Source organism: Mobula hypostoma, chromosome 4, assembly GCF_963921235.1.
Source record: "Mobula hypostoma chromosome 4, sMobHyp1.1, whole genome shotgun sequence".
Taxonomy (NCBI): Eukaryota; Metazoa; Chordata; class Chondrichthyes; order Myliobatiformes; family Myliobatidae; genus Mobula; species Mobula hypostoma.
Window position 1 is genome coordinate 177,579,057 of NC_086100.1, and position 144,179 is coordinate 177,723,235.

Sequence of the window (144,179 nt, forward strand, 5' to 3'; positions counted from 1 at the left end):
GTAACCCTAGGCAATTTCTAAGTTAAGGACATATTCAGCACAGCTTTGTAGGCCAAAGGGCCTGTATTGTGCTGTAGTTTTTCTATGTTTCCTAGGCAGGGTAGATGTGGAAAGGATGCTTCCCATAGTGGGCGAGTCAAGGACAAGAGGGCACAGCCTCAGGATAGAGGAGCGTCCATTTAAAACAGAGATGCAGAGGAATTTCTTCAGTCAGAGGGTGGTGAATTTGTGGAATTTATTACCACAGGCAGCTGTGGAGGCCAGGTTGTTGGGTGTAATTAAGGCAGAAATTGATCAGTTCATGATTGGACAGGGCATTAAAGTTTATGGGAAGAAGGGCGGGGAGTGGGGCTGAGGAGGGGAAAAATGGGTCAGCCATGATTGAATGGCAGAGCAGACTTGATGGGCCAAATGGCCTAATTCTCCTCCTATATCTTCTGGTCTTGGTGGAAGCAAAGCATCGCAGGGTTGTCTTGAAGTCCTGGTTAGCCCCCTCCACCTGCCCATTTCACTCGGGTTGAAAGCCAGAGCAGAGGCTGGATGATGCCCCAATCAGTCGGTAGAATTCCTGCCAGAACTGAGAAGTGAACTGTGGTCCACAGTTTGAAACAATGTCCTGTGGAAAGCCAAAAACTCGGAAAAGATGTTGACAGATTAGTTCTGTAGTCTTATGGGCTGAGGGAAGTTTGGGCAGGGAAATTAAATGACAGGCTTTAGAAAAATCAGTCAACAATCACAAGAATAACTGTATTACCTTGTGCGGATGGGAGTCCTGTAATGAAATTAGATTAGATCATGAGAACACTCAGTCCTCTTTTATTGTCATTTAGAAATGCATACATGCATTAAGAAATGATACAATGTTTCTCTGGAGTGATATCACAGAAAACAGGACAAACCAAAGGCTAACACTGACAGAACCACATAATTATAACATATAGTTAAAGCAGTGCAAAGCAATACTATAATTTGATGAAGAACAAACCATGGGCACAGTAAATAAAGTCTCAAAAGTCCCCAAGTGGATTGACTCCCGAGTCCCCAATAGCGGCGGCAAAAGGGAGAAACTCCCTGCATAAACCTCCAGGCACCGTCAACTTGCCGATGCCTTGGAAGCAGCCGACCCCAGCCGACACTGAGTCCATCCGCCTGAAAACTTTGAGCTTCTGACCAACCTCTCCGATACAGCCTCCCAAGCGCCATCCTCTGCCGAGCGCCTTCGACCTCGCCCCGGCTGCTGAAACACGCAAAGCTGAGGATTTCGGGGCTTTCTGCTCTGGAGATTCCGGTTACCACACAGTAGCAGCGGCAGTGAAGTGGGCATTTCAGAAGTTTTCCAGATGTTCCTCCGTACTCTCAAGTCCGTCTCCATCAAATCAGAATTGTGCGCAGTATCCTACTTGACAGATAACAGACATCACCACTGAAGTGGCCGTGCGCGCTGCCTCGCGCCGCCATCTTCTCCTTCTCCATGGACATGTGGGACCAGGATCATTTGGGGATGGATAGTGGGAAAATTAAGCCCTGAGGACATTGTCAGGAGTTCCTACTCTGTTCACAAGTAGAGCAGGCAGCAACAAAAGCATGAACATCTGCCTCCTTGTTGTGCCGTCAAAATCATCATATTGTGAGGAAGTCCATTGACCAGGAGGACTCTGGGTGGCGAGTGAAGTGAGAGCAATGTCTCCGTTGTAGCACCTGGGATCGGACTGCAACTGGAACAAAAAGCCAACCAGAAGGGCCCTTACCTGAAACTGGAACCTCCCTGTGGTACCTGCCAGACCACAGTCTCTATTTCCCAGTGAAATTCAGCCACCATCGTGGAGCTCGGGACAATGGGCTCAGGGTCTCATTCTGCAGCTGGAGGTTGGAACAGTCTGAAACGGGCATCAGGTTTTAGGTTCTTCAATCCAGGGTGGTAAGACAGGACAAAATTGAATCGGTTGTAAAACAGAGCCCACCGGGCCTGACAGGGTGTTTAGTCTTTTGGCTTGCTGAACGTACTCCAGGTTTTTGTGGTCAGTCCAAACAATAAAGGGATGCTGGGCCCCCTCCAGACAGTGTTCCCTGTTGCTCACATCATGGCAGGTGTAAGACGAGGAGTAGGAGGCACATTGATGGAACTTGCTATGTTGTCAGATGTTCACTGAGCAAACACCTCTCCTCCTCCCACATCTGATGCATCCACTTCAACTATGAAGGGGAGAGTAGGGGATCAGGGAGGTCTAGGGCTGGGGCGTTAGTGAAATGCTTCTTGAGCTATAAGAAGGCTTTCTGTCTTGAGGTCCAGGTGAACCAGGTAGTAACTTCTTGGTCAGAGCAGGGCAGGAAGAGGGGCTGCTGTCGAGCTGAAGGTATGGATGAATCATCAGTAAAAGATGGCAAAATCAAGGAAGCATTGTACCTGATTGACAGAACAGAGTTGTGGCCAGACCCTGATGGCTTTGGTCTTCCCAGGATCCATCTGGATGCTACCTTTGAAGATGTTGAACCCTAAGGAGGAGACCAGATGCATGAAATTCACATTTCTCTGGCTTCACATAAAGATGGCTCTTGAAGAGGCACTGGAGAACTAGTCAAACGTGATGAACATGCTCAAGGAGTGATTTGGAGACCACCTAAATATTATTGATGTAGATGAAAACAAAGTGATTTAAGATGTCGCGCAGGACATCATTGATGAGGGTGTGGAACACAGCTGGAGCATTAGTAAATCCAAAGGGCCTAACCAGGACTCAGTAGGGGTGTTGAATGCCATCTTCTACTTATCTCCTTCTCGGATGTGGACAAATCAATAGGCTTTCTGGAGCTCCAACTTGGTGTAAGCTGGCTCTTTGGAGTAGCTCATATGATGACAACGTCAATGGGAGTGAGTGGTTAATGGTTCTTGCCAGTGATTTTGTTCAGTACATGACAGTCAAGACAGGGGCGAACACCCCCTTCCTTCTTCCCCATAAAGAAAAATGACCTGCTCCAGCAGATGTTGATGGCTGTACGATACCAGCAGCGAGGGCCTCCTTAATGTACTCCTCCGTTGCTACCGTCTTGGGACCAGAAAAAGAGAATATTCTACCCTCGGGCACAAGGGAGTAGGTCAAAGGAGCAGTCATATAGGCAATGAGGAGGAAGGACTGTGGCTCTTTTCTGACTGAACATGGGTCATGGAACTCGGAGGGACTCAGGGCAGCTCAGGAGGACCAGAAGACTCAGGAGATGTAGAAGGTGGTGGAAGAAGAGGCAGGCAGCAGAACACATAGGACCCCACTCAGTTACAGTTCCAGCAGACCAGTCAACGTGTGGGTTGCGGCAAGTTAACCATGGGAATCCTAGAACAACAGGGAACTTGGGGGAAGTGGATAAGATGAAACTGGATTTCATTATGATGATTGTTAATGGATAGGCTCAAGGGGACAGTGAGGTGACGAACACTACCACCACCCAGAGGTCTCTCATCTAAGGCATTTACACCTGGTGAGGACTATAGACTAGTGAGAGGGACGAGAAGGTTCTTCACAAGGGAAATGTCCATGAAGCTACTTTCTGCACCAGGTCCTCGAGGGTGTGCAGTTGCTTCTCCCAGGACATTGAGATGGGACGCAGGACACCAGTGACTGAGGTCTTGGGAATGAAGGAGGACTTTGTTACAGACTATCCTCCTCTGGACAGGCTTTGGCTTCCTGATAGCTCTGGACACATTGACCTAAGGTGATCCTGTCTCCCGCAGTAGAAGCAGAGAGATCCCTGCTGTTCCCAGATGGTGGTAGCCCAAGGTAGTGCTTCCCAGTAAGCAAAGTGATGACATGGCGTACTTTAGACAGCTCTGTAAGGAAGGTAGTTGGTTGGAGCTGAAATGTGAGGGAGTATCGAGTGAGGAACCCTCGACACTCCCCTGGGCTCCCATCGTACCTCTGGGGAGCTGGCAGGCATGGCTCAGATCCAGAAACTGGTGGACTAGGCAGAGCTGAGAGACCTTGAGGGGCTGGGATGACCCAGATGATGGATTGGGCTGCTGTACAGTCTATGAATGGTAGGACTTGGGTGAGCAGCTGTTCGTGCCTTCAGTTTCCTGTCTGGCCAAAGCTTGCTCATGCCTATAGTAGTTTCTCGACTAGCCATAACAGCAAGAAGATTGTCAAAGTCACTGGGTCCATGGAATGGCAGAGTCTTGCTGTAAGGGAAATGGCCCGATTGGGGATGGAACTCAGGTCATTGGTTGATAGTCCAGCCCTCTACCCGTGTACTGCTGAGGACTGTGAGTGAACCGAGTTGCAGAAACCACAATGCAGACAGGAATCGATGTGCAGATTCAAAAGCATGTTTTACTTTCCTTTAGCCAAGATGGGCCAAAAACAAGCAACCAGTCCAACTCAAAAATGCAGTAATCCAAACACAAATTCAGCAATCCAAGATCTTGCTGCACAGATAAGATCCAGTGCAGACAGTAAGCAGGCATAAAAACACACAGAGAAAGGGCTCAAAGAAGAATACCACAGGCTCCTGCTACTTACACCTTAAGACTGAGCAAAGTAACGTTCAGGAAGCAGGCTTTAAGTACACAGACATTAATTGGGAACATGTACAGTCAGTGATCAATAACAAGAAAGTCCAATCAGTTCTGAAGAAACCAGTAGGGAACTATGTCTGCCCCTGCTGGCCAACTCTGGAATAGACTGGAGCCCTAACGGTATGAAGGGGATCCTGAGGTGGAATTTCTTCACTCAGAGGGTGCTGAGAGTGTGGAATGAGTTGCCAGTGGAAATGGTGGATGCGGGCTTGATGGCAACATTTAGGAGAAGTCCGAGGCTTTTTCCCAGGGCTGAAATGGCTAACACGAGAGGGCACAGTTTTAAGGTGCTTGGAAGTAGGTACAGAGGAGATGTCAGGGGTAAGGTTTTTACGCAGAGAATGGTGAGTGCATGGAATGGGCTGCCAGCGACAGTGTTGGAGGTGGATACAAAAGGGTCTTTTAAGAGACTCCTGGATAGGTACATGGAGCTTGGAAAAATAGAGGGCTATGGGTAACCTTAGGTAATTTCTAAGTAAGTATATATTCAGCACAGCATTGTGGGCCAAAGAGCCTGTATTGTGCTATAGGTTTTCTATATTTCTATGAGAAGTTTGGATCATGGATGGGAGGGCTTTGGAGGACTATGGTCCAGGTGTGGGTTGATGGGACTAGACAGACTAACAGTTTGGCATGGACTAGATGGGCTGAATGGCCTGGTTTTGTGTCGCAGTACTTTATGGCTCTATCACTGTGAGAAACAGAAGCAGCGGGTCGGACTGTACATGCTTTGCCATTCAGGTCTTCTATCTCAAAGCCACATTAGTGCCCTAATCCCATATCCCCAAAAATCTATCAGATGTGAAGGAGATGAGTAAGCCACTCAAGACTGCTCCACTGTTTCATCTGACCATGATCTTACCTTCCCATTCCTGTTCAGCCACTGTACCTTTAACAGCCTAGTACCTTTGTCTTAAGTATTTTCCAAAGTTCCCTTGGGAAGGAACTGCTCTTAGGAAAGATACTCAAAGTTCAAGGTAACTTTATTACCAAGTTACATATATGTCACTATATACATCTCTGAGATTAATTTTCTTATGGGCACACTCAATAAATCCATAATAGAGTAACAGATTCCATGAAAGACCACACCAGTTTGAGCATTCAACCAGTGTGCAAAAGACAACAAATTGCAAATAGAAAGAGGAATAAATAATGTTAATAAGCAATAAATATTGAGAATATGAGATAAGGAGTTCTTGAAAGTGAATCTATAGGATGTGGCAACATTTCAATGACGGGGCAGGTGAAGTTGGGTGAAGTTATCCCCTTTGGATCAAGAGCCTGATAGGATCAGTGAGAAGAGAGCATGTTCAGGGTGGTGGGGGTCCCTGATCATGGATGCTGCTTTCCTGTGACAACGCTTTGTGTAGATGTGCTCAATGATGCAGAGAGCTTTACCCATGATGGACAGGGCCATATCCACTTTTTGTTGGATTTTCCATTCAAGGGCATTGGTGTTTTCATACCAGGCTGTGATGCAACCAGTCAATATACTCTCCACTACACAACAACAGAAGTTTGTTAAAGTTTTAAATGTCATGTCAAATCTTCACAAACTCCTAAGAAAGTAGAGACTTGCTTTGTAATTGCTCTTACAGGCTGGGCCCAGGACAGGACCTCCAAAATTATAACACTGAGGAATTTGAAGTTGCTGACTCTCTCCACCTTGATCTTCCAAGGAGGACCGGCTCATGGACTGCTGGTTTCCTTCTCTTCAAATCAATGATCAGCTCCTTGATCTTGCTGATATTGAGTAAAAGGTTCTTGTTATGGCATCATTCGGGCAGATTTTCAATCTTCCTCTTATATGCTGATTTGTCGCCACCTTCGACTCAGCCCATGGCAGTGATACCATCATCAAACTTCAATATGACATTGGAGCTATGCTCAGCCTCACCATCATAAGTGTAAAGCCAGAGGTCCATGAGCCAGTGCTCATCAGAGGATCAGAGATGGAGAGGGTCAGTAACTTCAAATTCCTGGGTGTCACTATCTTAAAGGACCAGTCCTGGACCCATCATATAAATATTATTGTGAAGAAAGCGTGACAACACCTCTACTTCTTTAGAAGGCTGCAGAGATTCAGCATGACATCAGAAACCTTGACAAACTTCCACAGATGTGTAGTAGAAAGTATATTGACTGGCTGCATTATGGCCTGGTATGGGAACACCAAAGCTTTTGAATGCAAAATCCTACAAAAGTTAGTGAATTCAGCCTAGTACATAACAAGTAAAGCGATCCCAACCATTGAGCACATCTACATGAAATGTTACCATAGAAATGCAGCATTCATCATCAAAGACCCTCACCACCCAGGCCATGCTCTTTTCTCGCTGCTGCCATCAGGCAAAAGGTACAAAAGCCTCAGGACTCACACCACCAGGTTCAAGAACAGTCACTACCCCTCAGCCATCAGGCTCTTGAACGAAAGGGGATAATTACACTCATCTATTGAGATGTTCCTACAACCGTTGATCTTACTTTAAGGACTCTTTATCTTGTTATTTCATGCTCTCGTTATTTATTGCTGTTAATCAATAGTTGCAGTTTAACAGTTTGTTGTCTCCTATGCTCTTGCTCTTTCATTGATCCTGTTTATAGTTACTATTCTATAGATTCTATAGTGAGTATGACCGCAGGAGAAAGGATCTCAGTGTTGTATGTGCTGACATATATGTACTCTGATATTAAATTTCACTTTGAACTTTGAGTAGAGCAGGAAGCTAAGCACGCAGGCTTGCGCTGCACCTGTGCTGGTGAAGATCACGGAGGAGATGTTGTTGCCAAACTGAACTGATTGGGGTCTTCAGGTGAGGAATCAAGGATCCAATTGCACAAGGAGGTATTAAGACTAAGGTCTTGGAGCTTATTGATTAGTTTTGAGGGGATGATGGTATTGAATGCTGAGCTGTAGCCGATAACATCCTGATGTATGCGTCTTTGCTGTCCATAGTGAAGGGGCAATGAAATGAACCTGTTGCTCTGGTAGGCAAATTGTAGTGGATCCAAGTCACTTCTCAGGCAGGAGTCGATGTGTTTCAGCACCAGCCTCTCAAACCACTTCATTACTGTGGATGTACGTGCTACTGAACGATAATCAGTGAGGCAGGTCACCATGTTCTTCTTGGGCACCGGTTGAATTGAAGTGATCATCTGAGAGTGAAAAAAGTCATCACACCTCTATTTTTAATTACTGATTCCAAATTCCAGATTCTCCCAAAAAAGGAAGCATCCTTTTTGCATTCTACCCTTTGAAGTCACCTCAGGATCCTGTGTCCTTCTTTTGAGTTCTCGCTCACTCCCGAGCTCCAGGATGATGAGCCCAGCCCATTCCGCAGGAGACCAACAACCCAGTCTAGGCAATGGTCTTGTGTGCCTTCTTCGAACTTCTCCAATGTATTAGTACCCGTCCTTTAATACGGTGACCAATAGTGAACATAGCCCTCCAGATGCAGACTCACCAATTATGATGCCTCTCTTCGAGATTGTTTAATGTTACGTCCAGTACACAAGGGTAAAGGAGAACAACATAATTGTTACTCCAGATCCCATGCAGCACAAAAGGAAACACTATAAGATAAAGAACACAATAATAGTGATTTTAAAACACACAACAAATATAAATACATAAGATAGAAACATAGAAACATAGAAAATAGGTGCAGGAGTAGGCCATTCGGCCCCTTGAGCCTGCACCGCCATTTATTATGATCATGGCTGATCATCCAACTCAGAACCCAGCCTTCCCTCCATACCCCCTGACCCCTGTAGCCACAAGGGCCATATCTAACTCCCTCTTAAACATAGCCAATGAACTGGCCTCAACAGTTTGCTGTGGTAGAGAATTCCACAGATTCACCACTCTCTGTGTGAAGAAGTTTTTCCTAATCTCGGTCCTAAAAGGCTTCCCCTCTATCCTCAAACTGTGACCCCTCGTTCTGGACCTCCCCAACATCGGGAACAATCTTCCCGCATCTAGCCTGTCCAATCCCTTTAGGATCTTATACGTTTCAATCAGATCCCCCCTCAATCTTCTAAATTCCAACGAGTACAAGCCCAGTTCATCCAGTCTTTCTTCATATGAAAGACCTGCCATCCCAGGAATCAATCTGGTGAACCTTCGTTGTACTCCCTCTATGGCAAAGATGTCTTTCCTCAGATTAGGGGACCAAAACTGCACACAATACTCCAGGTGTGGTCTCACCAAGGCCTTGTACAACTGCAGTAGTACCTCCCTGCTCCTGTACTCGAATCCTCTCGCTATAAATGCCAGCATACCGTTCGCCTTTTTCACCGCCTGCTGTACCTGCATGCCCACTTTCAATGACTGGTGTATAATGACACCCAGGTCTCGTTGCACCTCCCCTTTTCCTAATCGGCCACCATTCAGATAATAATCTGTTTTCCTATTTTTGCCACCAAAGTGGATAACTTCACATTTATCCACATTAAATTGCATCTGCCATGAGTTTGCCCACTCACCCAACCTATCCAAGTCACCCTGCATCCTCTTAGCATCCTCCTCACTGCTAACACTGCCACCCAGCTTCGTGTCATCCGCAAACTTGGAGATGCTGCATTTAATTCCCTCATCCAAGTCATTAATATATATTGTAAACAACTGGGGTCCCAGCACTGAGCCTTGCGGTACCCCACTAGTCACCGCCTGCCATTCTGAAAAGGTCCCGTTTATTCCCACTCTTTGCTTCCTGTCTGCTAACCAATTCTCCACCCACACCAATACCTTACCCCCAATACCGTGTGCTTTAAGTTTGCACACTAATCTCCTGTGTGGGACCTTGTCAAAAGCCTTTTGAAAATCCAAATATACCACATCCACTGGTTCTCCCCTATCCACTCTACTAGTTACATCCTCAAAAAATTCTATGAGAATTAAGATAGCTTTTATACATAGATTGTTCGTTCATAAAGTGACACTAGGTACAGGAGAGTCTGTATACGAGGTGACTCTGACAGGAAATGATAATGTAGTGGTGGTGAGGGGTGTGAATGGGTGGGTTAGTGGGTGGAGGTGTTGATCTTACTGCTTGGGGAAAGAAGCTGATTTTGAGTCTGGTGGTCCTGGTGAGGATGCTACATAGCCTCCTCCCGGATGGGAGCAGGACAGTCCATGAGCAGAGTAGGTGTGGTCCTTCATGATATTGGTGGCCTTTTACTGGCAACTTTCCGTATAAATGTCCTTGATGGCAGGTAGGCTGGAGCTGGTGATGCGTTGGACAATTTGGACTACCCATCGTAGAGCTTTCCTGTCTGCTGCAGGGCAGTTTCCATACCATGCAGTGATGCAGTTTGTTGGAATGCTCTCCACTGCGCATCTGTAGAAGGTTGTGAGTACAGATGAGTATAGTCCAGCTCTCTTAGCCTCTTCGGAGAGTAGAGGCATTGGTGAGCTTTCTTGATTGTGTAGGATGTGTTCTGGGACCATGAGAGTTTGTGCAAGATGTGCACTTCCAGGTATTTGAAACTGCTCACAGTTTCAACTGCTGTGCCGCTGATGTAATGGGTTGTTGAGCGGTCTCATCCTCTTCCTATTCTATTGAATTCCTCTCACGCTAAACAATAACATTCTCTTAGCTTTCCTAATTACTTGCTTGACTTGCATATTAGCCTTTAGAAAATGCAGATCCCTCTGTAACTCGGAACTCTGCAGTCACTCGCTGTTAGAACTTGTTTCTTTTTTAATATTCCCAACAAAATGGACATTTTCACATTCTGCCCTCCCATTGCAGTAAATTTGCTAAATCCTTGCCCACTCACTTCACCTATCTATATCCCTTTGTAGATTCCTCATGTCTCTTCACAACTGACTTTCCTATCTATCTTTATGTTATCAGCAAACTTAGTGACCATCCTTGGGGTGCCTTCAGTCAGGCTACTGATGTAAATTGTATAAAGTTGAGGTCCAGGCGCCAACCCCTATGGCACAATGTTTACTGCATCTTGGAAATGAGAAAGGGATCCATATTTGTTGCAAGGAGCGACTGAGGAGAACCCAAGTGCAGGAGACAGGCACGGAGGGCGGGTAGGATTCTTACTCGGACTTGGACTTGACTTGGACTTGGAGCCTGGACTTGACTAGGACTCAGAGCCTGGGCTCGGAACTTGGACACGGACACGGAGCTTGGACTTGGACCTGGACACAGAGACAACAACACCATACAACGACAGGCAATTCGTATCGCGGCTCGGAGCAGCGGCAAACAGCCTGCAATACTCAACTGGACGGCAGACCCTCGACTCGACCCAGGAACTGTGGATGACAGACTCTCGACTCGACCCATTCTTGGCAGCCCAGAACGAGCATAGCCACACTGCTGAGGTGACGAACTAGCAGCGAGTAGCTGTAAGGCAGAGTTTTTATGCTGCCGGTTCGAATGAGGATCAGGTGCCCTAATCAAGGAACCCAGTGGAACACGGAGAAAAGGAAATTAACTGAGATGAGGAGTCAACGGACCGGACCATGACAATATTTGCCTACTCTTTACTTTCTGTTCACCAGATAATATTTTATCCATGTTACTATGGCAGTGGCTACATTTTATTAGGAATCTGAGGAGACTCTAGCAAATTTCTACTGTGGAGAGCATTCAAACTGGTTGCATCACTGTCTGGAGGGGCCACTGCACAGGATGGGAAAGGGCTGCAGAGGGTTACAAATTCAGCCAGCTCCATCTTGGGTACTAGCCTCCCTAACATCAATGACATCTTCAAAAGGTGATGCCTCAGAAAGGCAGCATCCATCATTGAGGACCCCCACCACCCAGAACATGCCCTCTTCTCATCGCTACCATGATAGAGGAGTTACAGGAGCCTGAAGGCACACACTCAATATTTTAGGAACAGCTTCTTCCTCTTTGCCATCAGATTTCTGAATGGACAATGAACCAATCCGTGAACACTACCTCACTATTTTTGCTGTTTTGCACTACTTATTTAATTTGTTTTAAAATATATTTCTTATTGTAATTTATATTTTCCTCTATTGCACTGAACTTCTGGCACAAAATAACACCCACACCTTTCAGTCTCTCTTCAGTTAAAAATGACCTCACCTACCTTTATTTTCTATCAGGATGGATGATTTTACATTCTACCATTTTACAGTGTATTTATGGACCATGACTCTCCTGCTGTTACAAATCTATTAACTGGGCCCCTATGAAATAAGATGGACCCTTGACCTCACTGTGTACCTGATAGGATTAAATTAAACCTTAATTCTTTAACTTTGAAATATTAACTACTGCCCTAACTGGGATGTTTAGACTCATAGAGTCGTAGAGCATCACAGCACAGGCCTTTCAGCCCATCTAGTCCATGCCTAACCATTATTCTCCCTACTTCCACCAACCTGCACTTGGACCATAGTACGTACTCCATACCCCTCCTATCCATGTACTTATCCAAACTTCCCTTAAATGTTGAGATCAAACCTGCATCCACCATTCTGCTGACAGCTCTCGCCACCCTCTGAGTGAAAGTGTTCTCCCTCGTGTTCACTTCACCTTTCACCCTTAACCCATGACCTCTCATTCCAGTCTCACCCAATCTCAGGGAAAATAGCCTACTTGTATTTACCCCATCAGTAACACTCATAATTTTATATATCTCGATCAAATCTCCCCTCATTTTCCTACACTCCACGGAATGAAGTCCTAACCAATTCAACCTTTTCCTATAACTCAGTTCCTGAAGTTCTGGCAAACTGATATGACAGGCCTAGACTCTCCATTCTCTCCTCATAAATGGAATGGTCCACACTAGTGAATCTCTGCTGCACTCTCTCCAGCACGATCCCATCCTGCCTCTCGTGGGGTGACTGGATTGACATGCGGTGCTTCAGCTATGGTCTGATCAATGATTTACAAAGGTGGACCATGATCTCTTTGTACTTGTATTCGTTGCCCTGACTAGTGAACTCCAGCATCCAATATGCCTTTATCTACTGTACCAGCACTGCCTCCTTCAATGGTCTTTGCACTGGTACATGAGGTCCCACTGTTCCTCAATACTCCCCAGGACATTATCATTCATGGTGCCCTAGCCACACTAGCATTCCCAAAATGCATCACCTCTCATTTATCATTAACCTCTCTCTGCTATTCCTCAGCCTGTTTCTCCAAAACAAGAACATTTATACCCTCCAGCCTAAGACTGTCCTCCATACTAACAACAATTCCATTGACCTTTGTGTCATTCTGAACTTACTGATCATGCACATTCAGACTCAGATTCAGGTATATTTATCTTGTGTACACTGAAACATATGATCAAATGAATCATTTGCATTACCAACCAACACAACCGAAGGCTGTGCTTGTGGAGCCTGCAAGTGTCGCTCGCACACATAAAGGTTAGTGTGACAGTATTACAACGCAAGTGACCCAGGTTCAATTCATCACTGTCTGTAAAGGTGCTTAACCACTCTCTTCATGACTATGTAGGTTCCCTCCAGATACTCTGGTTTCCTCCCACATTAGGGAGCTTAATGTAAAGGAACCCTTAGGAGGCAGTGATCATAGTATGATTGAATTCATACTGTAATTTGAGAAGGATATGCATAAGTCACATGTAACAGTATCAGAATGGAATAAAGGGAATTGCAGAGGCATGAGAGAGGAGCTTGCCCAGGTGGATTGGAGGAGGATACTGGTGGGGATGATGGCAGAACAGAGGTGGCTGAAATTTCTGGGAACAGTTCACTATTGCCTCATATGACATTCAAGTCAAAGTTCAAAGTAAATTTATTATCAAAGTACATAATCGTTACTATATATAACCCTAAGACTCATTTTCTTGTGGGCATACTTCATAAATCTATAGTAGAATAACAACCATAAGAGAATCAATTGTTGTCATTCTATTACGGAAATATTGAGTATGTCTGCAAGGAGATGAATTTCATTCATTCATAAAATAAACAGCCAGTTCCGTAATCCTTGTGGAACACCACTAGTCAGAGGCATCCAATTACAAAATAACTACCCATACTATCATTGTGCTGTTACTAGAATAGTAATTACTGTTAGTATTACTATAAAAGTGCCACTACTATTCCCCTCCGTAGATGCTGCCTGATGTGCTGAGTTCCTCCAGCATTTTGTGTGAATATGTACGCGTGTGTGTGCTCTTCAAGATTTCCAGCATCTACAGAATCTTTTGTGCTTATGACCCACTATCTCCCTCTATCTCCTATTGCCTAGCTAACTTTGCATGTAATTTGACGACTTGCTCCGGACCTAAAATGCCTCGCCTTTTAGACCATCCTTCCACGTGAGACTTTATCAAAGGCTTACACAGTTACATCTCCTGCACTGTCTTTATCAGTACATTTTTTTACATCTGCTCCCCCTGCCATCCCCAAACCCCACCCCCCAAACCGCCCGACTGCCTTGAGTAAAAAGCAAAGAATTAAGATCTTCATTCTCTGCTTTTGATAGGTTCCTTACAGTTTTCATTTATAAAACTGTGAGTTAGAGGACAGTTCCCAGCAGGAGAAGGCCCAGAGTCTCTCTGGTTGAATGCAGCATATTATTTATTTAGATTAAAACTCCCTTTCGACCAATTTTATAGTTGCAAGAAATTTCTTGTTACAGTACCTCATACAAAGATGTTTAGAATTATTGGCTCTTACTCTAATAAACATTTTCTCAATATTTTCCTGCTTGCTGTTAGTGTAATACTAGTAGCAGCTAGATAGTAGTAGCAGTTAGGCATCTGAAACTTTGACAAACTTCTGTAGATGTGTGGTGGAGAACATCACGGCCTGGTATGAAAACACCAATGCCCTTGAACAGAAAATCCGACAAAATGTAGTGGATACAGCCCAGACCATCAGGGGTAAAGCCCTTGCCACCATTCAGGACATCAACCCAACCTTTTTTTTAATGCCATAGACCTTTACCATTAATGGAGGGGTCCACGTACATCAGGTTGGGAACCCTTGATCTACACTGAACGTTATCACAGGAAAGCAGCATCCATCATCAGGGACCCCCACCTCCCAGGTCACGCTCTCTTCTTGCTGCTGCCGTTAGGAAGAAAGTACAGTAGCCTCAGGACTTACACCACCAAGTTCAGGAACAGTAATTACTCCTCAATTATCAGACCCTTGAACCAAAGGGGATAGCTTCACTCAACTTCATTTGCCCCATCACTGGTGTTCCCATAACCTTTGGACTCACTTTCAAAGACTCTTCATCTTATGTTCTCGACATTTATTGCTAATTTATTTATTTATAATGATTTCCTTTTTGTATTCTCACTGTTCATTGCTTTTTGCACACTGATTGAACGCCAAGATGGTGTGGTCTTTCATTGGTTCTCTTGTGGTTATTATGCTATTATGGGTTCATTGAGTATGCCCACAAGAAAATGAATCACAGGGTTGTAAATGGTGACATATATATACTTCGATAATAAATTTACTTTGAACATTTGAACTTTGAAAGGAAAATTTTGCTTGACAAACAAACTGCAATTTTTTGAGAAAATTACAAGCAAAGTAGACAAAGGACATGCAGCAGATGTGGTGTATTTGGATTTTCAGAAGGCCTTTGACAAGGTGCCACACATGAGGCTGCTTAGCAAGATAAGAGCCCATGGAATTACAGGGAAGATACTGACTGTAAAAGCTTTTATAGATATGTAAAAAGGAAAAGACTGGTAAAGACAAATGTAGGTCCCCTACAGACAGAAACAGGTGAATTCATTATGGGGAGCAAGGACATGGCAGACCAACTGAATAACTACTTTGGTTCTGTCTTCACTAAGGAGGACATAAATAATCTTCCAGAAATAGTAGGGGACAGAGGGTCCAGTGAGATGGAGGAACTGAGCGAAATACATGTTAGTAGGGAAGTGGTGTTGGGTAAATTGAAGGGATTAAAGGCAGATAAATCCCCAGGGCCAGATGGTCTGCATCCCAGAGTGCTTAAAGAAGTAGCCCAAGAAATAGTGGATGCATTAGTGATAATTTTTCAAAACTCATTAGATTCTGGACTAGTTCCTGAGGATTGGAGGGTGGCTAATGTAACCCCACTTTTTAAAAAAGGAGGGAGAGAGAAACCGGGGAATTATAGACCGGTTAGCCTAACGTCGGTGGTGGGGAAACTGCTGGAATGAGTTATCAAAGATGTGATAACAGCACATTTGGAAAGCGGTGAAATGATCGGACAAAGTCAGCATGGATTTGTGAAAGGAAAATCATGTCTGACGAATCTCATAGAATTTTTTGAGGATGTAACTAGTAGCGTGGATAGGGGAGAACCAGTGGATGTGGTATATTTGGATTTTCAAAAGGCTTTTGACAAGGTCCCACACAGGAGATTAGTGTGCAAACTTAAAGCACACGGTATTGGGGGTAAGGTATTGATGTGGATAGAGAATTGGTTGGCAGACAGGAAGCAAAGAGTGGGAATAAACGGGACCTTTTCAGAATGGCAGGCAGTGACTAGTGGGGTACCGCAGGGCTCAGTGCTGGGACCCCAGTTGTTTACAATATATATTAATGACTTGGATGAGGGAATTAAATGCAGCATCTCCAAGTTTGCGGATGACACGAAGCTGGGTGGCAGTGTTAGCTGTGAGGAGGATGCTAAGAGGATGCAGGGTGACTTGGATAGGTTGGGTGAGTGGGCAAATTCATGGCAGATGCAATTTAATGTGGATAAATGTGAAGTTATCCACTTTGGTGGCAAAAATAGGAAAACATTATTATCTGAATGGTGGCCGATTAGGAAAAGGGGAGGTGCAACGAGACCTGGGTGTCATTATACACCAGTCATTGAGAGTGGGCATGCAGGTACAGCAGGCGGTGAAAAAGGCGAATGGTATGCTGGCATTTATAGCGAGAGGATTCGAGTACAGGAGCAGGGAGGTACTACTGCAGTTGTACAAGGCCTTGGTGAGACCACACCTGGAGTATTGTGTGCAGTTTTGGTCCCCTAATCTGAGGAAAGACATCCTTGCCATAGAGGGAGTACAAAGAAGGTTCACCAGATTGATTCCTGGGATGACAGGACTTTCATATGAAGAAAGACTGGATGAACTAGGCTTGTACTCGTTGGAATTTAGAAGATTGAGGGGGGATCTGATTGAAACGTATAAAATCCTAAAGGGATTGGACAGGCTAGATGCAGGAAGATTGTTCCTGATGTTGGGGAAGTCCAAAACGAGGGGTCACAGTTTGAGGATAAAGGGGAAGCCTTTTAGGACTGAGATTAGGAAAAACTTCTTCACACAGAGAGTGGTGAATCTGTGGAATTCTCTGCCACAGGAAACAGTTGAGGCCGGTTCATTGGCTATATTTAAGAGGGAGTTAGATATGGCCCTTGTGGCTACGGGGGTCAGGGGGTATGGAGGGAAGGCTGGTGCAGGGTTCTGAGTTGGATGATCAGCCATGATCATAATAAATGGTGGTGCAGGCTCGAAGGGCCGAATGGCCTACTCCTGCACCTATTTTCTATGTTTCTATGTTTCTATACTAGCATGGGTGGAGCACTGGCTGATCAGCAGTAAACAGAGTGGAAATAAAGGTATCTTATTCTGTCTGGGCTTTGGTTACCATGTTGGAAAGTGTATGGTCATGTACTTTGGTGGAAGAAATAAATGGACAGACTATTATCTGGAGACGGAATTTAAAATGCAAAGATGCAAAGGGACTTGGGAGTCCTTGTGCGGGATACCCTAAAGGTTAGCCTCCAGGTTGAGTCGGTGGTGAAGAAGGCGAATGCAATGTTGGCATTCATTTCTAGAGGTATAGAATATAAGCAGAGATGTGATGTTGAGGCTCTATAAGGCATTCGTGAGACCACACTTGGAGTACTGTGCGCAGTTTCGGCTCCTTATTTTAGAAAGCGTATACTGACATTGGAGAGGGTTCAGAGAAGATTCACGAGAATGATTCCAGGAATGAAAGGGTTACTGTATGAGGAACATCTGGCAGCTCTTGGGCTGTATTCCCTGGAGTTCAGGAAACTGATGGGGGATCTCATAGAAACATTCTGAATGTTAAAAGGCCTGAACAGATTAGATATGGCAAAGTTATTTCCCTTGGTAGGGGAGTCTAGGACAAGAGGGCATGACTTCAGGATTGAAGGATGTCCATTTAGAACAGGGATGTGGAGAAATTAGTTTAGTCAGAGGGTGGTAAATTTGTGGAACTTGTTGCCACAAGCGGCTGTGGAGGCCAAGTCATTGGGTGTATTTAAAGCAGAGATAGATAGGTTCTTGATTAGTCAGGGCATCAAAGGGTATGGGGAGAAGGCAGGGGAGTGGGGATGACTGGAAGAATTGGATCAGACCATGATTGAATGGAAAGCAGACTCGATGGGCCAAATGGCCTACTTCTACTCCTATATCTTATAGTCTTATATCTCACACCTACAGTGGTGAAATACTTTGAGAGGTTGGTCAGGACTAGACTGAACTCCTGCCACAGCAAGGACCTGGACCCACTGCAATTTGTCTATTGCTGCAATAGGTCAACGGCAGACGTAACCTCAATAGCTCTTCACGTGGCCTTAGACCACCTGGACAACACAAAACCTATGTCAGGTTGCTGTTCATCGACTATAGCTCAGTGTTTAACACCTTCATTTTCACAATCCTGATCGGTAAGTTAGAGAACCTGGGCCTCTGACTCTCCCTCTGCAATTGGATCCTCGACTTCCTGAACAGAAGACCACAATCTGTGCAGATTGGTGATAATATCTTCTCCTCGCTGATAATCAACACTGGTGTGTGTTTAGCCCACTGCTCTACTCTCTCTATACCCATGACTGCGTGTGCTGATGTTACAGCTATTGTTGGTAGAATCTCAGGTGATGACAAGAGGGTGTACAGGAGTGAGATATACCAATGTGAAGTGGTGTCGCAGCAACAACCTGGCACTCAACGTCAGTAAGACAAAAGAGCTGATTGTGGACTTCAACAAGGGTAAGATGAAGGAACACATACCAATCCTCATAGAGGGATCAGAAGTGGAGAGAGTGAGCAGTTTCAAGTTCCTGGGTGTTAAGATTTCTGAGGACCCAACCTGGTCCCAAGATGAAGCAGTTATAAAGAAGGGAAGACAGTGACTATACTTCATTAGGGGCTTGAAGAGATTTGGCATGGCAATAAAAATACTCAAAAACTTCTATAGATGTACCGTGGAGAGCATTCTGACAGGCTGCATCACTGTCTGGTATGGGGGGGGGGGGGTGGCTACTGCACAGGAAATAAAGAAGCTGCAGAAGATTGTAAATTTAGGCAGCTCCATCTTGGGTTCTAGCCTACAAAATACGCAGGACATCTTCAAGGAGCAGTGTCTCAGAAAGGCAGTGTCCATTATTAAGGACCTCCAGCACCCAGGGCATGCCCTTTTCTCACTGCTAACATCAGGAAGGAGATACAGAAGCCTGAAGGCACACACTCAGAGATTCAGGAACAGCTTCTTCCCCTCTGTCATCCGATTCCTAAATGGACATTGAACCCATGAACTACCACACTTTTTAAATGTATATTATTTCCATTTTGTGTGATTTTTAATTATTCAATATACATATACTGTAATTTATTTATTTATGTTTACATTTTTCTTCTATATTATGTATTGCATTGAACTGCTGCTGCTAAGTTAACAAACTTTGCAACACCTGCCGGTGATCAGATAGGCGATTCTGTGGACGCAGTCCAGAGACCCGGATGGTAGTTTGCCTCCCTGGTGCCAGGGTCCGGGATATTTCTGATCGTGTCCAAGATATCCTGAAGTGGGAGGGTGAGGAGCCAGAGGTCGTGGTACATATAGGTACCAATGACATAGGTAGGAAAAGGGATGAGGTCCTGAAAGGAGAATATAGGGAGCTAGGAAGGGAGTTGAGAAAAAGGACCGCAAAGGTAGTAATCTCGGGTTTACTGCCTGTGCCACGCGACAGTGAGAGTAGGAATGCGATGAGGTGGAGGATAAATGCGTGGCTGAGGGATTGGAGCAGGGGGCAGGGATTCAAGTTTTTGGATCATTGGGACCTCTTTTGGCGCAGGCGTGACCTGTACAAAAAGGACGGGTTACACTTGAATCCTCGGGGGACCAATATCCTGGCAGGGAGATTAGCGGGGGCTACTGAGGTGACTTTAAACTAGAATGGTTGGGGGGTGGGAATCAAATTAAAGAGGCTAGGCGTGAGGAGTTAGTTCACAACAGAGGGATGGGAACCAGTGCAGAGAGACAGAGGGGTGTAAAGTGAGCGTAGAAGCAAAAAGTACAAAGGAGAAAAGTAAAAGTGGCAGGCCGACAAATCCAGGGCAAGCATTAAAAAGGGCCACTTTTCAACATAATTGTACAAGGGCTAAGAGAGTTGTAAAAGAGCGCCTGAAGGCTTTATGTGTCAATGCAAGGAGCATTCGTAATAAGGTGGATGAATTGAAAGTGCAGATTGTTATTAATGATTATGATATAGTTGGGATCACAGAGACATGGCTCCAGGGTGACCAGGGATGGGAGCTCAACGTTCAGGGATATTCAATATTCAGGAGGGATAGACATGAAGGAAGGGGAGGTGGGGTGGCGTTGCTGGTTAAAGAAGAGATTAACGCAATAGAAAGGAAGGACATAAGCCGGGAAGATGTGGAATCGATATGGGTAGAGCTGCATAACACTAAGGGGCAGAAGACGCTGGTGGGAGTTGTGTACAGGCCACCTAACAGTAGTAGTGAGGTCGGAGATGGTATTAAACAGGAAATTAGAAATGTGTGCAATAAAGGAACAGCAGTTATAATGGGTGACTTCAATCTACATGTAGACTGGGTGAACCAAATTGGTAAAGGTGCTGAGGAAGAGGATTTCTTGGAATGTATGCGGGATGGTTTTTTGAACCAACATGTCGAGGAACCAACTAGAGAGCAGGCTATTCTGGACTGGGTTTTGAGCAATGAGGAAGGGTTAATTAGCGATCTTGTCGTGAGAGGCCCCTTGGGTAAGAGTGACCATAATATGGTGGAATTCTTCATTAATATGGAGAGTGACATAGTTAATTCAGAAACAAAGGTTCTGAACTTAAAGAGGGGTAACTTTGAAGGTATGAGACGTGAATTAGCTAAGATAGACTGGCAAATGACACTTAAAGGATTGACGGTGGATATGCAATGGCAAGCATTTAAAGGTTGCATGGATGAACTACAACAATTGTTCATCCCAGTTTGGCAAAAGAATAAATCAAGGAAGGTAGTGCACCCGTGGCTGACAAGAGAAATTAGGGATAGTATCAGTTCCAAAGAAGTAGCATACAAATTAGCCAGAGAAAGTGGCTCACCTGAGGACTGGGAGAAATTCAGAGTTCAGCAGAGGAGGACAAAGGGCTTAATTAGGAAGGGGAAAAAAGATTATGAGAGAAAACTGGCGGGGAACATAAAAACGGACTGTAAAAGCTTTTATAGATATGTAAAAGGGAAAAGACTGGTAAAGACAAATGTAGGTCCCCTGCAGACAGAAACAGGTGAATTGATTATGGGGAGCAAGGACATGGCAGACCAATTGAATAATTACTTTGGTTCTGTCTTCACTAAGGAGGACATAAATAATCTTCCAGAAATAGTAAGGGACAGAGGGTCCAGTGAGATGGAGGAACTGAGTGAAATACATGTTAGTAGGGAAGTGGTGTTAGGTAAATTGAAGGGATTGAAGGCAGATAAATCCCCAGGGCCAGATGGTCTACATCCTAGAGTGCTTAAGGAAGTAGCCCAAGAAATAGTGGATGCATTAGTGATAATTTTTCAAAACTCGTTAGATTCTGGACTAGTTCCTGAGGATTGGAGGGTGGCTAATGTAACCCCAATTTTTAAAAAAGGAGGGAGAGAGAAACCGGGGAATTATAGACCGGTTAGCCTAACGTCGGTGGTGGGGAAACTGCTGGAGTCAGTTATCAAGGATGTGATAACAGCACATTTGGAAAGCGGTGAAATGATCGGACAAAGTCAGCATGGATTTGTGAAAGGAAAATCATGTCTGACGAATCTCATAGAATTTTTTGAGGATGTAACTAGTAGAGTGGATAGGGGAGAACCAGTGGATGTGGTATATTTGGATTTTCAAAAGGCTTTTGACAAGGTCCCACACAGGAGATTAGTGTGCAAACTTAAAGCACACGGTATTGGGGGTAAGGTATTGGTGTGGGTGGACAATTGGTTAGCAGACAGGAAGCAAAGAGTGGGAATAAACGGGACCTTTTCAGAATGGCAGGCAGTGACTAGTGGGGTACCGCAAGGCTTAGTGCTGGGACCCCAGTTGTTTACAATATATATTAATGACTTGGATGAGGGAATTAAATGCAGCATCTCCAAGTTTGCGGATGACACGAAGCTGGGTGGCAGTGTTAGCAGTGAGGAGGATGCTAAGAGGATGCAGGGTGACTTGGATAGGTTGGGTGAGTGGGCAAACTCATGGCAGATGCAATTTAATGTGGATAAATGTGAAGTTATCCACTTTGGTGGCAAAAATAGGAAAACAGATTATTATCTGAATGGTGTCCGATTAGGAAAAGGGGAGGTGCAACGAGACCTGGGTGTCATTATACACCAGTCATTGAAAGTGGGCATGCAGGTACAGCAGGCGGTGAAAAAGGCGAATGGTATGCTGGCATTTATAGCGAGAGGATTCGAGTACAGGAGCAGGGAGGTACTACTGCAGTTGTACAAGGCCTTGGTGAGACCACACCTGGAGTATTGTGTGCAGTTTTGGTCCCCTAATCTGAGGAAAGATATCTTTGCTATAGAGGGAGTACAAAGAAGGTTCACCAGATTGATTCCTGGGATGGCAGGACTTTCATATGAAGAAAGACTGGATGAACTGGGCTTGTACTCGTTGGAATTTGGAAGCTTGAGGGGGGATCTGATTGAAACGTATAAAATCCTAAAGGGATTGGACAGGCTAGATGCAGGAAGATTGTTCCCGATGTTGGGGAAGTCCAGAACGAGGGGTCACAGTTTGAGGATAGAGGGGAAGCCTTTTAGGACCGAGATTAGGAAAAACTTCTTCACACAGAGAGTGGTGAATCTGTGGAATTCTCTGCCACAGGAAACTGTTGAGGCCAGTTCATTGGCTATGTTTAAGAGGGAGTTAGATATGGCCCTTGTGGCTACAGGGGTCAGGGGGTATGGAGGGAAGGCTGGGGCGGGGTTCTGAGTTGGATGATCAGCCATGATCATAATAAATGGCGGTGCAGGCTCGAAGGGCCGAATGGCCTACTCCTGCACCTATTTTCTATGTTTCTATGTTTCTATATAACAAACCTGATTCTGATTCCTATTCATTCTGATATCTAATGTCTTTTTATAATAACTTGGAATATAACCAACAGCAGCCTGAAGGACAAGGGAGAAAGATGAGGTCTCAGAAGAGTCTGTGGTTAGAGTTCATCAGATAGCTGTAGTGTGGTTACATTTGTTCACACAAAGAATATGCACGCCTTCAGATGCACAAGAGGAAGCATGTTGCAATTGTACTTGAAAAGAGAAAGAACTTGCAGATACTGGAAGTAAGAACACATAGTGTTGCAAATGCTCAGCAGGTCAGGCAGCACCTGCAGAGCGAGGAACAGAATCAACATTTCAGACCGATGACCTTTCATAGAACTGGGTAAAGTTAGAAAAGAAGCACTTTTAAGGTTGCAGTTACGTGCAGTGGGGTGAAGAAAAGAATGGCATTATCTATTATAACAAAGACCATAACTGCAAAGGCACTTGCAGGGAAAAAGTACTATTTGTACATATTTACCAGTTGTGACAATTTTTTTTCCAAGTTCAAGTGGACTTCATATTTTATCTCCTCCGTATGAACACTTGAGACAAGGAAGATGAGAAAGTTAATATGTGGTCTGATTTTTAATGCAGTATCTGGGCGGATTCTCAGGAGGAAGTTGAAGACTTTATATCATGAATGCTCCATTAAGAAGGAAGAACATGGATGGCAAGGTAAGGGAGCCTTGTATATCGAGAGAGGGGGTGAATCTAGCCAAGAATGAAAGGATTTAGGAAGCTAAAATTAAATGGAGATCTTGAGAATTATAAAGCTAGAAAAGAACTCAAGATGGGAATTAGGAAAACCGAGAGAGCTATGTAAAATCCTGAGCAAGTAGGACTCTATACATACATCAAGGGCAAGAGGATAAGTAAGGAGAGGGAAGGACCCACTCAAGGGCAAAGGAGTAAAGAAGGGAACACGTGCTTAGAAGCAGAGGACAGGGGTGAGGTACCAAAGGAGTACTTTGGATCCATATTTACCAAGGAGAAGAACATGGAGGATAATGAGATCAGTGTAGAGCATGTTAATATGCTAGGGCATTTTGAGATAAATAAAGAAGTAATGTTGGGTATCTTAAAAATATTAAGATAGATAAATCCCCAGGGCCTGGTGGGATATACCCCAGTTTATTGATAGAGGCAAGAGATGAGCCTTGATCATGATCTTCATGTCCTCTCTAGATGCAGGTAAAGTTCAAAGCACTGGTGAGTAGTTAATGTTGCTCTGTTATTCAAGGAAGGAAATATGAATATAGATGAGACGAAACTATAGATGAGACGAATGAGTCTGACATCAGTGGTAAGTTGAAGTTTGTCATAATCTGTATCTTTATATCTCAACTTTTAGTGATCTGTATACAGAAACCCTCAAATGTTCTTGAACTTATGTCATTTAACTATTGATAAGGAGTTCTGCTCTTCCCTTTATCAGATCCAAAGTGAATGTCAGAACTGAAAAAAGAGAAAAATGTTGGAAACACTCAGCAGATCCAAATCTTCTTCCTGTCATCTTAAATTTGTGCTCGCTTGTCATAGACACCCCGCTGCAGGAAAATATAATGGTTCTCCATGAAGCGGTCCCCCAAGCTACATCAGCTCCCACCATTTGCCACACCTTGGCCCACTTCCTTCACCGACGTAGGGAGGTCGCACTGGGAAAACTGACAGACCTGCAGGTGAAGTGTCACTTCATCTGGAAGGACTACCTTGGGCCCTGAATGGTGTTGAGGGAGGAGATGTAGGGCAGGTGTAGCACTTGTCATGCTTGCCAGGAGGGAGATTGATGGGGAAGGACATGCAGACAGGGAGACATGGAGAGAGTGATCCTTGCAGAAAGTGGAGAGTTGGGAGGGTTGAGGGAAATAAGTGCTTTATGTAAGGTCCTGTTGTAAATGGCAGAAGTTACAGAGAATGATATGCTGGATATGGAGGCTTGTGAGGTAGCAGGTAAGGACAAGGGGAATCCTCTCCCTGTTAAGGCAGCAGGAAGATGGGGTGAGGGTGGATGTCTGGGAAATGGAGGAGAGGTGGTTGAGGGTAGCATTGATGATAGTGGAAGGGCAACCCCGTTCTTTGAAAAAAGAAGGCATCTCAGATGTTCTAGAATAAGAAGCCTCATCCTGAGATGTGACAGAGATGGAGAAACTGAGAACCAATATCATTCCTAATGGTAGTAGCAAGAAGAGAGCTTGGCCTGGATGGTGGGGGTCCTTGATGATGGAGGCTGCTTTCTTGTGGCAGCACTCTTTCTTTGTGCTCAATGGGGATGAGGGCTTTTCCTGTGATGGACAGGGCTACATCCACCACTTTATGGAGGCTTTTGTGGTCTTGGGCATTGGTGTTTTCATGACAGGCTGTGATATAATCAGTCAAGGTATTCTCCACTGTGCAGAGGCTTATGACCAGTTTTTAAAATTCTCAGATGGAGGTGGATGGAGGTTCACCTGGTGTCTGGTGTTAGCACTTCAGTACTGAGCTGCTGTGGAAGCCTCCAGCTGTCAGTCAGCAACTGGTCCCAGTGCACGATGATCAGCTCGTCTCTATTCTGATCTTACATATCTCATGAACATACTGTCATATGTAGCAAATAGAAAGAAAAGCTTTTGTTTCCATGTGATCCAGGATATCATTCCCCATGTAGTACAACAAAGAAACGGAATGCACTCAATTTGAAGAAGTCTCCAACTTACGTTCTCAGTATTAATTATGTGACTTATTAGCAGTATATTATTTTTGTTTTGTATTTATACAGTTTTATCTTTTGCACATTAACTGTTTGTCAGTCTTTTCCGTAGTTTTTCATTGATTCTATTGTATTTCTTAGTTCTGCTGTGAATGCCCACAAGAAAATGGATCTCAGGGTAATACATGGTGACAATTTACTTGCTTTGAACTTTGTTACAGAGACAATACAGTGAAGGTAAACAAATACAGTGCACAGCACATAGTGACATCAGCATTTCTTTCTCCATTATGAAATATTATTGAGGAAACCCAACATAGATAGATCATCATCATCATCTTCAAAAGTGATTTAGAGGAAAGTGTTTCTCTCTGGGAAATTATTATAAAAGATCCACTCCATCCCCTTCTCATTCCAAGTCTTACAAGGGTTAATGTTGATGTTACATAGAGAGAAATCTACAATGTGCCTTCACAAAACTTGGCCTACATAATAGTTTTACCACATCACCAGCTGGTTAGAAGGCAATGTTTGTTTTCAAACCAACATGAGGGTGGTTAGCATGAGTGGTTGATATTCCAACCCACGTTGCGATTGCATCAAGCTACTTTACACTCAACACTGAAAACAAAGGGGTGGCAAGCACAGGCAAGTATTGGGGGTGGGGAATAGCAAGAAAAAAATGGTTAAATTATCTGAAGATGAATAACCTTACTGACTACATACAAATGCAAATATATTTTAGTAAAATAATGGATAGGATAAAAGGACAGATGGACATCGTCAGATTAGTGTTTCTAGGGATCTAGCAGGGGTTCCCAACCTGAACTCCATGGACCCCTCGGTTATTGGTAGGGGTCCATGGCATAAAAAAAAGGTTGGAAACCCCTGATCTAGAGTCTTGATTTACAAGGTGAAAACAGAAAATGCAGGAGATTCTCAGCAGGGCAGACAGCATCTGGGGAGAGAGAAATACAGGCTCTATATCAAAACTGGCAAACAGAAAAAGACAAGTGTTTTAAGTTGGAAAGACAAGAGGCAATAGATGCTAGAATGTAGAGCAAAAGTCAAACTGCTGGAGGAAGTCAGTGGGTCAGGCAGCATCTGTGGAGGCAGAGAGATGGTTGATGTTTCAGGCTGAACATAAAGAATGAATGATGGAGACCACTTGTGCAGGATTCCCTAAAGGTTAACTTGCAGGTTGAATTGGTGGCAAGGAAGGCGGGAGGAGAAGATGGCAGCGCGACGCAGCTCGCAGCGGCCACTCCGGTGGTGATGTTTGTTATTTGTCAAGTAGGGTGCTGTGCACAATCCTGATTTGATGGAGACAGACGTGAGAGCACAGAGTAACATCTGGTGAAACTCCTGAAATGCCTGCTTCACTGCTGCTGCTACTGTGTGGTCCAGAATCTCCGAAGGGGAAGGCCCCAAGTCCTCGGCTTTGCTTGTTGCTCGGCGGCCGGGGCGGGGTTGAAGCACTAGGCAGAGGATGATGCTCGGAGAGGCTGTGTCGGAGGGGCTGGTCGGAGGCTTGAAGTTTTCGGACGGACTCAGAGTCTGCTGCAGTCAGGTGCTTCCAATGGTGCTGCATCGGCAAGTTTGCGGCGCTTGGAGGTTCATGGCAGGGAGAGTTTCTCCCTTCTGTCGCCTGCGTGAGATGATGAGTCTATAGGGACTTTGAGACTTTTTTTTACCATGCCCATGGTCTGCTCTTTATCAAATCATGGTATTGCTTTGCAATGTTGTAACTATATGTTATAATTATGTGGTTTTGTTAGTTTTAGTCTTGGTTTGTCCTGTGTTTTCTTGTGATATCATTCTGGAGGAACGTTGTATCATTTTTTAATGCATGCATTTCTAAATGACAATAAATGAGGACAGAGTGTCCTCATAATCTAATCTAAATGCGATGTTAACATTCATTTCAAGAGAACTAGAATATAAGAGCAAGGATATAATGCTGAAACTTCATAAGGCATTGGTCAGACTGTACTTGGAGTATTGTGAGCAGTTTTAGGCGCCCCTGTCTAAGAAAGAATGTTTCAGCATTGGAGAGGGTCCAGAGGAGGTTCATGAGAATGGTACCGGGAATGAAAGGGTGAACATATGAATGAAGGGGATAACGTTTGATTGACATGTCATTGGGTATATTGAAAGTGGAGGTTGATAGGTTCTTGATTTGTAAGGACATCAAAACTTATGGGGAGAGGCAAGAGAATGGGGTAATAAATCAGCCATGATGGAATGGTGAAGCAGACTTGATTGACCAAATGGCCTAATTCAGCTCCTATGGCTTATTATCAAAACTGGAAAAGAGATTTTAAAAAACCCAGGTGTTTTGAATTGGTAAGACAAGAGATTGCAGGTGCTGTTATGTGGAGCAAACAAAACCAAACTGCTGAAGGCACTCAGTGGGTCAGGAAGCTTCTGTGGAGGAAGAGGAATGGTTGATATTTTGGGTTGAACAGAAGGAATGATTGCAAAAAGGTGGAGTTCACTGGATGTCTGAGGGGAAAGAAATGCTGTCTCAGGGAATGTTTGTTAACTGTAGGTGACCTGTCCAGAGGAGTGCAGATAGAGGTACATGAATGAGAACAGTAGACAGTTTTAAAAAAACTGTGAGATATGAAATACAAAACATTTGTAACTCATGAATAAAAGAGAAAGTTGCAAATACTCAGCAGATCAGGGAGCATATGGGGAGAACAAAACAGAATTAACGGTTTAAGTGTATGGCCTTGCATCAGAACCAACTAGAAAAGGTTGGGTAAGTTGAAAAATTGGTTTCTTGTCACATGTACAGTGAACATTTTTTATTTTACATGTCACTTACAATGATCATGTTATTACATCAGTGCATTGAGGTAGCACAGGGGTAAACAATAATGGACAGCAGAATATACTGTTTCTGTTACAGAGATAGTGCAGTGTAGGTAGACAATAAGGTGCAAGGCTGTAACAAGGAAGAATGTGAGGATAAGAGTATACCTAGGGGATTGTTCAATAGTCTTATAACAGTAGGGTTGAAGCGGTCCTTGAACCTTGGTGGTACATGCTTTCAGGCTTTAGTATCTTCTGCCCAATGAAGAGAAAGAACTCAATTTATTGAAATCTACATTGAATCTTGAGTGCTGATGAAAGATCATAATATGAACTTTAAAGATCATTTCTATTTACAAAGATGCTACCTTACTGTTGACTATTTCCAGCATTTCTGCTTTTATTTCAGAAGTCCTCATTCACTCCAGAGCCATGGAATCAAATGGCACAGAGACCAGCCTTACTCTCACCAATCTCTGCACTAACCATCGGGCATCTATTGACACTAAGACTTTAGCAATCTTAATTTTCTTCTCCCCACAATTCCACCAACTCCCTACCAGTCACCTAGATATTAGGGAGAAGCATAATGGTAGATTAATTTATCAACACTCACAACATGCTGGAGGAACTCAGCAGGTCGGGCAGCATCCGTGGAAATGATCAGTCAACGTTTCGGGCCGGAACCCTTTGTCAGGACTGACGAGGGAAGGGGCAGAGGCCCTATAAAGAAGGTGGGGGGAGGGTGGGAAGGAGAAGGCTGGTCGGTTCCAGGTGAAAAAACCAGTAAGGGGAAAGATAAAGGGGTGGGGGAGGGGAGGTGATAGGCAGCTGGGGGAGGGGGCAGAGTGACATAGGGATAGAAGAAGGGAGGGGGAGGGAATTACCATAAGTTGGAGAATTCTATGTTCATACCAAGGGGCTGGAGACTACCTAGACGGTATATGAGGTGTTACCTCTCCAACCTGAGTTTAGCCTCATCTTGGCAGTAGAGGAGGCCATGTATGGACGTATCTGAATGGGAGTGGGCTCCTTCCCACCCTCCCCCCACCTTCTTTATAGGGCCTTTGCCCCTTCCCTCTACAGTCCTGATGAAGGGTTCCGGCCCAAAACGTTGACTGATCGTTTCCACAGATGCTGCCTGACCTGCTGAGTTCCTCCAGCATGTGAGTGTTGTTTTGACCCCAGCATCCGTAGAGTATTTTGTGTTTAAGATTAATTTATCAACCTGCACGTCCTTAGGAGGTGGGAGGAAACTGGAGCATTTGTAGGAAACCTATGAGGTTTCAGAGAGAGTGCAAATTCCACAAACACAGAACTGGAGGTCAGGATTGGTGTTTCAACTGGAGATTGGAACTTTGGTTGCATGCAAAGATTAATTAATAGGGGTGATAATAATATGTTACGGTCTTATTTTGTTCCAAGAGAATGTTTCTATGCACCAAAGATCACCACTGTTGCTTCTTCATAGCTTTTATTTTGGAGTTTAACAACGATTTGTACTAGATTTTAATTGCCAGCCTGTGCAACAAAGAGTGTGCATGAATGTCTGTACACTATCCACAGCAAGTCACAGAATGCACTAGTGCCTACGAACAAAAGCAATTATATCACACAAAATATTATTCTGCCTTATGTATGATCCTTTAAAATTATTACATCTAAACAATCAAACAAGCATTTGTACAGATGGGAGCTTGTCATAACATAATAAATATCATCTTCCTCACATCCCTAGCCTTTGTCCCCAAAATGTTCATTAGACAAAAACTTGAGAGTGCTGGCCAGAAGATGTTATAATATATAGTCATGTGATTGATGTTTAATATATTACACACTGAAATTTTCACACAGTAAGTCATTGAGTTTATTCCCTGATGGAATGAAGGCAACACCAACAAGGCCTGTATGTACTTCCAATCCCTAATTGCCCATGAGGTAGTGATGGTGAGCTCACCTTCCCAAACTTCTGAAGCCCTTTTGTTGAAGATGCTTCCAGAGTTTAGTTGAGAGGGTGACAAAGAAGTAGACTCACCAACAACGCAGGAGCTCAATCCTGAAGCTCCTTGCCCAACAACATCATGGGAATGCCTTCACCAGGTAATACAATAACTAGTGCAATATTACTTAAATATTTAAAATCATTGTCACATTATTTATTAAATCTTGAATTTTGACTGGCCCGGTATTTTACAATTTACTGTAAATTATCTGTTATAACCATAGTTTTGATGCGCAAACAAAAAAAAAACTATTAGGATAACACACATACTTCATAACTAAAGGTAAAAGTATTTGAATAACAAACAAACCAATATTTACTTTGGAGGACAAGCATAGTAAAATTTTTGAATGTCTTTTAACAATATAATTTTATTCTTAGAGCGCCTGAGCAAATTAAGATGATGATTATGTATCAAATTTCTTGCAGTTCCTAGTTTTGATTCAAATCCCTAAAATAGATTCGTCCCAAAGCTTTTCCTCTTCTGTTCTCATGTCAACTTCCTTCTTCTTTTTCTGCTTTTTATGCCTTTGTTTTGTGTCCTCTTTTTCTAGGCATTGGTCTTTTCCATCCTTTCTGAGTTTAATCTTTTCTTCTTTGCTCAGTATAAGCTCTTTTCTATCCCTTTCATTGGGTTTCTGAGCGGTTTGGTTTGTACCTGGTTTCAGTCCCTGTGTTTCAGTGCAGTCCTCATATTCACTATCTCTACTAGATTCGGTCTCCTTGTTTCTCTTGTCCTTTCTGTGTTTCTTCTTCCTTCCCCTCTTCTCTTTTTTATGTGAACCAGTGCTATCATCAGAGCTCACTGGTTTACTTTCTTCAGCTGACTCCATCCCGTGTAGATTCTGGGGACTTTCTGAACAGGTTAGCTTCAGATATGGCAACCTTTTTGTGCAATACTTCATATGCAAGTCACACGTTTGCAATGTTTGGGCCCTTGCCTGGTCACCTTGCAAGGGGGACCATTGTGATACTTTGGTCTCCAGATTCACTGGGAGCGGTTGTTCATTCTGGAATCTGCTTGAGTTGAGGGTTGGTATGCTTTGTTTTACTTCAAATGAACACTGAAAAGATCGGAGTGGAATATTTAGGTGCAAGCCACCACTCTCCCCTTCCTCTGCCTCCTCCTCCTCCTCTGGATAGTCCTCAAATTTTCGAAAGCACACCTTTGGCACAAGGCCTCTTGCTTTCTGAACTTTAATGAAGTCATCAAGTTCATCCTGGAATGAATCATACCTCTTTGATTTTGTATTCTTCACTAGGGTGGCCACTTCATTTTCTCTGCAAGGAAAAGAAAGAATGATTAGATCAGATTGCTTCTGGAAAATCCTTCTTTTGACTATTTTGTTTAATAATGAAGCCAAATATTTTCCTGGGAACGGTTCAGCCAGCATTAAATAAATCATTATCTCATTGCTTACACAGTGCTGTCAGACTATAACCTCAGCTTCCCACAGTCCTTCCTCATTGCACAGAATCCAAAGAAGCAAACGTGAAATGAGCACCTGATCCATTTCACCTCTTCCACATGGTTTTTTTTTAAGTGTGTCGCACCAGACAGACAGCCATTCTTGTTTGGCGCGTGGTGTCAGAATTAACCGGGTCACATTATGATCGTTTCTGACTCAACCCTTGTATTTTTTTTTACGAGGCCGAGTGGCTAGCTCGACACTCAACCCGGCACGGATGGAAAGCATGCTCGGGGGGTGGCCTGACTTGGATTTGAACTCAGGAGCCTTCGCTCCGGAGTCCGGCGCTGATCCCATTGCGTTACTAGCCGGGTGTAACATGAGTATCCACATGAGTATAACACCTTTAAATTTCAAACTTGGACACCCTTACCCCATTTGCCATCACCCGTTCACTTTCAGGCCTTCATAAATCCGAGTATTGAGTACAGGAGTTGGAATATTGAAGTTCTATAGATATTGGTCAGGCCAAATTTGGAGTATTGTGTGCAGTTCTAGTCACCTACCTACAGGAAAGATGTCAATAAGATTGAAAGAGCACAGAGATAATTTACAAGGATGTTGCCAGAACTTGAAGACCTAAGTTGTAGGGAAAGTTTGAGTAGTTTAGAACTTTATTTCCTGGAGTGCAGGAGAATGAGAGGAGACTTGACAGAGATGTGCAAATTTATGAAGGGTATGGATAGGGTAAACGCAAGCAGGGCTTTTTCCACTAAGGTTGGGTGAGACTAGAACTAGAAGTCATATGTTGAGAATGGAAGGCGAAACATACAAAACCTATAGCACAATACAGGCCCTTTGGCCCACAAAGTTGTGCTGAACATGTCCTTATTTTAGAACTACCTGGGCTTACCCATAGCCCTCTATTTTTCTAAGCTCCATGTACCTGTCCAGGAGTCTCTTAAAAGACCCTATTGTATCCGCCTCCACCACCACCACTGGCAGCCCATTCCACACACTCACCACTCTCTGCATAAAAAACTTACCCCTGACATCTCCTCTGTACCTACTTCCAAGCACCTTAAAACGACGCCCCCTCGTGCTAGCCACTTCAGCCCTGGGAAAAAGCCTCTGACCATCCACTCGATCAATGCCTCTCATCATCTTACACACCTCTATCAGGTCACCTCTCATCCTCCATTGCTCCAAGGAGAAAAGGCCGAGTTCACTCAACCTATTCTCATAAGGCATGCTCCCCAATCCAGGCAACATCCTTGTAAATCTCCTCTGCACCCTTTCTATGGTTTCCATGCCCTTCCTGTAGTGAGGCGACCAAAACTGAGCACAGTACTCCAAGTGGGGTCTGACCAGGGTCCTATATAGCTGCAACATTACCTCTCAGCTCTTAAACTCAATCCCACGATTGATGAAGGCCAATGCACCATATGCCTTCTTAACCACAGAAGTCAACCTGCGTAGCAGCTTTGAGTGTCCTATGGACTCGGACCCCAAGATCCCTCTGATCCTCCACACTGCCAAGAGTCTTGCCAATAATGCTATATTCCGCCATCATATTTCACCTACCAAAATGAACCACCTCACACTTATCAGCGTTGAACTCCATCTGCCACTTCTCAGCCCAGTTTTGCATCCTATCAATGTCCTGCTGTAATTTCTGACAGCCCTCCACACTATCCACAACACCCCCAACCTTTGTGTCATCAGCAAATTTACTAACTCATCCCTCCACTTCCTCATCTGGGTCATTTGTAAAAATCACAAAGAGTAGGGGTCTCAGAACAGATCCCTGTGGAATATTTAAAGGGAACATGAAAGGGAACTTCTTCACTCACATCCAGTGAATTGCAACGAAAGTGGTGGAAGTGGGTTCAATTGCAACATTTGAGAGAAGTTTGTATAAGTACATGCATATGGAGGCTATGGTCCAGGTGTGGGTCGTTAGGACTAGGCAAAATAACATTACTGTGTTGTAACGTTATATGACTCTTGTGGGACACAATCAATTATATTTTTTAAATTTTCAATTAGAGAAAAATTGGAGCAACAAAGAATCTGCTGGAGGAACTCAGAGTACTAAGCTTCACCTGTGGCGAAAAGGTAGTGTTGATGTTTTGGGTTGAAATCCTGCACAAGGAGTGAGAAAAACTGATTTAGACACAAGAAATGTAATAGATGCTGTAAATCTTGAGCAACACATATAAAGTGTTAGAGGAATTTAGCATTTATGGAGGAGAATAAACAGTTAGCATTTCTGGCCAAGACCCTTCATCAGGACTGGAAAGGAAGGGGGCAGAAGTGCAGAAGCCAGAGAAAGGCGGGGGGAGTGAAAGGACTATAAGCTGGCAGGTGATAGGTGAGGGCGAGTAAGGCACTACTTTGAAAGGAAGGTAAAGATCTGCATAGGTTTTGTCAGTTGATTTCCTGTGTTTAAAGGACTGCATATGTGTGGGGGTGGGAGGGGCTTGTTTTTGATGCTGTCTGTTCGCAGCTCGTCGTTCTGTTGAGCACGGTAGACATGCTATGCTAATGCCGGAGCTCAATACTTTCATCCCCTCAAAACAAATAAATAAGCTCAAAGACCGTGGCCTCAATACCTCCTTGTGCAATTGGATCCTGGATTTCCTCACTTGCAGACCCCAATCAATTCAGATTGGCAACAACATCTCCTCCACAGTCTCCATAAGGCTGTGTGCTTAACCCCCTGCTCTACTCACTTTTCACTTATGACTGTCTGGCCAAACACAGCTTCAATGCTATTTTCAAGTTCACTGTCAGAGGCCGAATCAAAGGTGGTGATGAATCAGCATACAGGAGGGAGATTGAAAATCTGGCAGAATGGAATCATAACAACAGCCTCTCACTCAATGACAACAAGACCAAAGGGCTGATCATACAACCAGAGGTCCACGAGCCAGTCCTCATTGGAGGATCAGAGGTGGAGAGGGTCAGCAGCTTTAAATTCCTCAGTGTTATTATTTCAGAGGACTCGTCCTGGGCCCAGTACGTAAGTGCAATTGCGAAGAAAGCACGACAGCGCCTCTACTTCCTTAGGAAGTTGCAGAGATTTGACATGAATCTAAAACATTAACAAACTTCTGTAAGTGTATAGTGACCAAAGAAAGAGCTGTGCTGAAACTGAAGCCACTGGGAAATGGGGTGGGGTGGGGTGGGGCAGGGGGTGCGAAACACGCCAATGGTCGTAGTCACACTTTGTACAATGGGAGACAGTTGTGGCTGTAGGGGGTGGGGTCAATCATTTTAGCACTAGGACATCACTGCTATTGACTAATGACTGGCTGCATCACAGCCTGCTATGGAAACACCAATTCCCCTGAACGGAAAATCCTACAAAAAGTAGTGGATATGGCCCAGTCCATCTCAGGTAAAGCTATCCTAACTATCAAGCACATCTACACAAAATGCTGTCACAGGAAGCAGCAGGCATCAGGGAACCCACTACCAATGACATGCCTTCTTCTTGTAGCTGCCATCAGGAAAAAGGTAAAAGAGCAGGTTCAGGAACAGTAACTACCCCTCAACCATGAGGGTATTGAACCAAAGGGGATAACTTCATTCAACTTCACTTGTCTCATCACTGAAATGTTCCCACAACCAAGGACTCACTTTCAAGAATTCTTCACCTCATGTTCTCAATATTTATTGCTTATTTATTTATTATTATTATTTCTTCTTTTTGTATTTGCACAGTCTGTTGTCTTCCGCACTCTGGTTGGGCAGACTTTCGTTGATTCTGTTATGGTTGTTAACACAAAACCACCCATTTCACTGGTTCAATGGTTGAGTGAAAATTAAACTTAGATCATCAGGAACTCCCACCAGGTTCAGGAACTGTTATTGCCCCTCAACCATCAGGCTCCTAAACCAAAGGGGATAACTGCACTCAACTTTACTTGCCTCATCATTGAAATGTTGCCACAATCTATGGACTCACTTTCAAGGACTTTTCATTCTCAATACGTATTACTTGCTTATTTATTACTGTTCAGTAATTATTGTATTTGCACAGATTGTTGTTATGCACCCAAGTTGGTAAGGTCTTTCATTGATTCTTTTATGGCTATTATTCCATTATGGATTTATTAAGTATGTCTGCAAAAAAAGAACTTTGAATCTTCAATTACTTTCTCCAAATGAAATTCAAGCCACACATTTCAACATATGTATTTTGTTAAGTATGTCTTGAAGAAGTGATGTAAACCAAAAAGAATTTTTTAATGGTAAACACTGCCTTGAAAATCAATTCTATTTACAAAGCAGTTAATTATCCATAAAGGACAGACAAAACAATTGTTGGCTTTATTCCATGAAGACTTGTTTTCCAGCTAATTACCACCGAGCTTTTAAACTACACGACATTTTCATTTAATTCTATTGATGATGGTGTGTATTAAATCAATAGGAATTATCTGGATAAAGTATAAGTTCTTACTTAAATTGATGCTTGTATCCTTGCACATGACTCTGGTACTGCTTAATGGAATTAAGTGTAACGTTGCAGATAGCACAAGTAAAATTACCTGTTTCCATTATAAAAACAGAAACTGAATTAGTTTTCCATTCAACTACCATTAAGTATGCAAAAATTTGACAGTTTCAATAAATATTTTCAAATATTAAAGGTTAAAATATATTGCCAATATATACAATCTATACAATTCCTCTCATAAATGAATATTTACATATATCACATTAATTGAAAAGCACTCTAATCTAAAACATAAGCAGGCATTACTGGAAATACTCAGTGGTTCAGAAAGCATCTCACTGAAGAGAAAAAGAGTTTACTTTTCCCATTGATGACCTTTGGTCAGAAATAGGGAAAGAACAGAAAAATATTAAATTGCAGAGAAAGGTCAGGGTGGAGAAAAAAGGAATTAAAAAGGGCATAAAAGCTGTAATCATTTTTAAAAGTGTTGTAATCAGATGTGAAATTTAACATGTAAATTTCTTCACACTTAAAACTACTTACAGCTTATTCAAAGATTTATACTCTTTTGTTAGTTACATGATGATGCTCAAATGTAGATGTGTGATGTACGGATTTATATAAAAACTATAATAGTATATTTGTTCTGCTTTTCTGATCCTTAAAGGTGTGTGTGTGTGTGTGTGTGTGAGAGAGAGGGAGAGAGAAGATGGACGTGTGTGAGTGTGTGGGTGTGGTGGATGTGTGTGAGAAAGAGAGGTGTGTGTGTGTGAGTGGGTGTGGTGGATGTGTGTGAGAAAGAGGTGTGTGAGTGTGTGTGTGTGTGGGTGTGGTGGATGTGTGTGAGAAAGAGAGGTGTGTGTGTGTGTGAGGGTTGGAGAAGAGAGAGAAGGAGAAAGGGAGGGAGGGAGGAGAGAGAGGTGTGTATGCATGCCTGTACCCACTGGAATCCAGAAGAATGTAGGGTATTCTCAATTGAAACCTATCAAATACTGAAAGGCTGGATAGTGAGGATGTAGACAGGATGTTTCTGATAGTCAAGGACCATTGGGCACAGCCTCAGAATGGAGGGATGTCCACTTAGAGACAAGAAATTTCTTTAACCAGAGGGTAATGAATCTGTGGAATTCACTGCCACAGATTGGCTGTGAAGGCCAAATTATTGGGTATTTTTAAAGTGAGGTATATAGGCTCTGGATTATTAAGGACATCAAAGATGACAGGGACAAGGGAGGAGAATGGAGTTGAGAGAGAAAATAAATTAGTCATGATTGGATGGTGGAGCAGATTCAATAGGCCAAATGGTCTAATTCTGCTCCAATGTCTTAAGGTCATAAAATGTTTTGAATGAAATTTAATGAAACCAGAAGAGGTATTTTTCAGGTAAATATAGGCTATTACACTTGCACACTGTATTTTGCTTCAAATTCGGTGATGCTGGTGTAAGGGTTTCTTCTTTTATGTTACTGCTAAGGTGAATAAAATGGCTTCTCTGTACTGTTAACTGCTGAGGCAGTGGTTCTCTATAACAGCATGTTTGGGTTATAATTAGTGATAACGGGACTTGTATTCATTTGCTAACCAATTGGGATAGATGTTAACTCTTTCTGTCTGGGTGAAAGCTGTTAGTTGCGCGGGCTTTGAAGAGGAGGTGCGAAGAGGATGAAGAGAGAAGAGGTGGCTTGAGGAGACGGTTGCCGGACCCACTGGTCCTGGGCTCGGGGCGGGAACCCAGGGGTCGACAACGAGCGGAGGAGGATCAGCGACAGGGAATCCATGAGTTCCAACGTTTGTGCACTGGACATGTTTATGAGATTATTGGCGCCTTTTATTTGTTTTCTTTTTCTTTTGTTTCTCTACTAACCCCATACTTAAATATAAAATCTTAATCGTTTAATTGTGGACTGAATGTTATTTTGGGGTACTGATGTTACACAGGGGACACAACACGCAACATCTACCCAAACAAGAGTGTTAAAGTTTGGCCGGGTAGGGGGTGCCAACCCCCGAGATCATGCCACTAGGCAAAGCAAGTCTACTCACCATTGTTTTCAGAGGAGTCGGCCTCCTTCCCCATTTCTTCCATTAACTGTCTCTTTGTGTCATTTTTTTTGTGCTTCTTGCCAATGTAATGTTGTTGGGCCATTAGTGGATTGTTAAAGGAGGCATTACAAAGTTTGCAGAACTTGTCAGGATCCTCCTGATCCAGAGCTGTAGAGGCTGCTGCAGAGACGTCCGGAGTTATTTCCTGCATGCCTTGTTCATTCTCCACAGAGGTTATCTGCACTGAAGGTGTACTGGCCACATTTGTGGACACTGTGATAGAACACTGCGCTGAAATTCAAAGGAATGACCACAATTATTCAGATTTTGTATTTCACACTGTTGTTAAGAAAAACACTCTATTACAAAACAGATTCTAATAGAAGTGAAGTCATAGTTGCAACTTTAATACAGAAGACTGATCAGCAAATTATATTTGTATCAGGGCCTTTTCTTGCTTAAATTTTGGCTTAAATCTTTACCTCTAAAAAATTTCTACCTCTAACGTGTCTCTTTTTCCTTTTCTAGGTGGATAGGGTTCTTTTAAAGACCCTGACCTGCAGCTGCATTGAAACTTCAGACCTTACGATGTTAGTTCCTGCTCTTGGGGCTCACCAATCGGCTGTCTTTCAATATCCCAAGGATGCAGTCTAGAAGACTAGTGTGCCTTCGGGGTTCCAAGGCTCAGAGGCCCCGGGGACGAGCCCATTCTAAGCCGGTGCTGCAGAATGAACTGTCACAGGAGAAAACGGACTGTCAGTTAGACCGGATCAGCTGTCGGAGGGCACTGTATTTAGATTGCTCTCTCTCTTTTTCTCTTGTTGGTGGGGTAGTCTCTTGCTGATTCGTGAGGCAGAGAACTCGGGGGGGGGGGGGAGTGATTCAGCATACTTTAACACCATAAATCCGTGAGTTTTTTTTGTCTCCCCTCTCGTTGTGTGACACCTCTCTGTCCCTTTATTAGGGGGGGGAGAGAGAGAGAGCCTGTGGCATGTCAAACTGTCGGGTGAAGGATTAGTTTTTGTTATACTGCAGATCATGGTCTTCCTTGGGGGCTTTGCTGTTGCTTGTTTGGTCAGTGGAGGGTACCGAGGGCTTTTTTGCTGAAGTAAGGGGGGGTGGTCGCATTGCTGCTGCTTGTGTGTGTGGGGGGGGTAATGGGGGGGCTTTGGTGTTCCAACAATTTTACTGTCACATGCTTTTGGGCACTCTCCAGTTTTCGTGGGATGTCTCGCGAAGAACAAGAATTTCAGGTTGTTTATTGTATATATACTCCAATATTAAATAGAACTATTGATTTATTGCTTATTTATTATCTTTTATTTTCTTTTTGTATTTGCATAGTTCATTATCTTTTGCACATTGGTTGTTTGCCTGTTTTGTTGCATATGGGTTTTCATTGATTCTATTGAATTTACTGTGAATGCCCGCAAGAAAACAAATCTCAAGATAGTATGTACTATATATGGTGACATATGCACTTTGATAATAAGTTTACATTGAACTTTGATTGTTTTGTGGAAGAAGTAGCTACATAAATACATGAGGAAAAGGAGCAGTTAATATGCCTGTCTATGTTTTTCAAACATCAATCTGACCATTTAGAAAAAGCACAATGAATCAAATTGAACCTTGTCTCAGGTACTTGAAATCATGATTTGAAATCCTTATTATGCAAGGTATCAACTCAATTAATGGTAACAAATATTCTTAGAAAAGTAGACGAGCACAATTTTCAGAATAGCAGCAAGGATTTACACCTACCAGTCTGTGGCTGGGCTACAGAGGACTGCTTCCCAGTCAACCGTTTGAGCTTCTTTGTGTGAACTTTGCCTTGATAGTGGAACTGAGCAGCCGTGGGAGATGTGAAAACCATATTACACAGAAAACAACATTTATTCTTGTCCATTCCTTCCATTGCAGCACCCTGTAAACAAGCATGAAGTGCAATATTAATTTTTTATGAATGATTTTAGTGCCTGTTCTTTAGAAAGACACTCAAAAATCTGCTTGGGCCCAATTGACTGGCTTTTCCGATCACTGCAAACCTACTCTTGGTCAAAGGGGGCAAAATTTTAAGGTAATTGGAGGAAAGTATATGGGAGGAGGGCAATTTCAAAGGTAACTGCTTTACACAGAGAGTGGTGGATGTATGGAACGCCCTGCCAGAGGTGGTGGTAGAGGCAGATACATTAGGGGCATTTAATAACTGCTTTGATAGGCACATGGCTGTTAGAAAAATGGAGGGCTATATAGGAGGGAAGATTAGAATGATCTTAAGAGTAGGTTAAAAGGTCGGTACAACATTGTGGGCCGAAGGACCTGTACTGTGCTTTAATGTTCTATGTTCTAACTAAGAATGGATATCAAATTGACAAAATGCAAGAATGAAATGTCACTTGATTTTATACACTGACCTTAAAACATAGGCTTAGTTAATTCCAAGAGAGCCAAGGTGTGTAAATATACGTATTTATGGAGGCAAAGCTATAAAGGAAAATCACGAGCTGGTGAGTATAAAGGGAGGAAACCTAAGAAACCTAAAAAATGTTCAATCAAACTTTTTATTTTCTACAATTAGCTGGAGATACTCAGTGAGTTTAAAAAAACATCTGAACAGGACAAAGATATTTATGTTACGGGTTGAGACACTGCCGCTTCTAGCAACATTGTCGAGGACTGACGCCACAGATAGATTGGTGAGAACAACATTAAATAAATTTATCCCTTGTGTTGCTTCATTCACCGTTTACCCATTCTGATATTTATATTCTTCAGGAGTTGGCCAACTAAAGTCTGTGGTGGTACTACCAAGGCACTCTCGCAAAGTCCTCCACCTAGAGGACATTCTGCCCTATTTTCAGTGCTTCTCCCAAATGTTGTACGACATGGGGAAGCAGTAATTCTTTAGCCAAAGTTGGACAGCAAGTTGTTATCAGGAGGAAGTTCCCCATTTGTGCATAACTTTGCCACCTCCTCTGCTGGGCCTGTCGAGCCAGAGGGACAAGAGGTTTCCAATGTTTATGACAGAGAAGTCTGGCATATTGTGTAGGAGCAACTGTGCCAGGCTGCTGCTTGACTTGCCTGTGGGACATTTTCCCAGTTTGCATTTTAGTTAGAAGTTCATGAGGAGGAGAGTGCATATTCTGGAATCTGGAGCAACAAACCATCTACAGGAGGAACACAGTGGGTTAAGCAGCATCTGTGGTGCAGAGAAGGAAATGTTGACAATGGAGGTCAAACTCCAGCATCAAGATTGCATTACTGCAAAGCCAACGTCATTGTGAGGAGGACTTGGCAAAGTTGGCTGGACTGGGAGTGCCTTCCTTCTGCCTAAATTTGATGTTTAGTTTAATGCCTGGTGATCTGTCCAGTTATATTTCTTCCCTGTTTCATTGCAGCAGTAAAGGTACAACCAAGTAACTTGCTTGGGCACTTCAGGAAGCATTTAAGAGTCTGTCATGGGGGGGTAGATCACACAAGGGACAGATATGGTAAAGATGGCAGATACCTTCCATTAAGGACATAAGAGAACCAAATAGTTTTTTTACAAGAGTCTGGTAGTTATTGTGGTCAGCATATATTTTTTCAAAATTACAGATTATTAACTAAGTTTAAACTGATAGCTGCCATAATGAGATATGGAGTCTTGGATTATTAAATGAAAATCAGAAGAAAAAGTACAGATGCCAGAAATCAAAATAAATAAAACAGTGGAAACACTCAGCAAGCCAGACAGCAGAGAAACAAAAGACATAAGACCATAGGACATTGGAGCAGAATTAGACCATTTGGCCCATCGAGTCAGCTCTGCCATTGAATCACAGCTGATTCATTTTCCCTCTCAACCCCATTCTCTTGCCTTCTCCCCACAACTATTCGTGCCCTGACTAATCAAGAACCTATCAAGCTCTGCCTTAAATATATCCAATGACCTGAACTCCACAGCTGTCTGTGGCAATGAATTCCACAGATTCACCACCCTGTGGCTAAAGAAATTCCTCCTCATCTCTGTTTTAAATGGATATCCCTCTATTCTGAGGCTGTGCTCTCTGGTCCTAGACTCCCCCACTATAGGAAACATCCTCTCCGCAGAAGAGGATGAGAACTGGAAAGGAGGGATAACTCCATCCAGAGTGTTTGCAGCATTTTGTTACTGTCATTGATGTTTCCAAGCAACGGACTATTCTCATCCCTTGGTACCATTTGGTAAATACCCTTTGCACCTTTGCTAGGCGATGTCCTCTCTAAAATGAGATGTCAGAACCAAATGCAAGACCCTGCCGATGGGTCTTGCAAATGCTTCATAAAAGTTTAATGTTATGTAGTAATGTGCAAAAGTCTTAGATATGTATAGCTAAGGTGCCTAACACTTTTGCACAGTACTGTATTTATCAAGGTGGAGCAGCAAAGGATATTGGGAATGGTGAGGGTGGAGTGCCGCGGGAGGGGTGTGGTTCCAGGTGGCAGAGAAGGATTGCCATGGACAGGAGGTTGCACTGGTGCACACATCCAGCCCTGAGACGCCAGACAAAGTAATTTGATTCTAAACTATTGATTTATTTATCATTGCAGAGTGTCCCTCTGCTGCTTCCTGCTCCCTCCCCTCTCTCCTCCCCTTTTCCCAACCACGATTCCCCTCTCCCTGCTCCCTTCCTACTCTCAGTCAACAGTAGAGACCCATATCAGAATCAGGTTTATCATCACTCACATATGTCATGAAAATTTGATTTTTTTTTGCGACAGTAGTACAGTGCAATACATAAAATTACTACAGTACTGTGCAAAGGTCTTAGGCTCCATAACTATATATAAATGTGCCTAAGACTTTTTCACAGTGCTGTAATTATTATTCAGTATTATTTATTATTTGTTTCTATTGTATTTGCACAGACTGTTTTCTTTTGCATATTTGTTGATTGTCAGCCTTTGTGTGTAGATTTTAATTGATTCTATTGTATTTCTTTGTTCAACTGTGAATACCTACAAGAAAATATATGTATATTTAATAATAAATACCTGTCTTAATAATAAATTTACTTTGAACTATGACACAAACACTTGAGTAGCTCAACTGTAATTTTAGTTTGTTAGGCCTACTCCTGCTCCTATTTCTTATGTTCTTTTCTTCTATAAGCATCCTTAGCAATGTAGAGCTGCACACCTGGAATCCAACAGTAGCATCTTCTGTTTTGATTCTTTTTGATGATGTTGCTTCTTCTTTGAGTGTTTGGAAGTAAAACCGCACCTTGTTAGCGTGTTTTTTGCTCTTTAAAACAAAAAGGGCAGGAAGTGAATTAAAACTACTATCATTCACCTTTAACAACAAACAAGCATTCACACAAGCAAGGAACAACTGTGCAGAATGATGAAGAGGGAAGTGGAGGGGGGGAAGACTGAATGGAGTTTCTGCTTATCTTCACAATGTTTGAACCCTGATTTCACAAAATCTGTTGAATCAGAAAAAAAAATTAGAGGATTTTAAGTGCGACTGATTTTAACAAAAGCAACAACTTCCACATTTTCAGTTTGCTTCCCTGATTTAGATTCTGTCTTCTGGATCAGACAAGATTCTGCTTTTGTGCAATTCAGCAAGCTCCTAAAGATATGCTCACTTTCTTATTGCAAGTTGGCGGCTTTCTCACATCAGAATATTTCCAATTTGCTATTAAGATGACTAGCATATACATTAGATTGTATTTATTTGGGACATATGGGAACCATAACTTTGCCCAATTAAGCTGCTGCCCCAAATAGCCGAAGTTTCATGAAAATAGTTTAAAAAGGCATAAAAAAAGATAAACTACCTTGAGGAACAGATTATGCATTTAAATGAAATGCAAATTAGAATACTACCAACATCACAACAGTAATATACACCTGTGTATTAGTTCTTAATAGTTATTGATGGAGGAATTTATCCAATGTATGCTGCCATGTTCTTTTGAATGACCGTAAATGACCTAAATCAATGCAGACCACCTAGTGAAGATAATGGACTGCCTTCGTATAATACCTTTAACAATTGCATTCTCTAAGTCTTCATTTTCATTGTAACAATCAAGATGATTGTCGATACATTGAAATTCTTTGTAGTTCCTAACTTGTTGAAGTAGTAAAATCATTTCATTTTCACTCCCGGCTGTTTCTTGTATCTCCAAGCCTGAAAGCTTGAATTGTCATACAATTGTCAAGTTCTGAATTGTCATACAGATTATTTTTTGCCAACTATCAGTGGCAAAAATCGTTGCTTTTTTAACACATATGTGCAATTGACACTATTTAAAACTGCTCACTTTAAGCAGGGTGTAGTGTCCAATGGCCACACAAGTGCACTTGACTGACATGAGTTAGAAACTATTTCCCTGTCCCAATTAAACAGCATAGTGTCCTAAATGAAGAGAATCCTGGCTGTTGTTTTGATTAGTTTTTGTTCTTTCAGAGTTATCCCAAATAAGCAGCTGCCCCAATTAACTGATAGCCCAATTAACTGGAATCCACTGATAAATAAATGTGTTATAAGATATAGGAGTAGAATTAGGCAATTCAACTCATTAAGACCGCTCCACTATTCCATCATAGCTGATTTATTACCTCTCTCAACCCATTCTCCTGCCTTCTCTCTGTAAGATTTGATGCTCTTACTAATCAAAAACCTATCGACCCCTCTTTAAATATACGCAATGACTTGGCCTCAGTCTTCTGTGGCAATGAATTCCACAGATTCACCAGCTTCTGTTTAAAGAAATTCCTCCTCATCTCTGTTCTAAAGGGATGTCCTCCTATTCTGAGGTCCTCGGGTCCTAGACTCCCCCCTCTATAGGCAATATCCTCTCCATGTCCAGTCCATCTTGGCCTTTCAATATTCAATAGGTTTCAATGAGAGTCCCCCTCTCATTCTTCTGAACTCCCGTGAGTACAGGCCCAGAGACTTCATGTGCTCCTCATATGAAACTGTATCTGTCATTCCAGGGATCTTTCTCATGAACCTCCTCTGGACCCTCTCCAATGGCAGCAAGTTGTTTCTTAGGTAAGGTGCCCAAAATTGCTCACAATACTCCAAGTGTGATCTGACCAATGCCTTGTAAAACCTCAGCATCACATCCTTGTTTTCATACTCTAGTCCTCATGAAATGAATACTAACATTGCATTTCACTTCCTTACCACTGACTCAACCTGCAAGTTGATCTCTAGGGAATCCTGAATGAAGACTCCCAAGTCCCTTTGCACCTCTGATTTCTGAAATTTTCTCCCCATTTAGAAAAAGGCTTATGCCTTTATTCCTTTTACCAAAGCGCATGCCCAGACACTTTCCTACACTTATTACATTTGCCAGTTCTTTGTCCATTCTCCTAATCTGTCTAAATCCCTCTACAGATTCCCTGCTTCCTCAACACCACTTTTCCCTCCACCTATCTTCATATCATTTGCAAACTTTGCCACAAAGCCATCAATTCCAATATCCAAATCATTGGCATATAGTGTGAAAAGAAATGGTCCCAACACCGACCCCTGCGAAACACCGGTTGTCACTGGTAACCAACCAGAAAAGGTCCCCTCTATTTTCACTCTTTGCCTCCTGTCAGTCAGCCAGTCTGTCCATGCTATTGTCTTTCCTCTAATACCATGGGCTCTTATCTTGTTTAGCAGGCTCATGTATGGCACTTTTTGAAAGACTTTCTGAAAATCCAAATAAACAACAAAATGCTAGTCAGGCAGCATCTACAGAAATGAATAAGCAGTTGGCGTTCCGGGCTGAGAATTTTCATCAGGTCTGGAAAGGAAGGGGGAAGAAGTCCGAATAAGAAAGTGGGAAGAAGGAAATGAGTCCTTGCTTCATGGGGAAAAAAAGTTACATTTATGACTATGGAAATTAGCTTACTAGGAAATTCAATTGTAGTGAACAAGTGCAACACCAAATACATTTTGTACAAAGTTTCTCATTTTGGATACTTATATACTGCATGTATGTGATGACCTGTGACCTGCAGGATTGTAAACCAAGTGCTCTTAAAGTGGAATTAGGTTGAGAGTGATAGCCCCAAACAGAAAAAGCACAGTCATTCTACAGATGCTGGACATCTCGAGTAACACACACAAATTGCTGGAGAAACTCAGCAAGTCAGGCAGCAGCTATGGAGAGGAATACACAGTCAATGCTTCGGGTTGAGACTCCCACACACTAACGGCTGCATTATATTCAGTTAACTCTTCAAGACAAACACTAACAGGAAGTACCAATTTTACAATAAGGCAGAGGTGGCTGCCACAAGACCACAATGAAAGAGAAACCTTTTTTTTTAATGAGATGGCACCTGAAATATGAGAATAGAAAATAGTTAATGGTAAGTATTTGATATAGAAATGGTATTTGAAGAACAGCACATCTCAAATCAAAGTCTGAATGCATGGTGCTGCCTTTTAAATCAAGAGCTTCAGGAAAGTCCCAGTGAAGGGTCTCAGCCTGAAATGTCGATTGTTCATTCTTTTCTATAGAAGCTACCTGACTGATGAGTTCCTCCAGCATTTTGTAAGTGTTGCTTCAGAAATTACTTTAGACAATGAGGGGAGTTCTTTGAGAACATCATGAGTGCAGTGGATAGAGGGGAACAGGTGGATGTCGTATACTTGGATTTCCAGAAGGCGTTCGATAAGGTGCCGCACAAGAGACTTATAACATACGGATGCATGGAGTTGGAGGAAATGTATTGGCATGGATAGTGGATTGGTTAACCAACAGAAGGCAGAGAGTCGGTATAAATGGGTTTTTCTCCGGTTGGCAGTCTGTGGTGAGTGGGGTGCCGCAGGGGTTGGTGCTGGGCCCACAGCTGTTTACCACTTACATTGATGATTTGGAAGAGGGGACTGAGTGTAGCGTAGCAAAATTTGCTGATGACACTAAACTGAGTGGAAAAGCAAATTGTACAGAGGATGTGAAGAGTCTGCAGAGGGATACAGATAGGTTAAGTGAGTAGGCCAAGGTCTGGCAGATGGAATACAACGTTGGTAAATGTGAGATAATCCACTTTGGAAGGAATAATAGAACAGCAGATTATTATTTAAATGGTGAAAGATTGCAGCATGCTGTTGTACAGAGGGACTTGGGAGTGCTTGTACATGAATCGCAAAAAGTTGGCTTGCAGGTACAACAAGTTATTAAGAAGACAAATGGAATGTTGGCCTTCATTGCTAGAGGGATTGAATTCAAGAGCAGGAAGGTCAGGCTGCAACTATACAGGGAACTGGTGAGGTCGCACCTGGAGTACTGTGTGCAGTTCTGGTTTCCATACTTGAGGAAGGATATACTGGCTTTGGAGGCAGTGCAGAGGAGGTTCACCAGGTTGATTCCAGGGATGAAGGGGTTAACCTATGAGGAAGATTGAGTCACCTGGGACTATACTCTCTGGAGTTCAGAAGAATGAGAGAGGATCTTTTAGAAACATACAAAATTTTGAAAGGGATAGATAAGATGGAAGTAGGAAAGTTGTTCCCATTGGTAGGTGAGACTAGAACTAGGGGACATTGCCTCAAGATTCAGGGGAGAAGTTTTAGAACAGAGATAAGGAGAAACTGTTTTTCCCAGAGAGTGGTGTATCTGTGGAATTCTCTGCTCAGGGAAGCAGTTGAGGCTTCTTCACTAAATATATTTAAGAAACTGTTAAATACGTTTTTACATAATAAGGGAATTAAGGGTTATGGGGAAAAGGCAGGTAGATGGAGCTGATTTTAAGGACAGATCAGCCATGATCTCATTGAATGGCGGGGCAGGCTCGAAGGGTCGAAGGGCCGGATGGCCTACTCCTGCTCCTAATTCTTATGTTCTTATGTAATTGGGTCTTCAAAAGTTAAATCCAAGTAAAAATCTATACAAGAGAAAAATGTTGTTTAATTAACATTTGTTAATAAAAAACCTGCAAGTTACCTTGTAGTGTGTTGTCCGTTGGACTTCGGAGATCAGCATGGCGCAGCAAACTTTGCAGTAGTTATCCATGAACAGCTCACTTTCATGGCCTCCCATTTTGTCTGAAAAACATTCAAAATATTAGCTTTGTAAAACCAATGCAGTTCTATCTGCATGCTGTCCATTCCTATTAATTCAGAAAAGGTATTATACAACAATTACGGACAAAGCTTTAAAGTACTTAACGGATGGATTTGGGGGGAGGTGAGGAACCATATTTTCTCTCTACCACAGAGTAAAAGTCTGTAACTCACTGAACTTGTATTTGAAGAAATCTGACTAGCAGGATTATAGAGGAAGTGTTCTAAAGTGGAATTAATCTGGCTCCTAATTCAGAAAAAGAATCCTGAATTTTAAAAGAAACAAAAAGTGGCATAATGTTTGAAAACTAAAAGCCAAAAACTACTGGAGTAAGCTGGGAAGAATTGCGCTTCAGAGAGAGCGGTGAGTGTGATTGGATGAAGTTGAGCAGGGAGAGGTAAGGAACTCTACCAGGGATGGACAAGGCAAGACTGGTAGGACAAGCTCCGGGTAATACCTGGAGCTTAGGCCTACATAGTACTTTAGTATTAGATGCACCTATCTATTGGTCAGCATCATGGTGAAGTTTGTTTGGGAGGATGTAAAAAAATAAACAAAAATGAAAATAACTAAACAAGGGCATGCTATAACAAGAGGGAAATAGGATACTTGAGAAGTGCTCAGCAAAACCAAACATTAGAATTGCAAGAATAGTGAAATAAGTTTTTTTTAAACCAAGTGTTTCAGTATATAACATTTACTAATAGAAAGTCCTATCACAGTATAGTAGGCATTGGATAGAATATAGTATTCACCTGTACAACCGTATCTTTTAGGGAGAAAATGCCCATTTATTTGAATCAGATTAAGATAATTCTTATAGGAATTGCTTTGAGAAAATGTGACATGAGCACCTTCTACTGACTAACAACTAATGTTTCAGGTCTGGATCTCCTGACCTGAAAATCTTTGTGGTGAATACATTCTCATCAATAAAAATTCAAGAAAGACAAATATCCAGCCCTGAGTCAAAGGGAAGAACTAACCCTATCCCTGATGCAATGCTGCCCTAATAATGCCCACTACTGACAGGAGGAGGCAGTACATAAAACACTTAACTGCAGAGAACTATGTACGAGATTGCCTGCAAAATCATCTCAGATTAATAATAAACTCCAGTGAGTTAACATGTGCAAGCTCACAAAAAATGATGAGGAAAGATTTTGACAGCAGAAATGATCATTTTTAAATATATTTAACTGATATACTAGAAGTTAGAATTTATTCTCTGGCTAGCTTTACCTCACAACTCAACATTATACATTTGGAATTTCCTGTATGTGTTTTTCCCAGAAAAAAAACACATTATGCAGCATTAACATAGACAATCAACACAAAGAATAGAACAGTATATGCCCTTCAGCCCACGTTTTAACTAACACTAATGTCAAAGTAACCCTTCCCTCCTACATAGCTCTCCATTTTTCTTTCATCCATGTACCTATCTAAGAGCCTCTTAAATTACTTAATGTATCAGCTTCTATTACCACCCCGGCAGAGTGTACCATGCACCCACCACTCTCTGTATAAAAATCTTACCTCTGACATCCCCTAATGTTTTCCTCCAGTCACCTTAAACATAGAAACATAGAAAATAGGTGCAGGAGTAGGCCATTCGGCCCTTCGAGCCTGCACCGCCATTTATTATGATCATGGCTGATCATCCAACTCAGAACCCCGCCCCAGCCTTCCCTCCATACCCCCTGACCCCCGTAGCCACAAGGGCCATATCTAACTCCCTCTTAAATATAGCCAATGAACTGGCCTCAACAGTTTCCTGTGGCAGAGAATTCCACAGATTCACCACTCTCTGTGTGAAGAAGTTTTTCCTAATCTCGGTCCTAAAAGGCTTCCCCTCTATCCTCAAACTGTGACCCCTCGTTCTGGACTTCCCCAACATCGGGAACAATCTTCCTGCATCTAGCCTGTCCAATCCCTTTAGGATCTTATACGTTTCAATCAGATCCCCCCTCAATCTTCTAAATTCCAACGAGTACAAGCCCAATTCATCCAGTCTTTCTTCATATGAAAGTCCTGCCATCCCAGGAATCAATCTGGTGAACCTTCTTTGTACTCCCTCTATGGCAAAGATGTCTTTCCTCAGATTAGGGGACCAAAACTGCACACAATACTCCAGGTGTGGTCTCACCAAGGCCTTGTACAACTGTAGTAGTACCTCCCTGCTCCTGTACTCGAATCCTCTCGCTATAAATGCCAGCATACCATTCGCCTTTTTCACCGCCTGCTGTACCTGCATGCCCACTTTCAATGACTGGTGTATAATGACACCCAGGTCTCGTTGCACCTCCCATTTTCCTAATCGGCCACCATTCAGATAATAATCTGTTTTCCTATTTTTGCCACCAAAGTGGATAACTTCACATTTATCCACATTAAATTGCATCTGCCATGAATTTGCCCACTCACCCAACCTATCCAAGTCACCCTGCATCCTCTTAGCATCCTCCTCACTGCTAACACTGCCACACAGCTTCGTGTCATCCGCCCCCTTAAATTAGCCATTTCCACCTTGGGAAAAATCTCTGGCTATCCACTCAAACTATGCTTGTTATCATCTTGCACACAATGAAATCTATATGACAAACCACTGAAATCCATCAAAAAATATTGCTGTTTTTGATGGAGATTCTAAAATAAAGTCATTTAAGGCTTAAGCTTTTGCTGCTGCTTGTGCATGGGAGCAGGGGGCCTTGGGGTTCTAACATTTTTTTCCTGTCATTCATTCTTTTTTTCTGCTTTGTGGATGTCGGCGAAGAGTAAGAATTTCAGGTTGTATACTGTACACATTCTCTGATATTAAATTGAACCACAGAAATGCTGGAAATATTTAGGATGGTAAGAAAAATTGTAGGCATTGAAACATTGACCTAACATTTTGGATTAACACCAGTTGCCCTTCAAGCTGTTTGACTTGCTTAACAGTTCAAAATCCACTGTATTTGTGTGGTACAGCATAAACCAGACCTAGTGAGGACACCATCCTTCTCAGAAGATACCAATTCCTTTGTTGTCTTATAACTAATACTACTGGTTTGTTTTATTAAATTTCTTAGCTGGCATATTGGATTCATGTCTCTGGATTCCTCATCCAGTAAAATAGTGATCTTGCATCATATTGCCTCTGAAATGAATTGAAAAAACTACTACAGATATAGAAGTAAAAATGGAAAATACTGAAAACACAGTGGGGCAGGCAGCAACTGTGGATAGAGTTATTGTTAGGCTAAAACAAAACTTTAACTGTTTCTCTTTCAACTGATGCCTACTGACCTGCTGAGTTTTTCTAGTGTTTTCTATTTTTATTTTATAATTCCAGCATCTGCAGTTTTAAAAACTTTTCATTTACTGTTAATTAAATATGTCTGTGATGCTAAGGTGCAGATAAAGACTATTACTTTTTTAATGCTTAGGTGAATATGAATTGTACCCTACATTGCACTACATTTACGCAGATCATAAAGTTGGCTGCAATCCAATCACGTGCTGATAGCACAGGTGTTGCATTGAAATTGGCATAAAAAGAGGTTCAATTAGATTTGGTTTTTATGTTGGCTCCAATTCAAACTCACATTCAATGCAGTTAGTAAACTAGGTCAACTTCTGTTATCCCCTCAGCATTTTAATTCATTGAAGCATCAGCCTCAGCAGCAGCACAGCGGTAAAAATTGATGGAAGAGAACTATAAACTCACAAAAGGGATTCATGGGAACTTATAAAACATGTCACAGAAGTCGTTCAGCTCTTTATATCAATGCTGACTGTAAAAGGCTACATAACATAACTACACTGGAGGTACACATGCAATTATTGTTTAAGTATGAGGAGTGATTTTGCATTCACTCATCTTTAGGCCACTGAGTCCTAGATCCCTCACAAGCTTTAGGGTGAAAAACATTTTCATATACATGTTAGTAGGGAAGTGGTGTTAGGTAAATTGAAGGGATTGAAGGCAGATAAATCCCCAGGGCCAGATGGTCTGCATAATTTTTCAAAACTCGTTAGATTCTGGACTAGTTCCTGAGGATTGGAGGGTGGCTAATGTAACCCCACTTTTTAAAAAAGGAGGGAGAGAGAAACCGGGGAATTATAGACTGGTTAGCCTAACGTCGGTGGTGGGGAAACTGCTCGAGTCAGTTATCAAGGATGTGATAACAGTACATTTGGAAAGCGGTGAAATGATTGGACAAAGTCAGCATGGATTTGTGAAAGGAAAATCATGTCTGACGAATCTCATAGAATTTTTTGAGGATGTAACTAGTAGAGTAGATAGGGGAGAACCAGTGGATGTGGTATATTTGGATTTTCAAAAGGCTTTTGACAAGGTCCCACACAGGAGATTAGTGTGCAAACTTAAAGCACATGGTATTGGGGGTAAGGTATTGGTGTGGGTGGAGAATTGGTTAGCAGACAGGAAGCAAAGAGTGGGAATAAACGGGACCTTTTCAGAATGGCAGGCAGTGACTAGTGGGGTACCGCAAGGCTCAGTGCTGGGACCCCAGTTGTTTACAATATATATTAATGACTTGGATGAGGGAATTAAATGCAGCATCTCCAAGTTTGCGGATGACACGAAGCTGGGTGGCAGTGTTAGCAGTGAGGAGGATGCTAAGAGGATGCAGGGTGACTTGGATAGGTTGGGTGAGTGGGCAAATTCATGGCAGATGCAATTTAATGTGGATAAATGTGAAGTTATCCACTTTGGTGGCAAAAATAGGAAAACAGATTATTATCTGAATGGTGGCCGACTAGGAAAAGGGGAGGTGCAACGAGACCTGGGTGTCATTATACACCAGTCATTGAAAGTGGGCATGCAGGTACAGCAGGCGGTGAAAAAGGCGAACGGTATGCTGGCATTTATAGCGAAAGGATTCGAGTACAGGAGCAGGGAGGTACTACTGCAGTTGTACAAGGCCTTGGTGAGACCACACCTGGAGTATTGTGTGCAGTTTTGGTCCCCTAATCTGAGGAAAGACATCTTTGCCATAGAGGGAGTACAAAGAAGGTTCACCAGATTGATTCCTGGGATGGCAGGACTTTCATATGAAGAAAGACTGGATGAATTGGGCTTGTACTCGTTGGAATTTAGAAGATTGAGGGGGGATCTGATTGAAATGTATAAGATCCTAAAGGGATTGGACAGGCTAGATGCAGGAAGATTGTTCCCGATGTTGGGGAAGTCCAGAACGAGGGGTCACAGTTTGAGGATAGAGGGGAAGCCTTTTAGGACCGAGATTAGGAAAAACTTCTTCACACAGAGAGTGGTGAATCTGTGGAATTCTCTGCCACAGGAAACTGTTGAGGCCAGTTCATTGGCTATATTTAAGAGGGAGTTAGATATGGCCCTTGTGGCTACAGGGGTCAGGGGGTATGGAGGGAAGGCTGGGGCGGGGTTCTGAGTTGGATGATCAGCCATGATCATAATAAATGGCGGTGCAGGCTCCAAGGGCCGAATGGCCTACTCCTGCACCTATTTTCTATGTTTCTATGTTTCTATATCCTCTTTACCATTCAATCCTAAGTCAATCTGCATTGTTTTACAGTCCTTTGTTAAGGCAAAAAAGTCATTATAATTGAATTTCTAGGCTCCTTATAATTTTGTGCACCTGAATTAAAGTTCCCCACAGCATCCTTTGTCCCAAACAAAAGAGCCCTAGCTTATTCTGTCCTTCCAATTGTCCAGTTCCAGTGAATATACTCTGAACCCTCTTTAGCAGGAATGAGATATGTATGTCTTAGAGAAAATAACTTATATAGGAAAGAACAGAATCGGCCTAAGTATTAGTTCTTTTAAGGGGTCAGTGGATCAAATATCCTCTCTTCCTGCTGTGTGATAGGATACGACTCAGGAAGCAACTTATTAATAGAGAGTTGAAAGCTGTGCATTCTATGCATCCAGGGAATTAGAAACCGGCTATATGTATCTTGACTTTTTGAACTCTCTTCATAACAGACTTCCAGTCCCTGATTTGCCAGCCTGCTTCTAGGTACTAAATAATGATGAAGCAATAATTTGTGGTTGATATCAATATAAGCATTTATATAGGACTTGACCATGACCCAAGCAATATCTCAAATTCAAACCACATAATGGCCAATTTAAAGGATGTCAACTACAAAAAACTTCACTTCAACATCTTAAATGTTTAATCTAGGGGTAGAAACTAGCTTTTGTCCTTCTGCTTCAGAAGTCAGGGTGCAATCAGCAACAATATTCGTTCATAAAATACTCCAACCATTGGCAATTTAAAACAAAATCTGACATTGGATGCAGGTAATATCACTGAAGGGAGAAACATGTTTCATAGTTCTATATGTTTTAGAATTTTCTAACCTATTTAACCTCCCAGGATTTCAGTAAGAGTGGAGCTTCATGCAAAAAGATTAGGAATAACCCGATTACAGTTAAGAACTTTGAAGTCAAAATAAGTCCTGGGTACAGCACAGAAATGAGTCTCTTGGCCCACCATGTCCTTGCCTACCTTTTTTGGCCACCTACATCCGTCTCATTTCCCTGCATTAGGACTAAGTTCCTCTATGGCCAGTCTATTTTAGTGCTTGTCTAAATGCCACTTGAATGTTGTGATTGTACCTTCTTCCACCAGCTCCTTTGGCAGCCTGTTCCAGATATCAAGCGTTCTCTGTGTGAGAAACCAACCCCCTAAGATTTCCTTTAAATCTCTTCCTCTCACCTTAAAACCATGCTCTGTTATATTTGATAGTTGTCCTAAGCAAAAAACATTCTGACTACCTACCTTGTCTGTGCCTCACATAATTTTATTTACCTCTAGGTGGTCACATTATCAAGCTCCAGGGAAAGCAAGCCAAGTTTATCCAGCGTCAGGATCAGAATCAGGTTTAATATCAATGGCATATGTCATGAAATTTACCCCTCCCTGTAACTTAAGTTCTCCAATCCAGGCAATATCCCATTGCCATACCCTATGCATTCTCTCATGTGTGCAATCACATTTTTTTCCTACAGCATGGTGACTAAAACTTCACACAGCGGATGGCCTCTTAGAGGACAGCAGCAATAGCTACAGAGTTTGCGTTACTTCATTAAGTTAAGATACACAGCAAGGAAAGAAGAAGACTAAGCTTGAAGTAGTGATGAGGGAGCTACCTCTGTGGCTGTTTAATATTCCAGGCTGCAGAAGTTTTATTGCACTGCTGATTAGGGGGACCATAGTGCAGAACAGGACATGGACTTGGGCCCATGATGTTATGCCACATAAAGGCAGTATGTAGATAATATATCCTGGATAGATTGTCTAATAAGGCCGTATGGATAGAATTTAGAACTAAGAGAGAAGTGATCACTTTGCTCACTTTATACTATAGGACCTCACAATAGTCAGCAGGAATTAGAGAAACAGATATATCAGCAAATTACAACACTCCTAAGAGCAACTGGGTGATAGCAGAAGGCGATTTCACCTTTCCCAATATTAACTAGCCTTGTGTATGGGCAAGGGGTGTAAATGGAGTGGAACTTATTAACTGAGCTGAATTAAGTTTTTTGAGACAGTATCTAGAGAATTCTACTAGAGACAGAACAAATTTTAGGAAATGCAATGTCAGTGGGGTGAACCATAATTCTGTAAATTTCCAAGTAGTTCTGGAAAATGTTAAGATTAGTCCATAAGTTAAGGTTTTGAATTGGGAGAGAACAGATTTCAAAGGTGTAACTAGATTGGGAGCAGATGCTTGTGGGTAAAACAACAAGGGACAAATTGAAGTATTTTAAAAGAGGAATATTAGCAGTTCGAGGCTAGTATGTTCTTGTATGGGTGGAAGGGAAAGACAGAACAAAAAGGAACATGGCAGGTACAGGCAACAAGGATTGAGAGAGTCTCGAGAATATAGAGTATGTAGGAGAATAGAAGGGCAAACTTAACATAGAAATTAGGAGGGCAAAAATGGGCCATGAAGATTAAGGAGATTCTCAAGACATTTTATTTGTACATCAGGAGCAATTGGATAGCCAGTAAACAACTGGGTCCCTTTGGGGATCAAAGGAGTACCTTACAGTACATGAAGATCCAGGCAATGTGGACAAGGTTCTAAATGGATACTTCTCATCTGTATTCGCCAAGAAGGACATGGAAGAAAGTCAGTATGGGGATAACCTGCAGTAGGTCAGTATCAAGAAGGAGATTTTAGATGTCATGTTTTGTATAAGGAATGATAAATCCCCAGGGCGGAATGAAATCTAGCCCAGATAACTATTGGAAGCAAGGGATGAGAGAGCTAAAGCCCTGACACAGAACGTTATTCATTCCTTAGCCACAGGTAAGATGCCACCACAAGACTGGAGGATAACCAATGTTGTTCCTTTGTTTAAGACTCCACAGCCTGTAATTACCTGGCCTAACTCTGATTTCCTTCTTATGTCAGTGGTAGCATTAGATAAAATCCTAAGAGATAGGATTTTTATGCATTTGGAAAGGCAGGGGTTGATGGGATATACATATATGGGGGGGGGGGGGGAATTTCCTGCCTCACTTGAATTACATTTTTCCCCACTAAGTGACTAAGATGATGATGGAGGCGGGCTGCTAGACATTCTCATTATGGACTTACGAAAATACGAAAAGCACTTCTCAAGGTTCCACCTGTATTGTGGACTTCAGGAAGGCATGGGTTGACCAGTCTCCATTGTACATCAATGACTCTGCCATGGAGAGAGTGAAGAGCACAATGTTCCTTAGCATGCACATAATGAACAACTAACCAGGACCTACAACACCTCCTCACTACAGAAGAATGTTTAGCGGATTCTACACCTTCTGAGGAGATTTAGAGGTGTGCAAGGCTCCCCATCCAGATTCTAACAACTTTCTACAGGAGCACTATCGAGAGTGTTCTGTCTGGCTATATCAGTCTGTAGTAAGGAAGCTGCAAGACATCAAACTGCAGGACCCTACAGAGGATAGTAAGAACCACTGAAAAGATCACTTGGGTCCCCCTCTCGCCTCCCCCCCCTCATTAGTTATGATAGCGCTAAACAGCAACTCCTTTGCTTGAATCTTTGGAAGCAACTCTACATCCATGTTTAATATCTCTATTTTTCCCTTTCAGGGTTCTTTTGAAGACCCTGACCTGAAGCTACATATTGACTTCAGTTCTTTGCGGGACTGGGACCCACTCTCAGGGTTTCATGACCGGCTGTTATCCGACATGCCAAGGATGTGGCCTGAGAGCTTAAATTGTCTTTGGAGGCCTGGGATCCTGTGGCTGTGGATATGGGCGGATCGAAGGTCGGTGTCCCGACAGGAGATCAGTGTGTCGTGGGAGGGAGTCAGAAGATCTATAGCTGTGTGCCCAGAGAGCCGAGATCTTTGGGCACAGAGCTCGGAAAAAAAACGCAATGGACTTTTAACATCGTAAACCAGCGTGTTGTTTGTTATGTCTTCCCTCTCGCTGTGAAATGGCGACATCTCTCTCTGCCTTATTAGGGAGAGAGAGAGCCTGTGGTATGTTGAATACTGGGTGAACGAGTAGTCTTTGGGTTCCTGCAAGTCTGTGTCTTTGCTGCACGCTTGAGTGCTCGGTGATGGGTGCAGGTGCTTTTCTTTTGCTGGTGAGGGGAGGGGGGGAATTGTTGCTTTGCTGCTACTTACGCACAGGAGGGGAGGGAGCTGGGGGGGACTTTGGGATTCTAACATATAACTATCATTCATTCTTTGGGGGCACTCCTCTGTTTTCATGGATGGTTGCAAAGTAAAAGCATTTCAGGATGTATATTGCATACATTTCTCCGACATTAAATGCACCTTTGAAACCCCTGAAACCCTATTTGTGATATTTACCAGGAGTGTTGCAGGTGAAGGGCCCAAAGCATTGTTGGGGATCCCTACCGCCCATTCCACAATCTCTTTGACCCACTACTGTCAGGAAGGAGGTACAGAAGCATCAGAACTAGGCTTGCCATACTGGGTAACAGCTTCTTCCCTTGGGCCCTTCAGGGTGGTAGAATACCCTGCCACCATCGAGGTTCTGTCAGTCAGACAGTGAGCTGCTTACTGTTTACCTGTGCTGTGCCTTACTACATGCATTTTGAATTGTATTTTATTAACTTATTTATAGTAGAATATTTTGGTTAAGGTGCTGTGTGTGATATATGTTATGTGGGTGGCGCCATGGTCCAGAGCAATGTTGTTAGATTTGGTCAGATGACAAGAAACTTAAGGAATACAAACAAAATGCTGGAGGAACTCAGCAGGTCAGGCAACATCTACAGAATGGAATAAACAGTGGACGAAGGGTTCCGGCCTGAAACGTTGACTGATCATTTCCACGGACACTGTCCGACCTGCTGAGTTCCTCCAGCGTGTTGTGAAACAGTTGATGTCACGGGCCGATACCCTTCTTCAGGACTGGAAAGGAAGCGGGAAGATGCCAGATTAAAAAGGTGGGAGAGGAGAAGCAAGACAGCTAGAAGGCGATAGGTGAAGCTAGGTGGATAGGAAAGGTAAAGGGCTGGAGAAAGAAAAGGAGGAGGGGACCCAGGGGGAGGTAATGAGCAGGTGAGAAGAGTTAAGAAGCCAGAGTGGGGAATAGAAGAAGAGGAGAGGGGGAGGCAATTTTTTTTAAATGGAAGGAGAAATCGATATTCATGCTATCAGGTTGGAGCTACCCAGGTGGAATATAAGGTGTTACTCCTCTACCCTGAGGGTGGCCCCAGTGGTGAATCAGATGTTTTTTTTGAATGACATTTCACAATAGCTGAAGTGATATATTTTAAGAGTTCCACATTATTTAATTAACTTAATTTAATAATGAACCCATGCCCCTGCTTTAGATTACCTTTCTGGTAATTTAACTGCCACTGCTCCTAGTTTTGGCTGTGAGATTTCTGCTAGAACTGTTTGCTACTAAATGATTGCTTTTACTGGATGTCAGACCTTTGCGCTCATACTTACAATACATCATCTGTTTCAACAGAATGTAGCAATACTTACACCAATCAGATGTATTACCCTGCCCTCCTGAAACATACATCTGCTCAGCTTCTAGCTGCTGTTGACTTTAAAGCATAAATGTAGGTTACATAGCTGTATCAAAGGACTTTCTGTTTTAGATACAGTTCTTATATTTGCTAGCAATGTGCATCTGAACATCTGGTGTTGCTAAGACTAGTTTATTGATGTGTGGTACAAAGAAAAAGAGGACACATACAGTACGATACAAAGAATAGGTAATTACTACAGATGGTAAAGTGATAACACTTATTATATGAGCAACATAACCAAAAGGTCAAATTATGTAAGGATGACAAATAAGGCCTGACAGCCATTTGTGCAGTTAATGACTTTCTATTTTCAGCTGCTCCTCTATAATAATTTTATATACCTTCCCCCGAAACTCAAACATCCTCAAAGGTAAGAGGAAGGAAAGTTTAAAGGTGATGTGAGGAGCAAATCTTTTTATGCAGTGTAGTTCATGCCTGGAACAGGTTACCAAGGGTAGTAGTGGGAGCAGTTGGGTGGAGTTTAGGAGGCTTTTCACATGAATATGAAGGGAATGGAGGGATATGGATGATACTCTGAAGGAGAACATTTAGTATAAACTGCCATCCGGGGTGGCACGGCAGCTTGGCGGTTAGCGTAACATTGCTACAGCGCCAGCAACCTGGGTGCAACTTTCCATGCTGTCTGTAAGAGGTTTGTACGTTCTCCCTGTGAGCTCATATGGTTTCCTCCAGGTGCTCCTGTTTGCCCCCACATTCCAAAGATGTATAGGCTAGTAGGTTAATTGGTCACATGGATGTAACTGCACAGCACGGGCTTGTTGTCCAGAAGGGCCTGTTACCATGCTGTATTCCTAAATCAAATAAAAACATTTGTGGGCTGAATGGCCTATACAGAGCTGTATTGTTCTATGTTCCATATTCAAAGGATCTTGTGCACAACTGCAGTTTCTTCACTCCTGACATTGTCCTCTTATGGACAAAAAGAAAACACAAGGAAAATATTTTTCTTAAGGCATTTAGCTCAGAACCATAGCAATAGTGGAACATCTTTCATTTATCTTACACAAGTAGTAAATTATAGTCTGCATGCAGTGTCCAAAAACAGCAAATTTCTGGGGAGAAACCATTTGTTCTACTTTTGGCTTTTTGGACCAACCTTATAAAATTGACACAAAACTAATTCTATACTCAGCAGGTCAGTCAACATCTGTGAAGAGAGGAAGAATTAATATTTTGGTTGGATGACCTTCTGTCAAAAATGACAGATCATCAACCTATTAACATTTACTCTGTTTCTCTCTTCTTTGAAGTTGCCTGACTTTCTGGGTATTTCCTGGATTTTCTGTTGGACTTTATATTTCTAATATCTTCAGTACTTTGCTTTTGGACAAAATAAATTCTTCAATAAACTATCAAAAAAACAAACAGAATGTTTGAAGCACTACCTATTCCAAATTACTGATGTCTACTGCGATGTATAATAATTTCTTAGTAGATTTAATTTAGACACAATGATTTCTGTTAAATGTGGCCCACCAGAAAGAAATGTTGTGCGCAATAACTAGCGATGTGCAACCATCTAGAATCTTTTCACATCTGGAATCCTTCATTAAAACCTTATTTCCAGTTTTGCTGGAGGGATCCAGGCCTGAAACATTAGTTGTTTCTTTTGATATAACCACTGCCTGGTCCGCTGAATGTTTCTAGCATCTTCTGCTTTTATTTCAGATATCGAGCAATTACAGTTTGTTTGCTTTTCAGGTAAGCATGGTGGTTGAACACTCACCACTTGCTTGAATGAGTGACGCTCTGCCAACACCACAAAGGACAAAGCAGCCAGATGATCTATTCTCACTTCCGTGATTTCACCATGTTGCTTAACGCAACACAGTGCAGTACCAGCTCTAAGATCAGATTTCAATTCCTGCTGCTGTCTGTACATTCTCCCAGTGACTGTGTGGGTTTCCTCCAGGAAATCCAGTTTCCTCCCACATTTCAAAGATATACGAATTAGGGTTAGTAAACTGTGAGCATGCCATGTTGGCGGAGGAAGCCTTGTGGCACTAGCAGGCTGTCCCAGCACATCCCCAATACAAGCGATGCATTTCACTGCAGATTTTGATGTACATATGACAAATAAAGCTGATTCTTATCTTTAGTCTTTCCTTTACCATGTCTGACAGGATCTCCTAAAGCTGCTCTCTTTACCACCAACCAAACCAGCAGGTTCATAGAAACCTGAACACATTGTTCTTCAAGTTACACACCATCCAGATCTGGAAATATGCTGCCATTTTCTCTCTGCTGTTCCTTTTCACTGCATTTCTTCACTCCATAGATCCCTGAGGAAGTATCATCAAAAGAAGCACTACATTTGGTTCAAGACAGATGTGCCACGGACAGCATTCTAACTGGCTGCATTACTGTCTGGGTTGGGAGAGCTACTGCACAGGATCAAAATAAGCTGCAGAGAGTTGTAAACTTAGTCAGTTCCATCATGGGCACTAGCCTCTATAGTACCTAGCTTCAAAAAGCGATGCCTCAAAAAGGCAGCATCCATCATTAAGGACCCCCATCACCCAGGGCATGCCCTATTCTCATTGCTACCATCAGGGAGGAGGTAGAGAGGCCTGAAGGCACACACTCAATGTTTCAGGAACAGCTCCTTCCCCTTTGCCATCCAATTTCTGAATGGAGATTGAACCCATGAACACTACCTCACTACATTTTTAAATTTCTATTTTGTACTACTTATTTAACTATTTAATATATATATATACACTTACTGTAATTCATGATTTTATCCTAATCTAATATGTATTGCATTGTACTGCCGCCACAAAGAGAATCAATTTCACAATATATGCCAGTGATATTAAACCTCATTCTGATTCATTACTGCCTTCTCAAGGGTAATTAGGGATGAGCACTTAATACTGGTTTTGTCAGCAATATTCCATATCCTTAAAACAAATCAAGAAAATTAGTAAAAAGGAACCGCAACGAAGTGACAAGGAGTTTTTTAACATCAAGTTCAAAACATGCGATTGTAAACACCAGGAGCACATGGAAAAGGCACCACATCCAAGATTTCTTCCATGTCATGCTCCACTCTCATTTGGAAATCCATCACTTTTCCTGTATTGTCACTGTTCGATCATCCTAGGACTTGCCACCTTAAGGGTCTGCGGAGATAGCTTCATCACGTGGATAACAGTGCAGCAGTGGTTCAAGAAAGGAATTCTCCATTGCAATGGCAGCTAGGGGTGAACCTCGCTGGACACTTCATATCTCATGAGGGAACAAGAAGGTGGGCCCATCCTCTGCCCATCAGGTGGCAGCAGAGCATTAGCCCAATGAACTGATAACGACACTAATAGGTACTGTTGTTACACTGGATTTCCAGCAAATGCAGAAATCCTTGTGTTTATGCAATGCTATTGTTAATTAGTATAGATGAACATTCCCCACCTCCAACCCTCAAGTTTAGGTATAAACATACAATTGCTTATTAGCTGTTGTTGGCTTTTCCAACAGGAACAGCCACCTGTCAGGTGAGTAGCATCTTAAAGGTCAATGATCACACAGGAAAATATGAGAACAAACAGTAGGGCATTTACTGAAATCCCAACAGTTTGAAATCTGCTTTCAATTCAATCCTCTGATAACAATACATTTTTAATACAACAATCCTCTCTGCACCATCTTTAGCGTGGTTAGATCCTTTTTACAGTGTGGTGTCCAGAACTCCATGCAGCCCTTCAGTTGAAGCTTTCCAATCTTTTGTAACATCACAGCATTATCTCCTTGCTTTTGCATTCAGTGACCCAACTAGCCAGTATCCTATATGCCTTCTTTGCTATGTTATCTTCTTGCATTGCCACCTTCAAAGAACTCTGGAATTATATGCAGAACATACATTCAGTGGCCATTTTATTAGGTACACCTGCTCCTTAATGGAAATATCTAATAAGCCAATCATCTGGCAGCTACTCAAAGCATAAAACCATGCAAACATGGTCAAGAGTTTCTGTTGTTGTTCAAACCAAACATCAGAATGGGGAAGAAATGTGATCTAAGTCACTTTGACTGTGGAATGATTGTTGGTGTCAGACAGGCTGCTGATTTCCTGGGATTTTCATTCACACCAATCTCTGGAGTTTACAGAGAATGGTGGGAGAAACATCCAGTGAGTGGTAGTCCTGTGGGCAAAAATGTCTTGCTAATGAGAGATCAGGCTGGTTCAAGCTGAAAGGAAGGCGAGAGTAACTCAAATATTTATTTGTTACAATAGTGGAATGCAGAAGAGCATCTCTGAATGCAAAAGTATGTCGAACCTTGAAGTGGATGGGTTACAGCAGCACTCCTTAGTGTAGAACAGTGTATCTCAGGAACAAGCCCTGCAGCCCATGATGTCAATTTAAATTACACATCTGCTTGCCCATGGTTTTTATCCCTCTATACTCTTCATACTCATGTACCTATCTAAATGCTAATTATATGTTACTGTGTACAGTATCTGTTTCCTCCACCTCCCTGGCAGCAGATTCCAGGGACTTGCACTCTCTGTGAAAAAGAATTTGCCTCTTATTTTCAAACCACAGGCCCTAGTATTTGACATTTTCACACTGAGGAAAAGATTGATTATTTACCTTATCTATATTTCTCACAATTTTATATATTTCTATCAGGTCACTTCTCAGTCTCGACGCTCCAGAAAAAACAATCCAATTTTGTCCAATCACTCCTTTGAGCTAATACTCTCCAATCTATCTAGTCAATGTCCTGGAAATCTCTTTTGCGCCCTCTCCAAATCCTCCACATCTTTCCTGTAATGTTGTGAGCTGAACTGCACATAAAATTTCAAATGTGCGTAACCAAAGTTTTATACAGCTGCAAACATGACTTTCCTATTTTTACAATGAAAGATGAAGGCAAACATGCCAAATGTGTCCTTTACAACCTATGACCCTATCTACTTGTGCTATTACTTTCAGGGAGCTATGGATTTGAACTCCAAGATCATGCTGTAAATCATAATCTGAAGGGCCTACCATTTACTATATACAGGAACATGCTGGTTCTGAACTCCAACCAGCTAGCCTTTGAAAAGACTCCCACATGTCACAATCAGAATCAGCTTTATTATCAATGACATATGTTGTGAAATTTGTTGTTTTGTGGTAGTAGTACAGGAACACATAAAAATTACTGTAAGTTACAATTGAAAATATATAAAAACAGATGCAAGTATGGGCTTGTTGAGGTGGTAGGGCATGTTACCATGCTTTATCTCTAAATAAATAAATAAACACGTCCAAAAAGAGAGCAAATTGTGAGAATGTGACAATGGACAATTCAGAAATCAGATGACAGAGGGGAAGATGATGTTCCTAACCTATTGAGTATGTATCTTCTTGCTCCTGTACTTCCTCTCTGAGGACAGTCAGATGTGGATTTAGTCCTAATTGATTTTTTTCCAGTTCCTGCCTATCACTGTTGTGTTTAGTCTTTCCCCAATTTATCACTTTCACCTGAGGACCAGTCTTATCCTGATCCATAACTATCTTAAGTTCTTTTGGAATTATTATTGCTTTTCCCAAAATGTTTCTCCATTGAAACTTAGATCACTTGGCCAGGCTCATTCCCCACTACAAAGTCTAGTTCATAGTACTTTGGTACTGGTACCCAATAAGAGAATGACAACCTGCCTCCGTAGCTACCGTTCTGTAGCACTTAAGTCAATTGCAATGAAGTGCTTCGAAAGTTGGTTGTGGTGCTAACGAACTCCTGCCTCAGAGAATACCTGGATCTACCACAATTAGCCTCCTGCCACAAGAGGTCAACAGTAGATGCTTAGGTTCCTCACTCTACTCTGGACCAATGTCCCCTCTAATGTGTAATGATCAGTGTGCGTAAAAATCTTGTGCTGTGCAATTTTTTTGCCCAGTGACAACATGTGTGCACTGAATTTTATATATAGAGGTATTTATTTTAACAGCCAGCAAAGCATTGTTAATAAGAACTTTGCTCTCCTCTGGGTTTGATCATTTTCACTCTCGTTCACCTACACTCTCACAAAACACACGTAGCAGGCCTGTAGTGGGTAATGAAGGATTTTCTTGCCAGAGCTTTGGCACACCATCCATATGTGATTTGCTTGCTAAATGGGGCTTTAAAAAGTCAAGTTTCCAAATATCACTCCACTTCTTCCCGGTTGCAAACTCTCCAGCAACTTTTGCATTGTGACAGTACACACATGTAACACCTGTTTCTGTATTGTACATAAACATGTCTCGTAGATGCATGTTCCTGACCTCATGAGCTTTCAGTATAGTAGTTTCTACTGTTTTATTAAGTCATTCCATTTTAAATGAACTAGCAATTCTTTTGCACTTCATGCCCTTTGTTTCTTTGGAATTTGATACAGTGAATCAATAACTTTTTCAACAAAAACAGTATAAATAAGCCAGTTCTAAGATCTGCAGACAAATTATCACAAATTCCATATTGTCAACTCCATCTGTATCAGAAACCAGAAAAGGAAGTGTGATTATATACGATTGTGAAATATACTTAACATGCCAATAAGGTAGAGAATGGTAACTTTTTGTGCAGTTTAAATTCCTTTGTGTGCTAGTAGCAAAAGATGTGTGCGTGTGTACACCTTAGAGGGAACATTGCTCTAGACCATCTGAGCAACAGGAACTCCTACACTAGACTGCTGTTCATTGACTACAGCACCGCATTCAACACAACGATCTCATCCAAGCTTCTAGACCTGGGCCTCAGCACCTCCAATGGATGCTCAACTTCCTCACCGGTGGACCTCAATCGGTGAGGACTGGTAACAACGTCTCCCTCCTGAGCATCAACACAGGTGCACTTCAAGGCTGTGTGATTAGCCTCCTGCTCAACTGTGTATACATACATGACTGTGTGGCTACGCACAGCTCCAACGCCATCTTCAGATTAGCTAATGACACTATTGTTGGGATGATGAGTCAGCTACTGGAGCGAGATAGGACACTTGGTTGACTGGTTCTTCAGCAACAACCTCTTGCTCAATGTCAGTAAAATCAAGCATCTGATTGTTAACTTCAGGAAAGGGGAGTGGGGGCAAACAGTCTACAGTTGGGAACCAGAGCAGAGAAAGTAGGCAGCTTTAAAATCCTGGGCATTAACATATCAGATGACCTATCCTGGGCCAGCACATAGATGCAATCATAAGGAAAGCAATGCCAGCATCTTTACTTTCTTAAGAGGTTAAGGAGGTGCAGCTTGTCACCACTCTAATTTCTACATATGTACTGCTGAAAGTATCCTGTCTGGTTACATTATGGTCTTGTAAGGGAAATTCAAATACATAGGAAGCTGCAAAGAGCAGTTGACTCTGCCCGGTACATCAAAGGTACACCTCTTCTCACCATTTGGAATATTTCTATGAGGTAATGCCTCAAGTAGGGAACAGTCATCAAAAATACCTATGATCCTGGCCACGCCATCTTTTTGCAGGTACCATCGGGCAGAAGTACGAACAACTATTTCTTTCAATCATTTATTTACTTATTTATTTTTAATTTAGAGATAGAACATGGGACAGGCCCTTCTGGCCCAATGAGCTGCACCACTCAGCAACCCATTTTTTTAACCCTAGCCTAATCAGATGACAATTTACAATGACCAATTAACCTACAAACTGGTGCATCTTTGAAAATGGGAGAAAACGGAGCACCTGGAGGAAAACCACACGTTCGTGGGCAGATTGTACAAACTCCTTACAGATGGCGCTGGAACTGAACTCCAAACTCCGACTCCCTGAGCTGTATTAGCGTCTTGCGAACCTCTACATTACTGTAGCGCCCAGCTGGTTCTCGAACTGGCTGGTTCCAGAATTTAGGTCTTGAACCAGCTGGTAAAACTGTTTGACCAATATACTACACCACTTTCAACATTTTGAATTAAAATGAACTTTATTTGGTTTTAATTGTGTTCTTTCTTGTAAAAAGTGTGCACAGTTTATGTATGATTTATGTTTTTTCTTAGTAATGCTGCATATATGCTATGTGCCTGTGTTGCTGCTGCAAGTAAGTTTTTCATTGCACCTATGCACACACATATTTGTGCATATGACAATAAACTCAAATATGACAGCACCCTTCTCTTGGCTGGACAATCTAGTGTTTCAAGAAACCCTCCTGGATGCACCTAAAAATTCTACTCCTCCTAACCCCTGGTACTAAGAAAGCCCTTATCAATATTAGAGGTTAAAATCACCCACTAAAGCAAAAGTTTTTACAGCTTTCCAATGTCTGCCTACATAATTAGTCTGCTATTTCCCACTGGTTATTAGGAAGGCTATAGTCTAACCCCCAACACAGTGATTGCACCATATTCCTGAGCTCTACCCCCACAGGATGAACATTCCAAGATATCTTCCTTAAGAGTGGAAGTGACATTTTTCTTAATCAACAACACCTCAGCCTCTTTTATATCTCTTTCTATCATGTCTGAAACACCTGAACTTTGGAATGTTAAGCTGCCAGTCTTGTCCATCTCTCAGCTAAGTTTTTGTCATGGCTACAGTGTGTATTAATTCAAGCTTGTGCTCACCCGCATGAGTTGACTGGTGGCTTGACTTGATCTATATGAACAGTATGCAAGACAAGCTGCAGGTGGCCTAATTCTGCTTTATGTCTTATGGTCTTATTACACAGTGCACTGAGATAGAATTAGGTAAAATAATTAACAATATGTCATCTCACTTGTAATATGGCCTTGAAATTCAAATGCATCCAAAGCCACTGAATTAAGGCTTTGGACACCACGGAATTGGCTTTGCATGGTTCAGTAATGAAGATGATTCACCTAATTCCAAGGTAAGGTTCAAGGATCCAGCTAGCTATTAATCACTGGTAAGTTGGTAAGTGGACTGGAGAAACACAGGGGCTTCAACCCGAAACATTGATAATTCCTTTCCTCCTGCAAATGCAGCTTAACCTGCTATGTTCTTCCAACAGATTGCTTGTTCCTTGAGAACAAATCTTTCATCAGGATTTTAATGGATTGTGAGCTTGAGAAATTGGTGTGGCTGAGCTAGGAGTCAAAAGGTCAAACCTTCAGTGTTGTTGGATTACAAGGCCTGGCCTTGGCAGACCGATTGTGAAATTGTTGGATAGTGGTGTGAGAATGGTACAGAACAACTAAGGATAAATCTAGGATCTTCATGAGAGGGTTCCAAACCAATGAAGTACTAGTGAGACATTGGTAGCATTGAACATCACTTGGTAGTGATGAACAATAATGACCCAAATGGAGCAACCTGCTCCAATTTCAACTGCAATGCTACAACATAATTTCTGCATGGAAATGTACCTCTGATACTGATAACATGTTAGGGCCACAGGGTGCCATGCCAGGAAATGCCCGACTGTGCTTCATTGGGTGGAAAAGAAATGAAATACATAAAACTGAGAAACTGTGTACCTGTAGTAGAATCGTTCTGACCTGGAATTATAGCAGCATTTCATCCATAAAAGAACAATATTCAACTGTTCAACATCCCCTTCCGCTACTTTGAACGAAGTTCAATCACAACTAATAGTTAATTCTAATAAGAATCAGACTAGTTTATCTTTAGCAAGTAGATCAGAGTGCCAGTCTTTTATAAGATTTAGTGTCTATTATTGATTACAAATGTAATCTAAACCATTGGGGTAATGGCTTGAATCCATAGGTCTGATTTTTAAATTGTTTTCTGTAATTCCTGTGTTATCTTCTAATACAAAACCTGCTGCTGATTGAGACATCAAATACACAAGTTAGGAAGTGATTTCTCTTCCCAATCCCCTTAGAAGGAACAACGGAAACTATCTGCACCAATATTTGGCCTTTCCCTGCAGACTGTTTAGCTTCAGTTTTCCTCTCTATGAGTGCTGTGTATTTTTCGAGGTTGCTGAGGAGATAAATTAGTGCTGAAGAACAGTTGTGGTTACAAATGCACATTCAGAATCATGCAACAATAATTAATGACTTTTTGAAAAGATCTCAAAAGCCTGATGACAGGAAGTCAAGTTATTGATGTAATGGTCTGAGTAGCTGATAAAACTAAAATTATTGCTCAATATAACTTGTCAATGTTTGCATCCATAAAAACAAGAAAAGACCACATGGTAATTTATAGATTCTTCTGAATACATCAGTGTCTGGTCACAGAATGGCATTAACAATGTCTATTTGAAACCTATTAAAGGGCTTTGGTGAATCACACGAGTTGACAAATTACTGCTTACAGACTGACACCACTTTTGATAGATTTTCCCACCTCAACCTTAGATTTTCCATGCCTTCAGGATTCTACAGAATAGACTGTGATCAAAAAGTAGGTTTCCAGACCATAGGAAATGCAGTCAGTCCTGCAGAACAACATAACAGCTAACTTGAACATAGCAACTTCCTGTACACAACAACGACATTGATCACCAATTAACTTTCCTTAATGGGACAGGGGTAAATTATATTGGGGAGGGCATGGTAGTTGAGTGGTTAGTGTAATGCTATTACAGCTTGGGGCGTCAGAGTTCAGTATTCAATTCTAGCATTCTCTGTCAGAAGGTTTGTACGTTCTTCTTGTGTGCATGTAGGTTTCCTCTGGGTGTTCCAGTTTCTTCCCACAGTATAAACGCGTAATGGTTAGTAGGTTATTGGTCATTGTTAACTGTCCTGTGATTAGGCAAAATTAATTTAGTGGGTTGCTGGGCATCACAGCTGGGTGGGCTGGAAGGGCCTGTTCTGCGCTGTATCTCTAAACAAGTAAATAAAATGACTGGGATAAATTTAGCATTTTTTGTTAAATGGTACAAAGCGCCTTCCTGTATTTTCCTGAGTGACTGAGTGAGACTCAAAAGACAATATCAGCATCAGCTTTAATATTCAGCTGAATGCATCTGGAGTGGAAATCGTTTTATTTTTTCATTAGTCACTGTTTTTGAGGTAGTAGTTCAGAGCCCACTGCAAGTACAAATGTCAACGAAATAACAGGAGAGTAATTGGAATGAAGGCTGATCACCACCTCAGAAGTGAAATCAGGAAGCACCTGAGATTCCCAATTTCAAAAAGGCTGGGAATGAAATTTTGAGGGAGAAAAATAAAATTGATTATTTGTTAACCAAAGGTTATAGAGAAATAGAACAGATTCATGGAAATACAGTGGAGATATAGATTGGCCATGGTGTTATTGAACATAATGCCCTACTTTTGCTCTTCTTTTGAAGATATAAAACCTTCACTTTTATATCATTGTTTTAAGTTCATCCATCATCTCTGTGGTTACCAATCTCCACTCATTTTCTGCCTTTGTGTGGAATGGAGAAGGAGATATGAAATTCAGGAAAACAGGTAGAGTGCAGATATTGAAGGTATAGGTCTTACAAAATCTTCAATGCTACTGGTAATGAGAATCAGGTTTATTATCACTGATACATGTTGCATGTGTTGTTTTGCGGCAGTATAGTACAATACATATTTTATTTATTTATTTTTCTCTATATTATCATGTATTGCATTGTACTGCTGCTGCTAAGTTAACAGATTTCATGACACATGCCAGTGATATTAAAGCTGATAAAATAAAATATACCATAAGTTACAATAAGAAACAAACACAAAAAATAGGTGGTGCAAGATGAGAGCAAAAATAGTGAGATAGTGTTCATGGATTCAGTATCTGCTCGGAAATCTGATGGTGGAGGGCAAGAAGCTGTTTCTAAATACTGAGTGTATCAGGCTTCTGTTATGTTCTACTTGATGGTAGCAATGAAAAAAGGACATGTCCTGGGTGGTGGGGGTCCTTAATGATGGATGCAACCTATTTGAGGTATTATCTTTTGCAGATATCCTTGATGGTGGCGAGGCTAGTGCCTGTGATGGAGCTGGCTGAGTTTATAACCTTCTGCAGCTTTTTCAGATCCAGTGTCCAAAACTATGTCAATATACCATATCGGCCACACTAAGGCCTTGTGAAGACTAATTGTTGTACAATATATAAGGCGGTAAAACTGAGTCAGAAGAGGACCTAGAATTCATGAAATAGATGGTGACTCATTACTAGTAATCTAAGCCTCTCAATAAAACAAAAAGCATGCTTTTACTGAGACAACTTTACATAAGATGCTATTGAGTAACAATATTTACTTCACACAAGATCTTCACAAGATAAATAGTTTTGGACCCCCTTTTTAAGTAGCACTGAAGCACTATGGAAAAGTCAGAGAAGGTCATCAGAACCATGTTTGTATTCCTACTTTTATTCCCAAGGAATAACTGGGTAAAGGACGTTTGGATTTATCTAGGTAACATAACTTGATGGGATAAATCAGATGGATTCCATTGAAATAATTCCCTTGTTGATAGTGAGCAAAAACATTTATCCTCATCTGCATTTCTATCTGATCTTGATCATTTTATTGCTAAAACATCATGGAATAATACATGTAAACAAGCAATGCAATCTATTATTCTGTGATGAACCACTCTTCTACTGTCACTCTCTGTTCCTGTCACCAACAAATTTCTCTCCTTCTCCTTTTGACATCTGTCATTGAATAGGTCCAGCATTCTTTAAAGCCACACACTCCAGCCCACAACTCAATCATTAAAAAATGCATTGCTCTCCTTTGGATTTTTTGCTAAATATTCTAAATCTGGTTCATCTGGTGATTGACCCTACTGCTAGTGAAACAATTTCTTCCATCCTTTCTGTCATGACCTTCTCTGTTTTGGAAGATTCACTGGGCTTATCTTTGTTTTGCGTATCATGGTACTGTACAATCCCTCTCCATTCCAATAAGAGTAAGACAACAGTTGGTGTCATATGCCTAACTCTTTTCAAAACCTCACTGCATTTGTTTAATCTCTCATGTTCAAGCATGTAATACAGAGCTCTTTAACCCTTAACTTTTTTTCCCACTATCTCATTGCAATCCCCAGACCAGCCAACATCCAAACCTTGTTCAAAAATATTTTGACTTAGGTAAATCCTTCCACTGTATTTTGCATGAGATGTACAAATAAAACTTATTCTTTAAGAGGCTAATACTGAGTGCTGAGGATGTTCTAGGAGTCTGTGGTGGCCAGTGCTATCATGTTTGCTGTTATGCGCTGGGGCAGCAGACACCACAGAATCAACAAACTCATCCGTAAGGCCAGTGATGTTGTGGGGATGGAACTGGACTCTCTCATGGTGGTGTCTGAAAAGAGGATGCTGTCTAAGTTGCATGCCATCTTGGTCAATGTCTCCCATCCACTACATAATGTACTGGTTGAGCACAGGAGTACATTCAGCCAGAGACTCATTCCTCCGAGATGCAGCACAGAGCGTCATAGGAGGTCATTCCTGCCTGTGGCCATCAAACTTTACAACTCCTCCCTTGGAGGGTCAGACACCCTGAGCCAATAGGCTGGTCCTGGACTTACTTCATAATTTACTGGCATAATTTACATACTACTATTTAACTATTTATGGTTCTACTACTATTTATTATTTATGGTACAACTGTAACGAAAACCAATTTCCCCCGGGATCAATAAAGTATGACTATGACTATGTATGAAGGTGCATTATATACATAATGATAAACTTCTGTTTAATAAAAACCTACACATTTGCTTTACTTGGTATACCATGACTAATGTACCAATCTACAAAATGCTGTTACTTGCTTGGGCTACTTTAAAAGCCAAACCTACAAGTCTCACACACTTAGAAGGACGTGGCTAGCATGTGAATTAGAACACTGCTGTCTGCAGGTTCACCTCGAAGTCATACAGAACATCATCTCGGAATATTTGCAAAACAAATTGCAATTTCTTTTTCATCATGGAGTCTCAATCTCAGAATGTCTAACTTCCCACCCTATAGTAGTACCTTCAGAAAAAGAACAAGTTCAAGAGACACAGCTACCAAATTTTCCAAAGTTAGTTAGGGATGGGTGGTAAGTACATAAAAAAATAAGTGCAGAAGCAGAAAACGGAGTCCCTTGAACCAGCTCTGCCTTCAACAAAATTATGGCGGATCTTCTAACCCAAACATCACTTTTGGGCCTTATCCCAAGATTCCTTTAACATCCAGAAATCCACTTCTCTGTTTTGAAAACATCCATAGAGTAAATAATGGCAAATATTCACCACCTGCTGAATGAAGAATTTTTTTCCTCATCTCAATTCTAAATGGGCTATTCCTTATGTTGAAATTCTTTGACTCCTATTTCAGGAAAAACAGCCCCTAATTCACTCTGTTCCATCCTCTACAAATACTGAATATTTCAAAAAGGTCACCAATTACTCTTGTAAAATGTGAAGTATACCCAATGTCTCCTTAGATGACTGAAGATTAAAGAGATTAGTGTGCCACGTGTACCTCAAAATACGCAGTGAAATGCATTGTTTGTACCAACCTTTAACACAATGTACTAGGCGAAGATCACAACTGTTTCCATACTTCTGGTGCCAAAAAACTTACTAACCTTAACCCCTTCTGATGAAAAACACATTCTTGCCTGTTCTAAGACTCTCCTGCCAGCCTTCCCTGTTCTATTAGCTGTCAGCATGAGGGCATCCTAAACTCAACAGCCAATTTGCAGTTATCTCTCCACATTCTGACGAATATTCTAGAGTGTATTTTCAGAGGGGAAAAAAGTCTCCTTATAGCCTTAAAGTTGTGCATATCTGTAATTTTGTTTTTATTCCTTCCTGAACCGAATACATGCCTTGCACTTCTAAAGCAGGTCAGATGGGTAGGCTTTCTCAGGCATATCAGGAACATTGAGTTGAACAGAATTGATTGACAGTTGGGGGCTCTATAGGGAACTACCAGCTGTCACTTGTTCATGACTTGGCTTATCAAGCCTCCTGGGTTTGCGGTTAGATGCAGCACATCAGTCAAACTTGAATTTTGTAGTCACACATAGGAAGCACATGACACTGGTCATAGAACCATATCTAAGATAACCATAAGGCATAGGAGCAGGATTAGACCATTCAGCCTATTGAGTCCATTGCGCCATTTCATCATGGCTGATCCCGGACTCCATTCAACCCCATACACCTGCCCTATCACCATATTCCTTGATGCCCTGACCAATCAGGAAACTATCAACTTCTGCTTTGAATATACCCACGAAGTTGGCCTCCACCGCAGTCTGTGGCAAAGCATTCCACAGATTCACCATTCTTTGGCTTAAAAAAATTCCCCTTTACTTCTGTTCTAAATGGTCGATCCTCAATTTTGTGGCTTGGCTCTCTGGTTCTGGGTGCCCCCAGAGGAAACATCCTCTCCATATCCACCTTATCTAGTCCTTTCAACATTTGGTAGTTTCAATGAGATCCCTACGGATTCTTCTAAATTCCAGTGAGTACAGGCCCAAAGCTGCCAAACGCACCTCATGTTAACCCCTTCATTCCTGGAATCATCCTCGTTAGCCTCCTGTGGACTCTCTCCAATGACAATACATCCTTTCTGAGATAAGGGGCCCAAAACTGCTGATAATACTCCAAGTGCAGCCTGACTACTGTCTTACAAAGCTTCAGAATTATCTCCTTGTTTTTATATTATATTCCCCTTGAAATAAATGCCAACGTTGCATTTGCTTTCTTTACCACAGACTCAACTTGTGAATTAACCTTCTGGGAGTCTTGCACGAGGACTCCTAAGTCCCTCTGCACCTCTCCCCTTTTAGATAATAGTCTGCACTATTGTTTTTTTTACCAAAATGCAATATCATACTCTTCCCAACATCTGCCACTTTTTTGGCCATTCTTCCAATTTGTCTTAAGTCCTGCTGCAATCGCATTGCTTCCTCAGCACTACCTAGCCCTCCATCTATCTTCATATCATCCGCAAACTTTGCCACAAGTCCATCAATTCCATTACCCAAATCACTGACAAACAAAGTGAAAAGTAGCGGTCCCAATACTGACCCATGAGGAACACCACTAGTCACGGGCAGTCAACCAGAAAAGACCCCCTTTATTCCCACTTGCTGCCTCCTGCCTGTCAGCCATTCCTCTATCCATGCCTGTATATTTCCTGTAACACCATAGGATTCTATTTTGTTAAGCAGCCTTATGTGAGGCACCTAATCAAATGCCTTCTGAAAATCCAAGTACTGACATCCACTGCCTCTCTTTGTCCACCATGCTTATTACTTCCTCGAAGAACTCTTAACAGATTTATCAGGCAAGGTTTTCCTTTAGAAACCATGCTGACTTTGACTTATTTTATCATCATCTCCAAGTAACCCAAAACCTTGTTCTTAACAATGGACTCCAACACTTTCCCATCCACTGAGATTAGGCTAACTGGCCTATAGTTTCCTCTCTTTTGTCTTCCTCCTTTCTTAAAGAGTGAAGCGACATTTGCAGTTTTTCCAGTCCATAAGACAATAAGACATAGGGAGCAGAATTAGGCCATTTGGCCTATTGAGTCTACTCCATGGCTGATCCTGTTTTCCCCTAATCAGCCCACTCCACAGCCTTCTCCCCATAACCTTTGATACCGTGTCCAATTAAGAACCTATCAAGCTCTGCCTTAAATACACCCAGCTGCCTGTGGTAATAAATTCCATGAATTCACAACCTTCTGGCTAAAGAAATTTCTCTGCATCTCTGTTTTAAATCGGTGCCCCTTTATCCTGAGGCTATGCCCTCTTGTTCTAGACTACCCCACCATGGAAAACATCCTGTCCATATCTATCCTGTATAGGCCTTTCAAGACTGGAAAGGTTTCAATGAGATCCCTCCTCATCCTTCTAAATTCCAGTGAGTACAGACCCAGAGCTACCAAACGTTCCTCGTATGTTAACCCTTTCATTCCTGGAATCATTCTTGTGAACTTCCTATGAACCATCTCCAATGCCAGTACATCTTTTCTTAGATGTGGTACCCAAAACTGTTCACAATAGTCAAAGGATCAGTCCTCTGGGACCATGCCAGAATCAAGTGATTCTTGAAAGATCATTACTGATGCACCCATTATCTCTTCAGCAACCTCTTTCAGGACTCTGGGATGTAGTCCATTTAGGTCCAGGTGACTCATCCACCTTAAGACCTTTCAGTTGGCCTAGCACTTTTTCCTTCGAAACAGCAATGACGCTCACTCCTGCTCCCTGACACTCACAGACCTCTGTCATACAGCCAGTATCTACCATAGTAAAGAGTGATGCAAAGAATTTACTAAGTTCATCTGCTATTTCTTTGTCCCCCATTACTACCTCACCAGCATCATTTTCCAGTGGTCCAGTATCAGCTCTCACCTTCCTATTACTCTTTATATAACTGAAAAAAAACTTCTGGTATCCTGCTTTATATTATTGGCTAGTTTGCCCTCACATTTCATCTTTTCCCTTCTTACAGCTTTTTAGTTGCCTTTTGTTGGATTTTAAAAGCGTCTCAATCATCCAACTTCCCATTCAATTTTGCTACCTCGTATGTCCTTCCCTTGGCTTTTACGCAGTCTTCAACTTCCCTTGTCAGGCATGGTTGTCCAACGCTGCCATTTGAGAACAACTTCTATCACACGTGGCACACGTCTATCCTGCGCCTTGTGAACTATTCCCAGAAACTTCAGCCACCTTTGTTCTGCCATCATCCCTGCCACTACCCGCCCTCCACTCCACCTGGGCAAGCTCCTCTCTCATGCCTCTGTAATTCTCTTTATTCCATTGCGATACTGATACATGTGACTTATGCTTCTCCTTCTCAAATTGTATTATGAATTCAATTATATTATGATCATTGCCTCCTAAGGGTTCCTTTACGTTAAGCTGACTGATAAAAACTGGGTTATTACACAACACGCAATCTTAGATAGCCTTTCCCCAGTAGGCTCAAACACACACTGCTCTAAAACGCCATCTCGCAGGCATTCAACAAATTTCCTGTCTTACAAACCAACACCAACCTGATTTTCCCAATCCCCTTGCATACTGAAGTCCCCCATTACAATTGCAACATTACCCTTCTTACATGCCCTTTCCAGCTCCCAACCCCACATCTTGGCTACTATTTGGAGGCCTATATTTGATTCCCATAATGGTTTTTTTTTTACCCTTGCAGTTTTTTAACTCCACCCACAAAGATTTGACATTCTCTGACCCCATGTCACCTCTTTCTAAAGACATAATTCCATCTCTTACCAATAGAGCCACATCACTGCTCATGCCTTCCTGCCTGTCCTTTTGATACAAAGTATATCCTTTCATGTTTGTCCAATGTACATCAAAACATTGAAACATACAGTGAAATGCACTGTTTGCGTTAACAACCAACACAGTCTAAGAAAGTGTTGGGGGCAGCTGCAAGATCAAAGTTTGAAGTATATTTATTATCAAATTATGTATATGCCACCATATACTACCTTGAGATTCATTTTCTTGCATTTACAGGAAAATAAAGAAATACAATTGAATTTACTTATGATAAACAACCAATGTGCAAAAGAAGACAAATTGTGCAAAATAATAAATGCCCAGAGTATGAGTTGTGGCCTCCTTGAAAGTAAATTTATAGCTTGTGGAATCAGTTCAGCACTGAGATGAGTGAAGATATCCACGCTGGTTCAGGAGCCTGATAGTTGAAGGGTAATAACTATTCCTGAACCTGGTGGTGTGGGACCTAAGACTCCTGTATACTGATGGTAATAGTGGGAGAGCATGGCCTGGATGATGTTGTCGTGCTTCCTGTGCCAATATAGTATATTGTAGCACAATGCACTAATCCTAACCTATACGTATTTTAGTATGTGGGAAGATACCAGAGCACCCAGTTGAATCCCACGTGGTTATGGGCAGAACATACAAACTCCTTACAAACTGCAGCAGAATTGAACCCAAGTCGCTGGCACTGTAAAGCATTATGCTAACTACTACACTACTATGCCATTCCAAAAGCTGAATTTACTTGTGTTTGCCACTGAAGATATTTGTAAGTCCCCAGCATCATAACAGACATGCAATTTGACATTTTAAACAGGAGGAGGAGGGGCTACTCTTAGAAATCCTTTCATTCTAATTCATATTCTGTTTACATTCAGAAATTATGTAACATTTTGTGTTGAGCCAGGACTGTAAGAAAAATGAGTCACAAAATCTTTGTAATGAGGAAAGTCTTGGAATCATGCTCAGATCTTCTGTTGGCCTTGGAGCATATTTCACAAGTCATGATGCAAGTACAGAATTTGATTGCTGGAGGACAAGCAATTTCACCAAGATTTTGAAATGGGATGAATTTATGAATAAGATATATTGGCTAAATGAATCCAACCATGTATTGTGGGGAAATTAGGTATAATCTTATAAATAAATTGGGAAAAGCTCCCTACCAATGATGAAAAGAAGTCACTCCTCTTTGTGTGAAGCACAATGTGATGAAAATATGATCCGTTGCTGCTGGAGGAATGGAAAAGTACCTAACAAAATAAAAAGCTTTCATGCTGACATGTGATTTCCAACAGAGACCAATAAAATGGCTTGTAGAAATTTCCTTTAACTATAGTGTAAATGTATTAAAATTACTCCATCAAAAGTGGATTTTCCTCCTCACAATAGCACTGAATATTTTTATATGGTACCTGAACTAGGGGCTAGAAATCACGAGATATGTCACTAATCAAACCTGTTTTTCTTAGCTCCGACAGCACCCACCAGCTACACTCCAGGCCTGATGTCTGAAGCTGTGCTGCTCACTTACAGGAGTTAAAATATGCCATCCCAGCAGCTGGTCTGAGGGTTCGGGGTGGCTGATGGCCATTGATGGGTTCCCAATGAGTACGGCAAAGGGACGTGGATATAATATTGGACCTCTTTGCTGTGTTGTCCATACAAGGAACACATGGATCAGGAAGGACTTCGGGGCTGCTGTTTTGACAAAACTGAGAACCTTTGATATGATGTTCGGTGGGTTGTTGGGAGAGATGAATATGATGATCAGAACAGAGAGAGAGCAGGAGATTTGTTATGAAGGCTTTGTTGGGGAGGGAAGATATTGCCGTTGCTATGATATTCATTAGGGTGTTAATATTGAGGGTAGGGAAAGAAGAGGATTCACTCTGACGACAAGGTATTCTCTTTGGTGTGCAGAAGATCTTGATGGATCACAGGAGGCAAAAGATTCTGGGTCATGGCCTGGGTATCAGTATGCTGCAGGACCAGAAGGGGATGGAAAGGAAATGACTCAGATCTAACTGTTAACCTATTTCATCTGAAAAGAAAATGATTTTCAATTATATATTGCTGGAGAAAAGCAATTTAATTTCTGAGTATTTCCACAAAAATGCTCCTGTATCCTAAGTCTGCGTTAACTACTTTTCCTGACCTAGAAAATATTTTCCTAAGTACTCTAATTCTGAAAAAGAGAATTTATCTTAAACTAGCTCCTTACAAAATTATGAAACAAAAAACTGTCTCTAAACTAGCTTTATTAGCTGTTCTTTAATGAAGATACACAGTATAGACAGCAACAAACATACTCACTAATTTAATCACTTTGAATTCATAGCCAAAATTTTCATTGATCCTCACACTAATTGCACATTGTAACTTTTAAATGAACATTCATTTACCATGGTGGTTCTAAGAAGCATTAGTGCAAGTAAAATTTAACTTTGACACCACAAAGTTAAAATTCTATCTGAATCTGATGTTGTGATACAACTTGTTAAGTAGATTTACCTGATTATTACTTTTACTGGCTGCATTATTGGTGGTTAGAGAACATATATTTTAAGAGGGGGGAAAAGAATATTTTACTTTGGAACGCACCGGAGTAAATTTAATGGTAGCCTCCTTTAGCAAACTGGATCTTTACTTTTAAGAATGATTTGTACTTTTAAGAATGATTTGGAAGACCAGGAGGACAGTGTAGGTTGGTTGACTGTTCCAAAATGCAGACACAGACACAGGTAGGCAGATGGACTCTTTCTGTGCTGTTTGATTCTGTAATTTTGTACTCAGAGGCAGCAGGAAATAAAAAGACATTTACTCAAAATTTTTTTCTGTAATTTTTCAGTCTAAGTTGCTTTGTGCGCTTTTAGTCATTTAAAAATCTTATTTATGAGAAGAATATTTTTAATTGCACTAGTGTCTTCCCTTTCGAAGCAACATAACATACACTACCTGTGATAATTTTCTGTAATTACCTACAGGGCAAATTCTGGTATGTGTACAGCGAATACGTTTGTTTTACAACTTCACTGAGGATGTCAGCGTACATCAATTCTATGGAGTGTCCTGCTCAGTATCCACCTCTGTCACCAAGAATAGAACTAACCTAACAAGTCCAAAATATCAACAGTAAAAATAAATGTTTACATGGCATTGTCTTGCCAGCAGGAATTTCATCTTGGCACTGGGTTGACTGTTATGAACAGACTGACCTTTGTTTGTTGTTTGTGACATCATCTTACCCATCGATGACTCTGCTACCTAATAATTATTCCAGGCCTTTGATTAAACTGTCTTTCCTAAAATGGTTTGTCCTTGAGATGCAAAAATACAGGACCATTTGGCTTTGCAGTGATGCTTACAAAGTGAGCATTACATAGATATAAAAGCAGAAAATGCTGGAAATAATCAGCAAATCAGAAAGTATCTATAGAGTTAATGTTTCAGGTAAATATAAATGACATTTAATCAAAAACAGGTCCTGATACATTAACTGCTTCCCTCCCTGAAAGTACTCCATGACAACTATTAAGTATTGCCAGCAATTTGTATTTTTGTATTTTAGATTCCAGCACTACAGAGTTTTATTTCGCTTTTTGCCAACGTTGTTCTGCTCCAATGAAGCAGGCTTATGTAGAGTATAAATTCCAGTGTGGACCAGTTGCGACATTTTGTTTCTAAAATGTATATTCTTCATCCTCCAAGAGGACCACAACCTCGTTGTTGTTTGGATGCTCGTGTGCCTCAATGACTCAGAGAGGTATCTTAGCTGGAGTCAGGGTCACCCATGCCAAACAGGTCAAAGGGTAAAGGCCAGACAAAGAGGGGTCCACCAGTCCTCCAGGTTGGGTGGGGGGAGTGTTCAGCTCAGGGCTAATAACCCTAACTAGTCAAACAAAATTGTTATGGAAACAGCAATGAAGAATCCCTCTACATGTGAGTGTGATGGTATTCCTGAGTCTCCACCCAGAACTTGCATATCTGACAGTAGTGAAAACTGAGCTACTGACATTATGACAGAAGCCTTCAACACATGCCGAGACGGATGACTTTTATTGCTATACTAAATGCCAGTGGCGGAACGGACAGTAGAAATATTCTTCATAGATTTTCATAAATAAAGACTGCCAGAATGCCTACAAAATTACTTTTTAAGAGCAGCTCATTGTTGATCCCACTAGAGGATGAGCAATTCTGGATCGAGTGCTGTGTAATGAACCGAATTTGATTGGGGAGCTTAAGGTAAAGGAACCCTGAGGAGACAGTGATCATAATCGGATAGAATTCTCCCTGCAATTTGAGAGGGGGAAGCAAAAGTCAGATGTATCAGTGTAGTAAAGGAAAGTACAGAGGCATGAAAGAGGGGCTGGCCAAAGATGATTGAAAGGGATGACAGCAGAGCAGCAATGGCTGGAGTTTCAGGGAGCAACTCGGAAGGTGCAGGATAGATATATCCCAAAGAAGAAGTATTCTAAAGGCAGGATGATGCAACCATGGCTGACAAGGGAAGTCAAACCCAATATAAAAGGATAAGAGAAGACACATAATAAAGCAAAAATTAGTGGGAAGTTAGAGGATCGGGAAACTTTTAAAAACGAACAGAAGGCAACTGACAAAGCCATGGGTGGGGGGTGGGGTGGGAGACGAAATATGAAGGCAAACTAGCTAACAATATCAGAGGATACCAAATTAGATTATATAAAGAGTAAAAGAGAAGTGATATATTGGACCACTGGAACATTATGCTGGAGAGTTAGTAACGTCAGGCAAGGAAATGGCAGACATCAGTGGAACACACTGGCAGTATGCCGGAAGTTCGAGTGTCAGGGGGCAGAAGTGAGGGCAGTTACTATTACTAGGGAGAAGGTGCTTGGAAAACTGAAAGGGTCTGAAGGTAGAGAAGTCACCTGGACCAAATGGACTAAGGCCCATGACCTGACAGAGGTGTATAAGATGATGGGAGGCTTTGATTGTGTGGATAGCCAGAGGCTTTTTCCCAGGGCTGAAGTGGCTAGCATGAGGGGGCGTAGTTTCAAAGTGCTTGAAAGTAGGTACAAGGGGGATGTCCGAGGTAAGTTTTTGTTTGCACAGTGAGTGGTGGGTGTGTGGAATACTCTGCCAGTGACAGCGGTAGAGGCAGATACAATAACAGACTCTTAGATAGGTACATGGCGCTTAGAAAAATAGAAGGCTATGTGGTAGGGTAATTCTCAGCAGATGCTAGAGTAGGTTATGTGGCCGGCACAACATTGTGGGCCGAAGGGCCTGTAATGTGCTGTATATTTCTATGATTCTAAGAGATCATGCTGGCATTAGTAATGACTTTTTGAGAATCACTAGATACTGGCATTGTTCCAGAGGACTAGAAGATTGCAAATGTCACTCCACTATTCAAGAAGGTGGGGGGGGGGCGGGGGCAGAAGAAAGGAAATTATAGGTCAGGTAGCTTGACTTCGGTGGTTGGGAAGATGTTGGAGTCAATTGTTAAGGATTTGGTTTCAGGGTACTCGGAGGCAGATGATAAAATAGACCAAAGTCAACATGGTTTCCTTAAGAGAAAATCTTGTCTGACAAATCTGTTAGAATTCATTGAGGAAATAACAAGCAGGATAGACAAAGGAGAATTGGTGGATGTTGTATCCTTGGATTTTCAGAAGGCCTTTGACAAGATGGCACACATGAGGCTGCTTAACAAGAGCCATTGGTACTACAGGAAAGATACCAGCACGGATAAAGCGGATTGGCAGGAAGCCAAAGAGTGGGAATAAAGGGAGCCTTTTCTGATCGGCTGCCAGTGACTAGTGGTGTTTCACAGGGGTCAGTGTTGGGACCGCTTCTTGTTGTGCTGTTTCTCAATGATTTGGATGTTGGAATTGATGGTTTTCTGGCCATTCTTGCAGCTGATACAAAGATAGGTAGAACTGAGAAAGCAGGAAGACTGCAGAGACATATTAGGAAAATGGGTAAAGAAGTGGCAAATGGAATACAGCGCCGGGGAGTGTCTGATCATGCACAATAAAAGCACAGGTTATTTTCTAAACGGAAAGAAAATTCAAAAATCCAAGGGGCATAGGTAATTGGAAATCCTTATGCAGTATTCCCAAAAGGTTAACTTGCAGGCTGAATCGGTGGTGAGGATGGCAAATGTAATGTTAGCATTCATTTTGAGAGGACTAGATTACAAAAGCGAGGATGTAATGCTGAAGTTTTATAAGGCACTGGTGAGGCCTCACTTGGAGTATTATGAGCAGTTTTGGGCTCCTTATTTAAGAAAGGACATGCTGACAGTGGAGAGGGTTTGGATGAAGTTTGTGAGATTGATCATGGGAATGAATGGCTTATCGTACAAGGAGCAATTAATGGCTCTAGGCCTTTACTCATTGGAATTCAGAAGAATAGTGGCGGGGGGGAGATCTTATTGAACCCTATTGAATGTTGAAAGGGCTAGATAGAGTGAATTTGAAGAGAATGTTACCTATGGTGGGGGATTCTGGGACCAGAAGACACAACCTAAGAATAAAGGGACGTTTATTTGGAATGGAAATGAGAAGGAATTTCTTTAGTTAGAGGGTAGTGAATCTGTGGAATTCATTAACGCAGGTGGATGTGGAGGCCAGTCATTGGATGTATTTACAGTGAACGTTGTTAAGTTTTTGATGAGTCAGGGCATGAAAAGTTACAGGGAGAAGGCAGGAGAATGGGGTTGAGAGGGAAATGGATCGGCCGTGATGAAATGGCAGAGCAGACTCGATGGGCCGAATAGCCTAATTCTGCCCCTGTGTCTTATGGACTTATAACACTAAAAAATACCAAAACATTTTGCAGAAAATAATTTTCTTAAGTATGATCACTGCAGTGAAGTAGGAAATGTAGCAACTGAAATCCACAGAACATGCTCCCAAAATTAGTACTCTGATAATGATCCTATAGTTTTCATTTACTGACAACATTTGTGGCATCTTCTTTAACAATTCATTCTATATATGCCACTTTCAACAACGCAGCAGTCCTTAACACCACTCTGGAATTTCAGCTCTGAAGTTTATGCAGCTTTTTCTGGAATGGGATTTAAACTTATAACCCACTGATGGTGAAGGTACTGTTAAGCTAATTATTATCCCCTAGGATTCACAAAATGCCTTTTTGGCTTTCAATAGGTTTTTTCGTATTATTACAACTAGATATCTTCTCTGTAACAATATACTTGCAATTTTTGTCATTCAATTTGATTGATTACTGAAACAAAGCAAGCTACCTGCTACACATTATTTCTGGAAATTAGATTCTGACACTGCTGCCACTAAGTGCACTGATTATTACATCATTATCAAAAGCCACAGAGATCAGTTATCTTATCAAGACCTCTCTTTACATCTGGGTGCTTTCAGTATTTATGTTTACGGGAATAGCACCTAAGCTGCTTAATAGTGTGCATGCCTGGCTGTCATATGAATATTGTATAGACCGATGAAACCCACTAAAAATATGACTTTGAGTGCTAAGGTAGACACAATCTCTGTTTTTAAACATTGAATTCTGCTCTAAAGTTACAGTGGCTTAAAGTTTAGCAGGTACATTTTCTTTTATTTAAGTTATAATTTGGGTTCACATTGCAGTGGGATATTGAGAGACAATAGAGATAAGGTCTTTAGGATGTGACATTAAATCAAACTATTGTTCTCCCCTCACTTGGATGCATAGGACTCCAGAGCATAATGTCACAGCAAGTAGAGCTGCTGCCTCATAGCTCCAGTGACTGAGGCTCAGCCCTGACCTTCTATGCTACCTGTGTGGAGTTTGCATGCTTTCAATATAAGTACAGTATGTGGACTCTCCCTGGATGCTTCAGTTTCCTCCTGCATCCCAAAGGCATGCAGGTTTATTGGTTAATTAAAGTCACAGACTTGTAGAGCACAGAAATGGAATCTTTAGTCCACCTTTTTGCCCCTCTACATTGGTCTTATTTGCTCCATTAGGTCCATCTCTGTCTTGAGGCCCTCTGTTAGTTGGGATTGACAATGGTTATTCTATTGCAGCTATCTATGTGATGTGCAAGCCAGGGCAGTACAAAATGGTGGGCAAGCTGTTGCCCATGTAGCAGGCTCCCCCTCCCCATGCAGCTGGTGAATCCAAAAGAACTGCAGAGATTAATACAGTTTGGCACCTGGAATTGCAGAGTTGCCAGTCAGCGTTGAACTCAAAGTAGGACTACCTTAGGGACTCGAGCTCTGTATTTTTCCTCGGGGTTTACTCCCAAAGCCTTCCCCAGTGCCTGGCTAGTTGTCTCTTAATCATAGAGAGTATATCCAACTGCATCAGCCCCTCTGGCAGCATTCCAGATATCAACCACTATCTGTGTAAAAAAAACCTTCCCCTTCAATGCTCTTCAAAACTCCTTTCTCTCACCTTAAACATATACTGTATTGCTTTTGATGCTCTTATCATGGGAAGAAGATTCAGACTACTGTATTTAGCCTAAAGCTCTACCAGGTAACCTCTTAGCCTCCTTCGTCCCAAGTCAAATAAACTGATTCTGTACAGTCTCTACCCATAACTAAAGCCTTCTAATCTAGGCAACATCCTAGTGAATATTCTCTGCACTTTCTCCAGTACAACCACATCCTTTTCCTTGGCCACTATATCTGCATACGATTGTCCACGTGTGTTCGAACCATTGTTTTATAAAGTTGTTACATAATGTCCCAGTTTTAGATTCTATGACCTTAACCATGATGGCAAATATGCCACATGCTTTTTTCACAACCAATATACTTGTGTTGCCACTTTCAAGAAACTGTGAACTTAAATTTCAATCTGTTCATCAAAATTCCTTAGCACCCGACCAATTGCTATGCAAGTCCTAACCCTATTTGACTTCCCAATGTAAATTGCCCCTTGTGTGCAAGTTAGTGGTAATATTTGAGTGTAATACGCAGATTATAAATAGGATTAGTGCAGATGTGTGCTTGATTGTTGGCGCAATCTTAAAGAACTGTTTCATGCCAAATGAACCTTTCGTACTGTAACTTGAAGGAGGGGTAGAACCATAGAACCATGGAACACTACAGCACAGGAAACAGGCCATTCAGCCCTTCTAGTCTGTGCCAAAACATTATTCCGCTAGTCCCATTGACCTCCATCCAGTCCATAACCCTCCAGACCTCTCCCATCCATGTACCTATACAATTTATTCTTAAAACCTAAGAGTGAGCCCACATTTACCACATCAGATGGCAGCTTGTTCCATACTCCTACCACTCTCTGAGTGAAAAAGTTCCCCCTAATGTTCCTCCAAAACCTTTCCCCTTTCACGCTAAAGCCATGTCCTCTCGTATTTATCTCTCCTAATCTAAGTGGAAAGACCCTATTCACATTTACTCTGTCTATACCCCTCATAATTTTGAAAACCTCTATCAAATCTCCCCTCATTCTTCTACGCTCCAAGGAATAAAGTCCTAACCTGTTCAATCTTTCCCTGTAACTCAACTCCTGAAGATCCGGCAACATCCTAGTAAATCTTCTCTGCACTCCTTCAATCTTACTGATATCCTTCCTATAGTTAGATGACCAGAACTGTACACAATACTCCAAATCTGGCCTCACCAATGTCTTATACAACCTCCCCATAACATCCCAACTCCTATACTCGATACTTTGATTTATGAATGCCAGGATGCTAAAAACCTTCTTTACAACCCTACCTGTGACACTACTTTCAGGGAATTATGTACCTGAACTCCCAGATCCCTTTGTCCCTCTACACTGCTCAGTGCCCTACCATTTACTGTGTTATGTCCTACCTTGCTTTGTCTTTCCAAAATGCAACACCATACACTTGTCTACGTTAAATTCCATCTGCCATTTTCTGGTTCATTTTTCCAGTTGGTCCAGATCCCTCTGCAAGCTTTGAAAGTCTTCCTCCTTGTTGGTGTAGACAACAAACAACAATGGTCCCAGCACAGATCCTTGAGGCACACCACTAGTCACAGGCCTCCAGTCTGATCAGCAATCATCCACTACCACTCTCTGTCTTCTCCCACACAGCCAATTTCGAATCCAGCTTACAACCTCTCCATGGATACCTAGTGTCTGAACCAACCTCCCATGTGGGACCTTGTCAAAGGCCTTACTAAAGTCCATGCAGACAACATCCACAGCCTTTCCTTCGTTCTACTTTCTTGGTAACCTCCTCGAAAAACTCTACCAGATTCGTTAAACATGATCTACCATGCACAAAGCCATGCTGACTATCCTTAATCAGCCCTTGGCTGTCCAAATACTTGTATATCCAATCTCTCAGAACACCTTCCAATAATTGACCTACTACTGATGTCAGGCTCTCTGGCCTGTAATTACCTGGTTTACTTTTGGAGCCTTTTTTAAACAATGGAACAACATGAGCTACCCTCCAATCCTCCGGCACCATACCCGTGGCTCAGGACATTTTAAATATTTCCGCCAGGGCCCCTGTAATTTCTACACTAGTCTCTCTCAAGGTCCGAGGAAATATCATGTCAGGCCCAGGGTAGTGGAATATTCCTGGTGTCACGGCCAATATTCATTAATTACTTCATATCAATAATACAGATGAATGGTATATGTGCAACTTGCTTGCTGTTTCTCTATGTTATAACTGTGGACAGATGCCAAATATATTTCATTGGCAGTGAAACGTACCTACAAACCCTTCACTGGAAACTTTTGAGTGCTTGGAAAAACTCTGTATATATTATAGTTTGATTCTAGTGTGAATTTTGTATTAATTCTATTTTAGTATTATTGGACAACTAAAGAAGGAACAGCGCAGTGCAAAGCTCATAGATTACCTTCAGTGATACACTAGACCATACTCATATTAGTAGAAGCTATTGAACAGACAACATTAATGTAAAGATGTAAAAACTGTGTGTGTTCTGTTGCAATACTGATAGATGTTTATTGTCTAACAGCAATTCTTGATAAGAAGATAAGAAACAGCAGAAGGAGGCCAAAAGCCCTTATGCTGATACTGCTACTGACTGTTCTTCCTCTCCAACCATGGCAAGACCCCCTCGACACTTCCCTGCAGTGTGGGGATCAGAACTGTACTTAGTAGTTTGCGAGAGGCCATCATCCACAAGCACTAAATGATATTCGAGATTGCAAAACCTGCTGAATTTTATTTCTCCTCCACCCATTATTTATAATTTTGAGGCTAACTGTAATACTGCCTGGTTTAAAAGGATTAAATTCTCTTCCAGTACCACATGGTGTCACATGAGACACACAATTAAGCTTGCCCTTGGCTGACAGTACAAAGTAGTATGGGGGCTGCTGTACGGCTGAAGGTTCTATCTTTCAAGGAAGGATTAAGTCAAAGCTTCTCTCAGATGCACGTATTGCTCTATTCCAAGAGCAGAGTCCTCCTCTTTACGTTAGTCAACATGTACAAACCCCAGATCAGTTAACTGCAGAAAATATTATCCACTCATTTATCTCAATTGCATAGAAACACATACCTATTAGGATGTTAAATAACCCTTCCAGCTTGCACTGCAATTCAATAATATGGCCTTGACGTGTCCACAAGTTCAATTTTCTCCTCAATCCCCCAAGTCTCATTTCATCAGAGTCCAAAAATCTATAAAATCTCAGTTTAGAATATATTCAAATGGCTCATTAATCTGAGGTAGTAAATTCCAAAGATTCTGCAAAAAAAAATTAATTCTCATTTGAGACTGAATTGATCAGTCTCAGCTTACAAGATAAGACATTTAGGAATGAAATGAGGTGCAATATCGATATTCAGAAGATGATGAATCCGTGAAATGCTCTATCACAGGAAACAAAACAGCTGAATATACCAAGGAGCTGGACAGCCTTTCAGACATAAAAAAAGCATCAGGGGAAAGGGAGAGAACAAGAATATAGAGAGTGCCATAGAGCTGTGCAGCATGGAAACCACCCCTTCAGCTCACTGTGTCTGTGCCAATCATCAAGCACTAACTTTATCTTTCCTCATTTAGTCTGAAGACTCTCCCCCTAGTTCTGGGTTCCTTATTTTGCAGTATTTCCATTTTAATAGTGCCTTTATACTAGGATGTTGTTTTGTCTTGCACATTAGCGCAACATTTAATTCTGTTGTCGCACCAGCTTCAGAGACCTGGTTTGATCATGATCTCCAGTCTGTTCTTGGAGTTTGCATATTCTCCCTGTGGCCACACGTTTTTCCCTCACATCCTGAAGAAGGGCTGGGCCGCTTTAAATTAACCTTTAATGTAGGCATGACAAAATAATTAAAAAGGAGTTGAAGTATGTATGAAAGAATAAACAGTGGGGTTATAGAGAAATAAAAGGGGGAATGGAATTGAAGGCATTATTCTGTTTGGTGATGACCTGAACCTGATGTACTGAATGGCCTCCTTACACACCTTAGTAAATATGTCAAATGCTTTGCGTTGTCCCTATGTGAAAGGGTAAGTGTTTGAATTGTTAGTGAATGAATGAGATAAAATGGGTTGGACTGTATCATTAGCTGTAACTACCCAATTCCTGGAAGATTATACAACTTAGACACCAGTTCTATTTTTCAAAGTTCTCCTTATTTTCCAAGACAGGGAGAGAGATTCTTACTAGAGGAAGGATGTCATTAAGCTGGAAAGGATGTAGAAAATATTCACAAAGGTTCTCCTGGAAATAGAAAACTTGAATTATAAGAAGAGACTGGAGGGTTGCAAATGTTGTGCCTTTATTTAAAAAGAGCCACAAAGAAAAATCTGGAATCTATAGATCAATAAGCCTAATATTTATTTTAGGTAAGTTACATAGATTCTGATGGGTAAGATATAAATGCATCTAGAAAAACAGAAATTGGTTAAGGATAGTCAGCATAGGTTTGTGCATGAGAGATCATGTCTTTCAAACTTGATTGTTTTTTTGTTGAAATGTCTATAAGACCATAAGACACAGGAGCAGAATTAGGCCATTTGGCCCACTGAGTCTGCTCTGCCGTTTCATCATGGCTGATCAATTTTCCTCTCAGCCCCAATCTCCTGCTTTCTCCCCATATCCCTTCATGCCCTGACCAATCAATGAACTATCAACCTCTGCATTAAATATACACAAGACTTGGCCTCTACAGCTGTCTGTGGCAAAGAATTCCACAAATGCACCACTCTCAGGCTAAAGAAATTACTTCTCATTTCCATTTTAAATAGGCATCCCTCTGAGGCTGTGTCCTCTGGTCTTAGACTCTCCCACCACAGGAAACATCTCCTCGATAAGGCTTTTACCATTTGATAGGTTTCAATGAGGTCACCCCTCATTCTTCTGAATTCCAGTGAATACAAGCCCAGAGCCATCAAACGCTCTTCATATGACAAGCCATTCAATCCTGGAATAATGTTTGTGAACCTCCTTTGAACCCTCTCCTGTTTCAGCACATCCCTTCTAAGATAGGGGCTCAAAACTGTTCACAAAACTCCAAGGGAGGCCTCACCAGTGCTTTATAAAGTCTCAACATTACACCCTTGTTTTTATATTCCAGTCCTCTTGAAATGAATGCTAATATTGCAATGTCCATGAAAATCATTGAGGGCAGGGCAGTAGATGTTGTTTATATTCAATAAAGTTTCATGGGTAGGGTGCTCTGGAAAATAATGTTGCATGGAATACAGGAGATGTTAGCTGACTGTATACATGATTGGCTTGATGGTAGGAAACAGAGGGTGATGGTGGACAGTTGCTTTTTTTTTACGACAGGCTCGTGACTAGTCGTGTTCCCCAAATAATGACGGTAAACCCCTCTGCTGGTTGTGATTTATATCAAAGATTTGGATGAAAATGTATAAGGCATGGTTAGTAAGTTTAAAGATCAGCTTTATTTGTCACATGTACATCAACACAGTGAAATACATCATTTGCATCAACATCCAACACAGTCTAAGAATGTGCTGGGAGTAGCTCACAAGTCATGTCATGCTTCCGGCAATAACATAACATGCCCACAATTTACTAACTGTAGCTTGCACATTTTTTAGAACGTGGGAGGAAACTGGAGCACCCAAAGAAAACCCATGTGGTCACCAGCAGAACATACAGTACAAACTCCTTACAGATGGCAGCGGAAATTAAACCACAGTCGCTGACACAGTAAAGCATTATGCCTTGCCAACCATGACGCCCATCCAAATTTATCCCAACTGTCCCTGTTTGCCCAGTGTCCTTCTAACCGTCATTTGAAAGTTGTTACTGCACTTGCCCCAACTATTTCTTCTGGCATTTCATTCCATTCACCCATCACTCTTTGTGTAGAAAGTTGTCCCTCAAGTTCCAACTAAACCTACTAAACCTTTTCCCTCTCATGTTAAACTTACACTCCTTTGTTTCAGACGCTCTTACCATTGGACAAAGACTGTGACCATTCATCTTATCTATGTCCCTTGTGATTGTGTGTGTGTGTGTGTACATGCCCTTAACTCCTCGTGGAGTCGTTGGGGCGCCATCATGTCAAGCTTTTTGGTATGCTCATCATACAATGTGTTTTGGGCATCTGAAACCTGGCGGAGCCCATCCCTCTCCAGGTTTTTTTTTACGAGGTCGAGTTGTTAGCTCGACACTCAACCCAGGCAGGGATGGAGAGCGTGCAAGGGAAGCGACCGGATTCGAACTCGGAACCTCTCGCCCCGAAGTCCATCGCTGATGCCACTATGCCACCAGCGGCCTTGTGATTTCATAAACATCTAAAAGATGATTTGTCAATCTCCTAATTGGAGACTATTCCCAGTTGGGCTGAAGGGCCTACTTCCATCCAGTACTGAGTCCATCTCATTGTGCAGTTTTAACACTTGAAAATTCCAGTTGTTTAAATGAAGAACAAGTTTCCCCATTATAGTTGGTGGTTGTAAAGTCTGTAGATGGGATGGGAGAAGAAATGCTTCATGGAAGCCATTTAAATAAAGAATACAAATGTTCTGTTCTTTGCTCACTTTACAATGGAAAAATTATAAATCTGAGTAATCATGTTGCTGACCTATAAACCAGACCATGTTATTTAATATTTAAGTTTGCAGAAGACACTAAGATGGGTGGTACTGAAGACAGTGAAGGTTTTCAGGATTTATGAAGGAATCTTGATCAGCTTGGTAAATGGGACAAGGAATGGCTAAATGGAAATTAATTCAGATAAGAACTAAGTTTTACATTTTCAAATATCAAATCAAGGTAGGGCTTTCACACGCTCTTGGGGAGTTTTGTAGTTCAAACTTAAAGTTCAAGCACATGGTTTCCCACAAGTAAAGTTACAGGTTGACAGGGTGCTGAAAAAGGCTTCTTGGCACACAGGTTTTCATCATTCAGGGCACTGAGTAGAGAAGATGGGAAGTTATATTGCAGTTGTACAAACACTGTTGAGGCCACGCCTGGAAAATTGTGCTCAATATTGGTTAACCTACTAAAGAAGAAAAAGATTATTAAACTAGAAAAGAGTGCAGAAAAGATTTACAAGGATGTTGCCAGGACTTGAGGGGTTGAGTTTATAGGGAAAGGTTGAGCAGGTTAGGAATATTTTCCTTGGATATTAGGAGTCTGAGAGGTCATCTTATAGAGGCTTATAAGATCATGAGGGGAATAGATAAGATGAATGGTCACAGTCTTTGCCAAGAGTAAGGGAGCTTGAAAGAAGAGGCATGAGAGGGGAAAGATTTAGAAGAAACTTGAAGGACAAATTTTTTTGGTACAAAGGATGATGGGGGTATGAATAAAATGCCAGAAGCAATAGTTGAGGCAGGTACGATAACAACTTTCAACAGCTGTTTAGACAGGTACATGGATAAAAAAAGTTTAGGATTGGGGCAACTTGGATGGGCATTATGGTCAGCACATATCAGTTGGGCTGAAGGGAGTACTTTTGTCCTGATGAGTCCATCTCATTGTGCAGTTTCATCACTTGAAAATTCCAGTTGTTTAAATGAAGAACAAATTTCCTATCGTATTCCATATTTATATGAAAATGGTGGTAGTAAAGTCTGTAGATGGACTGAGAGAGGAAATGCACTATATTCACAAGGCTGGATCACGTCATGAAAGTCATTTAAATAAAAGAATATGGATAAACACAAAATAATCTGCAGATGCTGGGGTCAAAGCAACACTCACAACATGCTGGAGGAACTCAGCAGGTCGGGCAGCATCCATGGAAATGATGAGTCGACGTTTCGTGTCGGAACCCTTCATTAGGACTGTAGGGGGAAGGGGCAGAGGCCCTATAAAGAAGGTGGGGGGAGGCCCTTCTTTATAGGGCCTCTGCCCCTCCCCCTACAGTCCTGACAAAGGGCTCCGGCCCGAAACATCGACCCATCTTTTCCACGGATGCTGCCCGACCTGCTGAGTTCCTCCAGCATGTTGTGAAAGAATATGGATATTCTGTTCTTAGTTCATTTTACAAGAGAAAATATGATAAATCCACATAATCATATTTCTGATTAATAAACCGTACCACGCTGTTTGGTACTTAGAACCTCTATAAGATCACTTTGGTGAAAAACTTCCTGTTATAGTCTTCCATGACATATTTTAAGGTAAGGAGTTTTTGTGGAAGATTTTTTATTTCACCCAGAGGGTGTTGAAACCTCTCAGACATTATCTTAGCCTAATCTTAGCCTAATCTCAGTGGTTGGGAAGATGTTGGTGTTGAGGTTAAGGATGAGATTTCAGGGTATGCGGAGGCACATGATAAAATGGGGCAAAGTCAGCATGGTTTCCTTAAGGGAAAATCTTGCTTGGCAAATCTGCTGGAATCCTTTGAGGAAATAACAAACAGGATAGATAAAGGAGAATTGGTGGATGTTGTGTACTTGGATTTTAAAAAAGTCTTTGGTAAGGTGCCACACATAAGGCTGCTTAGAAAGATAAGAGCCCATTATGTAACAAGTAAGATACTAGCATGGATAGAAGATTGCAAAACACACAAAAAATGCTGGTGAACGCAGCAGGCCAGGCAGATGCTGCCTGGCCTGCTGCATTCACCAGCATTTTTTGTGTGTGTGTTGCTTGAAATTCCAGCATCTGCAGATTTCCTCGCGTTCACATGGATAGAAGATTGGCTGATTGGCAGGAGGCAAAGAGTCGGAATAAAGGGAACTTTCTGACAGGCTGATGGTGACGAGTGGTGTTCCATAGGGGTTGGTATTGGAACCGCTTCTTTTTACATTGCATGTCAATGATTTGGATGGCGGAATTGATGGATTTGTTGCAAAGTTTGCAGTCATATGAAGATAGGTGGAGGAGTAAGTAGTGTTGAGGAAGCAGGGATGCTGAAGGACCTAAGACAAATTAGGAGAATAGGAAAAGACATGGCAGATGGAATCCAATGTTGGGAAGTGTATGGTCATGCACTTTGGTAGAAGGAATAAAAGCATAGACTATTTTCTAAAAGGGGAGAAAAATTCCAAAATCTGAGATGCAAAGGGTCTTGGGAGTCCCCTGCAGGTTGAGTCAGTGGCGAGGAAGGCAAATGCAACGTTAGCATTCATCTCGGGAGGACTAGAATATAAAAAAAAGATATACTGCTGCATTGCTGAGGCCTTAAAAGGCACTGGTAAGGGCTCAGTTGAAGTATTGTGGGCAGTTTTGGGCCGCTTATCTGAGAAAGGATATGTTGCCATTGGAGAAGGTTTATGGAAAGTTCATGAAAATTATTCCAGAATTGAAAGGCTTATCATATGACTTATCACTGATTGCTCTCGGCCTGTAGTTACAGAAATTTAGAAGAATGAGAGGGATTCTCATTGAAACCTATGGAAAGTTGAAAGGCCTAGATAGAATGGATGTGGAGAAGATGCTTCCTATAGTGCAGGAGTGTAGGACCAGAGGGCACAATAGAGAGATGTCCATTTAGAACAGATATGAGGAGGAATTTCTTTAGCCAGAGGGTGGTGACCTGTGGAACTTGTTGGCATAGGTGGCTGTGGAGGGCAAGTTATTGAGTGTTTTTAATGTGGAGGTTGATAGGTTCTTGTTAAGTCACCGCATGAAAGGTTATGGGGAGAAAGCAGGAAAAAGGGGTTCAGAGGGAAGTGGAAACAACAGGAATTCTGCAGATGCTGGAAATTCAAGCAACACACATCAAAGTTGCTGGTGAATGCAGCAGGCCAAGCAGCATCTATAGGAAGAGGCGCAGTCGACGTTTCAGGCCGAGACCCTTCGTCAGGACTAACTGAAGGAAGAGTGAGTAAGGGATTTGAAAGCTGGAGGGGGAGGGGGAGATGCAAAATGATAGGAGAAGACAGGAGGGGGAGGGATAGAGCCGAGAGCTGGACAGCTGATAGGCAAAAGGGGATACGAGAGGATCATGGGACAGGAGGTCCGGGAAGAAAGACGGGGGGGGGTGACCCAGAGGATGGGCAAGAGGTATATTCAGAGGGACAGAGGGAGAAAAAGGAGAGTGAGAGAAAGAATGTGTGCATAAAAATGAGTAACAGATGGGGTACGAGGGGGAGGTGGGGCCTAGCGGAAGTTAGAGAAGTCAATGTTCATGCCATCAGGTTGGAGGCTACCCAGACGGAATATAAGGCGTTGTTCCTCCAACCTGAGTGTGGCTTCATCTCTACAGTAGAGGAGGCCGTGGATAGACATGTCAGAATGGGAATGGGATGTGGAATTAAAATGTGTGGCCACTGGGAGATCCTGCTTTCTCTGGCGGACAGAGCGTAGATGTTCAGCAAAGCGGTCTCCCAGTCTGCGTCGGGTCTCACCAATATATAAAAGGCCACATCGGGAGCACCGGACGCAGTATATCACCCCAGTCGACTCACAGGTGAAGTGATGCCTCACCTGGAAGGACTGTTTGGGGCCCTGAATGGTGGTAAGGGAGGAAGTGTAAGGGCATGTGTAGCACTTGTTCCGCTTACACGGATAAGTGCCAGGAGGGAGATCTGTGGGGTGGGTTGGGGGGGACGAATGGACAAGGGAGTTGTGTAGGGAGCGATCCCTGCGGAATGCAGAGAGAGGGGGGAGGGAAAGATGTGCTTAGTGGTGGGATCCCGTTGGAGGTGGCGGAAGTTACGGAGAATAATATGTTGGACCCGGAGGCTGGTGGGGTGGTAGGTGAGGACCAGGGGAACCCTATTCCTAGTGGGGTGGTGGGAGGATGGAGTGAGAGCAGATGTACGTGAAATGGGGGAGATGCGTTTAAGAGCAGAGTTGATAGTGGAGGAAGGGAAGCCCCTTTCTTTAAAAAATGAAGACATCTCCCTCGTCCTAGAATGAAAAGCCTCATCCTGAGAGCAGATGCGGCGGAGACGGAGGAATTGCGAGAAGGGGATGGCGTTTTTGCAAGAGACAGGGTGAGAAGAGGAATAGTCCAGATAGCTGTGAGAGTCAGTAGGCTTATAGTAGACATCAGTGGATAAGCTGTCTCCAGAGACAGAGACAGAAAGATCTAGAAAGGGGAGGGAGGTGTCGGAAATGGACCAGGTAAACTTGAGGGCAGGGTGAAAGTTGGAGGCAAAGTTAATAAAGTCAACGAGTTCTGCATGCGTGCAGGAAGCAGCGCCAATGCAGTCGTCGATGTAGCGAAGGAAAAGTGGGGGACAGATACCAGAATAGGCATGGAACATAGATTGTTCCACAAACCCAACAAAAAGGCAGGCATAGCTAGGACCCATACGGGTGCCCATAGCTACACCTTTAGTTTGGAGGAAATCAGAGGGAAGTGGATCAGCCATGATCAAATGCCGCAGCAGACTCGGGCCAAACGGCATAATTCTGCACCAATGGCTTATGAGTAATGCAGCAGATACACTCATTACTTTAGGTACTTAATTGCGAACATGGAATGCCATTGCATAGAAGGCCCTGGGCCAAATAAGGGAAGATGGAATTAGTGCTTGATGGTTGACACAGACACAGTGTGCTGTATAACTCTATGACACATTGCACTGATGTTGCCAGTAGGCCACCAAGTAAACTGTTTTCATTCTGACATCAATGTGTTGGATTCAGCATTTGCCAATCTAGTTTTCAAAGCTGAAATGCTTTTAATCCTCATCATTAGTTACTCCATCACTGACAGCAGCTTCTTTATACAAAGTACATACTCTATACAATGTACATCAGTTACACAATGCAATTTTTGCCTTAATAACCAGCCCATGCCTCACAATAGCACTCACTCACTCACAGTGATGAATAAAATGGGACATACATACAATCACTTGGGTGCTCCACGCACACAGAACACCGTTTCTCACAAATGAATTTGAGCCACCGTGAAAATCAAACTAAAGTAACTTGATACTGGGAATACTAGCACAAATTCCTGAGTTATGATTTTGTCAGATTATTTTCCTGAACCTGCCTGCAATTGTGGCAACACATATCAAAGTTGCTGGTGAACGCAGCAGACCAGGCAGCATCTCTAGGGAGAGGTACAGTTGACGTTTCGGGCCCAGACCCTTCGTCAGAACTGAGTCACCGGCCAGCAATATGCATCTTGAGGGGATCATTTTTGCTATTGTGCTTGATGATAATCTTTTTGAATTTGATTCCTTTTATTATTACATCAGTGTTTTAACTCTGCATATCTGAATACTGTGCAAAGAATATGCTATTTAGATTGAACTATTTGACTTGATTACAATCATTACCCAAAAGGAATGTTTTGCAGACAATTTCACCTCTATTTTACAAGCCTACAAGGTACTGTACTATCTTGTTAGCAGTTCCATCAGCCTGCCAGTTCAATTTATTTATTTAGTGATACAACATGATACCAAGTCCTTCCAGCCCAACAAGCCAGTGCTGCTCAATTACACCCATGTGAGCAATTAACAAACAACCCGTCCATGTTTAGAATGTGGAAGGAAACCGGAGCACCTGGAGGAAACCCACACAGTCACAGGGAGATTATACAAACTCCTTACAGACAACGGCAGGAATTGAACCCAGATCACTGGTGCTATAATAGTGATGCGCTAACCATTACACTACATTGTTTTTAAAAGACTATCATACAATGATAACCTGTATGAGGTTGCTGCTCCAGAAAAGCTTATTATAATGATTAGTAAAAAAAAATGTAATTTTACATCATGCATTTTGTTGTACTGAACTTAATAAATTAGACAAAGATGCAGAGAAATTAGTGCAATTAATTTCAGAATTGTGCAATTAAAATGTATTAAGGAGAAATTAAACAAAGAACGTTTCTCCCTTTCTGCCTGACTCTGAAAGTTCAACTGGGCAGTGTCCAGCATCATTCAGTATTTCAGGCATCAAGCCATATTAATCCTTATGGGCTGCCATGATGGAAATTGAATCAATTTCACCAAGGAGCAATATCATGGAAAACAAAAAAATTTCATGGTGCAAGCATGGTGGGAATCCCACTCAAGTGAACTACAATGTTTACCATTATCGTTTGGATCCTATCCTCACATCGACGTTTTTACCTTTAATTCTCCAAGTGCAGGCAGCAGCACCCCAAACTTCTTCCCAATAATCCATTCAATTGGCTTAGACCATTGATGTACAGATCCCTAAGACCCCTTATGGAGACTTCATTCTCCATTATTATTAGCTATCTGTCCGATACTTAAGTTCTAATCCTGTCCTCTGAAGCTAGACATCTCTTTCTCTCCATGAAGTCCTGACCTTGGCATACCTGCAGAGGCGAGGGTTGTTTTCTTTAAAAAGTGTGATGCTAGCTTAATTACGTGATTAGATTGATTGATTTTTACTAGACTTTGGAATCCAGTTACTTCTAGATTGTGCAAATACAAATCTATAGGTGCAAGGGACTGAATGGCTGTCTTCAACAGCTCCTGAACAATGGCTACGCACACTCTCTTGTAATACATGCATACTCTTATGCTCAAGCCCTAAATCCTCAACGTTCTGATTCAGATGCAAAAGTGGTCAATGGAAGCCTCAAAAATATACTACCAGTAATAAAAAGCAATGGACCGTAGTAATTTGCTTTCTAAAGTCATCACTGATTAAACATAGAATACCACTATCAGTCTATGAATAGGTTTGGTATATAAATGGTTCTTCCTGCATTTTGTCAAGTTAAAATAAATCAAAGACCATGTTACTTGCTGGGAACCTAGAAGTAACTGAGTCAAAGTGCTGAGGATTAGGATGACAAAATTTGGACTTGGCTTCTCCATAACCTCTTGTCTTTCAAATGGAAGTGACTGATGTTGTTACACAGCCAAAGATCCTATCCTTTAAAAGTGGTATTATATGTACTGTTTTTTCAATCACTTATCATTGACCAGAGAAGCTTATCTTTCTTCAGGCTGAGTCTGTAAACTAGACCTGAAACTCCTGGCTCAAGCATATAAATTATATTGAATGCTAAAGAATTCTGGGACTGCAACGTAAACTAATTTTACATAACAGAATGTTATGGTGCAGTGTCAGCTGGTGCCTTGGCTCCATGCTCCCAAGCCCATTTCTCATGTAACATTATTGATTCTTCTGCAAATGTCTGGTAGGATGCCCACGACAAGAATAAAAGATTAAAAATTACTTTAAATTTTGCACTTGGTGAAAATACTCCTCAGAGATATTAATATACTTTTCTATCAGAGTTCATTTATTTTATCCTGGCACTAGTGAAAAAGTCTCCTAGTTTTCACAGGTTTCTTCATCACTAAAGTCCTCACTAATTACCATATTAAATTTCTTCCATCATTGTCTCCATGATTTTGGCATCTATCCTTAAGCAACGTTACCATAACTAGAGAAAGTATCTGAATTATAATCTCGTTGATGAGGGCTGAAACTTATATTAATTATCCATCTAAAATTATGTATCTACAGTGAAGTGCAAACAACTTAGAATATAGAACTTTGTTAATAAAGAAATAGTGCCACAAAATCATTGCATTTAATTTCACCAGTCATATTCCAATTACTACATATGTTTGGAATTGAGTCCTGATGAAGGGTCTTGGTACAAAATGCCAACTGTTTACTCCTCTCCACAGATGTTGCCTGACCTGCTGTGTTCCTTCAGTATTTTGTGTGTGTACAAATGTTCAGATTTGTTTTCAAAGGTATATTCCTTGTCTGCAGTATTTAATGTAGATTTACATATGTATCTTCAAAGTATGGTTCTAAGTCTTCTATTGTAAACTTTGATGGAAATAAACCAACATGCATTTTTGTCAACAAATTTTCCCTATTAGCTGTGACATTTTCACCTTTTCCTATTTAGATCCTGCATCTCTTATGAAAAGGGTAAGTGTAAATTGCAAACATGACTTAAAAACTGCCTCGCAACCAGCAATAACCTTGTCCTGTTGTTAACTTGTGTCTAGGTAATTTCTAATCCATCTTTTCTTGCTCTTGATTAGATAGGCTCTACATACTAGTCATTTGCTTTCACTAGGTGCCACAGTGGCTAGTGTTACCAATCAGCTGAAGTGATATGGGTATGATCACGACTTCAGGTCCTGTGTGTATGTAAAGTCTCCACATTCTCTCTATAACTATGTTTACTTTACTCAAGTACTAGACTTTCCTCCGAGATCCCAAGGATGTTCAGGTAAATTAAGAAAGCTACAGTAAATTTCCTCTAGTAAAGGTGAAAATGACTGCGAAAATGGCTGAAGAACTGGGGAGTTGGGGTCATGTGCAAGAGAATAAGCAACAGGTAAGCATGTTGTGGTGTAGCATCACCCAATAAGGACTAGAAGTCTGAGAAGATGTAGTTCTCTCAAATTCACCGACTGAGTAGAAGAGACAGCAACTTGCGGCAGTTTGGAGTTTTGAACAGCATCAAATTGGAGTTTGGAAGCCTGAGAAGACCTCGTTCACTTAGATTCGTGGATGAGTAGAAAAGGCAGTGACTCAGGGTAGTTTGGAGCTTTGGACAGTGGCCAATCAGCTTTCAGGATTGACTGACAGGAACAAATTAAAGTAAGGCAGGGGTAAGCAGAACAGCATTGTTGGAGTGGTCAGAGTTAGAGTGGAGATTTTGAAGTATTAGCTCAAGACTTCAGTTAGAGAAGGCAAAAAGAAACTGAAGGTAGTTTTTTCTTTCTCCCCCAAAGTTTATTGTTTTTCCTTCTTTATAGTTGCTCAGATAGGAACAGCAAAGATGCCCGGCAGGCGAGTGGAATACTCTTCTTGAGAGATATGGGAAAGCAGGGAGACCTCCAATATCCCTGACAACTATACCTGTAAGAAGTACATCCAGCTGCAACTTCTAACACTCTGCGTTAAGGAGTTGGAACTGGAACTGGAACTGGATGAATTCAGGATCATTTTAGAAGGGGTGATAGGACATATAGAAAGGTAGTTATACCCAAGGTGCAGGACACAGGAAATTGGGTGACAGTCAGGAAGAAGAAAGGGGTTAAACAGCTAGTACAGAGTACCCCTGTGGCCGTCCCCCCCAACAGGTATATCACTTTGGATAGTAGTGATATCACTTCCACTTTAAATACAGTGGCATGCAAATGTTTGGACACCCTGCATCGTCAGTACTTAGTAACACCCCCTTTGGCAAGTATCACAGCTTGTAAACGCTCTCTGTAGCCAACTAAGTCTTTCAATTCTTGTTTGGGGGATTTTCGCCCATTCTTCCTTGCAAAACGCTTCTAGTTCTGTGAGATTGTTGGGCCATCTTGCATGCACTGCTCTTTTGAGGTCTATCCACAGATTTTTGATGATGTTTCAGTCAGGAGACTGTGAGGGCCATGGCAAAACCTTCAGCTTGTGCCTCTTGAGGTAGGCCATTGTGGATTTTGAGGTGTGTTTAGGATCATTATCCTATTGTAGAAGCCATCCTCTTTTCATCTTCAGCTTTTTTACAGACAGTGTTATGTTTGCTTCCAGAATTTGCTGGTATTTAATTGAAATTATTCTTCCCTCTACCAGTGAAATGTTCCCTGTGCCACTGGCTGCAACAAAAGCCTAAAGCATGATCGATCCACCCCCGTGCTTAACAGTTGGAGAGGTGTTCTTTTCATGAAATTCTGCACCCTTTTTTCTCCAAACATACCTTTGCTCATTGTGGCCAAAAATTTCTATTTTAACTTCATCAGTCCACAGGACTTGTTTCCAATATGCATCAGACTTGTCTAGATGTTCCTTTGCAAATTTCTGATGCTGAATTTTGTGGTGAGGACGCAGGAAAGATTGTCTTCTGATCACTCTTCCATGAAGGTCATATTTGTGCAGATGTGCTGCACGAACAGTGCACCACCACTCCAGAGTCTGCTAAATCTTCCTTAAGGTCTTTTGCAGTCAAACAGGGGCTTTGATTTGCCTTTCTAGCAACCCTACGAGTTTTCTCGGAAAGTTTTCTTGGTCTTCCAGACCTCAACTTGACCTCCACTGTTCCTGTTAACTGCCATTTCTTAATTACATTACGAACTGAGGAAACGGCTACCTGAAAATGTTTTGCTATCTTCTTATAGCCTTCTCCTGCTTTGTGGGCATCATTTATTTTAATTTTCACAGTGCTAGGCAGCTGCTTAGAGGAGCCCATGGCTGCTGGTTGTTGGGACAAGGTTTGAGGAGTCAGGGTATTTATAAAGCTTTGAAATTTGCATCACCTAGCCTTTCCAAACGATGACTGTGAACAAGCCATAGCCCTAACAAGCCAATTAAGGTCTGAGACCTTGGTAAAAGTTATCTGAGAGTTCAAATCTCTTGGGGTGCCCAAACTTTTGCATGGTTCTCCTTTCCTTTTTTTCCCCACTCAATAAGTTGTACAAAACAAAAATAATACACTAATCTGCTTAATATGTTGAAAAGAATGTTTCATCTTTGACTCTATTACTTTTGGAGACCAGTTCATCTTCTACTCACTTAACTATTCACAGTAACAGAAATTTTAACCAGAAGTGCCCAAACTTTTGCATGCCACTGTATACCCTCGGTCTTGGCCTCCATCGCAGTCTGTGCAGAGCATTCTACAGTTTCACTACACTCTGGCTAAAATAAAATCCTCCTTACCTCTATTCCAGAAGGTTGCCCCTCAATTTTGAGGCTGTGCCCTCTAGTTCTGGATACCCCACCATAGGGAGCAGCCTCTCCACATCGACCCAATCTAGTCCTTCCAACATTTGGTAGGTTTCAATGAGATCCCCACACATTCTTCTAAATTCCAGTGAGTACAGGCCCAAAGCTGCCAAACGCTCCACATATTTGTAATCCCTTCATTCCTAGAATCATCCTCGTGAACCTCCTCTGGACTCTTTCCAACAACACAGCGTTTCTCAGATACAGAGCCCAAAACTGTTGACAATACTCCAAGTGTGGCTTGACTAGTGTCTTATAAAGGCTCAGCATTATCTCCTTGCTTTTATATTCTATTCCCCTTGAAATAAAAACTAACATTGCATTTGCCTTCTTTACCACAGACCCAACTAGTAAGTTAACCTTTTGGGAGTCTTGCACGAGGACTCCTAAGATCCTTTGCACTTCTGATGTTTGAACCTTCTCCCCATTTAGATAATAGTCCGCACTATTGTTCTTTTTAGCAAAATGCATTATCATACATTTCCCAAACTGTACTCCATCTGCCACTTTTTGCCCATACTTCCAATATGTCTAAGTCCTACTACAAGCGCATTGCTTCCTCAGCACTACCTAGCTCTCCACCTATCTTCGTATCATCCACAAACTTTCCCACAAAATCATCAACTCCATTATCCACGCAAACATGAGGAAATCTGCAGATGCTGGAAATTCAAGCAACACACACAAAATGCTGGTGGAATGCAGCAGGCCAGGCAGCATCTATAGGAAGAAGTACAGTTGACATTTCGGGCCGAGACCCTTTGTCAGGACTTCGAAACGTCGGCTGTATTTCTTCCTATAGATGTTGCCTGGCCTGCTGTGTTCCACCAGCATTTTGTGTGAATTCCATTATCCAAATCACTGGCAAACAATGTGAAAAGTAGTGGTCCCAATACTGACCCCTGAGGAACACCACTAGTCACTGGCAGCCAACTAGAAAAGGCTCCCTTTATTCCCACTTGCTGTCCCCTGCCTATCAGCCATTTCTCTATTTGTGCCAGTATCTTTCCCGTAATGCCATAGGATTTTATTTTGTTAAGCAGCCTCATGTGTGGCGCCTTATCAAATGCCTTCTGAAAATCCAAGTAAATGACATTCACTGCCTCTCCTTTGTCCACACTGCTTATTACTTCCTCAAAGAAATTTAACAGATTTGTCAGGCAAGGTTTCCCTTTACAGAAACCATGCTGACTTTGACTTATTTTATCATTAGTCTTCAAGTACCTCAAAACCACATCCTTAATAATAGACTCCAACACTTTACCAATCACTGAGGTTAGGCTAACTGGCCTATAATTTCCTTTCTTTTGTCTTCTTAAAGAGTGGGAATGGCATTTGCAATCTTCCAGTCCTCCAACAGCATGCCAGAATCAAGTGATTCTTGAAAAATCATGATCAATGCATCCGTTATCAATTCAGCAACCCCTTTCAGGACTCTGAGATGTAGTCCATCTGGTCCAGGTGATTTATCCACCTTTGAGTTTGCCAAGCACTTTTTCCTTTGTAATAGCAATGGCACTCACTCCTGCTGACACTCATGGACCTCTGGCACACTGCTAGTGTCTTCCACAGTGAAGACAGATGCAAAGTACCCATTAAGTTCATCTGCCATTTCTTTGTCCTCCATTACTACCTCACCAGCATCATTTTCCAGTGGTCCAATATCAGCTCTCACCTCCCTTTTACTCTTTATTATCCTGCTTTATACTATTGGCTAGTTTGCCTTCATATTTCATCTTTCCCCTTCTGGCCTTTCTGTTGGATTTTAAAAACTTCCCAATCATCCAACTTCCCACTCACTTTTGCTACATTATATGCCTTTTCCTTGGCGTTTATGCAGTCCTTAACTTCCCTCATCAGCCACGGTTGCCTAGCCCTGTCATTTGAGAACTTCTTCTGTGGGGCTTATCTATCGTACGCTTTGTAAACTATTCCCAGAAACTACCGCCATCACTGTTCTGCTTTCATCCCTGCCAGTATCCTCTTCCAATCCACCTGGGCAAGCTTCTCCCTCATGCCTCTGTAATTCTCTTTATTCCATTGCAATACCGATACATGTCACTTATGCTTCTCCCTCTCAAACTGCAGTATGAATTTAATCATATTATGATCACTACTTCCAAAGAGTTCCTTTACATTCAGCTCCCTAATAAGATCTGGGTTATTACACAATACCCAATCTAAGATAGCCTCTCCCCTAGTAGGCTCAAGTACAAGCTGCTCCAAAAAGCCATCTCGTAGGCATTCAATAAATTTCCTCTCTTACAATCTGACACCAACCTGATTTTCCCAATCCCATATTGAAGACCCCCATTACAATTGTGCCATACCCTTATTATATGCCTTTTCCAGTGCCCTTTGCAATCTTCATCCCACATCTTGGTTATTATTTGGAGGCTCATATATACTTCCCATAGTTTTTTTTACCCTTGCAGTTTCTTAACTCCACCCTCAAAGATTCAACATTCTCTGACCCTATGTCACCTCTTTCTAAAGATGTAATTCTGTCTCTTACCAACAGCAGGTTCTGGACCAACTGGAAAAATGAGCTGAAAAATGGCAGATGGAATTCAAAGATGGTAGGTGTTGCACTCTGGTAGGGCCAACAAAGGTAAGTCTTTTACAGTGAACAGTAGGGCACTGAGCAGTGCAGTAGAACAAAACGATCTGGAATACAGATCCATAATTAGGGTAGTAAAGAAAGCTTTTGGCACATTTGAGTTCATAAATCAAAGTATTCACTACAGGAGATGGGATGTTATGTTGAAGTTATGTAAGAAATTGGTGAATTTGGAGTATTGTGTGCAGTTTTGGACATGGAGGGGGAACTTCTTCACTCAGGAGGGTCGTGAGAGTGTGGAATAAGCTGCCTGCACATATAAAAAATGTAAGTTCAATTTCAACATTTAAGAGAAGTTTGGATAGGTCCATGAATGGTAGGGGTATGGAGTGCTCTGGTCCCGGTGCAGGTGGATGGGAGTATGCAGCTTAAATGGCTTGGCATGACTAGATGGCCAAAAGGCCTGTTTCCTTGCTGTACTTTTCTATGACTCTGTGACTCAGGGGAACATTCTGACAGCCAGCATAAACTTGGTGGGCTAAATAGCTTCCTTCTGTGGCATAAGAAAATATGAAAAAATATCAAGTTTTGTGGGGAACAAAACCTAATCCACACTAATCTTTACCCTAACAAATAAAATCTTCATCAGATTAAACCTATTTGTTTTTAAAGGTCTTTCAAAGTAATAAAATGAGAAACTATCACTAATCCAATTGGTATTGCTATGGGAGATGGTTTATCTTAGTTTTCCAACGTTTGTAGCATCTTGCTTTTCGCTCAAAGACTATGAAATTATTGGCTAATGTTTAACCATAACTTAAACTGTTAATATTTTAGACAATCAAGTATGGATTACCTTGTCATAACTATGTCTCTCACAATAATTATTTTTCAGAAATGACCATCATAAATTTTACAAGACAACCACTTTATGTTTTGCATCCAAGGTCATCAAGTTCACAATATCTGAAACAGATAGCCTTAGAGGATTAGAATACAAAAGCAAAGAGGTAATGCTGAGGCATTAGTCAAGACCACGTTGGGAGCATTGTGAGCAGTTTTGGGCCCATTATCTGAGAAACACTGTGCTGGCATTGGAGATGGTTCAGAGGAGGTTCATGACAATGATCCTGGGAATGCAAGGGTTATTGTATGAGGAGTGTTTGACAGCTCTGGGCCTGTACTTGTTGCAGTTTTGAAGAATGATGGGGGGGTCTCATTGAAACCTATCAAATACTGAAAGGCCTAGATAGAGTGAACATCGAGAGGATGATTCTTCTGGAGGGGGCGTCTATGACCAGAGGGCACAACCTTAGAATAGAATGATGTTCATTTAGAACAGAGACAGAGAGGAATTTCTATAGCCAGAGGTCACTGAATCTGTGGAATTCATTGTCACAGGCGCCTGTGGAGGCCAAGTCATTGGGTATGTTTAAAGAAGAGATTGATAGGTTTTTGATTATTAAAGGCAACAAAAGATACAGGAAGAAGGCAGGAGAATGGGGTGGGGGGGGATAATAAATCAGCCGTGATGGAATGGCAGCATACTCGATGGGCTGAATGACCTAATTCTGCTCCCACATCTTATGCTCTTGTACATTGTCTTTATAGATGTTGGTGAACCTATTGTTCATTTCTATGCCTTGTCTTCAGATTTCTAATTGTTTATTGTGTACATGCTCTAAGAATACTCCTGTGTTACTTATCCCAACATTTCCTTTCAACTTCCCGCATTTGGCAAAGGAAAATTGATTGCATTGCTTGTAACTGTGGTTTAGACACTACTTACAAAACACACCTTTAATACAGAATCATTCTTTGATAAAAATACATTCCTTACTTACTCTTCACATGAAACAGCTTTCCAAAAGTGTCAGTGATTTGGTGTAAGGTTACATATTTTCACTTTAAAATTAAAATAGCACAAACAGTTTGCAATTTCCCAAAATAATCTTCAGGGGTTGTGAGTAAATTTAAAACTGATAATATTTCAGTGCAAACAACAGGAATTCTGCAGATGCTGGAAATTCAAGCAACACACATCAAAGTTGCTGGTGAACGCAGCAGGCCAGGCAGCATCTCTAGGAAGAGGTACAGTTGACGTTTCAGGCCGAGACCCTTCGTGAGTCCTGACAAAGGGTCTCGGCCTGAAACGTCGACTTTACCTCTTCCTAGAGGTGCTGCCTGGCCTGCTGCGTTCACCAGCAACTTTGATATTTCAGTGCAAAACAGTTTTACAATTTTGGATTATTGGCAGCCTCAGTCAGAACAGTCATGTGAGATGTTAAATATACATAAGGAGGATATGATACTATTTAAGATCTAGCTTGGAAGTGCTTGCTGAAATACATATACTTTCACAATTGATACTCTGAAGGATTGAGTATATTTCCAACTCAATCCTAGATGGGTTCTAGGTGCAAAAAGTAAATTGCATTTACAAGAGAAATTTTATCTGTACCAACTGTGGTATGCTTAACCAGTAAATATTTTATACTGAGACAGAGCTTAAATGTTCTCCATTCCCCTGTACAGTCCATAGGTTTGCTAAACATCAGGATAAAATAACCTTGGTGCAATTAAAGTTCTATATACAAGGATCTCTCTATGATGGCTAACATCTAAATTATGTTGTGTTCTATAGAAATTTTATCTAAACTATTACTGAATCAGTTATGGACAAATTAGTTTTTGTTTTAATTTGCATTACACTGCAATAAATTATCTCGAGTGTGAATCTATATGGTCACAGTAAGTAGCATTTTAAGTTAAAAGTGTACAGGAAAACTTTAAAAGTTGTGTTCCATTAACACATCCAGTCCCATACACGCTCTCCAACATTTCTCAGTTTCCCGGACTCTGCTGTCTGTCTTTCCAATGCACAAACCCACCCATGTCAAAGAAAATCGTGAAATTCGAACAGTACATCATTAACTAGCTTTCTCCCACATGTACGCACAGGCTCAGAGGCCAATTCATCAAGTACACCTGCTTGTTACTGCAAACATCTAATCAGCCAATCACATGGCAGCAACTCAATGAATAAAAGCATGAAAACATGGTCTAGAGGTTCAGTTGTTGTTCAGACCCAAACATCAAAATGGAGAAGAAATGTGAGCTAAGTGACTTTAACCCTGGAATGATAGTTAGTGCCAGAATGTGTGGTTTGAGTATCTCGTGAACTATTAACAGTAGTATTTTCACGAAGAACAGTCTCTAGAATTTACAGGGAATGATGCTAAAAACAAAAAATATCCAGTGAGCAGCAGTTCTGTTTGCCTTGTTAATGAGAGAGGTTGGAGGAGAATGGCCATACTGGCTCAAGTTGACAGGAAGGTGACAGTAATTCAAATAACTGCAGTACAACAGTGGTCTACAGAAGAGCATCTGTGAATGCATAACAAATTCAACCTCAAAGCGGATGGGCTAAAGCAGCAGAAGACCATGAAAATGCACTCAGTGGCACTTTATTAGGTATGGGAGATACCTGATAAAGTGGCCACTGCTCTGACTTGGTGAAATCAAAATTTAGTTGCAGGAAAAGGACAAAATATGCAGAAAGCATCAAGTTAATTATTATCTTCTGGTGCAAATTCAACTCCTACTCAACATTATGCCCTGAAATTCATCCAGGTCAGTTCACTCAATTGGGCTGTTTGCTATTTTAAACAAAAAAAGATGACCAATGGAGAAGTATTAATAAATGGTTATTTACCTTTCAAAACAATATGGACTCAATACACTTGTCGATGACACTGAGTTACAATAGGATATTAATCGATTTAATGAACACCCAAAAATTATAGAAAGATCTAATTTTACGTTCAGTAAACCTTGTAATGTTAAGACAAATGGAACATTTTCCTGCTGAACCTTAACATCACTTATCCAATGATATAGCACATTGTAGGCCATATACACTGCAATACTTCTGACAAATGTAACTGCTCTTAAGTAGTTACCTCACACACACCAGTTGCGAATAATTTATGTATTGTTGAAAAGAGCTTTTAGATTAATTAGTAACATCTACATTATGGTGAAAGGAGAATCAACTCCAAAAAACTTTGAGTTTGTAATTAGTACACAAAAGAGTTCTGGGTTTTGGTCTTGTACTCAGTTATTTAAAATTGAACTACATAGAGATATGTACCTTCATCTCATTAATCTTTGAATGCTGTAGCAAAACACCATTATACTTACCCTCTATGATGTGGTTGAAACAAGTCACTTATCTAAGGAGATCCTGGGGTAGAAGCCTGTTTTTGATCACAGGATGTTAACTGTTGTTAGGCCAACAGCCTCCCATTGCACTCTCTGTAGAGGTCAATGGAACCCAATACTGAAGAAAAATAAAATGATCATGAACATTGAGGCCGATTCCTAAAAAAATGTTCTCTTAAGTAGTCCAACAGGCCACTCCTGTCACCATCTTCTCAAGTGGAAACTGGGAAAAGGCAATAAGTGCTTTCTTGTCAGCAACGACCAGATTCTGAAAAATACACCAAGAAGATGGCACCAGTGAACAATGGACCGTGAGAGACATCCTCCAGACAGTTCACTTCTTTTATGACTTCCGTTTCTTTCAAATGTGGCTCTGCCGTTGAAGCCTGTGATCGAAATTTTGGTGGTGCGTTAATTTGGCCAAATGAACAGTCTTGCACTTTGGTGTTTCAAGTGAAGCATGCGGCCTCAAGGCCAAGAAACCTGGAGATGGAGCACGAGCCCAAGATTGGTTCCCTTTCTTGCCGATTTCATCCATTAATGTTCCAAGGAAGATTGAAATCATCAAGGTGTATGTGGATGGCAAGCAGGTGTTCAGCCCCATCTACAAACCTCTCACTACTGCTGCCGGAGAAAGGTATCTGCACGTGATGGACACTCTCTCACTCTCTCTCTCATTCGCTGCTCCGAAGGTAGGTCCCTGCATTCGAATGGTCTCTCTCTCTCTCTCTCCCCCCGTTGATGCTGTAAGATGACGATGTCAGAGTCCTGCGTCTTCGGCAAGGCTTAATTAACGCGGTTTGTAGATTGGACTCTAGTTCATGTTATGATGTGTTTCTGGTCACTCCTTTTTTAGTTGCTATTTTGGGCGATTTTGAATAAGGGTGGCCTGCAGATAACGAATACTGAGCTTAACTGAATATGCCTGGACTCTTCCGATTTTGTCTTATATTCTGTGTTTTTCCCTCATTTTTTAATTTATTTGTGCAATTTGTTTTTTTGTGCATAGGTTCCGTGGTTTTCTTTGTTTTGTGGCTGTCTGGGGAAGACGAATCTCAGGGTTGTACACTGCATACATACTTTGACAATAAATATACTGTGAATCTTTGAAAAAATTCTGTTCAGGAATAATGATCAGAAATCAATTCATATCCTGTACCTTTGATGTTGAAATACTGTTTAGCTTTAAGTAGATTTTCAGGTATCTATCTGCATCAATGCAACACAAGCTTTTGTGAAAGTATTCATTTATATATGCTGCTAGATAAAGGATTTAACAGGTCCTCTACACCACTGTTTTCAACTTGTTAACAGTCAAGACTTAAACTTAATATTTTACAAGCCTATACTGTATTCATTTATTGCTCCTCACTGAATCACACAATACATCACAATAGTCAATCTGAATAAACTACAAGATGTTGTCCAACTTATTCAGGAAGTTAAATTAAAAGTGCTTCCAATTACCAGTCACAATAAAATTCTGTACGTTTGTTAAGTTATAAATGAGTGAAAGTGTTCAGTATATCTACCTGTATATAACTTTCAGGTATACAAAGATAAATATTTAATTTTCAATACAACTACCAGAAAAATAAAACTCAAAACTGACAAGTTCCTTTGTTACTGATTTCAATATACCTGTCTACAACTCAAAGATTCTGCTCACATATCAATTTTTCTTAACTTTCATAAGAAGTCATATCTCTATATATATCCAATAGATTTAATATCCTTTTTTACATTCTTTACAGACATTGGTTGATACAGTAGCATAACGGTTATATAATTAGAATAATAATGCAAAGGGCTGGACAAAAAAACTTGCATATACAAGTTCAAATCCACCACAGGAAATAGTAAATCAATGAATTTAAAAAATAAATAAATAATACTAGGAATGCTACCCTTCAAAACTGCAGGAAGCAGCAAGAACACAAGGGTTAGCAGATATCCTTCCAAGATGTCTCATTCCTTAACTGATCTGGCCTTTAAGATTCTAGGCCCATTGCAGTCTTTTGATATTTCCAACTAAGACAATCAACTGTGTCCATTAAATTAAATTTCAAGGCAACTCAATCCTTGAAAACAGGGATGTGGAAATTCAAAAAAAAAATAGAGGTTCTGATGTGTTCTAGTGCATGATTTGCACAAGTAAAGCTGCCAATTACAAAAGGTGACAGGAAAGTATTGTTTATTGCATACAATAAATGACTGAAAAAAGAGGCTATTTTTCAATAATACAACATATTGATAAGACCATATTTGAAGAACAACATATAGAATTGATCTATTAAGGAAGGTGTAAATAGATTGGTGCAGTTATGAAGATTTACTTGAAATGGTTAATTTCTTTAAGGAAACGCAAGACAGGCAATGCTTGTATCTGCTGGAGTTCAGAAGGCTGAAACAAAGATGATCTCAGGGAACTCGGCAGGGTAGATGCGGAGATTATGTTCCTTGTTGTGTAAGAATTTGGAACTAGAATTTACTGTTTAAAAATAAGGGGGTAACCCATTTAAGACTGATTTTTTGGAACTTTGCGTCAGAAAGGTGAAAGCCAACTCATTGAAGTCAGAGGCAGAATAGTGCTAATAAGCAAGAGCAGTTACTATCAGTAGGTAGGATTGCAAAATTGAGATTACAATTCTTATTGAATGACAGGCAAGAGGTCAAATGGCATATTCCTATCCCTAATTCATATGCTTATATGTTGACCTAGTCCACCCAGTTGCCACTGCCTTGTCATTTAAATATAACTTTTTAGGATGTGGAGAATTTCAAACATTTATTTCCCTGCTCAAATCTTAATGGGCTTTCTTAAACCCTTGTGAAGTGGTACTAAACTAGGACGGCACAGTAGTGTAGCAGTTAGCACAACACTTTACAGTATCAGCAACCTGGGCTCAATTCCCGCACTATCTGTAAGGATATTTGTACGTTCTCCTTGTGACCCCGTGGGCTTCCTCCAACCAGGTGCTCTGGTTTTCTTCCACGGTCAAAAGATGCACCGGTCGGTATGTTCATCGGTCACTGTAAATTGTCCCGTGATTAGGCTAGTGTTAAATCATGGGTTGCTGGGCAGTGTGGCTCAAAGGGCTGGAAGGCCATACTCCACAGTACAGCTCAATAAATAAATATTGAGACCAAGAATCTGGCTGGAGCCTAAGGGGAATCTGATAATCTAATTCAACATTAAGAAAGAGAATGTGCTGGAACTGTTATAAAATATTAAGATAGGTAAGCCCCAGAGGCTGGATGGGATATACCTCAGGTGAATACAGGAAGTAAGGTAAGAGATTGTGTCCTCAATGGCCACAGGAGTAGCAAATGATTGGAAGGTGGCAAATGTTCTTTCCTCAAAGAATGGGAGTAGGGATAGACAGCATGGCTGTGTTAGGAGCAGATAATGCCTCATGAACCTGACTGAATTTCTCAAGGATGTGACAAAGCACAGTGATGACGGCAGAGCGGTGGATGTGGTGTATATGGATTTTAGTAAGATTTTTAATAAGGTTCCCTATAGTAGGCTCACCCAGTAAGTCAGGAGGGATGGGATCCAGCAAAACCTGGCCGTGTGGTTCAGAACTGGCTTGCCCATAGAGGGCAGAGAGTGAATGTAGATGATGCATATTCTGCCTAGAGGTTGGATCGCGAGGATCTGTTCTGGGACCGTTGCTCTTTGTGATTTTTATAAATGACTTGGATGAGGAAGTGGAAGGGCAAGTTAGAAAGTTTTCAGCTAACACAGTGATTGGTGGTGGTGTAGACAACGTAGAAAGTTGTCGTGGGATACAGTAAGATTGACAAGACACAGAACTGGGATGAGAACTGACAGATGGAATTCAACACAAAAATTGTGAAGGTGAACTTGAAGGGAGAATACAGAATTAATTTCAGGATTTTTAGCAGTGTGGAGAAACAGAAAAATCTTGGGGTCCACATCTATAGATCCTCAAAGTTAACAATCAAGTTAATAGGATTGTTAAGAAGGCAATATAGAGTGCTGGTCTTCATTAGTCACTGGATTGAGTTCAAGAGCTGCGAGGTAACATTACAGCTTTGTAAAACCCTAGTTAGACCATATTTGGAATATTGTGTTCAGTTCTGGTCACCTCATTATAGAAAAGATGTGGAAGCTTTAGAGAGGTTGCAGAGATTTACCAGGATGCTGCCTGGATTAGAGAGCATTTCTTATGAGGATAGACTGAGCAAGTTGGGACTTTTCTCTTTGAAGCAAAGGAGGATGAAGGGCGACTTGACAGAGGTGTACAACATGATATAGGCATAGATTGAGTGGACAGGGACTTCTTTTCCCAGGGCGAAAACAGCAAATGCGAGAGGGCATAATTTTAAGGTGAACAGAGGTAAAGGGGGATGATAGGGGTATGTTTTTTTGTTACACTGTGTGTGTGGTAGGTGCATGAAACACACTGCCAGGGATGGTGGTAGAGGCTGATACATTTGGGGCATTTCAGAAAATCTTAAATAAGTACATGATGAAAGGAGCATTATGAAGAAAGGAGGGGTTAGAATGATCTTTGATAAAAGGTTAAGAGGCTGGCACAACATCGTGGGCCAAAAGATCCGTACTGTGCTGTATTGTTCTTTCTTGTATGACAACTTTGCTTTTGCCATCACTAGTAGACTCACAGTTGTTTTAAAATTCAAATTCTAAAAACATCTTGGTGATAACTGTAGCTACATTCTTTGGGTTACCAGGAGTTCCCAATCTGGAGTCCATAGACCCCTTGCTTATTGGTATTGGTCCATGGTATAAACAAGGTTAGGCCATCCTACCAGATCACAAGTCCAAGTAGCATCCCATTATGCTATTTTTAAAAATATTGTGCATTTTAAGCCTTTCTATCCCTTGATTTATTTCACCTCATTTTTTGATATCCTCACTGAGTCATTCTTTCCTATCACAAACAGCAATATGTCTCTTGCATTCTACCTTTTTATTTGTGTGCGCAAACATTGCATATTAATAATAAAATATCCTGGACTACATCCTTTCAAATCTGAATCTTGATGTTGCAGATACTTTTCACAGAATCCTTTAAAAGTTGCACACATTTGGCTGGATAACTATAAATGATCTGAATTTAAAATTTTGGCTAAAAATAACAAAATTTGTCAGGGAGCAGCGATGGAGACAGAAAAGCAGTTTAATATTTTGATTTGACTTTGAAGATTAACTTCTGAAGAAAAATCTTTTGACCTGAAATGTTAACTGTTTCTCTCCCCACAGATGCTGCCAGACTAGATGAGAATTTCCAGCATTTTCTGCTTTCACGACAGGTTCCCATCATCCTCAGTAATTTTGTAATGAGTCTTCCAAATTATTTCATGAAGGCTAGGAAAGCTGATACTTGTTTTAATTCAGCATAAAGTTAACTGCAACAGAAAGACCCTGAGTGAACATGAAAATGTTAGAAATAAAGAAATAAACATTTGAAAGATTGGCCCAGGACAGAAGACTTTAGCAAGCTGCTTTCAGTGGCCTTTGCCCCAGTTGGGGTGACGGGGTTAACTATTTTCTAAACAAAGTCAATATTAACGTATTTATTGACTACTACAAAACATCAGGAATGCTGAAGTGTAGCACATTTATCCCAACCCAAATTAACAACAAAGAGCATTAGCAGATTTCTAAATTTCTAAATATTTATGCAGCAGTTTCACCAAGTGTAACTCATTCCACCTGATGGCCATGACGTGACTGGTCTGGTCAACTTTATTGGTGCAGAAACTAAGCTATTGGCATCAAATATGTTAATATATTCATTTTAAATACAAGTGAAAAGTTATTTAAATTTTACTTGGGCAAACATTTCCGTTAAAATTGCTGAATGAATACATAGCTATTAGATAGAATTATGGTAACTCTTAGATAGAATAATTTCATGTAAGATGTAACCACCCTAATGAAAGATGCATAGGGAGAAATCATGAAATGCAAAATACTGCTAAGGTGATGGCCACAGGTTAAAAATATTGCACTATCCCTACAATGAATTAGAATGGAATACTAACTTGTAACATTGCTATACGGCCTCATCAAATTTACAATTGTTGCAGTAAAATAAATTAGTCTACAGGATAAAAGCGGTATTCTAAAATACATTTTCTATGAATATTGCTGATGCTTTTAATCAATGCAACAGAATTATCAGATCACTTGTATTTATATTACATGATATAACATAACATTGTGCTATGAAATAAGGCATACGGATACTGCATCAAATTGTGCTATTAATAAATCGTCACTTTTTATAACAGGCTGAACTTTTAGTCTTGAAAAGTAATTTTTTACCGTCCTATAGACAGTTTTTTTTCTATAAGCACGGTAAGAAAACAGTTCAAGATTCAAAATTCTGTTTAAGTATTAATACGTTTTTGTAAATTGTCTTGCAAAGCTAGAAGTTTGTTTTGAAAATGCAATTATTTTAACCCCACAGATTAAATGCCACCACTATAAAATACTTAAAACTTTTAAAACTGTTTATAATAATGAATTTTCACATTAATAACTAAAATTTTTGAAAAAACATCCAATCTTCGGTTATCAGCTGTTTGTAAAAAAAATTTCCGGTCCTAGTAATATTTGAAAAATGCCAACCCATATTTCTTAAATCACAAAAAATACTGCATGTCTACGTTAGCGGAATCGGCGGAGGCCGAGGGCCAATCCTTCGGTAATGGCGTTTGCACCACGCGAAGAAAAAGGTTAGGAAATGGGGAAACAGCACACGGACACACTCATCTCGGGGCCCGCCTCAGGCGAAGAACGCCACTAGGCCGCAGCCACACCGCCTCTCTGATCGGGGCTATTTCTCTCTCCTTTAAATTAATATTTTATTTCCTTGTTTGGTGGTTGGTGTGGTGGTTATTGTGGTTGCGCTGACTGCTGGAGCTGAACTCACCTTCTCGGTTCGTTTGCACGGATCTATTAATCTCCCTGTTATTACTACTGTCACCCCCTGCCAGACTGTTACATGAAAAGTCGGCCTTTTGCTTTCTAAAACTCTCCACTAGCTGCGGGATGGGGCCGCTCATCTCCATGGTGCCAAGTGACCAGCGACTCCACTGCGCCTGCGCCTCAGGCTGGCGAGCAGGGGCGGGGCCACCCGTTTCCCTAACGACAGGGCCCGTCGTCGCTACTACGCTTGCGCCACTCGGCCCGGGCCCGGCCGGCGGGTGTGGTATGTTCGGGTGCTGATCGTGCGGAAGAAGCAAATTTTGTGTAATGAACCATTTCCCGAACTTAATAAAAAGCCTCATTAATTAGAAAGGAGCTGGAGACAGACAAGTCCCCCCTGACAACATTGCCACTGTCAGCGGAGAGGGGCAAACGCCCGGTCCTCATGGCAGCACATGACCAGCAACTCCACCCCATTTGCTCCTGCGCCATAGCCCCATGTCGTGATCAAGTCCACAGCGGCATTATCGTGCCTCAACAGTATCACGAAGGTGGGAGAAGACCTAGTGGTAGCGGCGAGATGGGTCTTTTAATTGCTGTTGTGGTAAAGACTCGTCTTTGAGATGCGATGGGGGGGGGGGGAATGATCCGTATTGTTCCTGCCCTGTGTCACAGGAGGTGGAAAAGGCAGATAAAGCATTTCATCGAGTGAGTTCCACTCGAGTAAAATGCTTTCTGAATATTTGTTCCGTACCTAATCCAGACATCCCAGCTCTCCCGGGAGTTCCGGGAGTCTCCCGCAAATTGATGGAGCTACCTCCCTGAAATGAGTTTTTGCAGGGTGGGATGTCTGCTAATCATTTGCGTAAGTATGACAATGTCAAACTTGTCCATCCAGATTCCTCGCACGTACATACCGTATAGTATACACCGTAACACCAGTCATACCGGATGGAAACAGTCACTATGGCCGCACAGGTGCATACTGACCAAGATGCTTCATACAAAATAGTCCTATTAACCTGGGCTTGGCCAATAATCTTCTCAACCTTTTCTGTCCATGTACCTGCCCAACTGTATTTTAAAAGTTGCCATATCTTCTTCAAAAACTCCCACGTACACGCCAACCTCTTTAAAAAAACAAGTTACCGTTCAAGTTCTTATTAAATCGTTCGCCCAGAACATATACCATCTAGTTCTTGGTTACCCTGCCCTCAGAAAAAGACTGAGTGCACCATAAAAAGCATCCAAGCCAGATACCTCATGGCTTGTAATGGCAGCCGCTTTGCCCAAGACTACAATAAACCAGAGAGTTATAGATGCAGCTCAGCGCATCATGGAAACCAGCCCCTGTCTAGACTTTTCGCTGTCTTGGTAAAGCAGCCAGTATAACCAAAGACTCCTCCCACTCCAGATTTTCTTTCTACCCCCATGTCCAATCGGGCAGAAAATAGTGTACCACAGTCTCAAGGATAGCTTCTATCTCCTAAGACCGTTGGTTGGACCTCTAGTACAATAAGGTGGACTCAGCCTTACAAATTGCCTCGTCTTGGCCTTGCATATTATTGTCTGCCTGCACTGCACATTCTCTGAAATTGTAACACTATATTCTGCATTTTATTGCTTTTGCATGCACTACCTTGTTCTGATATGATGAAATGATCAGTATGATTGGCATGTAAACAGAGTTTTTCTATGTACCTTGGTACTGGTAATAATCATAAACCTGTTTACCTCTTTCTCTATCGTTATCCCTCATGATTTGAGCCACCTTTGATGAAGGCCAGTGTATCAAAAGTCTTTTTCCACCACACTGTCTACCTATGACTTCATGTTAGGGGAATCATGTACCTAGTCCAGAGCCCTACCGTCATTTGAATTTCCAAAATGCAGCAAGACGGATTGTTTTCATCTGCAGCTGACCCAGCACGAGATGAGAGACTGCTGCATGCCTGTTCTTGCAGAAACATGGCTCCAGGACAACATCCCATGCACCATCAATCTTCAGGCCATGCCACTCAGGATCTTATGCTAATACAGTACTGTGCAAAAGTTTTAGGCACTGATATATAGCTAGGATACATGAGACTTTTGCCCAGTACTGTAGCAATTTTATGTATTGCACTATACTGCTGCTGCTAAAAGAAATCATGGCCTATGAGAGTGGTGACAAACCTGATTCTGATATGGGTCTCTATTGTGGACTGGGAGAGGGGAATCACGGTTGGGAAAAGGGGAAGGGAAGGAGAGGGGTGCTGCAAGCACCTGAGAGACATTCTATAATGATCAATAAACCAATTGTTAGGAATCAAATGACCTTGTTTGGTGTCTCAGGGCAGGGTGCGTCTGCACCCGTGCTACCCCTCCCTACCCCTGGCACTCCTCTTCTGCCACCTGTCCCACACTCCTCATGTTGTTCCACCCTCACCTTTCCCAATGTCCTTTGCTCTTGCAGATTTATGAATTCAATCTCTGCTCCACGTTGACAAGTACGGTTGTGTGCAAAAGTCTAGCTATATATGTGTGCCTAAGGCAGTTGCACAGTACTGTATTATTGAGTGACTATGTGCTATCGTAACTATTGTGCTGTGTGTCACAGTATTGTGCTTTGCAACTTGTCTCTGGGCGAACACTTCCATTTACCTCTATACTGTGCATGTGTATGGTTGAATGACGTACTTGAACTTGCACTACACCCATCTAAAATGAACTCCATTTGCTATTCCTTGCCCATTTATTCAGTTGACTTAGATCCCCCTTAATTTTTGATAACCTTCTTCACTGTCAACTAGCAACACACACAGAATGCTGGAGGGTTTCAGCAGGGCCAGCACCATTTGTGGAAAAGTGTAAATAGTTGAAGTTTTGGGCTGAGACCCTTCATCAGGACTGGAATAAACGATGAGAAATCAGAGTAAGAAGATGGGTGGAGAGGAGGAAGAAGTGCAAGGTGGAGGGTGAAAACAGCAGAAGTAAAGAGCTGGAAAGTCTATTGGTGAAAGAGATAATGGGCTGGAGAAGTGGGAATCTGATAGTAGAGGACAGATAACCATGGAAGAAAGGGAAGAGGGAGGAGCACCAGAAGGAGGTGACGAACAGGTAAAGGAGATAAGGTGAGAGAGGGAAACAGGAACGGTGAAGGAGTGGGGGGGAGGCAATTACCAGAAGTTCAAGAAATTGATGTTCATACCATCAGGTTGGAGGCTATCCAGATGAAATATAAGTAGAATTTTATTGTTTTGGTAGTCTAATGTAGCTGAGTCCTTTTGATAATTTTCCTTTTTAGCTAACTTTAACTATTGGCTTTGCTTTTGAACTTATCATACCAAACATCTCAAATTAACTACATCATAGCTGATATCAGCTATAATTAAGAGGAGGAATATTATCCAGCTATCCCATTGCTCATTGCACCCCATTCCTTCCTCCTACCTAATATAAGTGCAAATGTCTGATGAGAACATACCACATCAACCTACAGATAGATTGAAAAAAAATCAACCAGATTTTCTATTCCTAATTATTGCAACCAGAACATGTGTCCTTCAGGGAAGGACATTACTAAATATGTGGATATTCACCTCAATCCCTGTTTCTTAACATTCGGTATAGGTAGTTAGCATCATCTGCCTAGATGCATAAAATTGGACATCTGACCAAAGTGGTAGACCATAAAATATAGGAGCAGAATTAGGCCATTTGGCCCTGCCTTTTCATCATGATTGATCCAATTTTCCTCTCAGCCCCAATCTCCTGCCTTCTCCCTGTATCCATATCTGACCAATTAAGAACATTGATTTCTGCAACTTACAGTACTTTTAACACCCCCTTCCCATCCTCTTTGTTTTCATTCCCCATTCCATTTTCTTATCCCTTCTTGCCTGTCCATCACCTCTCTCTGACGCCCCTCTTTCTTTCCTTTCTCCCATGGTCTGCTTTTATCACCTATCAGATTCCATCTTCTTCAGCCCTTTACCTTTCCCACCTATCACCTTCCAAATTCTCACTTCATTTCCACTTCCCCAACCACTCAGCTTCTTCCTCACCTGGTTTCATTTATCCCCTGCTGGCTTGTAGAGGTAGAGGTATGTACGCTATCTTACCGAAACATATTAAGGACAAAATGGGGTAAACGCTGGGAGGTTGTTTCCTCTCAAGGGGAATCCAGCCCCAGAGGGCATGGTCTCAGAAGGGGTGCCATTTAAAACTAAGATGAGGAAGAATTTCTTCTTTCAGAAAGTTGCAAGTGTTTGGAACGCCTTACCAAAGAGAGCAAATGGTGCATAGTCCTTGTTTTTTTTTCTGAAGACTGAATTAGATAGACTTCTATTAGTAAGGAAATCAAAGGTTGTGGGGAAAGGGCAAGAAAGTAGACTTGAGGATTATTCACTCAACTGTGATCCTATTGAATGGTGGCTAGGTAGTGAAGAACTGAATTGCCTACACATGTTGCTACTTGTTATGATCTCAGAGAAAAAATTTCATATGATATTTGAGAAGAATTAGGCCATTTGGTCCCTTAGTCTGCTCCGCCATCCCATCCTGCCTGCCATAATGTGAAGAGATCAAATCAAATTTTAAAATAATAAAAATCAAATACAAATAACCCTATCCAGTAAATCATGTCATACTGAGTGACTGACAATAAGCAATGGCCACAGCTCTTCATGGATGACCTCTATCCCAGCATCAGTATGACGGTCAGCAAGCTGATACATGGAAATCAGTGATCCCCATTTGAGTAGTGGGAGAGATCTGAGGAAGGAATGCGTGGAATTCTGCTCCTTGATGAAGTGGGGCAGGATGTGAAGTTGGAAAATTGGGAGGTTAGTGAGGATGTGGCAAAAGAAAGGGAACTTCAAAACAACTTTAGCCCTGGTTGGGGGGGGGGACGTTCAACGTCACTGCCAATTACCAGACACAAGAAGAACGTAAATCCACCGGGTGTGTTCAATAGAGACCTGTCCAACAAAGCAGCATCATGATACTCATGAGTTAACATGTAATGTCCTGCGATAATTAAGGACCTGTCCGACCAGTGGTCAGACAAATACAGATTGTGAGACGTTAGTTGGCCATGCACTCCAGTGAATGGAGGGATAACTGGAAGGATTAGCAGACTGGTGTGGGAACACATGAAATATTACAGGCATTGTTAGCATTAATATGATAACGCCAGTCATTAGGTAGTTTAGGCTAGGGCAAAATCATCTTTCTTGATAAGCTTTTAAAAAATTAACACATTCTTAAACCTAGGCTAATAACGAAAACAATATTAGTTGAAAGAAAAGCTACCCAGCCGTAAACTGGTGAGCAGAACATGTGAGTTTACAAATTCAGTTAATTTTTGCAGTAACTCTTGTTATTGCTTCAGTGTGACGTCAATATTCATGCTGATCAAAGCACCACCATCTGCTGGTACTCATCAGTCACTGCATGCTATTTTCTTTTCACATTGAAATATTCTGCAGATTGAAGATTGCATTTCAATTCATTCTTAAATGGGATTGTAGGTAGATAGGCACCCAGTTCAAAATATGAAAATTTATAGATGGTAACAAGATAGGTTCACCTGGAAGATGACTGTAAGTGCCTCCCTCTTTCGAAAATACCATGAGATATAGGAAGAATGCCTTCGTAAATCCGAGATTATCTATGATGAAACGGTGCAGTACTGGAGGATAATTGAATAACTTTTACAAAAGATGGCCCCACGCCTGCACACATTGGTATTGGTTTATTATTGTCACACTACCAAAATACAGTGAAAAGCCTTTGTTTGCACGTCATCTTGTCAGACCATGCCATACAGAAGTACATCGAGGAAGTTAAGGGGGGTGGGGGAGGGACTTAATTAGCCATTTCTTGTTTCCAGTGAGCAATAGGTCAATGATTTTCCCGATCCCTGTGACATTATTCGGAGATAGTCTCATTGTTGCTGGGATTGAGCTGTGCACAAACAAGTCGACATCAGCGGATAAACCGTAAAACCAACAAGAAAGCTCCGAAACCAAGGACAGTGCTATATAAAAACGGCTTATACAAATACTTTATACATCTGAAACCCTATCGTTAGTAAAGTCCTGAACAAGTGTGAACTTCACTTGGAGCAGCGGGAAAATCCCGCGGATGCTGGATTGGAAACAGGAGGCCGGATGGACTCCGGGTGGTTGGACTGTACCTGCTGCGAACATCCACATTCGGGCAAGGACTCTTCCTTAGGTGTCGCCGCCGCTCTAAGCATTGTTGCTTTGGAGCGAACTTCATATCTCCAGCTAACCTCATCAGACCCTCAACCTCTGCCGGATCCCGTTCCTATAAAATCAAACCAAAGACAGACAGACAGACAGACAGACACACACACACACACACACACACACCTGGTTTACTGTTTCTATGGCGATGTGGTCGAGTGATTGTTGCTCCGTCATTTAGCCGCAGAATATAAATGACCTGGAAACACGGACTGGAAAGGGGAAGTTTTTTTTTGTGTGTCTCGTCCTTAAGGGGGGAGGGGGCAGACAAAGATGTTAGAAAGAGAAGACATTCCATTTATGGTGGTGTTCGTGGCTACCATTTTATTGGGCACTACGGGGAATGTCATCGTGCTTTTCGCGTTCATCAGCAACGCAGTGAAACACAGGCGTTTCCCGCCGCTGGACAGAGTGATTGTGAACAAGACCTTCGTCAACTTGCTGCTCTGCTTCTACCAGGGCGTCCCGCGAGTGCTGATGTTCTACGGCGTCGAGCTATTCGAGGAGACGAGCTGTATCATCCTGGTCTATCTGAGCTCCTCACTCAGGTCCATCAGCATCTGGACAGTCTCCAACCTCAGCTTCCTCCACTTGATCAAGATTAGCAGACCCCGCTGCGCTCTGGCCAGCTACATCAGCAGCCATCAGAGCGGATACGTCAACGTGACCATCAGCGCCTTGTGGCTCACCAGCTTCATCTTCTACATCCCCTACACGCTGGACAAGATCATTCACCTGTCGCAGGAGAACGAGTCCAGCCCGGTAAAGTACATACCCAGTTCCAGCTGCAACGGCTTGTCCACCAGCCCCGCCTCTGACATCGTGACCTACATCTCGGTCAGCCTGGACCTCATCGCCATCCTTTGGGTGGTAGCTCTGAACGCTCTAATCATCCAACTTCTCTGCAAGCATCAAAGGCGAGTGGCGGCGGCGGGTCAGGGCATGAATTCCGCCAGCAAGACCCCGCTCCAGGCGACCCGCATTCTTGTTTCCTTGCTCTGCATCTATGTGGCCTGCTGGATCTCCAGCGATATCGTCTGGATCATGTTGATAGCGAGGATAACCCCCGACCAAGCTCGGGGTCAGACTCTGAAATACACCTCCAGTTTCCTCTCTTCTCTCTACTACTCCGCCAGCTCGTACGTCCTGGTTTTCGGGCACAGGAGCGTAAAAGAGGTGTTCGATCCGTTCTGCAAACGCTTGAAACAGAGAAAAACGACGCATTTTCAAGATGTGGAGATATAGTTTGACGTTTGGTAGGGTTAAAAAAAAAGCAAATTAACCAGTCAAAGGCCATTGAATATTAACAACGTGACCAGTTTACTGTAGGGCTAGGGATGGATGTTGATGTATTGTCTGTGTGGAAAGGCGTACACCGGGTTTTGGTCATTTGTAATTATAACGTAGGTTGGAGGGATAACTTTAGAAGGACAGTATCATGCAGAAGATAATGCATTTGGGCCATTGTGTAAGATCTTTTTAAAGAAAAAAAGATTAGCTTATAGGACAGTATGATGCAGAATGTCTGTGTTTGGGCTATTGCCTTTGGTGGAGTTACTCCTATCACTCCCATCAGCTGTCAGGGGTGGTCTGGGGTAGGACCTCTGAGGCCTAGTCACTGGCCAGGGATTGCTCTGCCTTGCAGGTCAGCTATAGTAGTGCAGCCTCCAAGACTCTGGATGTTGCCTGGGCAGAGATGGTAAACCCAGCCGTGGGCTGGTTTGAGCATGATCCTGTCCAGTACTCAGCTAAGGTTCAGTGGAGTTTTATAAAAGCTCTGTCCTGCTCTCATAAGTCTGTGCACAACGCTACTGTTAATAATACCAAATATCATGCTTGGTTTTTTTTTGAAACAGACTCTCAATCTGTCCTGTCACCTCTAGTGACTTGTGTGAATGTCGGTTCTGCTTTGGAGATGCAAAAGAAGTTCAGCGACAAACAATCTGCTGGAAGAACTTTGAATTTTCAGGTACAGATTTTACATCAATGTTGCCAATTCCTTTTGGTGCTAGGCCCTCTGAGTTCTTCCAGCAGGTTGTTGCTTCCTTTTTTTTTGAATGCCCTTTAAAATGTTGAGAATGCTCTCCTCATGCTTCCATCAAAATGTATCACATTAAATTCCATCCACCATGTGAATTCTCATTTTGACAACTGACATTCTCCTGAAGCCTGTTGTTATTTAGCACATTCCTTAAGTTTCATGCCAGGAGGCTCTGTGACCCCTGGGGTTTAACATGAGAACTCCTTTCTAAAACTAAAAAACACCGGATGAATGAATTCCTTACCAAGGCAGAGCAACTGTAAAGTGATTTTAATTAGATTATGGGGGTTGTTTGACTGTTCATTTTGCGTAACTGCAAAGTGATAGTACTGAGCTAGGAAGGATGATAAAGAGAGAGCGACATCACCACATTGAATCTAGATTAATCAATTGAGATTGAAATTTTGCAATAGACTGATTATGCAGTTTATGTTTTCTAACAGCACTCAGTGCTCGAACAAAACCCTAGCAGAATGGTTCAGACCTGGTTTTGTGTTTGACAACCCTTCCCTCTCCCCTCACCCCCATACTCCAATCCTCTCCTCCACCTACATGTATGAGTACCGTGTACACACACACACACACACACAGATGTATGAAGGTGAACTCAACATCACCCCCACCCCCACCACAACCACATGGTTTAACAGCAGGAGATACTAAACCAGTTTTAGATAGCACCGGATTTCCTAGATTTATACATTTATAAATTTACTATTAACTGGGCAGGGAGAGCCAGGGAGTTAAGTATGGTTCTGCCAGACCAGATTGCGTTTCAGACCAATGAAATTCAGATTGCCGCTCTAAAACAATAAGGTAAGATTGTTTTTTAATTAGCTATGGGTTACTTATATCTTTTTTTGCTGAAATAACTTCTTGGGCCCTTAACTCCCATTGATGACCTCCTGTTTCCATTGTCCAAAGTCGATGGTATGGTTGGAGTTCATCATTGTTTCTGTAATCCACTGTGCAGGGGATTGGCGGATACAGCTGCACCAGAGCCCTGTTGGCCGGCCTTAACCATTTCCACCTCCCACCATGGGGATTTTGAGTGGCTAGCTGAAATAATATTGCTTGTAAATTATTGCCTCATACCTTGCCCTTTATCCTTTCAATTATTTACACTTCATTGTATACAATCCATAACCATTAAATGTGATTCGCGAAATTATGTCTATGCGGGCAAAAGAGCTCTAGTCTCTCTAATTCTATCCTCCAGGTTTTGTTTTCATTTAGAGATACAGCACAGTAACAGGACCCTCCAGCTCAATAAACCTATACTGTACCTCCCAGTTATATCAATGTATCCAATTAACTTACCAACTTGTACGTCTTTGGAATGTGGGAGGAAACTGGAGCACCCAGAGGAAACCCATGCGGTCACGGGGAGGATGTGCAAACTCCTTACAGACAGCCGTGGGATTTGAACTATTACATTGCTGGCACTATAATAGCATTATGCTGCCTGCTATGCTACTGAGCCACCTTCGATGGTACATGTTCTTTCAGGTTAAGGCCCTATAAGTTATTTTGTCAGGATATCAAAACCATACTGCTCTATAAATTTCCCAGTTTATCCCTTCATAATAGATCTCCTCTCAAAATGCAAAACCAACCATCAATGAGTATCATTAATTCACATACATAGGTCCAGAACTAGCTCTCAAAATGACCTAGGGAGTAGCACTGCTTATTGTGAATATGTAAATTGGATGGCTGGTCCTTGCTAGGATACATAGAAAATTGAATATAAAATTAAGGATTGCTGGCTGCAATATTCTTTTGTTAAGTAAGTTGAGTGATAATTGTGGTTCATTGAGAGTTTCCAAGCATTTCCTACAGCAGGGGAGTCTAGGACCAGAGGGCACAGCATCAGAATAAAAGGATGTCCATTTGGAACGGAGATGAGGAGGAATTTCTTTAGCCAGAGGGTGGCAAATTGGTGGAATTCCATGCCATGGCTGTGGAGGTCAAACCACTGGGTTGGCCTCCAGAAAGTGGAGGTTGATAGGTTCTTGATTAGTAAGGGTGTCAAAGATTATGGGGAGAAGGCAGGAGAATGGGATTGAGAGGTCAGCCATGATGGAATGGCAAGCAGACTCAATGGACAAAATGGACTAGTCACACCATTGAAATATATGGATCTTTGTGAAGGTGATGAAGGTCATCAGCATCATTACCTGAAGGGCAATTTGGCACGGGTACAAACCAGTGACCTTTTCAGCAATGCCCATATTCTAAAAATGACTAACTAAAAGCATACATGAAAGGCATGTGATAAATTCAGCAGAAATAGTTATTTGTTTACTTTAGTACAGGTAAAATGAGAATAGTGTTGTGAAGAACATGGTAAATTGTATAGATGACAAATTGTGAGATGATCCACTTTGAAACAGAATGACAGAGCATTTTAAAATGGTGAATGATTGAAAAGTAAAGCACAGAAAATGTTGGAGGAACTCAGCAGGTCAGGCAGCATTTATAGAGAGGAATAGACAGTCGACGTTTCAGGGCGGGACCCTTCATTAGGACTCATGATTGAAAAGTGTCGGTGTTAAGAGGATATCCATGTGCATAACTCACTGAAACTTAACAGAGTGGTTCAATAAGCATTTGGGAAGGCAAGCAGTAAAATGACAAGATTTTGTGCCTAAATGATAAATGTGCTCATTAGTGTGAGCAGTATAATATCATGAGCCTGCTGAAGATGGGCGGATGGACAGATGCAAAGGACCAACGCTCCCACCTCTGCTTGCTTTCCTTTCTCTCATTGTCTTGCCCACTCAGGGGAGGGCGAGGTTGGGTGGGGTGCTCTGGTTTAAGCCCAAGGCCTCTGGTGGCACAATATAGGCCTTCCCTGACCAATGGGCAGTGCTGGCATTGGACAGGCCAGGAATGTTATTATTTAAGTGATGCAGTTTCTTCTTTTATCATTTAATTTCCTGATAGTCTTGATTCTTTAACAGTGAAACTCTGTTGATAACTCTGAGACACCCCGTTGCTCCTTGCTTCCCAATTGACTGCTTTCTCTGCTTACTAAGAAGAGGTTATCATGGAATTGCTTATATGTATATAACACTGCCACTATGTACCTATTGCTTTCTTTGTTACTTCTCTCTCACTCCACGAACATATTTACCAGTTTTTTTTTCTCTCCTGTTATAATTCTCCGAATTGTGGAAATATAGGCGTTGATCTGCTACTGAAAATCTTGCTATGTTTTTGAGATACAATTTCTCTTTTGTTTAAAAGGTTGTAGAAAGTTCATAGTATCCTTAACATATTCTCATCAGCACTGCCTATTATTTTAAGATTCAGTTATCTAACACATTGCAGAATACATAACAACCACCGGTTGGTTTTATACCCGCCTGGCGATTTTATTTTAAAATTGCATATGGACTCCAGTCATGTATTAAAACAAAATATTTATTTTGCACAGTTTGTCATAACTCTCTGACTTTAATGCTTTTGTATTTGGAAATGTCATTGTGGAACTGCATTTTGCATTACTTAATGCAGATATTTTGACAAAACAACAATTATTTGAAATCTACGCACATGAACCATAGATTTTCACTGTTGTCACACTATAGAAAGTAATGTAAAAAATTTACTTTATAAGCCATTTGATCAAATCCTTGTTTTTTTAATGACAAATGCAGTGATTTTGTTAAAATGCAGAGGTTATATTTATATATTCAACTCAGTGAAATGATACTACAAAACAATTGTTATCATGCAAGATTTATGCAAAACAAAACCTTTCACACATTTTAGGTCAATAAAATGTATTCTTGACATTCTCATGAAATATTAATGATTTAAAGCCAAGACCATATAGATCTGATCAACAGCGTAATCTCGAAACACCCATCATGTAAAGCTTTCTCTGAGGAGAGTAAAGCTCACTGGTCCAAAATTCCTCTTTTGCCAAGATAAGTAAATATCTTTTTTTTCAGTTGACACTCTGCTAATAAAGCTGTGGAAGCACCTGGCTTTCAGGCAGATAGAGAATCCTACAATTGTGGAATAGTACTGCACGGAAATACGCCATTCAGCCTATCTCGTCCATGTGGGCCAAGTGGGCACCCTTCTGTATTAATCCCATCTCTCAGCACTTGGTCCACAGGCCTCTATGCCTAAGTGATTCAAGTAGTCTTCCGAGCACTTCTTAAAAGTTGTTTGTAACCCATCTTCCACCACTTCATTACAGGTTCTTAGCACTGTCCAGGTGAAGAAGGCCCCTCTCATATTCCCTCTGAACTTTTTCTGACCCTAAACCTACGCCCTCTAGTTACATCCATCTCTGGGTACGTCGACTCAGAACATGAGAGGCCTGCGTCGGGCATTTTCGTGCCTTACAAGGCGCAGATTGGAAGTCTATGTGGGGTGCCACTCCTCACACAGACTAGAGCAATGTGTGATTAAGTGCCTTGTTCAAGGGCACAAACACGTTGCCACAGCTGAGGCTCCAACTAGCGACCTTGAGATAACTAGACGAACGCCTTAACTACTTGGCCACATGCCCAACACCTCTAAAATGGGGAAAGATTCCCTGGAGCTTAACCCATTTATACTCAAAGTTTAATGTCCCATAATTATGACCTTTTTTAAACTCCTCTGCACCAGCAAGAACAGAGCTAGCTACTCTAGTTCCTCCTCATAATTGTAATGCTCTGTCCCAGGCATGTGTGGGCACGTGGCCAAGTGGTTAGGGCATTCGACTAGCGATCTGAAGGTCGTGAGTTCGAGCCCCAGCCGAGGCAACGTGTTGTGTCTTTGAGTAAGGCACTTAATCACACAGTGCTCTGCGACAACACTGATGCCAAGCTGTATGGGTCCTAATGCCCTTCCCTTGGACAACATTGGTGTCGTGGATACTTGCAGCATGGGCAACTGCTGGCCTTCCATACAACCTTGCCCTGGAGAGTGAAAACTTTCCAGGCTCAGATCCATGGTCTTGCAAGACTAACGGATGCCAGGCAAGGCTCTGTTGAATCTCCTCTCTATGGACTCTAGTGCCATTACATCCTTTCTCTACCTTGATGACCAGAACAGCTGGCAGTACTTTTAAGTCCATTTCACCAAAGCATTAGTATCGCTATTCAGCATGAGACTGTCTACAAATCCACCAATCTTCAGCTGAGATGTGACAAGGGTTTAATAACTTGGAGCATTACCCCCCGCAACTTCTCTATTCAACGTACTGACTAAGGAAGGCCAGTATCCCGTCGGCCTTCCTAATCACATCTACCAGTGTCAGCACCTTCAATGGTTTATGGACTTGTACTCCAAGGTCCCTCTGTTCTTTAATACTCTCTAAGAACCTGTCCTTCATTGTGTATGATCCAGTCTCCTTGTTGTTCCCAAAATATATCAGCTCACATTTAACTTAAACCATTTCCATTTTTAAGTCCATTTCACCAAAGCATTAGTATCGCTATTCAGCATGAGACTGTCTACAAATCCACCAATCTTCATGTCACCGGTGAACTTACTGATCGTGTCTCCCACCTCCTCAACCAAGTCACTCACGTCCATAGAACATAAAATATTACAGCACACCACAGACCTTCTAACCTTTGCTAAAATCAATCTAATCCTTCCCTCCTACATAACCTTCCATTCTTCTATCCTCCATGTGCCATGTATGTACGCTAATAGCAAGGGTCCTGAACCCTGATCCCTGAGGGATGCCACAAGCAGCCAATCACAAAGAACAACCCCCTACCATCCAAAGTGGATCATCTCACAATTTGTCATCTATACAATTTACCATGTTCCTCACAACGCCATTAACATTTTACTTGTACTAAAGTAAACAAATAACTATTTCTGCTGAATTACCCTTCAGGTAATGGTGCTAGTGATCTTCATCAACTTCACACAAATCCATATATTTCAATGGTGTGACTAGATTACTAGACCATCAGAATCAGTTCATTTTGTGCATCGAGTCTGCTCAGCCATTCCATCATGGCTGATTTATTATCCCTCTCAATCCCATTCTCCTGCCTTCTCCCCATGATAGATTAGATTAGATTATGAGAACACTCAGTTCTCTTTTATTGTCATTTAGAAATGCATACATGCATTAAAAATTGATACAATGTTCCTCCAGAGTGATATCACAGAAAACAGGACAAACCAAAGATTAACACTGACAGAACCACATAAATATAACATATAGTTACAGCAGTGCAAAGCAATACCATAATTTGATAAAGAACAGACCATGGGCACGGTAAAAAAAAGTCTCAAGGCCCGACCGACTCCTGAGTCCCCGATAGCAGGTGGCAAAAGGGAGAAACTCCCTGCCATAAACCTCCAGGCACCGTCAACTTGCCGATGCCTTGGAAGCAACCGATCACAGCCGACACCCAGTCCGTCCATCCGAAAACTTCGAGCCTCCGACCATCCCCTCCGATACAGCTTCCCGAGCGTCATCCTCTGCCGAGTGCCTTCGACCTATCCCTGGCCGCCGAAACAAGCAAAGCGGAGGATTCGGGGCCTTCTGCTCCAGAGATTCCGGTTACCACACAGTAGCAGTGGCAGCGAAGCGGGCATTTCAGAAGTTTCTCCAGATGTTCCTCCGTACTCTCACGTCTGTCGCCATCAAATCAGAATTGTGTACGGTCCCCTACTTGACAGATTACAGATATCATTCACCGGAGAGGCTGCGCGCGCTCGGTCGCATCGCCATCTTCTCCTCCTCCAATAGCGTAGCCTCCACAGCCATCTACGGCATGGAATTGCACAGATTTTCCACCCTCTGGCCAAAGAAATTCCTCCTCATCTCTGTTCTAAACAGTAAGAGCATTTTGGCCCAATTAAGTGACTGCCTTACTTAGTTGAAATTTCATGGAATTAGTCAAAAAGGTATAAAAAAAGACAAACTACCATTTAACTGAGTAACAAATTATGTATTTAAATGAAATGCAGAACAAATCAGAACACTACTAATACTACTGGTGGTTGTCCGATGGTGGCAGGAAACTGTGCGGGAGAGTTTTTAAGGTGGAAAAGCTGTTGCACTGCAGCATTTCCACTCTCTTGACCACAGAAGCCCGGATCCAGTGACACCAGTAGACGTCACAACTGGGGTCTTCCCTGGTTGCAGTGGATGACCATGACTTCTTCCTGTCATGCCCTTTGGTCTCCACGGAGCACTGCTGAACTGCCTTCCTGGCCGTTGGATCTCACTGTAGATCTCGTCCACCCAGACTGCTGGAGCTGACTTCTCGCGATTGGACAGGCATGCCCCTATCTCATTGGGGTATGAGGCCTGACGGCTACCCTCACCTGGTTTGGCCAGCTGTTGAAGTGGTGTACTGAAGAGCGGCCACTGTCACATGAAAACAGCTACTTGGAGCCGCAGGTGAGAGCTAAGCGTTCGATGGGGACCAAAGCTAATATTCAAGGTAATTGTTGATACCTTCAAATTCTTCATAGTTTGTAACTTGCTGAAGTAGTGAAACTGTTTCGTCTTCACTCCCCACTGTTTCTGGCATCTCCAAGTCTGAATGCTCAGTGAGCAAAATGGTTCTGATTTGTCTTACTGCTTATTTCCCACCAACTATGAGTGACAAACATCACTGCTTTTTGAACACAAACACATGCAACTGATCACAAACAAGAGAAAACCTGCAGATGCTGGAAATCTAAGCTACACACACAAAATGCTGGAGGAACTCAGCAGGTCAGGCAGCACCGATGGGAATGAGTACAGTCGATGTTTTGAGCTGAGACCATGTGCGTTTCCTCTGCAGTCCTGAGCAGGACTCACCATTTTAATCAAGGCATTTTACATAAAGCTGCGATCTCCTTGGGCAGCCAGAAGTCAATGGCTTGTCAGTTGGTGGATGATTACAGCTCCTACAACACTCGTTCCATGCATGATAAAGCAGCCTATTTGATTGGTTCCCCTTCCACCATGCTAAACATTCATACCCTGCACGCGGCTCAAGGTGGCAGAAGTGGGCACTATTGCCATTACTTACTTCGGTGTTGCTGATTGCATCTCCAAAGTTTACAGCCATTTCCAACAAGAAGGACAAGTGTAGCAGGCAAATAGGAACATATTCATTTGTTGGTTGATCTGATTTGCACATCATCCTGACTTGGAAATATGTCATCCTTTCTTTGTTTTCACTTAGTCTAAATCCTGGGACTCTGTATCCAACGGCACTGTGCGAGTACTTTCAATAGAAAACCAGCACTTATTCAAGAAGACAGTTCATCAACATTCTTCCTCACACTGGTTTGGCCTCAAATGGAGTATCGTGTTAGATTCTGGTCAGCACAATATAGAAAGGGAGAGAGAGCATGGCAGACGGTCCAGAAAATATTTATTTATTTACTTATTAAGATACAATGCAGAATAGATCCTACCAGCCCTTCCGAGCCATGCCACTCAGCAATTCCTCAATTTAATCCTAGCCTAATCACAGGACAATTTACAACAACCAATTAACCTACTGGCTGGTGGGACTCTGGACTGTGGGAGGAAACTGGAGCACCCAGAGGAAACCCACGTGGTCACGGGGAGAACGTACAAACTCCTCACAGGCAGCAGAGGGAGTTGAACCCAGGTCACTGATACTGTGAATCATTGTGCTAACCAGTATGCTACCATGCCACCTATTTACACAAACAGCTTGCTGGATGAGGGTCTACACTTACAAGGATAGCTTGGTGAGGCTGGGACTAAGTCTTTAGAGAAAGGAAGGTTATAGAAATATACATAATAATGAAGGGTCTAGACAGAGGGATGGTAATGTAGCAGTTAGCGCAACACTTTATAGCACCAGCTGATACAAAATGAGTTATTTGTTGAGAACATAAACACGTGAAATTCTGCAGATGCTGGAAATCCTGAGCAACATAGACAAAATTCAGCAGATCAGTCAGGCAGCATCTATGGAGAGGAATAAACAGTTGGCATTTTGGGCCAAGATCCGAAATTATTTTATTGACATACTTTGGAGTCATTATACAATTCTCCAATAATTGTATGTCATTTAAACTTCCATTATTAGTATTGTACTAGCAAACTGGCATTAAAAACAGAAATTTGTTGTGGAGCGCACTAATTCTCCTCCAAACAGTAACTCATATTTAGTGCCTTTAACAACATACAGAGTATCATTGTTTGCATTTGAGCAGCAATACATGATAATAAAAAACAGGAATTATGTAAAGAGTGAAGACTAGCAAATAATGAATAATAGATCTTGGGAGTTGTACAGGGAACTAATCTAATTGAGAAGGTCGTAAATTGTGAGATGCTGAATGGATTCTAAAAGAGTAAACACATTAGGGACTGGTGACTTATGCAAAATAAACTTCCAAATGATACGGATTGCATTAACTCCCAGGCACTGCACAGATGAGCGAACCATTATGCATCATTTTTCATAAATCACTATTCCTTCATGTTTACTTGTTTGTACAACCTTTGGCTCATTTTAAATTTCATCTGAATGAATTTTGACTTTGTTTCTGTTGACTGTGGACACACTGAAGCAGCAGGATTTTACTGGGAAGGCCTTAAGTGCTGAATCATGGTGTCAGGTACCTTATTGTGAAATCTGTCCCAAAAGCAGAAAGAAATAAATTGCCCATTAAAAAAAAACATGCTTTGACAACATGAAGTACTTCTAAACAAATTACATGCTAAAACACATGACAGGTGACTAAATCAATTTGTTTACAGCAGAACTTCCATTATTCACAATCTAATCAGAATTCTAGTTAGAAGAATTATTCAATTCTCATTGAAACCTATCAAATATTGAAAGGTCTAGATAGAGTGGACTTTAAGAGGATGTTTCCAATAGTAGGGGAGTTTAGGATCAGAGGGCACAGTTTCAGAATGGAAGCACATCCCTTTAGAACAGAGATGAGGAGGAATTTCTTTAGCCAGAGGGTGATAAATCTGTGGAATTCATTGTCATGGATGGCTGTAGAGACTGTCACAAACCCCGTGACGGGTTAAAGAACCAGCAGAGATGGAAAACACCTTGGAGTGTGGTATTGCTGTTAACTAATGCTATTTATTAGTAACTACGCAATACAGTAATATAAATTTAGATAAATCAAACAGGTTAGCAATGATTTTATATATATATATATAAGTGTGGAAATATAAAAACCAACCTTCTTCAAGCCTAAGAGTAAATGGATACAGCCTTACAGCGATGAGTAAAGGGAATCAGTTCAGTTCAGTTCGTGGTATTGAGTTGAGTAGTGATGGAGAGAGAGAGAGGGGGGTGTTGTGGATGTTCGAGTAAGCTGATGCCGTCAATTCTTCTCGTAGTCTTCCAAGATCCTTCAGAAGATCACTGAATGTGACCACAACAAGGAGTCCGTTTTCTGTGGTGGAGTTATCAACCGAGGTGAGGGTTGGACACACTGATAACTTCCCACCGGTCACACCTTTTCCACACTGTGAGAGCCACTGATCGATTCTCCTGATTGATCCTCTAAAAACCCACCTTTCTGTGGGCACAACAAAGCTCATTCGGTGTCCAAAATCAAGTGTCTGTCTGTCTACCAGCTGACCTTGTATTTATCTCAGCATGCTGAACACCAGATGTCCATCAAGTAGCTCCCCACTTCTCTCCCTGTAGGAACTCCGAAACTGGCAGTGTCCTTGCAGAAATTCCAAACAAACTGTGAGCAGTCTTCGCCTCTCTCTCTCTCTCTTAATAACAAGGTGTTGGTGCTGTACAGCTCTCTCTCTCTCTCTCTCTCTCTTTAAAAGCACAGTTCATAAGGGATAATTCAGGATCCCGTCACAAGACTAACGTATTAGGTATATTTAAAGCAGAAGATGATGGTTCTTGATTGGTAAGGGCTTCAAAGGTTATGGGGAGAAGACAGAAGAATGGGGTTGAGAGGGATAGTGAATCAGCCATGATGGAATGGCAAAGCAGACGGAATGGACTGAGTGGCCTAATTCTGCTCCTTTGTCTCATGATTCTCTCAGTCAGCCACACACTAAGAACAATTTAATCAATAAACCTGCCAATCTGCATGTCTTTGGGATATGGTAGAAAACCAGAGCATGCATGCAAAATGATAGGAAAAAGATAAACTGCACACACACACCATTTCTGCTCCATACAATGCAATTAAAAAAGATCTATATATTACCATTAATGGCACGGTGTTAATAAAGCTTAATTGCAAAGTTGAATAAGCTCTCTCTGCAAAAGTGCCAAATAGTGGCTGTACCAGCCGGGGGCGGGCGGGTGGGGGGGGGATCCAAATCGGCAATTTCTTTGTTAGTAACAGTCCAGTGACTCTGACATTCACCATCATGAAGTGCTTGGAGTGACTGGTCATGGCACACGTTAACTCCAGCCTTCCTGATCACCTCGACCCACTACAATTCACACTCCGCCAAAACGTATCTGTGGTAGATGCCACCTCCCTGCTCTACACTCCCATCTGGAGCATCTGGGCAGTAAAGGCATCTATGTTAGACTGCTGTTTATTGACTACAGGCTCCACTTTTAATGCAATAATTCCAAGCAAACTTATATATCGTTTTGGATACTGTTGAAGAGGCAGACCTGACAGAGGAGGACCACAGTGAATGGGACTCTGGCACTCTGCCCAGTGCCGAAATCAAGAGAGCAAGAAGAAATGCGGTAGTTATAGGAAGGGACTCCATTGTAAGGGGGACGGACAAGAGATTCTGTGAGCCGGACGAGGATACCCGGATGGTGTGTTGCCTCCCTGGTGCCGAGGTACGGGATGTCTCAGATCGAGTCCAGAGTATTCTGAGGAGAGAGGGCGAGCAGCCGGAAGTCTTGGTCCATGTTGGTACCAATGACATAGACAGAAAAAGAGAGGAGGTCCTGAAGGAAGATTACTGGGAGCTAGGAAGAAAATTGAAAAGTCGGACCTCCAGAGTAATAATATCAGGATTGCTGCCTGAGCTGTGTGCTAATGATGGTAAGAATAGCAGAATTAAGCAGATGAATGTGTGGCTAAGTAACTGGTGCAGGGGGCAGGGCTTCAAATCCTTGAATCATTGGGATCTATTTTGGGGAAGGTATGACTTATACAAAAAAGATGGATTACTCCTGAACTCAAAAGGTACTAATATCCTGGCGGGATTGTTTAATATAGCTGTTAGGGAGAGTTTAAACTAAGTTGGCAAGGGGAAGGAAACCAAGGTGTTAGGGTCGAGGAAGAGGAAAATAGAAATAAGTCAAAAATACTGTGCAGCAAAGATGGCAAAAAGGACAGGCCGGTAAATATACAGGATAATTTGCTGCATAATAGAAATATAGCAAAATCGGCAACAAATACTGATCTAAATGTACTGTACCTAAATGCACGCAGCATTAGAAATAAAGTGGATGACCTTGCTGCACAGCTGCAGGTTAAAAGATATGACATTGTAGCCATCACTGAGTCATGGCTAAATGATGGATGTGATTGGGAGCTGAATATCCCAGGATACACGGTGTATAGGAAAGATAGGAAGGTAGGTAAAGGGGATGGCGTGGCCCTGATGGTAAGTAATGATATCAAATCAATAGAAAGAAGGGACATAGAATCAGAAGAGGTAGAATCCTTATGGGTAGAATTAAGAAATGGCAAGGTTAAAAAGACTCTAATAGCAGTTATATACAGGCCTCCAAACAGCAGCCGGGATGTGGACTACAAGTTGCAGCTGGAAATAGAAAAAGCATGTCAGAAGGAAAATGTCAAGATAATTATGGGGGATTTTAATATGAAAGTGGATTGGGAAAGTCAGGAAGGTAATGGATCTCAGGAGAGGGAGTTTGTAGAATGCCTACAGGATGGCTTTTTGGAGCTGCTTGTCCAGAAGCCCACCAGGGGACCGGCTGTTTTGGATTGGGTGCTGTGTAATGAACCTGAGGCGATTAGGGAGCTGGAAGTAAAGGAACCCCTTGGAAGTAGTGATCATAATATGATTGAGTTCAGTTTCAAATCTGAAAAGGAGAGGCTGGTATCAGGTGTATCGATATTTCAGTGGAACAGGGGAAATTACAGTGGTATGAGAGAGGAACTGGCCCAAGTCGATTGGAAAAGTAAACTAAATGGAGGGACAGCAGAGCAGAATTGGATGAAATTCCTACAAGAAATAAGGAAAATGCAGGAAAAATATATTCCAAGAAAAAAGAAAATCATGAATGGAAAAATGGCACAAATGTGGCTAACGAGAGAGGTTAAGGCAAAAATAAAAGCAAAAGAAATGGCGTACAAGGAAGCAAAAATTAGTGGGAAAAATGAGGACTGGAAGACTTTTAAAAACTTACAGAAGGAAACTAAGAAAGTCATTAGGAAAGAAAAGATGAATTATGAAAGGAAGTTGGCGATTAACATAAAAAAGGATACTAAGAGTTTTTTTAAATATATGAAGAGTAAAAGAGTGACAAGGGTAGATACGGGACTGATTGAAAATGATGCTGGAGAAATTATAATGGATAACAAAGAGATGGCGGAGGAACTGAGTGAGTATTTTGCATCAGTCTTCACAGTAGAAGACATGAGCAATATACCTGATAGCCAGAGGTATTGGGGAATAGAATTAGGTACAGTCAAGATTACTAGAGAGAAAGTGCTTGGGAAGCAAAGTGTACTAAGAATAGATAAGTCTCCCGGTCCGGATGAGGTGCACCCAAGGGTCTGACGGAGGTGGCTTTGGAGATTGTGGAAGCATTGGAAATGATTTTCCAGGAATCAATAGACTCTGGAATGGTTCCGGAGGACTGGAAGGTTGCAAATGTAGTTCTGCTATTTAAGAAAGGAAGGAGGCAGCAAAAAGAAAATTACAGACCTGTTAGTCTGACATCGGTAGTTGGAAAGATATTGGAGTCAATCCTCAAGGACAGGGTTATGAAATACCTCGAGGTGCATAACAAGATAGGCCGAAGCCAGCATGGTTTCATGAAGGGAAGATCCTGCCTCACCAACCTATTGGAATTTTTTGAGGTAATCTCGAATAGGATTGACAAGGGAGAGGCTGTGGATGTTGTGTATTTGGATTTTCAAAAGGCCTTTGATAAGGTGCCGCATATGAGGCTGCTTAATAAGATGAGAGCCCATGGAATTACAGGAAAGATATTGAAATAGGTGGAGCATTGGCTGATAGGCAGAAAGCAAAGGGTGGGAATAAAGGGATCCTATTCTGATTGGTTGCCGGTTACTAGTGGTGCTCTGTAGGGATCGGTGTTGGGGCCGCTTCTTTTTACGATGTATATCCATGATTTGGATTATGGATTAAATGGTTTTGTGGCTCAGTTTGCGGATGACACCAAGATAGGTGGAGGAGCAGGAAATGTTGAAGAAACGGAAAGGTTGCAGAGAGACTTAGTCAGTTTAGGAGAGTGGGCAAAGAAATGGCAGATGAGATACAACGTTGACAAATGTACGGTTGTACGTTTCGGAAGAAGAAATAATCGGGCAGATTATTGTTTAGATGGGGAGAAAATTCAAAAATCGGAAGTGCAAAGAGACTTGGGTCCTTGTGCAGGATACCCTAAAGGTTAACCACCAGGTTGGATCGGCAGTAAGGAAAGCGAATGCTATGTTGGCATCCATTTCAAGAGGAATAGTGTATAAGAGTAAGGAGGTGTTGATGAGGCTCTATGGGGCATTAGTGAGACCTCATTTAGAATACTGTGTGCAGTTTTGGGCCCGCATCTTAGAAAGGATGTACTGATGTTGGAGAGAGTTCAGAGAAGATTTACGAGGATGATTCCTGGAATGCAGGGGCTAACATATGAGGAGCATTTGTTGGCTCTTGGACTGTACTCATTAGAGTATAGAAGAATGAGAGGGGATCTCATAGAAACATTTCGAATGTTGAAAGGGTTGGACAGAGTAGATGTGGAAAGGTTGTTTCCCTTGGTGGGTGAGTCCAGGACAAGAGGCCATAGTCTTAGAATTAGAGGGTACCCAGTTAAAACAGAGATGAGGAGAAATTTTTTTAGCCAGAGGGTCGTGGATTTGTGGAATTCGTTGCCACATACAGCTGTGGAGGCCCGATCATTGAGGGTGTTTAAGGAGGAGATTGATAGGTATCTAATTAGTCAGGGTATCAAGTGATATGGGGAAAAAGCCAGAAATTGGAACTAGATGGGTGAATAGTTTAGCTCATGGGGGAGCTGCGGAGCAGACTCGATGGGCCGAATAGCCTACTTCTGCTCCTTTGTCTTGTGATCTTGTGAAACTCATCACCAATCTCTAGACTCCAGAAGTCAAGGACCCCCATCTGCAAATGCATCTTTGATTTCCTGACCAACAGACTGCAGTCAGTAAGAAAGGCAGCAATGACTCTGCCATGATTATTCCCAACATGGGTCCCCCAGAGGGTTGCATTTTCAGCCCCCTAATCTGCTCCTGGCAAATTCTGCTCTAACTCCATAGCGGGTCATATCTCAAATAATGATGAGTTGGAGTACAGGAAGGAGGTAGAAAGCTTAGTAACATGGTGTCATGACAACAATCTTTAGCCCAATCAGAGCAAAGCAAAAGAGTTGGTCATTGACTTCAGGAAGGGGTTAGTGCACATGCTCCTGTCTACATCAACAGTCTTGTGATTGAAAGCTTCAAGTTCCTAGGAGTGAACTTCACCAATGGCCTGTCCTGATCCAACCATGTGGATGCCATGGCCAAGAAAGCTCACCAATGAGCACTATTTCCTCAAGGCACAAAAGAAATTTGGAAGGTCGCCTTTGACCCACACCAACTTTTAGAGACGCATCACAGCTTGGTATGGCAACTGCTCTACATGTGACCGCAAGTAACTGCAAAGCTGCAGACACAGCTCAGCACATCCCGGAAACCAGCCTCCTCCCCTCATGGACTCTATCTACACTTCTCGCTTCCTCAGTAAAGGAGCCAACATAATCACAGACCACACCCACCCCAGACATCCTCCCTTCTCTGCCCGTCCCATTGGGTAGAAGATACAGAAACCTGAATGTATGTACTACCAAGCTCAAAGACAGTTTCTGCCCTGCTGTTAGAAAGCTATTGAATGGACCTTTAGTACGTTAAAATGGATTCTTGACCTCATAATCTACTCCTTATGACTTTGTACCTTATCGTCCACCTGCACGGCACTTTCTCTGTAGCTCTTACACTTTATTCTGCATTCTGTTACTATATTGCTTTACCTTTGTTTGAGCTCAGTGCTCCATTACAGGTGTTCTCCGCTTTTCGAACGTTCGCTTTACGACACCTCGCTGTTACGAAAGACCTACATTAGTTACCTGTTTTCGCTAACAGAAAGTGTTTTCACTGTTACGAAAAAAAATTGCCGATTGCGTCGCCTCCGATCTGGGTCGACATTTACGTGCCGGGCGGCAGCTAATTAATTAGCTTGCTTATTTCGGCTTTTTTCTTAAAGATGTGCTGGGTGCGTCCCAGCTATCGCTGCACCACTGCATGCTTTGCGGCAATGTATCAGTCCACAGCCCGGAGGTTGGGGACCACTGCACCACCCCAGCCTCTGACGACTCAGCCTAACACACTATCACCAGTGTGCTCGGCGCTGTCTTTCTGATTCCGGTAAGTGATACTACACTGTACATACATTATTTCTACTTTATATAGGCTGTGTATATTTATGTGCTATTTGGTATGATTTGGCAGCTTCATAGCTTAAAGGTTACTGGAGAGAGTGTTTCTGCCAAGAGCGCTTGCGTGAGATTTTCACTACGGTGGACAGTGCGGCAATGATTGTGGAAAAGTATTTCTACTTTATATAGGCTGTGTATTTATCATATCATTCCTGCTTTTACTATATGTTACTGTTATTTTAGGTTTTATATGTTATTTGGCAGGATTTGGTAGGTTATTTTTTGGGTCTGCAAACGCTCACAAATTTTTCCCATATAAATAAATGGTAATTGCTTCTTCGCTTTACGACATTCCGGCTTACGAACCGTTTCATAGGAACGCTGTACCTTCGGATGGTGGGGGAAACCTGGATAATGAATCAGCCCGTTTGGACAGTTTGCAAGAACACTGCAGATGGAACAATAAGCAATGTACCTATTTTTATTGTTTTAATTTCTAGTGTCTTGGCTCGGCAGTTAAATGTGGTAGTTCTTATAACACATTAACTAAAAAATCTTCATTTTTATAAAATTTCAAATACTCATTGGAGGTTATGGACATTAACCACTGTAAATCCAGATAACTCCGGAAACCAACTGGCGGGAGTATTCAAGAATATTTTCAACTTTTCACTGCTACGGGTGGAAGTTCCCACTTGCTTCAAAAAGGCAACAATTATACCAGTTCCTATGAAGAATAATGTGAGCTGCCTTAATGACTATCGCCCGGTAGCACTCACATCTACAGTGATGAAATGCTTTGAGAGGTTGGTAACACTCAAAAACTTCTATATATGTACCTTGGAGAGCATTCTGACAGGCTGCATCACTGTCTGGTATGGTGGGGGTGGGGGAGCTACTGCACAGGACCGAAAAAAGCTACAGAGGGTTGTAAAATTAGTCAGCTCTATCTTGGGTACTAGCCTCTGTTCTACTCAAGACATCCTTAGGGAGCGGTGTCTCAGAAAGACAGCATCCATTATTAAGGACCTCCAGCACCCAGGGCATGCCCTTTTCTCACTGCTACCATCAGGTAGGAGATACAGAAGCCTGAAGACACACACTCAGTGATCAGGAACAGCTCCATCCCCTTGACCATCAGATTCCTAAATGAACATTGAACCCTTGGACACTACCTCACTTTTTAATATATACTATTTCTGTTTTTGCACCATTTTAATCTATTCAATATACGTATACTGTAATTGATTTACTTATTTATTACTATTATTATTATTGTTCTAGTTTATGTATTGCACGGAACTGCTGCTGCTAAGTTAACAAATTTCACGACACATGCCGGTGATAATAAACCTGATTCTGATTCTGAAATGAAACAGCCCAAGTTTTTTGCGATCTCCGGGAAGTTTTCTTTTGCCTGATATACTTATAGAAACCAGCAGAGGGAGCCACAACGCGCATTATAACAAAATTTGCTGTAACTTTTCCCATTGCGTGAACATCATTTCCTTCCTGTTCCTGTATTAACTGGCAGATCTGTCTGTAATCAACCCTGCTCTTCCTGTGGTGATTAAAAACTAAGCACACACGGGATAAGGTTCAACAAATCTAAACCTGTTTACCACAAAGCAGAGAAGATTCTTCTTTTGACGGAATAGGAGAAACTTTTTCCACTGACAGAAACATAACCAGATACAGTACACGGTAGTCACAAAAGGAAGCAAAAGGGAGATAAGAGAATCTTTTTCATACCAAACTGAAATACTTGCCTGTAAGGATGGAGGAGGTGTTGCAGAATTGTGATGAGGAAGCACAGTTGCGCAGCAATTAATGCTGTTAACTTGTGGCTCCAGGGAATTAGAATCATAGTCAGAGAACACTACAGCACAGAAACAGGCCCTTCAGCCCATCTAGTCTGTAACAAACTATTAATCAGCCTAGTACCATTGACCTGGACCTGGACAACAACTCTGGCAGAGTTTGCAAGAAATTACTCCTACAAAGCGAAACCCAATAGCATGAATGGCAGCAAT

General features: G+C 41.8%; 2 protein-coding genes across 3 annotated transcripts; one reads left to right on the forward strand and one right to left on the reverse strand.

Annotated features, from left to right (window-relative positions):
* Positions 1 to 29,566: 29,566 nt before the first annotated feature.
* Positions 29,567 to 117,708, reverse strand: zmat1 (zinc finger matrin-type 1). Of its 2 annotated transcripts, none has more exons than XM_063045118.1 (7): positions 117,282 to 117,708; positions 48,216 to 48,316; positions 43,457 to 43,561; positions 40,057 to 40,219; positions 38,293 to 38,583; positions 36,253 to 36,340; positions 29,567 to 31,653 (listed from the first exon to the last, which is right to left on the reverse strand). In XM_063045118.1, the coding sequence occupies exons 1-7, from the start codon at positions 117,637 to 117,639 to the stop codon at positions 30,816 to 30,818; spliced, it is 1,944 nt and encodes a 647-aa protein (XP_062901188.1). In that variant the 5' UTR covers positions 117,640 to 117,708; the 3' UTR covers positions 29,567 to 30,815. The 2 variants fall into 2 exon arrangements, with proteins under 2 accessions (XP_062901188.1, XP_062901189.1); XM_063045119.1 differs by lacking the exon at positions 117,282 to 117,708 and adding an exon at positions 106,081 to 106,155.
* Positions 117,709 to 123,804: 6,096 nt separating this feature from the next.
* LOC134344985 (uncharacterized) lies at positions 123,805 to 124,776 on the forward strand. Its single transcript, XM_063045120.1, has one exon. It carries the CDS (start codon positions 123,805 to 123,807, stop codon positions 124,774 to 124,776), a length of 972 nt encoding a protein of 323 aa, XP_062901190.1.
* Positions 124,777 to 144,179: the final 19,403 nt, after the last annotated feature.

Bases quoted from the DNA above. Each gene is read 5' to 3' on its own strand.
- zmat1 (XM_063045118.1), bottom strand. From the start codon at position 117,639: ATGAGGCTTTTTATTAAGTTCGGGAAATGGTTCATTACACAAAATTTG. The intron at 48,317-117,281 runs GTGAGTTCAGCT...AATGTTTTTCAG, and splicing joins CGTGCAAACGAACCGAGAAG to ACAAAATGGGAGGCCATGAA. The intron at 31,654-36,252 runs GTAAGAACTTAT...TTTTCCTTGCAG, and splicing joins GGATACAAGCATCAATTTAA to AGAAAATGAAGTGGCCACCC.
- LOC134344985 (XM_063045120.1), top strand. From the start codon at position 123,805: ATGTTAGAAAGAGAAGACATTCCATTTATGGTGGTGTTCGTGGCTACC.